We start from the raw sequence: 104480 nt of genomic DNA on the forward strand, positions 1-104480 counted from the left end.
TAATCCCTGCAACAGAGTGATGTCATAGCTAATGTGAGCTAGCAAGACCAAAGAACATATGCCTGAAAACACACGCACATGAGATTGATGGGATACCCAAGGAATTGGGGAGGGGGTTGGATTTGAGAAGAGGAAAACAGAGGAAGGAGGGACTTGGGACTTGCCAGAAATCCCTTTTATTTCAAAGCAAGTTGAAATCATTCCAGAAATGTCTTGGTGCATTTAAGTGCCTGAACTTGGTAGAAAGACCGAAAGGAATGGCTTCTCAGCTGAATTCCTTCTGCAATTCTGCATGTCATCTAATTCAAAATAAATCAATTCATTCAACTCAATATTTACTGCACACTAATTCAGAAGCCATTGCTGGATTCTTAGAGGAAACACTGAGTTAAGATAAGTAGTTCTTGCTGTGTAGGTCATTGTTTAAAACAGGGATGAGGGGCAGCTAGGTGGCGCAGTGGATAAAGCACCGGCCCTGGATTCAGGAATACCTGAGTTCAAATCTGGCCTCTGACACTTAACACTTACTAGCTGTAGGACCCTGGGCAAGTCACTTAATCCCCATTGCCCCGAAAAAACAAAAAACAACAACAAAAACAAAACAAAAACGGGGATGAAGTAGAAACACAGTCAAGGATAATGTACATCAGTTGGGCTAATTATCAACTTGGTATTTTCTGAAGGCATCCAGATTGTGGGCTGAGGATGCCCAGCACTGGCAGCAGGGTGGGAAGTGTGGAGGGTGGGGCTACACTGTGGACAATTAAACATTTTCCCCCAAGGTTAAGTGGATTTCTACTAGTTAAAAGAACAAAGTTAGGCAGTCCATTAAAAATAGACTCATCAGTGGCAGCTAGGTGGTGCAGTGGATAAAGCACTGGCCCTGGATTCAGGAGGACCTGAGTTCAAATTTGACCTCAGACACTTGATGGTTACTAGCTGTGTGACCCTGGGCAAGTCATCTACCCTCATTGCTGTGCCACCACCCCCCAAACACACGCAAAAATGGACTCATTGAGCCACTGTGGATTGGATGGAGTCTTTTTAAGATATCAGGATGAATTTATCTTTAATAATTATTTTAAAAGATATACATTGTGAATATGTATATATATACACCCATATAGACATACACCCACACATGTATATATACAGACATGTATGTGTGGGCATATATATATATATACACACATATATAACTTCTGTGTTACCTGGGAATGAAAGACAGTATCTCACCAAGCTAAAGAATGGGCATGGGATGTGGTAACAGAGGACCTGGGTTCAAATCCTGGCTCTGCCACTTTCTTACCTGAATGACCTGGTGGCAAATCATTTCATCTGTTTGGGCTTCACTTTCCTTCCCTGTCAAATGAATCAGATAACCTCTCAAATCCCTTCCAAGTCTAGTAGGCCTCCACCAGTCACAGATGACCACGGATCAGTGCCTTGAAGAGCCACAGGCCACAGTGTGGCTGTGCAGTCCGATACGGGAGCCGTAGCTCCTGAGTGACTTATAACCGGTAACTGCCGTATCTCATGTTGTATCTACCCCATGAGGAGTAGCTGGAGTGTCCTCCACAAACATCTTTTTTTTCTCTCCCTCTCTCTTCTTACTGGAAACGAAAACAAAAACTCTCATAACAGGCCAAACAAATTCTCAAGTTGGCCATGTCTGACAGGGCGCTGGCCTGGGCGGATCAATATGGAAAACAAGCTGTTGCCCATGCAGCTGGTTTTCCCTCTCCGCGACATTGGTGGATCCAAAGGAGAGGCAGAGCCAATACAGTTTGGCACCAGTGCCGCCGCAGGAGTTGCCAGAGAGATGTGATGTCCAACATCCAACTGCCTAAGGGACTCCAACTCCTGATTTTTCCTCAGGGTCAGCTCCCGAAGCCTTTCCCATATATGGGTATAGCCGCAAGGCAACAGAGGTTCAAAATCAGGGTTTCCTTCCCCTAGGCGGGTTGCCTGCCAAGGCTAACGAGCCCAACCTGCCCAAAGCAACTGGTTTTAAGGCACCAGTGACTCTCCTTCGCCCCTTCTCCTGTTAGTGGAAACAGCTCCGCCACGAGAAGGCCAGGAGTTTGGGCTTCGGTTGTCATAAGCCTGTGATTTGTAAAATGGGCATATAACACTGCTGTAGCCCTTTCTGCTTGGGGAAAACAGATTCGGCCAGGCTATGAAGTGTCCTTGTGATGTCATCGGTCCTCTTCAAAAAGAAGAACGAACCACAACCTTAAGGCTAGGAATTCATATCAAAGAGCTTCCATTCTCTTAGGGGTAGGGGTGGGGACAACATATATACATGTAAATTTAAATAATGTAAAAACACACGCATAGTTACAAGGTGATTTTTTTCCCTTGGGGGAGGAATCTCAAAATTATGTTAAATTTACAAATTGTTCAGTGCTCCTTTCACATACTAACCTCGCACCCCCACCCCCATCTGACTGACTTTCCGGTTGTTTCCTAAATATAACATTTTTTTTCTCTCCTGATTTTGTGGTATGCAGCAACTGAAGCACACTCATCATTAACTCTTGGAGTCCTTGGCTCACTTCTTGGCTTTCTCATGCTGTGTCCTTCTAATTCTTACAGATGTCTTTCACTAAAATCTCTTTTTAAAAAATCATTTTCTTCATTTAAAAAAAAGTAAACTTTTTCTTTTCTTTTTTTTTGCGGGGCAATGGGGGTTAAGTGACTTGCCCAGGGTCACACAGCTAGTTAGTGTCAAGTGTCCGAGGCCGGATTTGAACTCAGGTACTCCTGAATCCAGGGCCAGTGCTTTATGCACTGTGCTATCTAGCTGCCCAAAAGTGAACTTTTTCAATGAACAAACATCTTTTTTTTTTCTCTTCCTCTCTCTTCTTCTTACTGGAAACAAAAACAAAACTCTCATAACAGGCCAAACAAATTCTCAAGTTGGCCATGTCTGACAATGCTTCCTTCTGCCTCCGGTTGTCTTGTTGACATGATGTTGATGTGAGTTCTCAATCTTTCAAAGTTGTTTGACTTGATAGTGTCATTACAGTAGAAATGGTTCTCCAGTTTCTGTTCATTTCACTAAACATTGGTTTGTCCATTTCAGTAAATACAGGATCCACCTGGCAGATAGATTCTTGTGGGTACCAGTGTAGGAACTGGGTTTTGATCCCTCACTCTCACTGGACACTGGCCAAGTTCCTTTCCAGATCAGGCAAAGGACATTCTAATACTCCCCAATTAGGGGCTTGCTAACGTCTGTCATTTTTTTTTGGGTGGGGGGGGGATGGGGCAATGAAGGTTAAGTGACTTGCCCAAGGTCTCACAGCTAGTAAGTGTTGTGTGTGAGAATCAGGGTGCCACCCCCCTGCTGAGAAAGACATTGTGAGAACCAGGGCAATGCACCCCTGAGGAGAAGCATGTGACTAGCGTTGGGAAGCTGCCTGGTGTTTAGAAGTTACATCTATTCTTAGAACCACCTGTAAGTCATGTCAATCAATGCTACCAGCCAATTAGCTTGGAGCTGTGTGTGGGGACCACCCCTCTTGCTGTCTCGAAGGGAGCTTCCACTCCAGAAGACAGAGGATCTTTTTTTTTTTTTTTTTTTTTTGTGGTAGGGGCAAAAAAACTTGGGAGAAGAAGGAGGCCAGATTGAATTCATCTCTACTCTAGGGTAGCTAGGCTTTTTCTTTCTGAACTCCACATGATCTTCCTCTCTCTTTGCTAACTTCTAATATACTTTAATAAATGCTTAATGCCCAAAGACTAGTGCTATGAGTTCTAATTTAAGGCGACCACACATTAGATTTTAGTCACAATAGTTAGATTTTAAACATCACACAAGTGTCTGAGGTCAAATTTGAACTCAGGTCCTCCTGAATCCAGGGCTGGTGCTTTATCCACTTCGCCACCTAGCTGCCCCCTTCATTTCTTATAGCACAATAATATTCCATCACCATCGTATACTACAGCTTGTTTAGCCTTTCCCCAATGGATGAGCATCTCCTTAATTCCCAGTTCTTTGCCACCACAAAGAGAGCTGCTATGAATATTTTTGTACAAAGATGTCTTTTTCTCCTTTTGGGGGATGTCTTTGGGATATAAACCTAGCTATTTTCACTAATCGCTAACTGAAATTTGGCATTTCTAATTATTTCAAAATCTGATTCTATGAAGGGGCCCATAAACCTCCCCAGACTGCTTGCTGCCCAAGGGGTCTAAGATCAGAAGCTGATTCCTTGTCAACCACAACTTAGATTCCTAGTCACATAGAGACACCCACCCAGCTGTTTTCCCCAACCACATCTCTCATGTTCATCCTCCCTTCCAGTCATATGGCCTCCTCTAGTGTTGTCCACATCACCTTTCCTAGGCCCTCACTGTAGCCACCTAGTTGGTCTCTCCACTCTAATCTCTCTAGTCTCCACCCAATTTGTCCTCCACTTGGCTGCCTACTCCTATAGCACAGATCTGACCAAGCCACTTGGATCCTCCCTCCCCCTCACTGAAATGAATTTCAGTGGCTCCCTTGCCTCCTGTAGTAAAGTGCAAACATCTCTATTTGGCATTTAAAACCCTGAAGGGATGAACAATCTGGCTCCAGGTTACCTTTCCTGTGAGAGAAATTATTATTTCCCTCTTGTATTAATAACTATTGCATTAGGAGCAAGGGTTTTCCCCTTTTCTCCTTCCTCATCCAGAAATCAACCAGTGTGGGAAATCTTTCTCAAAGACCTACCCAGTTAAAGACCTAATAAAAGACAGAAAGTTTACATGAATGGGGAGATTCCTGATCATTGTGTTTATTCAGACAGGTCTGGGAAATGTGGATTCTCCCTTCTGTCAGACAGGTGACATGGAATTTAATAAGTCTCTTTGACCAAGACTTGAGTGATCCAAGTCCCATATCCCCAAGACCCTCATCAGAATAGGGTAACTGTGGGACAGCTAGGTGGCGCGGTGGATACCTGAGTTCAAATCCGGCCTCAGACACTTAACACTTACTAGCTGTGTGACCCTGGGCAAGTCACTTAACCCCAATTGCCTCACTAAAAAAAAAAAAAGAAAAAAAAAGAATAGGGTAACTGTAATATTGTAATATTCATTCTCTCATTATCACCCAATCAGAGTAGATTGCCACCTTCAGGAACACCCACTCTTCCAAGGGCATATAAACTGTGAGTTCACTATCATGAGGGGTCTTTGGCATTCGAGAGTGTCACTGTTATCTCTTATTAATAACATGCTAGCCTTATTAGTAAAAATGACTAAATTACCCAGAAAGTATGCCACTCAAACTTTTTAAATGTCACATCAGGATTACTGTACCTTATCCCTTTCCACACATTCTATGTGCCCCCAAACAGTCCTTGTTTTCTCCATGAGAGTTTCCATCTCCTCTCTCTATGCTCTGTATTGGCTGGTCACAATTTCTAAAAATCCTTGTGTCTACCTTCGACTCCCTTTAAGGCATAGATTAAGCACTACTTTGCATGGCAGGCCTTTTCCTGACAACTCCTGTTGATGTTCTCTCCTTATAGTCCTTTGTCCATTTTATTTTTCCTTATTATGTGCAAGTGTTGTTAATAAGATGCGGGACTGTTTGGGTTTTTTGCTCTGGTTGACCAGATTGATGTATAATGGCTTTTTAATAAATGCATGAGTCTTCCCACTATCCCCTATGATGGTTTGTTTCTTCTTGGCCAAAAGTTGGAGATATGCAGTTGAAGAAAGTCAGAGAATGTGATATGATGGTTGGGAAACATCTTGATCTAATGTTTTATAAGATTTAGAACTGGCAGGGATCCCAGAGATATCCCATTCAAACTCCTCATTTTACAGATAGGAAACCGAGGCCTAGGGAAGGGAAGTGACTTGTCCAGGGTCACAAAGGTAGTTAGTAACAAAAGGAGCCTTCAAGGCCAGGGCCTCAGATTCTAAATCTCTGCACACTCCTTGTCTCCAGTGATCATTCATGGTTTCTGTGGATTCATTCATTCAGCAAGTATTTATGATAAACCTACTTTGTGCTAGGCATAGGAAGATATTTTCATTTCATTTAATCACAAACAGAAGTTAGTCAGTGCTTTTCTGTGGGGAAGCAGGGATGAAAGGAAAAGCCAGAAAGGGTACGTCATTAACAAAAAGCCAAGAATTTACTGTTCTAGAGCTAAGAGGTAGCAGCTGAAAAAAAAGTCACCCCCAGGTCTTCCCCTTGTCTTGGTGAAGTCTGGCTCTGTCACTGGTGTGTATAAGGAATGGGCGGAGGGCTCAAGGAGACTTCCAAAGGTCTGGAATGAAGAACAACTGGACTTCAGTTGTTTGATCTCTCCCGACTTTGGTTTCTTCATCTGTAAAAGAAGGGAGGCAGGGTGGTGCGTTGTGAATATGATAATAATAATAATGATGATTATAATGGCTGACATTAATAGAGTGTTTTAAAGTTCCCAGAGGACTTTGCATAGGATATTTCACTCAATCCTCACAGTCTTAGTCCAGTCAACAAGCATTTATTAGATGCATACTATGTACAAGGCACTGTGCAAAATGCTGGGATACAAAGAAAGGCAAAAAATAACCTGTCCCTGATCTCAAAGGAACTTGCAGTTTAACAGGGGGAAACAACATGCAAAAGAGGCATAAATAGGATAAACTGAGGATTGAGGGTGGTCTTAGAGGGAGGGCACTATGATTAAGGAGGACTGGGAAAATCCGACCTTGCAGAGGTGAGGATTTTTGCTGAGCCCTGAAGGAAGCTAGAGAGACCAGGAGGCAGAGATGAGCATGGGAGTTCCAGGCATGAGGGACAACCAGGAAAAATGCCTTGAGTCTGGAGATGGAATGTTTTGTTAGAGGAACAAGCAGGCTATTGTCACTGGACCACAGAGTATAATCAATGAGGTTAGTCTATTATAATCCCTACAGTCCTGATGTGGAAAATGAGACTGGGACAGGTTAAGGGACTTGTCTAGGGTCACACAGCTATCAAGGGCCTGAGGCGGGATTGAAACATACTCTTCTGACTTCAAGTCTAGCATTTCATTGACTATGCACATGATTGATTCTCTGGTCCTTTCCAACTCAAATGTCCTATGAGAGGTTGTGTTGTAGGAAGAAGTGACTGTGGAGTCAGGAATTCTGGGTTCTAGTCCCAGCCCTGCTTCACACTAGTTGTGTGGCCACAAGTATGTTATCTATCTCTCCTTGTATCTCAGGTTCTTCTGTGAAATAGGGATAATACACTGTCTACTTCACAGGGTTGTTGAGAAAATGAGATTACACAGGACCTAGCAGTAGAATTCCAAGTGACTACTCTTATTCTGACTGGGAAATTTAGCAATGTTTCCTTGGCCTCTTTCTAAATTTCTGCAATGTGGGGAAGGCCTGGAAGGCAAGCCAGTTAGGTTTGCTGCAGGCCAAACACCAGATTGACCTTTAGATCCTGCAAAGTCTAGTTCTTGAAAACTGACCTCATTAAGACTTGTGTCCTCAGGGTGGTTGGTCTGACATTCTGTCCTTGAAAACTTCTAACTGAGAAGCCTCAGCAGTGGGAATGGTATTGGTATTGGGAGCTAGAAGAGACCTCTCAATAGAAGGTGAGCTTCTTAAGAGAAGGGACTGTCCCAATTCTGGCTTTTATCTATCCCTAGCATAGTGCCAGGCACACAGTAGTCCTAGTTCAACCAGGTCACCTAGTTCAACTCTCTCATTTTATAAGCGGGGAAGCCAAGGCCCAGACAATCCAAATGGCTTATCCAAGGCACACACCATTTCAAAGCTGGGATTCAGAATCAGGCTGAGTCCAAATTTGGTGCCCTTTCCACTGCCCAACACTGCCTCTTGTAAAAAAGTAGGTCATGAGGTGGATAGTTCACTGGACCTGGAGTCAAGGAGACCTGAGTCCAAATATGATTTCTGACAATTACTAGATGTGTGACTCTGGGCAGGTCACTTAACCTTTTCCTACCTCGGTTTCTCTAATTGTAAAAGAAGTATAATAATAGTCCCTACCTCACAGAGTTGTAAGGACAAAATGAAATATTTGGAAAGTCCTTTGCAAGTCATAAAGCATAATAGAAATATTGGCTATTATTATTATTACTATTACTCTGTTATATTCCATTCTTTATGGCTACCCCTTCTTCTCCATACCCACAAAAATAAAATCTAAAAGGATCTTTGTCTTAGGATTGGAAGCAATCTGAAAACTAATGGAAACTTGTGACCCCCTCTATTAAAAACACCCTCAAATACAGTGAACCAATAGATTTGAGCGATACTAGCCAATGAGCTTTGAACAATGTGTATGGGCAGGCTCTGTTCCTGCCTGCAGCAAGCTTGCACAGACACTGCTCTCTTTGGCCTGGGAATTTAGATCAGAGCAGATGAAGCATACTGGGGTTCCCCATTTTCTCTCTTCTCTCTCTTCTATTTCTTAGCTAGGCTTTCCTATCTTTCAGAGCCATGTGCACTCTCTTTACTAATATTTAATATACTTTAATAAATGCTTAATGCCCCCAAACTGGTACAGTAGCCTCTAATTTCTAAGTAACAAATATATGATAAACCCCAGGTAATTTTCCCTACACTTGGGACAGAAATAGGGTGGCTACATATAGTTTTACTTGTCACACTATCAAAGGTTAAAGGGGAAAAGTCAGTGACAGGATGCCGTCACGGCATCACAATGTGGGATCAGAGATCTGGATTTGGATCTCACTGTAGCCATTAGCTGTGTGATTTTTGGATTTCAGTTTGGATGTGTCTGACTCTTAGTGACCCCATTTGGGATTTTCTTGGCAAACATACTGGTTTTCATTTCCTTCTCCAGCTCATTTATTAGCTGAGGAAACTGAAGCAAACAGGGTGAAGTGACTTGTCCCAGGGTGACACGGCTAGGAAGTGTCTGAGGTCAAATTTGAACTCAGAATGATGAGTCTTCCTGGTTCCCAGCCCAGTGCTGTATCCACTGCACCACCTAGCTGATTTGGGGGCTACACTGTCCCTAATAACTTCACAGAGCTGTTATGGGGAACGTTGTTTGTCCTTCCTTCTCCAAGAGGAACATGACATAGGGGTGAGGTCATGACTTGCAGTGAACTGGATTTAAATGAGGCAGGGCTGTGCAAAGTCATCAACTTCACTCTCTCTTCCATTCCTCCTCTCCACCAAACGCAGCTTGGGAAAATGGGCTTCCACGGTGGCAAGTCCGATGTAAACCCTTAGTGCAGTTTAAAGATTCAGACCAGGGGAAAGAGATTCTGTCCATCTCCTTAGCTGAAGCCAAGGACTAGCAAACAACCACATGTCTTCATCAGCTCAGATGTAGTTCTGTTTGAGAGACACACAGAGACAGTTTCTGTCTTTTTAACTTTCTCTGTGTCTGTCCTGTCTCTCCCCCAAACCCCTTTCTCTAGGGATAACTTCTGTAAATTGGGTTGGGGCGGCCTCTAGTGGCCACAGGCTGAATAGTCCCGTCTATGGACCAAATCACTTTTGTGTCACAGAACATGCGAAAGAGATGGGACAGACCTTAGAAATCATCTAGTTCCAACTCTCCCATTTTACAGATGAATAAAGTGAGGCTTAGAGATATGAAGCTGATGTGGGATGGAATTTGGGGTCAAATTGATTGTGAGTCGTCCCAAAAGAATTACAAGACTCAGTGACTCCAATTCCCAAGTTTTATTGCAATACTGTGAATGGATCACAGGGAGAGAACCAGAAGAGTGGAAAGGTATCTCTCAAATAGTGAAAGACCGTTAGTCTCATTATAATAATCTCCACCTTAGGGAGGTACAGGGGAGGGCTTATCCTAATTTGGAGTTCCTGGGGTCCTAAACCAACCCCTGAGGCGGGTACCTTTTTCAGTGGTGTGTTTTGGGGGTTTACACATCATAAGGTGCATCTGGGGACAAATCTGACCTTTTCTGCACATGTCTCTTTCTGTTCCCCATGACTAGTTTCAAAACATAATCATTTTTCTCTTATTTCTGGTCTAAGTTTCTATAGCCTGTCATTTCCTTTACTATTATAGTTTTAGGTCTTCGTGGTCTCTTTCCCTCTGTTCCATTATGGGCACTGATTTCTGTGGGTAAGAGAACCTAGCATCCTGACTTGTAAGTTATCCATTAACTGGGATCTGACTCCCTTTGAGAGCTAATATCTGAATCAAAGCTTGGGTCTTAGGTTTTTCTGTTAACCCTTTATTCACCTCCTACATCAAAGTGACTTGTCCAAGGTCAAAATGCGAGTCGGTGTCAGAGCTGGGACTCCCGGTCTAGCGCTTTTTACTACAATGAACTGACTCAAATGATGACGGTTGCTTGTCCTTCATTCTCAAAGAGGACCATGACATCAGGGTGATGTCATAACTTGCAGTGAATTGGATTTAATTGAGGAACAACCCCACTCTCTCCTCCAGAGTCATCTGGGTCTAGTGGCAGTATATCAGGATAACTGGAGATAGACCCAGATGTTTAAGGCAATGGGGGTCAAGTGACTTGCCCAGGGTCACACAGCAAGTAAGTGTCTGAGGTGAGATTTGAACTGAGGTTCTCCCAAATTCGGGGTCAGTGCTCTATCCACTGTCAAGTGGCTTTCTTAAGGTTACAGATTAATCTGGGACAAATCTCAGTGTTGAAGTTCAGCTGTAAGTCCAGCATTCAGGAGGACTAAGGGTGGGAGTAAAGAGGAGTCTAAGTTACTAGCTATAAAAGGAATGAAGATGAACTAATCCCAGGGGGATCAAGGAGAGAGAAAAGCCCAGATGGATTCATGCAAGACTCCAGGGCTACACTGACCTAGTCATCACAGGAGGGGCAGGGCAGGGGGAGAAAGGATGTGACTTAATGACTCAGTAGATAGGGGATGTACAGCTGTGAAAATGAGCAAAGTGCCCATAATGAGAAGATTAGATATGCTAAAGGATGTCATTTAGTAAATTGTAAAAGTTTTGGGAGACTGCCTACCACTACCTCAGGAAGACCTGAGACCCTTAACTGCCTCAGTTTCCTTATCTGTAAAAGGAACAGAAGAAAATAGCAAACCACTCCAGTATCCAAACAGGACACAACTGAAATGACTGAACGAGGTCACAGCTTGAGGTTAGCCACCAAAAATTGGTTTTACAGTGTTGTGCTCTAAACCACAGGTTAACATTGTGCCCAAGGCTGAGCTTAGGATAAAGGACAGCATCCTGTAAGAAGAGTCTAGGCTGGACTTAAGGATTACCCTGTCAAGATGCACCTGAGGATGATGGTATAAAGAGGCTCCTGCACATTTCTGTTCTCATGCATGATGGCCTGGTGTATTTAAGCAGTCATTGTCCCTGACATTTTCATTTCTTCACAGATCTCACCGTGCCCTTAAAAAGGAATGCTGCAGTACAGAGAAGAGGCTGAATGAATAAGCATCTCCCGGGGCTCCTGCGGGCACTGGACAGGGGGTGTTGAACAAGGTGACCTCTGAGGGTTCCCTAGATTCCAAGGTTCTGGTTCCAGGGACGCCATCGCGAGATTTCTTACGAGATCTTTCACAACTAAAAGTGAATGGACACTTGGAACTGATGGACACTAGTCCTGCATGTGCCAGTCTCTTCTACAAAGATAAGGTACTCAAGTAGAAAGCAGCGAGACACTAGCCCTAGGAGTATTTTTTAGTCTTTTAGTAGCATTTATTTGCCTGATGGTGTAAGGAGAAATCTCCCTCTTCAGTGCCTTCCGAGGGGCTGTTTGTCCACCCCTGGGCATTCTGCCCAGTGGTCTAGCAGTGCTAATGCTCAGCTGATGTTATACCACCCCGGCCCAATAAGACATAATTCAGGGAACCCAATGTTGTATAACCCTGTCCCACTTAACACAAAAAGTCAGGCTGGAAGAAAACACTTTTTTTTTTTTGGTGGGGCAATGAGGGTTAAGTGACTTGCCCAAAGTCACATAGCTATGTGTCAAGTGTTTGACGTCGCATTTGAACTCGGGTCCTCCTGAATCCAGGGCCAGCACTTTATCCACTGCACCACCTAGCTGCCCCCGAAGAAAACACTATTGTCTGGATCCTGGAGGGGTGACATCGTTCTTTTATTAGGAATCACCATCACCTCTTATTTTCTACACAAAGGGAGAGCGACAGGTGAAAGTGAGCATGTTACACACTACGCATGACACAGACATAGGAAAAAGACAAATTATTAAATGGAGTCTTTCAGGTGTCTGCTAGGCCTCATGGAAGAGAGAGATTTCCCATTTCCCAACAAAGGTACCAGAGCAGGGAGATGGGTTTAGCTGTGGTCATAGGCTTGTCTTCGTTCCAATGCTTAAGGATGGTTTCAGGAGGGGCTGAAACCATCCCACTCCTTTCAGAAGACCTCTGTTTATGAGAAACTCTTATCTCATTTCTCCAACAGACAAGAATATAACCCCTTATATTTTCCAAGGGAAATAACATCCAAAATATACCATTTCTGTCCTTTTTCTAACTCAGATACCCACAATCTCACTTGCTTATTTTTCTAAGGAGACAACCAAACCATTCTACTTCCTTTTTTTCTCACTTTAAAAAAGTGGTATTGCCTTGATTCTGACCCCTACAACCCTCCAAGGCACTGGGGGGTGGGGTCCAAGGAAAGAGGTGATTCTCCTGGGCTACAGAAAACATTAAATTTGAGGGGAAAGTGGGTTAGAGATCAAGATGCACAGAAATCTGCAAAGGGCAAGTAATTTTTAGTGATTTGTCCTCACATTCTAGTTGTACAGCTTATTCGGGGCTTATAGCACCCTATGTGCTAAAGAGGCATTATAACAGTCAGTGATGCAGATGCTAAGACTCAGGCCAAGAAGGAGTGTAAGTAAAACTAACAAAACATGCAAACACACTCTAGAATTCACTTTTCCTTCAGTATCCCAACCCAGATATACACTCAGGAGATCTTAGAACTGAACTCCCTCATTTTAAATAGAAGAAGCTGAGGTTCAAGGGGTTAAGTGACTTTCCCATCCTCTGATCACAAATCCACTTCTCTTTCCACTGTACCACACTCCATGCCATCCTATGGTTAACTCTTCTGTCTCAGAAGGCAGCATGGGACTGGAAGCGAAGGGGATTGGAATCATGAGACTAATTTCAAGCGGATATTAACTCCTTGTGAGACATTGGGCCAAGTCACAACCTTTCTAGGCCTTAATTTTCTCCTTTATAAAATTAGAGCAAACAGATGAGATTACTGTCTACGGTTCTAGCATTCTATGGAAGTTGTAATCTCATGCATTCCAAATTTAATGTTGAAACACACACACACAGGCATGACTATGTTGGAGATATTGAGTGCTAGCGATAGTAATTATTTTATACTGGGGAATCAAACAGGAAATGAAGTTAAAGGGTCAAAATCAAAAGTTTATAGTTTAACTCACTATCCCCATATGAGAATCAAAAGAGACTCCCTTTCTACCTTCCCCCCAACTCCATCATAACGCCCAACTCCGATCAGGCCAGTGTTCACACTGCTCTGTGAACCCATCAAGAGTACTCTCATTTCATGACTTTTTATTTCTTTTCTTTTTTTTTGGCAGGGCAATGAGGGTTAAGTGACTTGCCCAGGGTCACAGCTAGCAAGTGTCAAGTGTTTGAGGCTGGATTTGAACTCAGGTCCTTCTGAATCCAGGGCTAGTGCTTTATCCACTGCCCCACCTAGATGCCCCCCCTTCATGACTATATTAAGTGTTTTCCTCTGCACTTCCAAGGCCTGCTTATTTTTGGAGGCCAAACTGAGGTCTCACCTCCTCTAAGAAGTCTTCCCTGACCACACCAGGATTCGCTGATCTTCCTCCTCTCAGTTCTGATAGCCCAGTTTCCATTTGATCAAGAAGAGAATTGCATCTTCTTTTCTCAACTTCTTTGCATTTCCCTTATTACTTACAAAGTGCATTGTAAATTCCTTGGGCACAGGGGTCTAATGGCTGCATCTGTATCCCTCAAGTACTCAGCAGAGTTGGCAATTCATTGATTTTTGGACGCATTAGCCTTTGGCAGGAAGAAGTCTCTACTTCCCTCCCACTTTCAGTTCAGATGAATAGCTGACCTAGTTAACTTCTGAACCAGAATTGAACCAGAAATAAAGGAGCCCTGGACTTGGAGTCAGAGAACTTGGGCCCCAACCCTTGGCTCTATAACATATTACTCAAGTAAGTGACTTTAGACAAGTCACTTCCCTTCTAGGAAGCCTATTTCCTTGTTTGTAAAAGGAGCAGGTTAGCTGCTATTCTGTCAGGGGTTAAATATTTAGTCTTTGTTTTCAAACACATTTCATACTTGATGCATCCACATAATACTAGAAATTTTTTCAGTCCATCCTAGGAACACAACTCTATTTCCTGGTCTGTGTAATAAAAATCTAGAGGGGAATCATGGAATTACAGAATTTCAGTGCTGGAAGGACTCTCAAAGGCCTTCTATTCCAATCTATCTACCTAACAAGAAGTTTTCCACCAGATGCCTGACAAGCAGGCATCCAGCTTTTTGCCTGAAGATCTTCAGTGTGTTGGGAGCAGGGACAAGGGAATGGGGTGGGGAGAAAGAAACATCATTCTGGGTCCCACTGAGAATCTGTGATAATTCAGATGTTGTGTACGGGCATCTCATAGAATACAAAGACAATTTTAAATAAATGGCATACCCCAGGATTTTTTTGCAATATAACTAGATTTTTTTTGGGGGGGGGGCGGCAGGGTAATTGGGGTTAAGTGACTTGCCCAGGGTCACACAGCTAGTAAGTGTTAAGTGTCTGTTATATTTGAACTCAGGTCCTCCTGAATCCAGGGCTGGTGCTCTATCCACTGCGCCACCTAGCTGCCCCTTCTTTGCAATATAAAACCTGCAAATTTCGCCCATTCTGATTAACTAATTAGGTCATTCACGAACTGGAGACAGCTGGGTAGTGCAGTGAACAAAGCACTGGCCCTGAAATTGGGAGGATTTGAATTCAAATCCAACCTCAACTGCCTCCAGGGTAATTTCCAGTCACTCTGATAATAATCTTGCCCCTGGACCCAGATGGCTCTGGAGGAGAGTGTGACCTTCTACAGTCCTCCCTCACTTAAAGCCAATTCACTGCAAGTCATGACATCACTCTGATGTCATGGTCCTCTTAGGGAATGAAGGACAAACAACAAGGTGATCCACGATGAGAAGTAATTAAAGGACTTTCCCTTCCAATATTCCAGTTCAGATTTTTTCACTAATCTGGCAGATTTAGCCTTCTCCTCAAGCCTGCCCTTACTTTGTTCATTAGTTGGAGTTTTACATGTTTCAGTATCACATCCTCTGGCATTCCCACCTTGTGTGAGAGAATGCTTCTCCCTCGCCCAGTGACTCAGTCCATCAATATGGCAAGCAAGGAGTTCCACAAGCTTTTTCATCTGAATAGCACACCAGCTATCACATATTAAAATGTCCCAGTGGTATTGTTCCTAAGAATATTCAATCACACACACACACACACACACACACACACACACACACACACACACACACACACGATATGGTGAGTGTGTGCCTAACCTAGTGCTCAGTAACCATAAGCGAGAGCCACCTTATGAAGAAAGTAGAAATAAGGGTGGTCCATCACTCCAGTGAGTGGGGTCAGAAGACGTGGAAGTCCTTTCCTGAAGGAGGCCAAAGTGTCTGCAGCTTCTCCCTTTGCTCCCTAGCAGTGATGAGTGGTTCTTGGTATAGGTCAGAACAAAGGTTCTTTGCTGCTCCAAAACCTAAGGTTTTACACTGTCCGTGAGTTGTGTTGAGAAGCTGTACAACCACCTACCCTCTCTGAATTGACCCAAAATACGGAATTATGCCTCCATACTCATAAAGTCTCCTTCTGTCTCACAGGAACAGGCAAATAAGAGGAAACTGGAGCGGAGAAGTCAAAAGGTCATGACTGGTGATCTTGGCTGTCTGGATCGCCTGGAGATCCCCGTAACCTGTTAATTTTAGTGATATGGTAAAGAAAACTATGTGAGAAAGCATTGCAGAGTCCAAGCTTTGCTCTTGGTTCCTGAAAGGTAGGGTTGGGACCGCAGTTAGACGGGATGGACCTTTCCGCACGACATCCTTCCAAGTGTCTCCAGATCGTCTTCAATAAAGGTCGTCAAAAAGATGAGACAGATGAGAATTGCAGGGCCAAAACCACATACATGCTGCACTACAGATGAAAGAACAAGAGAAGGGAGACGCTACATCTGCTGAGCCTCAGCAAACTGCTGACTCCCATGGGCTGGAACCCTATTCCGGCCAGGAGATGAGATCAGGCGGAGGTCGTGGATAGACCTTACTGTCCATTGCATCAGCTCCTGCAGCACCTTCAAGCCCCACAGTTTCTTCTCCAAGAAGCTTCGCTGACCACCATCTGGCATCCTGTCAGTCTCTTGAGATGGGGCCTGATGTCCCAGCAGTGCCATTAGCTCCTCTATCTCATAAGCAAAGGCAGCCACTTGCAGCAGGACCCTATGGATGTTCTGGTGGAAATCTCTTTCCGTAGGGGTGAACTGGACCCTCTGCTCCTCCAGGACCTCGGTCAGGAGCACGTGGAAGGTTCGATAAGCTTGGAGATTTTCTTGAAGTCGTTCTGCTTCTGTCAGCTCACTCCACCGGTCAGTGCTGGCTGATGGCACGCCATCCACGGAATCCAGGTCGACATTCTTGTTCAGGCCCTGATGTTCAACCTGGTAAAGAGCGGGGAGGAAATAGAGTAAGGTATCAAATATCTTCTCAAGTCAGCTAAAGGGTATGCCCCTAAATCCGAAAAAGAAAAGAAGGGCTGTCTAGATAGAGATACCATTCAGGATAGAAATGAAGATTAGAAGAGGGAAGTACTCTGTCTAGAAAACTAGAGCCTGTCTCCACATTCATGAAGGTGGTGCTAGGCTACCTCCAGGAATGGAGTGGTAAGCTCCTCAAAGGACATGATTAGGGGAATGGGAAAATCCCTGAAGGAGAACCACCCTTCACATGAATTGTTTTCACAAGGATGACACGAGGGGTTGAGGTTCTTCCTACTTCGGAACCAGGAGTTTAGGGCACACCCTCAGGGATTTAGGGTGCTCAGCTCTTCATTTCATCTCTCAGGAAGTCTTCTCCACAGCTAAACGTTTGTTTGGGTGTTTGGTTTGTTTGGGGGGGGGGGAGGGGGAGGGCAGGATGGAAGACAGATGTAAAGCTTCTATGTGCTAAGCCCCAGAACAAACAACAGACGGATGTGTGCTAACAATTTGGGAAAGCCCGATTTGCTAACCTTTTCCAATTTCATTCAGCTTTTTCCAGATTAAGAAAAATCACTCCTGCCCCCCATTCAGTGAACACTGAATATAGAAGGCATTTAAAAATATATCTGGGAAAAAAACAAAAAAACAACAAAAAAAAACCCTTACAAAGCTGAATTTGGAGAGAATGTGCCATACCCTGGTATTTTACATAAAGTACTATCACATAAATTCACAACAAACTTTTAAGAGGTACTCTTATCACCACACCCAGAGCTCCCAGGCTATTTCTTATTAGATAAGTCTCCAAAAAACCTCTGGATTCATGGGAAGGGGAAAAAGGACAAGCAGCATAGTACAGTGGATAAAGCAAGATTTGAAGTCAAAGGACCAGGTTTCAAACCCCGCTTTTTGCCATCGTGTGACCACCTGGCAAGTGTTTGCAACTCTCTGGTCTTATTGTAAAATGAGGGATTTCAGAGATGTCTATGGTCCCTTTTGAGTACTAGCTCAATGATCCTATCGACTAAAGATCTCAGGCAAATTGAATCCCCTGTGACATTTTCAGTCCCTCATAGCTGCCTACACCCATATCCACAGGAGAACAGGAAGAAATAGTGTTTGCCCTCACCTTCACATTCCCAGAGATCTAGGTGTTAACAGAAGAGGATGGAAAAGGGTATTAAAAAGGCAGCCTGGGAGGAATAAGCCTTTAAGAAGTGGAAGCCTGAGAGGGAGCCTCATTAACATCTCTTTTCCCTCCAGGCATTGGTAGCCTCCATCCCTGCCAGCTTATTAATCACCTCAACAGCACCCCCCACCCCTTTTCCTAAATCAGACCTAAACAAACCCCAGAGGCCGATTCACAGATAAACAAATATACTTTAAAACCATGTGTAATGTTTTCTGATGTTCAGCTCAGTTTTTCATAAACAGGCAGAGACCATGTTTTTCCTAACTGCGTTTTTAGTCAAGTGTTTTGAGCTCTCTGTAACTGTGGTGAGCACAGACAACAGTAGCTGGTGTGGCAAGAAGCGATTCAACTGGATACTTACATAAGCCTCTAGGAGGGAAGTCAAGTCTGAACGGATCTTCCTTGCTAGCCAGATAGAACGGGTGCAGAGGTCCCGGTGGTGAGGGGGTAGCGGGGTGTGCTCTTTGAAAGCCATCCCCTTATCAGCGGACTCCAGAAAACAGCAACTTGAGTTTAGGGGTCACAGCCACCTTAGCGGTGTCTCCAAAGAGGTCTTTGCTCAGCTTGCAATAACTAGAGACTTCTCAGCTTCTGAGCTGTGCACCCCACCCCCACCTCAATCACACACACAGAAACAACAAATACAAAGTCCCTCGGTTCTGAGGTGACAGCACATTCCTAGATACGGATTTCAGTTCCTACAGAATTAACAAAGGCCACTTTCTACCCCAATCGGCCTTTTTCTTTGTTTTGTTTCTCCTTCCTGATGCAGTGCATGGCATACTGTTTTCCTGTTACTGTTCTCCCTTTGCACTTAGCAACAAGGTCATGATCACTGGAATCCTCTAAGGAAACTCCCGCCTGATGTAATATATTTTATATACACAGATAAATAGTTGATTTCATCAGGGGACTGTGTAGTCTTTCTGACCTCATTTTTTTCTCTCACTCCCCATTTAAAGAAATTAAGTTTCGTTTTGAAATGGGCTATTCTTCGTAAGCATACAACTTCTAAGTTTTTTAGTTATCTTTAAAACCAGATTTAAATCCACTCTGGATGCAAATCAATTCCAAGATGATTCTGTGAATCTCTACCCTGTGGCCTTCACTGCAGCTTCTAAAACACAAGGGCCTTCCCACCACTGCATGAGAACATCCTTCTAAGGCAGCTGCTGAAATGAAGAATAGTAGCCTTGTTATTAAAGGTATTTTCTTCCTCCAGGTGCTTAGCATTGTCAGGGAGAAGATGTGAACTAAGAAGTGTGTGGGTATGTGTGTATTTTGACACTGGACATTCATCTACTTGTCTGCTAAGAGAAGATGAAGTTTAAAGTTCAATTTCCAAATAAAACTCCATGCCACCCACTCCATTTCTAATCTTGCTCAGCGTCGTGCCAAAGGATCGGTACAAAAAGTGGCCAAATCCAGCAGGACAAGCCCTTGTCAGTTGGTCAGCAGCACCTTTCTCTTCATTAACCAAGGAGATCATTCTTAGCTGAGATCTAACAGATGCAGAGGGATGAGGTGGAGACGGTAGCTGTGTAACTGACAGCTCTGCCTGTCCCTGAGGCTTAGACCCTCAAACACATGACAGAACCATCGACCTTCCTTCCAATGCTTCCCAAGGGGCGCCTCCCTATAATGAAATCTGCTCCCTCCCTGTTGCTAGAAAGAAAGCCTGATCATCCAAGGGATCTCCCGCAGTATTCTGTGTCAGCAGCAGCTATTATCAACCATCACAAACGGAGAGTTCAGTCTGACCAGATCTAAGTGGCTCCCACACTGAGCCAACGACCAGTAATGCCCCCCCCCCCCCATGCAGGCTGTTGTTACTTATTTCTGTAGTTACTGCCTTCAAATGAGACAAGACAACCTTTCTTACCCCGGGATCACTGCAGCCCCACACAACCATGAAGACAACTTTTATTTTTCTTCTTTATACATTTATTTTCATTATGTTTTACCTAGATTAAGAGAAAACAACAGGAGTTGAAAAGCAGATTATCCCTTTTATTATAATATTTTTACATAACTTTTTCCAACCTAGGTTCAGTTAAGTACCTGTCTCTCCCATTCAGTTAAGAAGGGTCCTGCATATTTCAACAGGCAAAAAGAGAGGTCTTTGAGAAATAAAATATTTTAAATTGATCCATTACTTCTTTTTCCTTGAATACTACATCTGGGAGGAGGGAAAAGGACAAAGAGGGACAAGGGGAAAGATGGTTCATCAAACGCGTCCCTTCTGTTCTTCGCCCCATGCAGGTATGGAACTGGCACAGGTACTTCCATATGGAAGCTGCTTCACACCCTAAAAGCCCAGTTCCTTGTGGCCAGTTATCACATCCAAACCTCTATGTGAAGCCCATCTTCAGATGGTGTCCCAATCATGTGAAAATGATGACAAGCTGTCTCTCTTAACAAGGAGAAAACACGGCTCCCGGCTGCTTGACTTGCAGCCTCATGTCAACCACAGTCATCTACTTTTGAGGTACAGTGCAATGTGACAGGTGTCCGTCCATTCAAGAGAACATACAGCTAAAATAGACACAATTTAAATATAACAGGATCGGACTGTTTCTGGACCAGGGGTAGGAGATGTGCATGTAAGGCTCCTCGGAAGTGCACTTAAGTCAACTTTAAGGAAAGGAAAGGGGGATGGAGAAGAAAACAGAAAGGGGAAGGATGAAAGATATTATTTACTTAAAAAGAGAGCAGGAAATCAACTCCCAATTCCATATCATGTTCTTTTCCCAAATGTTCCCAAAAGGAAAAATAAAATAAAGCCCATGAAAAATACAAAGTGTTTATTGCCAACTACTACAATAATTTAATTGAAGCAAACTGCATGCATGCGAGTGGTGGCAGAGAGAAGGACAAGGAATGAGAGAAGTAGGAAGTTTCTAAGTGTTAGAACTAGTCAGCTGATGGGGGTGGGAGGGGAATCGGACACAGCTCTCTCTCTCTCTCTCTCTCCTTCCTCAGACAAGCTATGTGTGGAGTTTGCTTCTAATAGGGCGGCAGTTGTACCACTATAATTGAAATATATTGAAAAAAGGCAAAAGGCTAGACAACAGACGAGGGGTGGAATGGATGCTAGCTGGTGTAGCCAATATAGACTGGGCCTTTATATGGGCGGGTGGCCCCATTTGATCAGGTTTTATGGCCTTTTCAAACGTTCCCAGCACACCAAGTCAAGTGGCCACCCCCTAGGGCTTAAAGGGAAGCATATTCCACATCAGGCCCCATCCTAGTTCCCTTTTACTCTCTACCCCCACAGCAAAGGGCCTGCAGATCTAAGAAACAATAGGCCTTTGAGACTGTCCCCTGTGGGAGCTCCACTCCCCATTCTCCTGGCAGGCCTGCTTTGGAACAAGTGGTAAAGTCAAGCTTCTTTCAAAGATGACATTTTGGTGCCGTCCTTTTCTCCAAGGGGTGTGGGGGGGAGTGGGTGTGGGGGGGAGGAGGAGGGAGAGGAAAAAAAAAAATCAAGATAGAAAATTGGTAACCTTTGTATTTTTAGTGTTCATGAAAAACAGCTGTTCCTCACCTTTTCCCACAAGCCTTCTTTTCCTCTAACAGTCACCGCCCATTTCTCACAAGGGATAGAGCAAGCCTTCATGCCCTAACACTTGAGGTACATACACAGTAAAGCCTTTCTCAAGGACAACCACTGCCCTGGATAGGCAGGGTCTTTTGAAGATGAAAGTCATGCCAGACACTATTCCATAAAGCAGCACATACCGGGATGGTCCTTAGGAGATACAAATTTGTTAGAAGGGACAGTAGAAGACCCTCCCTCCCAATTCCAGTTCAGAATGACAGGTAACAAGTTGACTGCCTCCCTACACCTGTGTTTGGCCTCACGCTTCTGAAGAAAGGGCAAAATCACCAGAGAGCAACAGAGCTAGGTACTTTTTTATGCAATCAAATCACAAGAGGCCAGTGCTTTGCCCGCTCGAGCCACAGCGTCCTAAGAGAGGGTACTGGAATGAAACAGACAATGACAAAACAATGATTAGCAAAGCAATAGATGGGATTAAATGACCTGAGAAGGTCTAAGGGGAAAAAGACAGACTGAGAAGAGCAATTCTTGTTTCTGCAGTTCATACCCTGAAGTAGCCTGTCTCTCTCGCTCTCAAAAACCCTAAACCTCATCGCTCTAGTAAACCAAGGAGGACACTAATTTTCATCAAGTCTTTCACCCTTCCCTGAAAAGACTTTCAAAAGATCCCTAGGCTACTGTAGTAAGAAGAGGCCAAAAGAAAAGTACGATTGGGGGGGCTGGCTACATTTCTTATACCTTACTTTACAGTCTTGCCTCCAAAGTACCTAGTGTGGGAAGGATCCCATATCAGGATAGTTCACTTTCCTAGCCCCACCAAAAAAAAAAAAATAACAACAAAAATCAGATCTTTTGTCAATAAATAAGGAATTGTGTTTCCACAATACAACAAAAACATATGTTCAAAGTGCAAATTTCTGTCATCCATCTGGGACTCCGTATCTCTCCAACATACAGCTGTTTTCTAGCCAGAGAACATATAGAGGCCAGCCCCCTCCCTCTCCAGGAAACCTGCTGCCAAGCAAGTGAGCACCACTGAGCGCCATATGAAGGTGGTGGGAAGAAGGGGAGGGAGGTGGAGGGCCCCATGCCCCTTTCTTTCAAAAGCTCAGTGGAAAATGAAAGGAGATGGGGAGAAGGATGTGGGCTGTTGGACAGCTCCCCTTGAGGAGGGGCCCTAAAGTGCCAAGGTAAGCTCCAAATCCAGGGGAATGCAACAGTGTGAGGCCGAGTACTACAAGAGAAAAGAAAGGAGAATGACAGGGCTGCTGTAGAAGAGATAAGATCGAGAGGACAGGAATCTGTTACAAGAGTAAGAAGCCAAGCACATCAAAATGACAGTCTAGGAAAGGAAAAGGCAGGGGGAAGAGGTCTGCCAAAGGTCAGGAAGTTTGTCTGGCTTGAATTGGGCGTGAGAGGATGGCCCTCACTTTGCTTTGAGTTTCTTCTGTTTATCACTGGTGAAAGCAGCATTACTTTCATAAAGGGGCTGATGGTGGAAGGATGGAGGGAAAGGGGGTGTGCTATGTTCCACACTGGGAGGAGCAGGCCCTTCAGTTACTTTTACTAGTATTTTAAATCTGTTTTAACTTTGTAATTTTTTTCCATTTTTTTCCTTTTTTTAAATACAAAGTCTGAATTGTCCCAATGCCCCCTACGGTCCAGTAGAGTCTGAATCTTCAATCAGAACCTCTGTTGTGGCCCCGAGAATCTCCGTGTTCATGACCAGCCCCTCTGTGCCTCCACTGCTGCCACTTCCCACAAAGATCTTTCCATCGGCCATCAGGCTCACCCGCTCTGCCCCACTGCAGAATGCCTTGGGCATCCCTTCTGAATCTAGCAGGAGGCACTCTGCAGGGGCCGAGTTCCCCAAGGGCTCTGGAAGAAGAGGAAGGCCCTGGGCATCAGTAGGTTGTGCCAGGGACTCTGGGTTAGTGCCCAGGATATCTGTGCTGGTGATCAGGGCTCCAGCATTGGCAGCCAGAGCTTCAGCAATCAGCACCTCTGGGTGGCTTTTTGCTTTGTGGGCCACCACGCTGTCCTTCTTCTCAAACTTCTTGCCACAAATATTGCAAGAAAACTGGTAGAAGGAATCTGCATCGTGTTTCTTCATGTGCCAGTTGAGGGAAGCCTTCTGCCTACAGGTGAATCCACAGATCTCACACCTAAGCAAAGAAGCATGAGAATTAATGTCAAAAGGGGAACAGAAAAGAAAAAAAAAATTACAACCCAGGAGAGGTCAACAACTGTGCTCAAGTGAAAAGGGAGAGAGTTTAGAAGGAAAATGAATTTTATTTGGAACCTAGCCCACTACTTCTGAGGGGTCACAAAATGAGGGATGATGAAAAATGAATTCATCAGCCAAGATTAAGCCCACCCTGCAAATGGGCAGTGTCCATAGGGCCGGAGGCCCATTTGCGAAGACTCTGACCCACGTGAATGAATACCAGCCCTTCTGAGCGTGGAGTTGGCATCTTTACTCAGAACTGCATTCACTTACTGTAATGGTTTCTCGCCAGTGTGGATCATGCGGTGAACTGCCAAGTTGTGGGAGCTCTTGAAGGCCCGAGCACAGTATTCACAAATATAATCCCTTTGATCTAAAAGGTAAAAAGGGCTTGCTATTTCACATGTGGAGTCAGAATACTCATTTCTTTCGATGCTTTTTTCTTTTCTACTCTCCAACATTCTCTACCCAAGGCCCACTCCTCCAATATTTCACTAAGGTGTAGCAGTGACCCTGGATTTTCAAAGATTATCGTCAACAGTATGTAAGTGTTGTTATGTCCTACCAAGACAGAATGGCTTAAGATATAGGACAGCAATTTGTTATGCCAAGAACAGCCCAGACAAATCCAGAAAGCCCATTCCTCTCAATATGGCCCCAGCTCACTGGCTATTTAAAGGCAGAGGCACTGAGCTGGGTTTGGGTTCCCTGTCAATAAAATGACTTTGTGCAGTCAGCATTATTCAGTATGAAAGAGAATGTCCCTCTTAAGGCTTAACTGTTTATCTAGACCCAGGTCCACTTGAAGTAAAATCCAATGAGAAAGAATTACAAGCTGAAACAAACCGTCACCCAATAAATTTTACTTCATCACAGGGTAGCAAGGGATTGGGATCTTAAGTCTCGATCCTACTACTAGGGTTGTGGGCAGCTACATGACACAGTAGAGAGAGGGTGGACTTGGAGTCAGGAAGAACCTGAATGTAAATCTGGCCTCAGGAATTTGCTATCTGGCGTGACTCTGGACAAGTCATTTAACCATGCTTGGTCTGAAATTCCTCTTCTATAAAATGGAGTTAATAAAAGCACCTATCTGCCAGGGTGATCATGAAGATAAAACGAGATGTTATTTGTAAAGTGCTTTGTAAGCCTCAAAGCTCAATATAAATGCTACTGCTGTTATTACTATTAATTTTGTTCTTACAATGATTTCTGTCTTTAAGAATGCAGTCCAAATTCTAGGATCTTTCTTAAAATTGTAATACTTCACCACAAAATTAGAAACCTGAATGCAAAGAACTTTCAAGTACATTGACAGGACGGTGCTCTAAGAATCTAAGAGGAAAAGAAGGGTCAGTTTGGAATTTTGGTGAGTTAGCCAAAATGTGCACTTTTAATGGCTCAAACTTTGCCTGAGAATTAGGCACTGAGTTTGCAACCAACATCTCTTTCCTCTCCCCTTTCCTCCCAGCTAGTTTCGATGATGGTCTTTGACAGGCTCTAGAACATGCTTCCTCACAATTCCTGGCTCAGTTCCCCCACAGCCTGAGTCAGTCAATATCACCCAAATTAATTACGAACTCCTTAAAATATATATATATATATATCTTTCCCAAATTCACACTTCTGTAAGTATATATATATATATATATATATATATATATATATATATATATATATTTTGGCGGGGCAATGGGGGTTAAGTGACTTGCCCAGGGTCACACAGCTAGTAAGTGTCAAGTGTCTGAGGCCGGATTTGAACTCAGGTCCTCCTGAATCCAGGGCCAGTGCTTTATCCACTGCGCCACCTAGCTGCCCCCTGTAAGTATATTAAGACAACTGCTGATATGTAATACTCATTATTTGCTAAAGTCACTTGTTTGTGGACAAAATGAATTTCCATTAAAATGTTTTAGGGGAAAAAACCTAATTGGGTTAAACAAATACAATAAATTTGGAGAACACTAGACTGTTAATCTAAGTCATTCAAAAACCTGTTAATCTCTCATGTATGTATGTAGCCTCACTCATTCTCAGCTGTGAGCTTCAATCCCCCTCAATGATGTGCCACACATGACACCTCACCTCACCTCACCTCACCTCACCTCACCTCACCTCACCTCACCTCACCACCACTGTAGTTCATTCAGGCCTCCCTCCATCCCCTTTCACCCAGATGAGTGATATGGCCTTGGCATTAGGCTCCCTCCCTGTCTGTTTTTCTCTCTCCTCAACAAGACAGCTGTCAAAGGGAGTTCCTTACTCATCAACTCCAGTGACTCCCATTACCTCCAGAACCAAACAAACTCCTATCTTGGTAGTAGCCTCATTAAAGGGTGATTACTCCCCCAATGCAAAGACAAACTGATCTTCTCTTTTCTGCATACCCAGCCATCACTCCATTTCCAGGCTTTTAGAGATGCTTGCATCCCCCAAAGCCTGGGATTCATCTCTGCCTCATCTCATCCCCCTCTTCCTCTTAGACATGGAAATTCTACCCTGATCTCTCCAACCACATGTACTCTTTCCTTCCCTAACTATGGTTTTATTTACTTTCTTCCTATTTTTTTCTGTATATATTTGCCCCTTCACTGTGTTGTTTCTTTTAGTCGTATTCGACTCTTTGTGCCCCCATCTGAGGTTTTCTTGGCAAACATATTGGAGTCATTTGCTATTTCCAGATGAGGAAACTGAGGCAAGCAGGGTGAAGTGACTTGCCCAGGGTCACACAGCTAGCAAGATGAAGTCTTCCTGACTCAGGCCTGCTACTCTATCCACCTAGTTGCCTGTGCCAATTTGAGAGTAGGGATTTTTCATTCTGGGTGAACTTTTGGCATTTAACAGGTACTTAGTTAAGACTTCTGGACTGATATTCAAAGACAGGTATACTAAGCAGATCAACTTTTCAATTTTCTCAATTTTTAAGACTTCTTGCCTTTAAAAGTGAGAGGAGGAACACTCCAAATTTGTAATGCGGATTTCATTATTCTATTTTTTTTTTGGTGGGACAATGAGGGTTAAGTGACTTGCCCAGGGTCACACAGCTAGTAAGTGTCAAGTGTCTGAGGCCGAATTCGAACTCAGGTTCTCCTGAATTCAGGGCCGGTGCTTTATCCACTGCGCCACCTAGCCGCCCTTCATTATTCTATTTTTACCAGAGTGGTAAGTTAATGGTGGTGGTGTTAGCCATAGTTTAAAAAATAAGATCACACTAATAAAAAACTAGTAAGCTGACTTAGATTATGGGCTGCCTTACTTGAATATTTTCTTTCCACCATTGTCTAGCACAATGATCTGCACACATAAAAAAGTGGCTTTTTAAAGAAGGATAATATGTAATTATCAGGTAGTGTTCAGTTATTATATTAAATATTATGACTATTTTAGCCTAAATCAAGGAATCAATCAATTTTCTACTTTCATCATCAGTAGAAAGAAAATTTCAAATGCAAGATGCTGTTCCGCTACCTGTGTGATGTTTGGCATGTCGCAGCAGCTGCTTCTGGAGCCTAAAGAGTCGTCCACAGGAAGGATGAGGGCATACATATTTCTTCTTCAGCATATGCTGGTATTTAATGTGGTGCTAAAGATGGTGAAAGGAATATAATGTGATGAAAATGAAGAAATTTTTCTTGCAAAGACACTGAATAAGAGTAGATTATCTTTTAAAAATATGTGCCATGCAACAAGGAATTAAAACACAAGATGACCAGGTAGTAATAGTACAGAAGTTTCCAGAAAACCTATTTTTAGTTTCAATATCAACCTGACTAGGAAATTCACGTAGTCAAGTCATTCTCTCAGAACAATTTTATCAAGCAGGTGATTCCAGAGAGTTTACAGTTACTTAGGAAAAACAAAATTCCACAAAAATCCAAATTTTCTTATTCATGCATGACCCTGACCACAGCTCTAGAGATGGTTACAATCAAGACTGAAAAACTAAAATCACTGATGAAATAGAGGAAGAATCTTCCCTGGGTATAATAACTGAAGGTGAATTGAGCATTCTGCTACTTGACTTACTTGCAAATATCGAGGGTGAGCCAGAACAGTTCCACAGCCTTCCATCTCGCAACGAACATACTGGATTGGAGGTTTCTTTCTGTTACGAGAATTAAAAAAGAATGGTGCCATGAAGGAATGAAAAGTTGGGACATCCTTGTAAATAGTACCCACAGAATTCTGAATAGAGATAACAGACAACTCCAAAATGATTAGTGGGACTTGTAAAACACATTCATCTAAGAGTCCAAACAAACTAAACAAAGAGTTCATGAAAATATCAATCTTAGTATTAGTGATCTTTGAGTCTGCTGTTAAGGATCTAAAAAACTGGGGTATAAACTATTCACCTCCTTTTGGGTAACCGTGGGCTTTTGTCATCTTTTCGCCTCCTTCCTCTCCTGAAAGAGACAAACAGAATGATTTTTCAATGTATTCCAGAATAAAGCCAAAAAAGTATTCTTATAGGGTCAAGGGAGTCTGAAGACATATAATCAGGAGTAAAAGACATGTGAGACATGCTAGATAACACATATGCAGCAAGAAAAACAACTCACAAATCAAATGATCTGCACAAATTTTGAAATTTTTAGTAATGTTGGAAAGGGTGGTGGTGGTGGTTTTTCTCCTCTTAAAGGCTTCAGCCTAACCTTGTTATAAGGAAGTTCTATTTCTAGTAGATATTAACAATCGAATTTCCTCAATAAAATGTGCACTTTAAGAAGAGCTCTCATTAAAACAAAACAAATAGGGCAAATCTCACTATTCTGACAGACCCAAATTCCAAGTGCCCTGAAGCCCAGGGATCACAAAAGCACAGGACTGCTAGCCTTGTAATAAATTCATTTTTATACATACAGTTCTTCAGAAGAGAAACTGGTCAATCTATTAGGATGAAGGGATGGGAGTTATGACAAGAGAAATGGACAAAAGTTTCATAACAGACCTGTCCAAAACAAAACAAAGAAGGGGGACTTCTTTGGGAGGCAATGAGTTCACCATCACTTAAAAATTATTAATAGGATTTATGTTTTAGATGGGGCAGGATAAAATGAAGGCTGAGTCCCTCACAAAACTAAGATACTAAGATCCTATTATTTAATCACATAAAAGTTATATCCTTAACACATTATACAATTCCCACAAGCACATTCCCCTACCATGAAAAGTATACAGAAAAAAATGGCTGGTCCATACTTCAGTGAGCTTTTGATTTTGTAGCTGTGCATTTGGCTTACACTACTTGAAGCAGCCCAAATGACAGCATTTTCAAGTTACCATGGATAAAAAATTCATTACCTAGAACCAAACCTGATGATAACACCAAAACCAATTTTAAAAGCAAAATACACAAAGATACTCTAACTGAAGAGGGAAATTACTTCTATTAAAATTGTGACCATAGCTCACACTTTAATATGAAACCTTTTCTTTTCAGGAATACAGCCCCAGCCTTTTCAAATTATAGCCTACTTGGCACTCAATACAAGAGATTCTCATTTATTTTTCCTTTGTAGTTAAGGGAATCATTTGGCATTTCTCTATTACTTACAAACCATGGGATTCCTTTAGAATACTCAGAGCTACCAATACATAGCATCACCGCTTTCTAAGTATCAGACAACTGACTGTGTTTGCGGTATGGTAAGCACTTTCCATGAATGCAGATCTGTATCCATTATTTAACCAAATCTACTACTGCTGAAACTCTTTGTGTAAGTCCCCAAACTCCCACCCGATCTTTTTATAGTTCTACTGTATATTTTATGTTACTTTGTAATTAATGGCACGAAAGGTTAAGTGTTTCCCCCCCTAAGTTCCTAACAATAGAAGCAGCTGGGCCTGGAATAAGGAAGACCTAAAGACCCGAGTTCAAAGCTGCACTCAGACACTTACTAGCTGTGTGACCCTGGGCAAGTCACTTAAGCTGTCTGGAGATAACAATAGCACCTGCCTCCCAGGGTTAAATCACAGAATAGCTGGGAAGTGCTTAGCACAAGGGCAGGTGCTTGTTTTCTTCCTTCCTTCCTAGTGGAAACAGCCACCTTTGATGCTCACCTAATCCAACTCCACCCAAGTTAATGGCAGAGCAGACAGAAGAGCATGGCCAAGACTAGAATCCAGCTCCCAGCTGAGGATTTGTGCCACCCTAACATGCTGAAGTCTTCCTTCAGAGATGGAAAGAACCAACATCATATTATATACTCTTATCACCTTTTACAATTGATCAAGATAAGAGTCTTTACAGGGATAAAAGTAGTAGTTCTAATTCAGAGGGGGAAGGACTGGAAAAGCCCTACTGACCCATGGAGGAAAAAATGGGAAATATCAACCAAACTCTCATAAGAATAGTATATTCCTCTATAAGGCTGAACCATCGACCTAAAAGAGATTCTTTTGAGCAATCATCAAAGTCAGAAGTAAAAAAAAAATTGTAGAGCATACATTTCAATTTTCACCCCAAATTTCAGGCTCATATATTTTAAAAACCCAAAGGAAAAAGAAATTCCCCCAAGGCTTCAAAATTTCCAGTAATTTTACATCTCTATTATTGTCTCCTACTCACTTCCTAGGAGGCTCCTCATCTTCCCTAATTTCATTTTCTTCTTCTTTGACCTCCACCTCCACTTCCACTTTAATTTCTTTCTTTTCTTTCTCTTCTTTCACCTTCCCTGATTTTCTCCGTGGCTTTGGGGCTTCCCTGAACACAAATACATGACAGTAAGGGACCATTTAACGGACCATCTCTAGGAAGGGAATGAGGCTGAGTTCAAGATACTATAATGACATATTTCCTTCCAAACAATCCTCATCTAAATTCTGGGAGTTCTGTATCACCTTCTTCCTTTCCTCCCAATCTCCTACAATACATAGTCTATCCAATATGCTCTAATATGTTTCCACAACAGCCATTTTATGGACTTTCCATTCAAACCAGGTGTAAGGGGAATGCTTTGCAAACCTAAAAGTGTTACAGAGATGTGAGTTATTATTTTTCTACTATCTTAATTACTCTGCAGGTAGCACTTGGCACTATTTCAAGATGTCCTCAACACAGATAAATCTCACTAAGTAAAGTAGTGAAGGAATCATAATTCTAAGTGTCGAGGCAGGTCACAACATCTGATTAGGCAGCAAAGGTGTGAACAATGCAAATGGGGGTCAGGTTTATTCCTGAAACAATCTGAATGAAAGACAAGATTGGAAAGGGGCAAAAGAAGAGAAAATGGATGTGTAAACAAACAAGTGTGTGTGTGTGCATTCATTTGAAACCGAATATATGCCCATACACTGAACCAACATGATAATAGACAATTAAAAGCATGCAACATGTCAGACAAGGCTTCCCAATTATTTTACATTAAAGATAATAAACGTCACTGCATTTCAAATGGAATTTGAAGCATGCCTTTCTAAGTGGGGTTTGTAGGTCTCATCTCTTGGGTCGTCTTTGAAGGGTATCTCCTCTTCGCTGATCAGCATCTCCTCTTCCTCCTCCTCATCACTACTAAAGGGAGAAAGTCAAACAAAAGAGGTGATGGAAATTCTACGACTGCCTTTGCTCTGTAGTCACTAAAAGGTTGCCATTCAACAATAAGCCTAATTATTCAGCCAAAGCAATAGCTGGTCACTTGTTTTTTCAAGGCCTTACTCCTGAGAGATTAGAAAAGGCATAAAAAGTGTGTGCGTGTGTTTTATGTGTGTGTCTAAAAGTATGAAATGGCGGTTACCAAGAGAGGGCGGGGGCTGCTTGGCTACTCTAGCTTAAAGTCTCTTACAAAACGAAAATGCTTGAACTCAAAAAAAAGGAAGTTCCAGGAACTGATGAGCTCTCCTCTAACAACGGGCATCTCGAAAATTACTCAAAGAAAAACAGCTTAGAATCTGGTACAGTATCCCATTCTTCTAAAAGATTAAATTCCCTATGCTCTCCAATGATTCCCAAGCATTTCAGAATTCTGACTCCTCCTTGTATTGAATGCTGACGTGACAACTCTATCAACAAAATAATGTAACAAGCATTTTTTAAAAATAACTGTTTTGAGAATTTTGACTCTTTTGTATTATTAGAAGCATTGTAGGGTTATTTAATTAATCAGTTGTTTGAATAGATCTGTCCTCTAAATAAAATGGGAGAAAGGCTAAATCTGTTATAAAAACAGAACCCCCCCCCCATTAATCTTTTATGTTCTCCTATACTATCTCTTAGGAGGTAAAAGAAGTTGCATGGCTGTTTTAAGAAAGGATCGAGAATTGGCTTAAAAACTACTGAAATTAAATTCTCCAAGACTAAGGAGTCCCCATCCCAGAAAACAAATAGGATTGTAGGGTTTTAATGATGGGAGTTGGTCCAAACCCTTTGTTTGGTAGATAAAGAAATTAATAAGAGCAAAAACAGAGAACAAAAATCTGAATTAACAAACATTTAATTCTCACTGACAGTTAAACATTCTTTCAAAAGAAAATAAGCTTCTGCATTATTTAACATGACTGTATATTCCATGGTCTCAAATGAAATAAAAAGTGTATCCAGGAAGTTTCCTACCTTACTCCACCAGGAGACTGATGTTCTTCTGTGATCTCTGGAGAAAAAATATGTACATGCTATTAGATCGACTTCTGCTGACAAGACAACCACACATTATCATTTTAAAAGAGTGAGGAGTTCTTTTCCCAAATTAAGCTACTTCAAGCCAATATTCAGTGTTAAAACACACTCACAATGATCTGGCAGCTGGTCATTCAACCAATTCCCCCTCTCACTATACCGTATTCAAGCTGTTCTGTATCAGGTTCTGATTTGCAGATCAGCTGCAAGGAGCCAGTCTTGGACCTTGAACTTCGTGTGTTCTCTGTATCGCAATGGCGTGTGGCAGCGGCCCTGCTGCTGCTGCGCCAGCCTCGGCTAGGCCGAGGAGCAGCAATGGAAGCTTCCTGAGCAAGGGTAGAGTTGTCTTCCTCCTCTTCTTCCTTGGGATCTGAGATAAAAATGGGCACAATTCCCCTTGTGGGTTAAGTGACATGAAACACAGCCACGATGTCGATACCATTTTTATGTCCAATAAAAGCGGTATACAAATCAGACTTTCGGCTTTTTAAGAAAAGAGCATCACTTTAGTCATCACCTGGTCTGCTAAAAAGATGCCGCGCTACAAGAGGGATGCAAAGAATCAGGTGTAACTCAAATTCTTTTATTCTAACCTTTTCTGGACTAACAAGAATAGAAGGAACCACTAATAAGTGGTGATCACGGGAAGATCATAAATGCAAAAGGCCCTTAAAATTATCAATGAAAAACAGGACAGGATTTTTTTTCCTTTTTAACAACTCAATTATCTTAAAGCCTATCTAGCATAGTTGCACACCGATTGATCGATGTGCACACACTGTAACACTCCATTAATATCTACATAAAGCCACAAAGTATAGTGTAACTTTGCTACATTTACCCTATTCAGTCCTAAAGCTTTGTCACTAGGTGACATCACCCAAAGGCAGCAGTATAACAAATTCCATGTCTTTTTCGGCATAAGGGATAAGGGAATCGCCCAGGGTCACACAGCTAGTGCCAAAGATCTGCAACTTGAACTTTGTTCTCCTGATTCCCAGCCTAGCCCTGTATCTCCTCTGCCATTATGCTTCTACTATTTGATACCAAATACAGAGTTAAACAATCCATAGAAAAACATTCAAGATCTTGAGATTTGAATCTAAATGCAGGATCACACTGGTTCATTGCCTAGTTCTCCCTTCTCTTTATAAATGCTCAAGATGGCTATTCCTAATAGAAGGAAATCTATTATGTTGAAAGATGATCCCAGATGTATTCAGCTCAGAGCAGGACAGTGGGACCTTCTTGGACATGGATACAAGGTCTTTCTCTTAATGAAACCTAAGATCCCAGGGTTTTTCCTTTTGCTACATTACCCTCCCCACACCCTTCAGTTCTTAAAAATTCTTAACTTTACATTAAGAGCACTTCTTCAGACAAAGCAGAGAGCCCATGCAACACAAGCCTACGTCGCAAACACCTGCCTTCTCCCACCCTACACCAAAGGCAACAGTTTATTTTTAAAGCCTCATGCTTGTTTGGGTTGCTAACTGACCTTGTTGTTTCTTACTTGCTATGCATTTTAAAAATAACCCTGCAATAATATCCTTTAGTCACTCTTTTCTAACCTTTCTCCTTTTGGTAATTTTCTTGTGAGCCTCCCCTGTCCTCCCACCCAAGAAAAATACAACTCTTCTATCAAACATACAGAAGAGGGGAAAAAAAGAAACCAAAGGGCCGCATTTGAAAATGTTTAATTGTGCACGAGTTTATCATCTCATTGTCAAGAGATGCACATGCATATTTCTCACTGGTGCTTTGGAATAGAGGATGATCATGCGCTGATCAGTTTTTAAGTCTTTTGTTTTTTCTTAAGTTTTACTCACTTCATTCCGCATGCTTCATTAAAAGTCTTAGGGTTCTCTGTATCATTTTTCATGGGTGTACTCATTACATTCATATGCCACACTTTATCTGGTTATCCCTCCACTGATGAGCTTAACCTTAGTTTCCAGTTCTTTGCCATGAGCCACTATGAAGAGCTGCTATCACCAGTAGGGTCAAAGGGTTTGCATAAGTGAATGTCTCCTTTGGAAAAGAACTATCTTGTGCAATCTTGGCCTTCTAGTTCTTTGCACAAAACCTTCTTTTATGCATTTTACTGGCTGTCTTCTATGTCTGGACTCTCCCTTCTCTCTTCCTTCTGTTTTCCTTCAAGTCTTCTCTCTCCAATCTTTTCATCTCTCTTCAAACCTCTCAGCAGAGACATTTGCCCAATATTTAAATGAAAAACAAAACAACAAAAGAAAAAACCTTGAGGCTATTCTTCACCATGTGTTCCTACTTCCCATCATTCGGATGCCTTCTGCTATAGTATCTAATACAAAGAAGTAGCAAACCCCTCTCTACCCACACGAATGGTCCCGGTTCTACTCCATCTCTTCCAGCAGACTGCCTTCCGTATCATCTTCAGTGTCTCATCTATCTTCAATCTCTCTCTGATGTCTGGCTACTTTCCCACAAACATACCCATGGCTCCTCCATCCTCACTTGATCCTTCCATTCCACTATCATTCCACATCTCTCCTGACTTGTGGTTAAACTCCTTCAGAAGGCCATCTGATAGGTTCCTCCATTTCCCTTCCTCTCACTCTCTCTTAAATCTCTACAGTCTGGTTTCTGAGCTTGTCATTCAACTAAAATCACTCATTTCAAAGTTACCAATGATCTCTTAATCACCAAACCCAATGGCTTTATCTCAATCCTCATCTTTCCTGACCTCTCTGGAGCCTCTGACACTGTCCATCACTCTCTTCTTGATACTCTCTTCTCTCTGGGCTTTCATGACACTACTCTTCTGGTTCAGCACCCAGGTCATGCCAGCTGACCATGTATGTCCCACAGAGCTCTGTCCTGGGCCCTCTTCTCCTTTCCTTGATGATCTCAAAATCCTTCATGGATTCAAATACCATCTCTATGCTTATGACTCTCAAATCTACTTACCCATACCTAACCTTTCTTCTGATCCCAAGTTTCAACATCTTCTACCATGTATCAGACATTTCAAACTGAATGTCCCTTAGACATCTTGCCTCCTTAACATATCCAAAACTGAACTCATCTTTCCCTGGCAAATGCTCCCCACTCCCCAAACTTTCCTATTACTGTTGCCTTCATCCTAACGGCCCCTCAAGCTTGGAACCCAAGTGTCATCCTCGACTTCTCACTCTATCTCACTCCCGTGTCCCACCTGCTGTCAAGGCCTATCAATTTCTTTATCATAACACCCCTCTAGTATCCCCCAATTCTCTTCTGACACTGCCACCACCCAGGGTCAAATCTCCATCTTTTCACACCAGGACCACTGCAATAGCATTGCCAGTTGCTCTACCTGCCACAAGTCTCTCCCCACTCTAATCGATATTCCACTCACCTACCAAAGTGATTTTCCTGAAGGACAGACAGGTCTTATTCTTATCAGCATTAGGATCAAATACAAAATCCTCTTTGGTGTTCGGAGCACCCTCCCCCCATTCTCCCCTATCTCTGTGCCACCCCCCCCCCAATCCCGTGATCCAGGAACAATGAATGGCCTCCTTGCTATCTCCATCTCTTGGCTCCGGGAATCTTCTCTGGGTGCTCTCCATGCCTGGAATGCTTCTACCTTATACAGCCTTTCCCAACCACTCTCATTTCTAGTACCTTTCCTCTTTTGATTATTTCCTATTTATCTTGTAAATAGCTGTTGTTATTTCTCCCATTTGATTGCCAGCTCTGGGAGGAGGGCCGTCTTCTACCTTTCTTTGTATGCCCAGCACTTCACACCTCTGTACCTGCTTAATGCATGCTCATTAAGGAAAAAAAAGCCTCAGCTGAAGTGCACCTCGGGCAAGAAAGCTTTCCTGGTACTCCTTAACCTCAGTATCTTCCCTCTTATACTACCCTCAATTTATCCTGCGTGTGTATGTGTGTATATGTGCTCATACCTGTTGGTTTGCATGTCGCCGCCACCGTGTTTGAGCTCCTCAAAGACAGGGATTGTTTCTTGCCTTTCTTTCCATTCCTTGCCTTTATTAGCACAGTGCCAGGCACATAGTAGATGTTTCCTATTTGTTGACTTTATTTAGAGGTAGTTCCAAATCGCTTTCTAAATGTTGGCTCTGCCAAAAACGGATCCGCCTGTCTGTTTTCCAATATTTTTGGCTGCTTACTGTCACACTGGAGATTCTTTTTCATACCAACTATTCTGCAAAAATTTTTCTCAAATCTTGTAATTGTGAAGCTGATTTTAAAAAAATTGGGGGTGGGGGGCAGGGCAATGAAGGCTAAGTGACTTGCCCAGGGTCACACAGCTAGTAAATGTAAAGTATCCAGATTGAGGCCAAATTTGAACTCAGGTCCTCCTGAAACCAGGGCTGGTGCTTTATCCACTGTGCCACCTAGCTGCCCCTTAAAAACACTTAAGCTATATTATTATTTGATCTTAAATGCACCTCTATGAATGTTTCTCTCCTGTTTTAGAAATGGGTCTTTGTTGTCGTTGTTAAGACTGAGAAGCTCAAGGCCATCTTAGCTATACTGTCCATTTTCTCCCCTATTTGACAGAACACCCTATTCTTTTCCTCCTTTGTTCCACTCCCATCATCTCTCATGAACCAAGCCTTCATTTTGGGCACTTGCTTGACCATCTATTATTTCCTCTCTCTTCTTGTCAACCTCTTATCTACTGGCTCCTCTACATGCCCAGGTCTCTCTCAAACTTAAAAACCTTTGATGCCACCACCGCCGTCTATCTCTCCTGGTCATAAAATGAGCCACACTTGTTGTCCACCATTTCCCTCACCTCCCACTTATCCCCCAACTCCTTACAACCTGAATTCTGACTATACCACTCATGAAAATTTTCTTTCCCAGGTAACAAATGATCACAGCTGCTAAATGTGATGGTCTTTCTCTCCCTCAATTCTCATTCTCTTTGGCTTTTCCACACAACTGTTGATATTGCATTGTGTTTGACACTGCTGACAGAAAGGAGGAGAGATTGACCCCCTCCCTCTACTTCTGAATCCTCTCCTAAGTTCACATATCATTCTTTCCTGGTTCCACTACCTATCTGATCATTCTTTCTCAATTTCATTTACTGTATCATCACTATCTTTCAACCATTAAATGTTGGCTGGGATATTCTAAGTGGATCTACAGGGCATTCTCTAAGGATCTGGCCTGAGAACTTTCTTTTTTTTGTCTATAATCTCTACTCCTGAATTCATCAAGGAGTTCAATTGTTTCCAAAATGTATATATCTAACCCTAATCGTTCTAATGCACCTCAGTCTCACATTACCAACCACTAATGGTACACCTTCCTCTGGATATCCAATTAGCACCTCAAACCTTGTTATCTTCTGCTCACAAGCTCCAGTGGCTCACATCCTCTTCTACATTCTGGTTCCCACCTACCTGTCCAAATTTCATGTTTCATTCCTGATCTCTGCATCTTTGCACATGGTTTACATGGAATGTATCTTTATCACTACTTCTCAGAATCCTTAACTTCCTTCAAGGCTAAGCTCAGCTATCCCCATACATGCCATACCATTTAGTAAAATGTAAGCTTCTTGATGGTAGGGACAATTGTTTTGGTCTTTGTATCTTCAATACTTAGCCCCAAGCCTTGAACAAGTAACAATTTCGTGTTTGTTGACTCAGATCTTATACCTCAGAGCTAGATGGTACTTCAAGAGATCTGCCTTGAAGTAGGTAAGATGTTTCAACAATGAGATCTCTGGAGGCCGGAAAAGATTAATTGTCTTGCCCAAAGTTGTAACACTGATAAAGAACTAGAACCAAATTATCACCAAATGACAATGCTCTGGTTCTAATTATGGCAAACTAGGTCCCTGTGGTCACTGTTCAGTGAGAAATCCTGCCAAGTCCCTCTGCAGGGGTTATAATCTTCCCTCATTAGGAGACACAGCTACTTTAGACAGGGAAACCCTGTTGTTGGCCCTGTCAAATGGTTTTATCACTGCACATAACACGAAAGGAGATGAACAATTATCTGTTTTACCACTGAATCCTAAAGACCACTGAACCTTTCAGATGACCTTTCACTGATTTGCAGATGAAACCTCCTGCATGGGTCATTTCTCCCAATGTATGTGATCTCAGGGCTTAGCAGAGTAGTGCAAAGGAAGCACTTATTAAATGCTTTTCATTCATTCAAGCTGAATGGAACACGGTATAATGGAAGGCTTCCCAGGCTGAGATTTGAGACTCAAGTTCTAGCCCCAAACCAGCCAATAACTAGTTATATGACCTTGGGTACATCACCTGGGCCTCTGTTTCCTCATCCGTAAAACTAAGGTCAAATGAAACTATCTAGAAGATCTCCTCAGTCACTTCCAGGCCTAAAATCCTATACTGTTTATAAAGCATTATTTCTTCACAAGCTAATTTAAGTCATTAGATGTACAAGACAGGGAGGACAGCATCCCCCCATTTAGCTCTTAGCTTAATTCTGTGCATGAAAGAACCATACGTACCGACTAAAATGAAAACACAACATTGACTTTTAACGTCTTCTTCAATACTTTCATTTCAAGGCTAGTAAAATGATGGGCCATTCCTTACCTCCCAGAACGATTAGTCGTGGCTTTTCCCTCTGAAAATAATGAGGGGACTTCAAGAATGCATTCTTGCAAAGAGGAAGGAATGAAAACGACTCCATAAATTCTGACAATGCTTACTTATTTTGGAATCAGTAGTAGATGAGTGACCAGTATACTTCTCTCTAACTTCTTCTGTCATTGTACCTGTATGTGTTTTAAGACCTCACAAGATCAATCAAACCAACTCCATTTTAAGAGGAGAAAGTCAAGGTCTTAAAGAAGTAAAGCAATTTATCCAGGTCACATTTGCTGTCCTTATTAAGGTGCGTTTCTTGATCTTAATTTTACAAGTGAGGAGGCAGTTTATATTTTTCTCTTAAAAACATTAAAAAACATCCAACACAGTTGCCCCTCAGATGATTTCTCTGTGGTGATGCAGCCCTGCTGGAAGAGATTCATCATTCCCTATGTATAGTCTTACCCCCAAAGCAGTACTGCCATCATGTGGCCATTTCAAGAGTTTAAAGTGACATTAGTGTAGTGAACTACTTTAAAAGAAAATAAAATGTTAAAAAGATTAAGCATACTGCTCTCCTAAGAAGAAATTATGATACTGGACCAGAGAATTCTCTATTATGACACTTAACCCATTTGACCCTCTTTGGAGTGATTTGTGTGCAGGTATGTCTTTTCATCTACACTGTGACCTCCCTGAGGAAAGAGGGTGCATCCTTCTCTGGGGTTCTACTGAAGAAAGTGCTGACACCTCAAGATTGCTTGAATGAACTGCAACAAAGCTGATTTCTATATCAACATATCAAACTTTGCATGATGTATGAGCTCAAGTGTTTCTTGAATTTAATCAGTAATCCCTTTTTAGACTAATTAGGAAGATCCAACAAAATACCAATGTCAATTAGTTTGCTTACTTTAAAAACCAAAGTTAACTAAAAAATTGCTTTTGTTGTTAACCTCTATTTTTGAAGTCCTGCCATGGCTGCATTAGTATATACAACTCATCTCCCTAAACATTTAACTTGATTTAAATTCAACAGCTTACATACATAGATACATAGATACATACATTAAAGGTTTATCTCCCTCCCCCCACCCAATAACTGAAGTAACTCTACTAAATCTATTTTCACTGCCTCCACATTTCATGGAAGTGACCCCAGGGTCCTCATCGACTGGCCTCAACTCCTTGCTCTGCTTCTGATCACATGGGATCACTTTGCCTTTTGGGAATCAGTTTCATCATCTTCATTCTTTTCCTGCTCTGCACCTACAATCTTAGGACTCAGCAATGTAAATATGAGCTTAGTTGTGGATGAGAAAGTCTGTTGTTTAAGGAATATCCAAACTATTAGAAAAGTTTCTGGCCACAGGAGCTCAGTTCTAAAGGGACTGTGTTGGGGAAAGAGCACAGTACAGTGGGACAAGACCTGGCTTTGGACGCCGAGGCCATAGGCTCAGACCCTGGTTCTGCCACTCCTGAGGACCCTGGGCAAGTCGCCTCATTTCTCTGGGCCTCCGTTTCTTCATTTGTAAAATGATGGCTTGGAGTAGCTAATCTCCAATGGCTCCTTCAAGTTCTAAATCTATAATCACAGGAATATACATGATAATGATATTATAGTTAATTAATGAAGTATACTTTTTTCATAAATGTTTAAGGAAACAAACATCAAATACAAATATAGAATTCTTTAGGACATAATTATGAAATGATTATGCATTAAAAATAAGGCTATTTCAGCTAGGTAAATAGTAAGAAATTTAAAATCCTAGACTATGATATTATCTTATTACTTATCTTCCCTTTTCAATATACTAGAAAATAGATGCACTTTTTTTTGCTTTTAAAACCTTTTAGCCTTTGCCTCTATTTCCTGAATATTTTAACTCTGCATTTAGAATAAAAAAAAAAAAGAAACATAAGATGACTGTTGGATACTCACATCCTCTTTACACACATACATCCTACTACTTGTTTCTCAGAATACTGGTCAGAGAATGATCTCAAAGTGCTGTATTGTGAACTATCGATAGCCTTTTTAAAAAACGTTTCACATTATTGTCTCATTCATTCCATGAGCTTCAGCATCTTATTGTTTCATTTTACAAAAAGCATTTTAAGTAGAAAAGTAAATCACACAAGAGAATCCTAAATTTTTGGTGTTCCCTACACTATCAAAAAGAAAATAATAAGGGCTGTTCAGGAAATCTAGACACTGAATACAACCCTACAACTTACAGAACAAATGCCATCATAAAATAAAGGAAACAGCCCCATTTTATCCTAGAAAATACTAAGACTATTTTAGATGCCCTGTTGATCATCAATATCAAAGAACCCATCATTTTCACGATGCTTAAAAAAAAAAAAAAAAGACACTTGGTCCACATGCCAAGAACACAACAGATTTGATTGAGAATCACTGGTAACAACCTTTCCAAGAAGGAATCCAAAAACCAAATGCAATTCTTTCTTATTCTTCCCATAGCCTTTTTTTTTTGGGGGGGGGGGGCGCGGGGGGGGGGGGGGGGCGGGGCAACAGCTAGTTAGTGTCAAGGCCTGTGCTTAATCCACTGCACCACCTAGCTGACCCCCTTCACAAAGCCTTTTAAGAGGTACTCAGGAAAAAATAAAAATACCTTTATTGTATGTTGATTTCAGTCTTATACTCAAACAACAAGAAGTGTCCTTAGTAGCCAATTAAGAGCTATCAAAATATATGGAAATAACTATCTTCTAATCTTTCTGACTCTCAAGGGCCTGTCCTTGGCCTTCTTTCTCTCTCTCTCTCTCTTTTTTTTAGTAAGGCAATTGGGGTTAAGTGACTTGCCCAGGGTCACACAGCTAGTAAGTGTTAAATAAGCTAGTAAGTAAGTGTCTGGCGCCGGATTTGAACTCAGGTCCTCCTGACTCCAGGGCCGGTGCTCTATCACTGCACCACCTAGCTGCCCCTCTTCTTTCTCTCTTAATACTCAACTGGTGGTAATCTCCCTCACTCCCAGAACTTTAACTTCCACCTCTAGGCTCCAATGTCTCTTCAGTTCTGACTTCTGGTGACAGGGTCCAGCTTCCCATCTCCAAGTGGCTGTGGCATACCTCTCCAAGCTGATTTCCAACTGGCACTTCAAGTTTAACAAGCCTTCCTTTTTCTCCTCCCTGATTTCACCAATTCAGTTGGTGGTGAATATTTATTCAGCTACCTTCCCACCTTCAAAAGCTTGGTGTTCTCTTTCATGCTTTGTTCTCTATGCAGGAACTAGGACCTGTCAAATACATCTTTAAAAAAATATGTCCCCCCTTTATTCCTACTGCTATTATTCGAATGTATTTTCTATTCCTCTATTCAAGTTAGCCTTCATCTCACTACCAGAATAATCTTTCTTATGTCTAAACCTGCTCACATTACCACTCAACTCAAAAATCTTCAGGAACTTCAACTATCTGTTAAGCCCAGTTTAAAATCCCCTGCATGGTAGTCAAGGCCCTCCACAACTTTGGACCCTCTATTATCCCAACCTTATCTAGAAATTAGCCTCCTCCAGGTGATCTATCTAGTCAAAATAGGCATCTCTATCTTCTGATTGTGCTCCTAGGCTGGTCAGCCCCCATGATTGCAATGTCCTCACCTCCGCATCTTGGCCTACATCAATAAACAACCATTTGCTAAGCTCCCTTAACTTTTTAAAGTCCATCTCAAATACCATTTTCTCTAAGATGCCTTCCCTGCCCTAACAGGAAAGGAAGACTAACAACCTTGCCAGCCAGAGTCCATACATCATTTTGTTTTGTAACTCTCTGATGCACTCATGAAATATCAAGTATCAAAGGCATGGGTGTCTCACTTGATTAGAAAGTGAGGAAAGGGTCACCTCTTATCTAAACCGCACTTCACACACACTTACATTTTTTGTTTTAGTTCTTACCAATATGTCTTAGGAACTATATTAAAGCTCAAACCACACCCCCTTCTTTTTAAGAAAGAACAAAAAACCCTAACAATATGGTACCCACCTACCTGTTCGGCTATCATAACAGACATAACTGCTTGTCCTAGAACAAGTCCCAGAGCTTCCCTGCTTCATTATTTTTGTTCAGAATGTTCATTTCCCTTGGAACCCCTATCCCTGGGTCTAAGTTGCCTGCCACCTTTATTAAGTGCCCACTATGTGTCAGTCACTGTGCTAAGTGCTAGGGATATAAAACAAGGCAAAAGACACTCTCTACCCTCAAGGAGCTTACATACTAATAGGGAGACAACTAGCAAACAAATTCATACAAAGCAACCTATGTACAGGATGAGTAGGAAATAATTAGAAGCGAAAAACCACTGGAATTAAGATGAGTTAGGGAAGGCTTCCCATAGAGGATTTACTTAAGGGAAGCCGGGGAGGTTAGTTGGAGTGTAGGAGGGAGAACATTCTAGACACCGTGGGGCAGCCAGAGGGAATGCCAAGATGGAGTGGCTCGTTCATGGAACCACCAGAAGGCCGGTGTCACTGGATCAAAGAGTACATGGTGGAGATATAGACATAAGCAGCCTAGTTTTCAAAACACGACCTTCACAAAGCCTTCCTTGATTCCTTCCCCTGCCTTACCATGGGACTTTGTACTGCTTATTGCACTTTTACATTGTACCTTGTATTACGGTTACTTGTGTACACATCTTATCTCCCTGCAACCGAGAGATAACATACAACCTTCATGAGGGCAGAGACCACGTCTTATTGTTGTTCTCCCCAGTGATAGCAAAGGACTGTACACAACTATTTGCTGTATGAACAACAAGATCAGAAAAACACTTAAAGATCACATAATTGAAAGTAGCTATAGTTTTCTATAGTACTTCTACCAATCCCCTTTATTTTTTTTAGAGAAAAGGAAAGAAATTAAATTTCAAAGAACCAGCTGTATAAGCAAATGTTACAACACTGCTTAAGAAAGTATAAGATTTCTTTGTGTGTATTTGAAACAGACATTTCAGAATTCCTAAGACACCTGCATAAAGTTCATGCTGGTAATCTAAGTTATGCCCCCCCCCCCATGATGTTAGATTTCACTATTTTTGGTGAACTAAGCTTAACAATCCATTTTTCAACTGAACCTGTACTAAAAATAAATGATAGACACAAAGAGGAAGAAAAATAGAAATAGGTTATATATTTTCAATAGGTAACAGAGAACTATTAAATATGTCAATAGATTAAATCTATTTATCAGAAATTCGATCTTAGGGACCATGGTTTAATTGTGCACCTGTCCACTCACCCTGCCCCCCCCCCATAAATCAGGTAAAGGATATTTTCATGCTTAAACTATTGAGTAAAGTGTTTGATACTGTGTGTCAAGGGGCTGAGAGAGATGGGGAATTGGGTCAGTCAGGCTGAAGAGAAGTTGAAGTAATTTACTTTTCTGGTCTATTCCAAATTCTTTGGAGATCCAGGCTTTTGTGTGAATTTTAATTGTACTAAAATAAATTTACATCATAATGTTCTTCTGAACATATCTCCTATCTTTTAAACCTCATTCTAATAACTGGCAAATGGTCAGCTCAGCATATAAATGTCTTAGGTAGAGCACACCCAAATCTACACATAAGCATTATATGATCAGCAATAAGTCTGGATAGAGCATTACACAGTTAGGTAGCTGAGAAAGGCAGACTTGGTGTCTCCAGTACTGCCTTTGACTTTCAGAGTTGCTAAATGCTTGAGGCATGAAGACAAATGAGAGATTTGTAAAGTGCTTTGCAGACTGGAAAACATTATTTTTAAAGAGCTATTATCATAAAGGAATTGTAAATAATAATTCCACAAAAAGAAAGAATCCCTAAACAGTTTCAAACTTTCTAATTATACATGGTTATCCCTCATACTCTAGGATCATTCTGTTTAAGAATGCTTCAAGGATTTTTTTCTTTAAACATTATATCTAACAGAGAGACCCTGAAACAGGTCTCTACAATGAAGACATTTCTTAGATAAATTCCTGTCATTCATGCAAAAGAGGCACAATTGCCAGGAGGAATTTCATTCCTCCACGGAAGTTTACTGGCCCAATTAAAGAAAAAAATATCCATCAGTTTACTTTCTTCTACTAAACTCCATTAGGGAAGCCACAATTAAAGCAATGAAGCAATCATTTAGGAAAGGTGGAATGAGGAAAGTATGGCTACAGATTTTATTCATCAGCCATCTGAGTTGATGTTCTCTTGCTTGCTGTTACTCTGCTCTTCCTAAATGTCCTATTTACAAGACATCTTTTAAATTATTCCTATTTGACCCTCTGAAGTTAAGGACTAGAAATTCCAGAAGAGGCTTAGAAGCTCATTGAGCTGCCTAGAGAGAGAATCGAGAATTGAAGTGACTTACCCAGAGTCAATGTGTCAGGGACAGGACTTGAATTAAGGTCATTCTGGCAAGCAGGCCAACAACTCTCTATCCATCAGCACCACCTAGTAAGTATTCGGTATCTATACGGAAGTTATGCAAATGTTACTTTGATTTCTCACTGGCAGTATCAGCACAGGTGCAGACTCTAGCTAAGTCCTACATGAAGGTCATGGGTTCAGACCAGGAGAAAGGCTGTCTTTTTATCAGAGTGAACTAAGACAGCCAAGTTTAGAGATGGTCATCACCAAAAAGTTACTAGGTAAAGAATTAGTAGGACTCAGCCACTCATGAAAGCCAATGTCTGGAGATTCTGGCCTGCACAGTGGCCAATATGGAAATCAGACGTATTTATAGTATCAATATAGACTCTATCTCTATAGGTGTATCTATTTACATAGCTATCTCTATACAACCCTATGAAATACTCAGGTGCTTTTTCCTCTTTTTGGGCAACAGCTTTAGGGGGAAATAGTCTACATAGCTCTAGTGTTTCTTATTTGCTACAGACTGAGTAAATTACAAACCAGAATTGTGTGGGAGGAGTACATATAAAAAAAGTGAGGGTTCCAGACCCACAGGGAGGAGAGATCACTGTTCCAAGAGATGGTGGTACTGAAAAAGACCTTACACAGTTAGGGCTAGCAGTTCCATAACATGAAGGGGTTAAGCAAGAAAGCAGAAGAGATACAAGGGTGATTGAGCTGGAAAATGAGCAAGAAAATGGCAAGGACTTTGGTTTAGCAAGAGAAGATAATTTGAGTGGAATGGTGGTGAGGAAAAAGACCAGGAAGATTACTTCTGCACACACTAAAGACTGGCTTGAGGAGCCACAGAAAGGCCAGCTGGGACCCCAGGAAGACAGTATTTTCATAACAGACTAGAAGTTGCAAAGATTTTCAGGTTGTGTGTATTTTTTTTTATAACATTAAGGTTTTTGCTTATAAAGTCAGAAGAGCCAGATGTGAAGGAGGGAGAGGAGAAGGGAAACCAAGAGCAGTGTTGTTATCACATTTACTTTAGAACACAACTGACCCAGGGAGAGGTGAATGATAGCTATCCATTTATAGTAGCTAAAATTATAGGAATAGAAGAATCTCCCAAGGTTCTAGAAATAAAGAGAGATCAGGGAAGAGAGGTGGGGGTATGTCAATGGAAGGACAAGAGTCTGTGAGAAGCTGAATCTGAAAATTGTTCTGGCCTCACTATGTGGCTATGGGACCCAAGAGTTATTTCTCTTTGTTGGTAAAGTACCTTAAAGGAGTAATGTAATGACAAAAGATAAGATTTCACTCTCATACACTTATTTTGCTTTTTCACATGGTGTTCACCACATTGTTAATGCTCTGCAACTCACAAAATAAAACCCTCAAAATTCTTAAAAGTATAGTTTTAAATGAATCATAAATTTTACTTAAGTTTAGTTTTTAAGAGTTTCCTTTAAGTACAACTTCAAGAAGTTTAGGAATCACCCCCCCCCCCACCACCCCGCACCGAAGGAACAAAGTGTATGGGAAATAGGATTCTATATACATGTAACTCTTCAGAAATTTAACTATAAGCATTCCTAACTTTCCTTGCTTTGTATTCCCAAAAATGATGCTATAAAGTGTATCTCTCCCACTGGGCAAATTTTAAATACACGAAAGAGGTATGTTATGCAATATAAATATCTCTAATCCCAAAGTAACTAGGAACAGAAAGCAACAAGGTATCTATAATGTGACACATAAACAGCTATTCTTTTCTTTTCTTTCTGTTTTTTTATTTGGTGGGGCTATGAGGGTTAAGTGACTTGCCCAGGGTCACAGAACTAGTAAGTGTCAAGTGAATGAGGCTGGATTTGAACTCAGGTCCTCCTGAATCCAGAGCTAGTGCTTTATCCATTGTACCATCTAGCTGCCCCAAAACCTATTATTTTTAAATGATCTCTTATAGGACTTGACATGAGTTGAAAAATTATCAGCAGACTTCATATTTTATTAGGTGTATACATAAATGGGGAGGCAGAACTGGGTCTGAGCCATATCAAAGATGGGACTTCAAAAACAATATTTAAATACATAAAGAAGTTGGGTCTTAAATGGGCATTTAGACAGGATCAGAAAACAGTAAGATTTGAAATAGCTAACTGCAGAGGCTGAAAAAGACAGGGTCTGAGATAAGCACCACTGATAAATACAAAGCAGGTAAAATGAAGGATCTTACCAATGAGTATACTTCCCATCTCCTGTTCCACTCTGTTCCTAAGCAGTGACTTAATACTCACTTTTATCACGAAGGTTTAAAACAGTTCTTTCTAGAGAACTGTTAACACAAGCAATATCCTTACTACCTAATGCTTTCCTTAGTTTAGAAAACACAAAAAGTAAAGGTTCATGATGTGAGGTAGGAATCCCACTTTGAATAATGATCCAGTATAAATCAGTGAAGGAACAATTGCAAATGCTTTTCTCATTATGACAAAGGGCTGTGGTTGCAGGGGTAGGAGAGAATCAAAATCCAAACCAGAGAATGACAGACAGCTGCTAGTACAGCTAGGTAAAGGACTATGAGGTTAAAGTTCTGCTACTGACAGAAAAGACAATCCTTGCTAGCTAGAAGGATTTTAGTTACCACAGGTTCAGAGAAGCAAAGAATCCAAATCAAAAGTTTCAGAGGATTTGCAAAGGTAGAACCTATTGAGGTAGGAGAGAAAATGCTATTTTTGCCACTTGTCCTTCCAATTCTGTAATCCAAAGAAACTTTTAAATCCAGATCATAAGAAATGCTTTGGAAAAAGCTTTCTATTATCACATGTGTAAATACATCTGTACATATGTTGAAAGCTAGAAATAAGTCAACTAAGCTAGATTGTCTGTTTATTCCATGAGCAAGTAGGATTAAGATAAAGCAGAATCTTCTTGTGCAAAGTGAGAGGGGTAGCATAATGTAATGCTTAAAGAGTTGGAGTTAAAGTCTGAGGATCCCAGTGTGAATCCTGGTTCTGTCACTCCTTTCTTTCTTTGCAGGACAATGAAGGTTAAGTGACTTGTCCAGGGTCACACAGTTAGTAAGTGTCAAGTGTCTGAGGACACATTTGAACTCAGGTCCTCCTGAATCCAGGGCCGGTGCTCTATCCACTGCTCCATCTAGCTGCCCCCACTCCTTACTTTCTTGACACTGGGTAATTAATTTAACCTTCCTGGGAATGTTTCCTCCTCTGTAAAATGAGCAAACCGGGCTAGAAAATCTGTAAATCCTCTCTTCCAACTCGAAACCCAATAAAGCCTCACACCTTGGCACATTCAAAAAAATCTGAAAATCATAAAAATATTTTTAATATTGGACCTTTCAAAAAAAGTTAAAAGCCCTCAGATGTCTAAAGAATTCCACTGGGTCGCAGCCCCAACGACAGGGACAGGATAGTTAGTCCAAACCAAGCAGCGTTAAGAATGGTGATTATTTCTGAGCCAAAAAGCAATTTTCTAATGCTAAAAACAGGAGAAATGATCACAGGCTCATTCCTTTACAACCCAGTTGTTTTTCAGTCTCTGCTATTTTTTTTAACTCTTCTTGCACAGGTTCAACAATTCAACGTATATTTATTAAGCACCTGCCTACTACGTTTAAGGCATACTGCAATAAAGAGATAAAAACAAAAACGGCCTTGCCCTCCAAGGCCTTACCTTCTACTATGGAAATGAAAACAATATGTACACACAAGTTGATTCAGATGCAAGTGATGTTAAAGAAGGAGAACTCCTATAAGACTTACCAACTAATTAGCTCTATGGCCTAATGGGGAGGGAAAGACTTACTGATGATTCTGGAGTGATAAGGTGGGGTGACAACTCTCTTTCCTCAACAGAAAAAAGAAATTTAGAGGAGGATTTGGTTTAGAGGGCAGATAGATGACTCATTGGATAGAGGCTACACTGGGTCTGAGGTGAAATCTAGCCTCAGACAGACACTAGCCGTGTGACTCTAGGCAAGTCACTTAACCTTTGTTTGCTTAATCCACTGGAGAAGGAAACCACTACAGTATCTTTGCCAAGCAAAACCCCATGGACAATATGGTCCACAGGGTCATGAAAAGTTGGATGCAACTGAACAAATCTTTAAGGGAAATACTAAGTTCTATGTGCTCTATTTTAGAGTGTTACTATTAAGTTGTGACGGTACATCCACGTTAAAACGAAGCCTATTGGAACAGCAGCTCAAACCAATGTCTTTCTTTATTTCTTGACATAATAAGGCAATGCTAATGAAGTCATGAAGGTACACAAAGCATTTCTTTATTTGTAGCCAAGCCTTTCTATCCCCAAATAAACAAGATAAAATCAAGGAGAATATAAGGCTTTCTATACATATGGACAACACCGAACAGTGAAAAGTGTAAAAAAAAAGTATAAAAGAATAGCAGAAGACTATCTTTTAAATAATTGTATAACTGGTTTGCACTTACTATATTACTATTTCATATTTTCTGTGTACCCCAGAGCACTCCAAGTTCAAGGACTGCAATCCATAGGTTTGCTGAATTGTGCTAAAAAGGTATTAACAAGGCAACCTCAATAGCCAGTCAACTATTCTTAGATTATTGGCTGATGAAAAGAAGCCGAGTTAAACAGGCTCAAACAGAGAGAGAGTATATAACCTATAAGGTTTCCAGTTTTAGAGAAACAGTACAATTTTAAAGGTATTTTAATGATTGGAATTGACATGAAAGAGAACCCAGTGAATAACTAATGGGGAAGAATAGATCATAGATGCAGAACCGGAAGGGACCCTAAAGTGATCTAATCTAACCACATCATCTTACAGATGAAGACACTGAGGCTCGGCAGTTAGGTGACTCAAAACAATTCCAAGTTCAGCCCTTTTCCTCCTTCACCACACTGCCTCAGACCAAGGAATCCATCCATCCAGGATGACAGCTGTGTCTCCCCCTCCCCACAGCCAAGCTTATTATCAAGTAAATTATAAAGGATCACTAACTCTTTAAAAAATCGGAGTCCATGCCCATCTTTTGTTTATATGGACAGACAACTGGATGACTATATTCAATGATAGGCAACATCAGACTTGGAATTAAGGGGAGCTTCAATATGCTGATCAAAATTTGACCTTGGATAATTAATTTACCAAGAATAGCTCTGATGCTTCCTTGTGGTCCCTGGAACCAAACAGAACTCAGTTTGGTTTTTAAAGCTCTTCACAACAGTGCCCTACCTTAACACCCATCACCTTTCTAACTTAATTTGTTTGTTAGCATTACCATTTTTTTTTTTGCGGGGTAATGAGGGTTAAGTGACTTGCCAAAATTGATACTCTATTTTTTACATTTTTATTCTTTTTTTGGGGGGGGGATTTGGGGATTTTTGGATACAATTATCATCTTTCCACCACTTTCAAAAATATTCAGAGTCCACCAAAACAATTACCCAATAAGTCTTGTGCCAAAAACATACATCTCTCTACTCTTTCTTCCTGAATTCTATGGTCCAGCCAAACTGGTCTTGCCATTACTTACACACGAAATTCCATCTCCATCTCTCTAACCTTGCACAGACTATCTTTATGCCTGGAATGCACTTTCCTTCAAACCCTCTTCAAGTGTCACTTTGTACACAAAGATATTCCTGACCCCTACAGCTGCTAATACATTCGCATATACTCTGTTCAGCCTTATTTACAAGCATATTATCTTCCTGGCAGAACAGAGCTCCTTGAAGGCAGGGAATGTCTTGGTTTTGTCTTTGAATTGTGAAAAAATAATGATTAATAATGGTTTTTTGGAGGGACCCTTTCTCCCACTTTAGAGAGGTCAATTTTTAGGAGGGCATTCTAATCCTGTGTAGGGTGTACAACAGAGGTGGAGAATAGACTGACTAGAGCTCAGTGAACTGAGCAAATTAAACCACATATGTGTGAATGAGCCTGTGTTCCACAGAGGGTCTCCCATTAGACCCTGATGTCATCAGGGTAGAGCTCATTTTAATATGGACCACCTGCAAGTCACACCAAAGGAAATGAATGATGCTAGCCAATTAGCTTTAATCAGTGTGTAAGGAGTTGCCTCTATCAAAAAGAGGAAAAAGACGGGACCTGGAGGGGCTTGCCCTCTTTAACTTTCCACTCGGCCTCTCCTCTTGGCTCAATATGCTGGATATGTCATTGTTTAGGCCTGTAAGCCTGTGACTAGTGAGGAAGTTAGGGAGACAGGTGGTCAATACTTTAATAATGTGATATTAATTAATAATAAATGCTTACTGCCCAAACTGGTGCAACAGCCATTAACATATAATTTAGTAATATTTTAGCAAACCCAGTCTAGTTCCCCAATAATTTGACTAACACAGTATCCCCGGAACTTAATATAGTGACTGGCACATAGAAATCATTTAATAAATACTTGACAATTAACCTCTTTGGTTTCCTTATCTTAGAATGAGATAATTCCTACTCTACCTAAACTCACAGGACTGTTGTGAAGATTAGGTAAGATGATAAGAATTACCCATTTTGTAATTATGTAAGCTCTTTCAAGGCAGGGCCCATCTCACTTATGTTGTATCCCTAACATATAGTACAGTTCCTTGCAGTAATAAATCAGAGTAAATTATTATAGTATTATAAATTATTATAGTAATAAATGCTTCAGCTTTTGTTTATAAGGATGTTTACTGATGTTCACTGTATCCACTACACTTTAAGAACCACTATGCTAACCTTTTTTTTTGGGGGGGGCGGGGCAATGGGAGTTTAGTGACTTGCCCAAGGTCACACAGCTAGTAAGTGTCAAGTGTCTGAGGCTGGATTTGAACTCAGGTACTCCTGAATCCAGGGCTGGTGCTTTATCCACTGCACCACCTAGCTGCCCCTATGCTAACCTTTTAGAACAGAAGAGGATAGTAATTATTTACTGGCTTGATACAGGAGAATATCTTTGTCATCTTTCCTTAATACCTCAAATCACATTTATAGTTCAAATTTATATTAATGTTGAGTTAGCTAACATATCAACTAGAAGATTAATAATTCTTCAAATAGGTCATAAAAAAAGGAAAGTAGAATACAAGACATAAGTTTTCCTACCCATGGTTATTTGGACAATTATTGCCAAGGGAGGTGCCTCATGTTTAAATCTGCAGGGCACCTAGATAGCCACTACAGCACAAAGGACACTTGAAATGAATTATTATTACACTACCTTCTTTCTTCTTACAAGCACATGGAGAGGGGTATTACTAAAGTCTCACCTTTACTGGTTGTCACTGCCTTTTCTGTGTATCTGAAAGAAACAAAGAATTAAATGTAAGTGGAATATTTCCTGCATTTCCTCATTCATAATATTAATATTACACTGTTTTAGGAATCAAATAAAATTATAATCGATCTAAGATGCAGAAGAAAACTTCACTCTGATTCAAAAGTGGCTGGCCAACTTATCCCTTTTCAGTGATAATTCAGAAACGTCAGGGCATAATTCTCTCATGTGTACCAATGAACTCAAATATAGATGCCTCTTTACAAGCCCTGCAACTAGAGAAGAGTTCTTAAAGCAGTACTGTCCAGGCTGTACTTAAACAAATGCAGACGACTCGTTTCTGGGCAGTACTGTTGTTAATTTTTAAAATGCCAATATATCTAGCAAAAATGAATGAAAATCCTTTTATATCGCAAATTCCTGAAAAAGAGAAAAGCTACCACATAAGCACATTCCATTTTGCTTTAAAAGACAGAGTAGCTAATCATTTTGTGCTCATGTTGACCCAAAAAATAAAGGCCTTTTAACATATTTCAAAAAGTAATCAGGATACTGGCTGCCATGTATCTTCATTAAAGTCCCCCTGACTCCAAAAATCCCCCTCACACTTATAGTGATGTTATGTTGAAAATTTAAAGCATTAAAACAATTTTTTTTTAAACCAAAAAGTTTCAAGAATGGTTCAATGCCTGTATTACCATAAATGTGTGTAGGGATGGAAAGGGAATAGGAAATAGTGTATTTGTACATATGAAACTTCCCTTCAACAGCCAAATCATGTTTTTATATAGGTTGTTATATATTCTTCACCCTTATTGTCCATAACAGACACCTCTTTCTGACATAACAAACAATAATAAAATAACTTATGATCACCAAGAGCATAGCTCTCCCTCCCAGAACTATATATATATCAGAAATTGTAAAGTGTCCCATTGTTGGGATTTTGAAGCTACATTACAAATTTTTTAAAGTTTATATTGAGCAGCGTTTCCTGCAGCCTAATCTCGTCTTTATATAATGGATTACATTATTTTTATAAACCTCTATTAATGGAAAAGTTGTATTATAAGCATTTACAAGTCAAAAAATTATAGGTACAAAGGTTAGTAAGTAAATAAGACCTTTTAAAGGTGATACAGGCAGGCAGATGTCAAGATCGAATAGAGAATCAGGCCTGCAGTCAGGAGCACACATCTTAATGAGTTCAAATTTGGCCTCAGACAACACTAGCTTGTAACCTTGGGCAAGTCACTTAACTCTGTCTCAGTTTCTTCATGTATAAGATGAGCTGGATAAGGAAATGGTGAACTCTAGTTTCTCTGCCAAGAAAACCCTAAATAGGGTCATGAAGAGTAGGAAAACACTGAAATGACTGCACAAACAATAAGGGATACTGAAGAGAAAGGCTAGAACATTGAGCCCAATCTATTAAGATGAAATTCAATAAAGATAAATGTCAGGTCCTTCATATGGTATGTACAATCATCTTTACAAGCCAGGGGAAGCCTGAAGAGACAACAGTTTTCAACAGAAAAAGACCGGAGGTTTTAGTGGCTGCAAACTCAGAGTCAGCAAGTGAGATGGGGCAGCCCAAGCAAGAATGCTCAAGAGGGATAAGGGCTTCCAAGAGCAGGGAGGTGAGAGTCCCACTGTCCTCCTCAGACTTTATCTGGAGGACTGTGTGCAGTTCTAGGCAACGCTGGAAGACTGGAAAATGTCCAGAGGAAGGTAACCAGGACATATGACAAGGATACGCTTAAGGAACAGGGCATGTTTAGCTTCAAGAGAAGACTTAGGGGACAGAATGGTGGTCTCCAAGTATCAGAAGGGCTGCCAAGTGCAGAAGGATTGACTGGGCTTGTTCTATTTTGTACCCAGAGGGAAGAATCAGGACCAGGGGGTGAAAGTTGCAATGAGGCAAACCTAGGCTTGCTGTCAGCAAAAGCTTAAGAAAGGCTGACTAAAAGCTGAAGGCGTCAGTCAGCACAAGTAGTGGAATCACCCTGGCTGGGAGATTTCTTAGCACAGACATTACAGGAACACTATTTCCCAGGTGTTAAGAGTGGAGATCCCTTTGATGAGAGGTTTGACTGGATGGCCACAGAGGCCCCTAGATGAACTAGGAAGCACAGGGAGGAACTCCCTGAAGGTGCATGCAAACAGGTACTTACTCGTGTCCGTATTCTATATTATATTTAACTGTGTTGTCTGCAAAAGACAGTCAGAGACCTCCAGTTTAGGCGAATCGCTACAGCTAGTCCTGCTTGACCTAAGAGTAAATGTCAAGCTAAAAGAAGTCCTTTGCAAATGCTTTTCTCAAATTGAGTTCTCGTAACAATTCTTCAAATTTTGGCTTGGTTTTCTGCAGTTTAATCTTGCCAAACCTGAAGTTTATAGTTTTAGTAATTCCCACATTGCACAAGACAGAGAGAAAATACTAGGATGATTTTGGCACCACAAGGAAATACAACTAAGACCAAACAAAAATTCGGCACTATTTTAGTTCTTCAATGTTAATTTCAGATATGAAAATGAATTATTTTCTCTTTGAAAGTAACTGACTTAGGTCTAGGATCTCAAAATTTCCTTCACCTTTCATCCATCAAATGTTTATTATACTTGGAATTGTGCAGCACCTTAACCCAAGAGGACAATTCTTCAGAAACGTAATAAGCAAAGTAAAAGCAATTATGAAGAAAACAAGGGTAAATTTAAATGCCAGTGGATTATAATAAAAACTGGTTAGTTATGCATTCCTAATAACCAGAAGCCTCCATTCACTGGTACTCTAGGTTGAGATTTGTAGCTGTACATTGTTTTTGCAGGGCAATGAGGGTTAAGTGACTTGCCCAGGGTCACACAGCTAGTGTCAAGTGTCTGAGGTTGGATTTGAACTCAGGTCCTCCTGAATCCAGGGCCAGTGCTTTATCCACTGTGCCACCTAGCTGCCCCCCTTCAATCTACTTTTTAACAAAGAGACAAAGACCATAAGCAAGCTGATATTTGTGATTTGTTAAAAAAAGGTGGGGAAAAGCCTGACCTTCCAAATTCAATTACAGAAACAACAAATCCCCCAATCTTATATCTACAATGGATTTTCAGAAGTGCTGAAAACTTTTCTGAATGAAATGATTTGGTTAACTGCAATCTAATCCTGCGAATATTGATGAACTGAATGTGGTATAATCTGTTAATCAAAGTTCCTGATTAATCAGACACTAGTCAATAAACCAAGGGTTTCTATTATATATTAACATTAAGATGATAGTTAAGATTTGTCTTAGAAAAGGGATTTTCACAGACATGTGGCCTTCTAAGCACAACTCTGCAGAGTTGTAATTCCTTTCTATCGTGAGATGGAGGATTAGAAGAGATAAGGAACCAGAATGGAGGATACTCTGCCTACTGGCAATATCATGCACAAGAAGTAGCATTACACAATTAATCTTTCGAATGACAAATTATACCGTTTGAGTCTTTCACGAGCAGAAAGACAATTCAAAACTTTTGGTGCAGGATCCTTCACTAAAAGAAATATTGTGCCAGTGGATATAATTATTACTCTAGAAGTTACTCTGCAGTTGGTAGACTGCAAATATTAAGAATTAAATAATTTGTTTTGCTTGATTATAAATATTTGTAATGGGTTTTGGTTTTCATTTGTTCTCAAATTGGTGAGGGAGGGTTTGGGCGGGGGTTGAGAAGGTAAGATTTTTGTTGTTGATTGAAAAAAAATTAAGTTTAATTTAATTTAAAAAGAATTAAATACATATTTTGTGGCAGGAGAAAGGCAGTAACTGACACTTGCAAGTGAGTAGGGAAAGGACACAATGTTGAAAAAATTGTTTTTGACATTTTTATACCATCTGCCTCAAAACCCAAACTTAATAAAACTATAACTTAACTGAGTGAAGTCAATTCTCCCAGGGTGAATTTGTAAGCTGGGCATTAAGGTAAGAGAGAGAAGGAAGGAGGTGGAAATTCCTCTTCTCTACTATCATGCCATCCATTCTAAGAGACTAAAGTAGGAGCTATAAATCTCTTATGACTATCAAGTGAAAACTGGAACCACATCCAGCAAGCTATTCATACTTGTGTATAGGACCAACACAGCACGTCTATTGCTGCATCAGTGACTTAGCTATGAGCCTCTGAATTATTTCGATTATTTTTAAAGAAGGAAATGAGTTGTATCTTTTCAAAATCATTTCCTCATATTTCAGAAACAGGTCTGTATAAATTTCTGATTAATCTGATATAAAAGGTCAAAAATAACTTTACTTACTAGAGTAAATGGTTATGTCATTCCAAAAATAACTTATGAGTAGCTGATAAAGCACTCCCATTAATTCAGCGACTTAAAATCTGTCCTAATTTTGAAAGCCAATATACTTTTCTTTTTGCACTAGATTGGTTTCTATCATACTCCAACTACCACCATTCATATTATTTTTTAGTATGAAGCATTTAATTGCGAAATAAATTATGCCCCAAACTCTCCCTATATTTTCAACTAGTTAATTTTCCACTTCAAATTCTCTTTCCTCAGATCATAGGTTTTGGTAGCTGAGAAGGAACCCGGAGATCAATTTAGTCCAACCTCCTAATTTGTATAGATAAATAAATAGGCTGAGGAACTTTTGGGAAGCTGAAAAGGACTAAGGATTAAAAATAATTCTGATGTAACGAAAAGGGGACTTTTCCGACGGAAAGGTATGAATTGTGACATTTAATTGTTACTGTCTTATGCCCCCCCCCCCCATGCTTTAGTTTCTGGCTGAGAAGGAAAAAAATTATTTTAATACTCGTTTACACACTCAGGAATTTTTAAAAATTAAGCATTAACACCCGCTTTATTTTGCAACAAAACTTTTTTTTTAAATCCCGAGTAAATCAAACTACAAATGGCCCCGGCCTGGTTCGGTGGAAAGATCAAACGGTGCCCACACTGATCACCCGCGGCGCGGCTCGAGAGCTGGGGCGGGGGTCGGAGCCCAGAAAGACCCTCCGGCCAAGCTAAAGCGGGGGTGACGGGAAGCAGAGATGTCGCGAAAACAAGGGCCTGGGTTCCAATCCTCCACCCGCCTCCCGGGAAGGGCGCCGGGCGAGGGAGTTACGCCGGCCGCAAGGCGGGTCCGGGACGGGCCGGCCCGAGCCCAGCGGCCCCCAACGCCACTCCCCCTCGAGCCTCCGAGCCACGTCTCCGCCCCCCCGACGGGGCGGGGTCCCGCGGTCCCGCACGCAGCCGGCGCTTCCTCGGGGCGCCGGGCCGGGGCGGCGCGGGGAGGCAGGGGGCGCCCGCGCCGGCAGGGGGCAGAGGCGGCGCGGCGTCACGCGGGGCGGGCGCTACGGTGGCCGGGAGGGAGGGGGGCCGCGGTGACAAGGGAAGGGGGAGGAGGGGGAGCGTCTCAAGCCGCGGTTACTCACGAGTGTCGAGCGCTCTTCTTGGCCGGGGCCGGCTCCGCCGCCGAGGCCTCCGGCCGCGCCTCCGCGGCGTCCCCGGTCCGGGCGCTGGGGCTGCTCCTCCGCCGCCGGGGGTACTCCGCCTTCCTTCGGCGGGACGCGGCGGCGGCAGCGGCGGCGGCGGCGGCGGCCCGGCCCCGCTCGCGTCCTCCCCTCAGCACCCGGCTGCCGGTGCCGCCGGCCGCCGCGGCTGCTGCCACCGGCGGGGGGGGTGGCGACTGCTGCTGCTGCTGCTGCTGCTGCTCCGGGGCCGCCTCGGCCGCCGCTGCCTCCTCCCCGTCCTGCTCCGGCCGCTGCTGCTCAGGCTCAGGCTCGGGCTCGAGCTCCGGCTGCTGCTGCTCCGGGGGTCGCGCCTCCTCCGTCCCCCCCGGCATCGGGGCTCGCCCGTCCCCGCCTGCGGCCCTCCTCAGGCGGCGGAGCCGGCCGCGCCGCTGCCCCCTCCCCCGGTCCGTCCGTCCGTCCACCCGCCCGGCTCACGCTCGGCCCTCACTTCCCCCTCCCGCTCCCGCCCCCCGGGCCAGCACCACCACTCACGGCCGGGCCGCCGCCAGCGGCGCGCGCGCGCCCGCCCACCGCCGGCCAATCAGCGGAGCTCGGCGGCTCCCCGGGCTCCGCCCCCGCGAGGAGCCCCCTCGCGTCCCCCTGCCCCTCACCCCCGCACTCCTCCTTTCGGCCAATCAGGAAGCGGCTCCAGGGGAGCGCGCGAGGTTTCCTTCCCCCCGCGCACCCGCTCTCACCGTTAAACGGCCGCGTCTCGCGACAGTCCCAATGTGACTTTTTTTTCCTCCCTCCCCGCGTCCAGAGGCCCCGCCCAGCGCTCGCCTTCCTCCAGCCCCCGGAGGGAGGTTGCGCGCGCACCCGTCTCGAGGCGCTGGGGCTTCTCGTGCTACCGGGGCCCTCTCAACCCCTCTTCCCCCTCACTTCTTTCTCAGGCCACGGAAACTGTCCTGGGCAAGCCTTCGGTCCGGGCCTCGGACCCCTCTTCCAGTTGTCTGGATATTCCTGCCCTCAGCTCGGCCGGGTCTGGTGAGGAGATGGGGGTAAATTTTTTGAGCTGTCGCTTCTCCTTTAAGAAAAAAAAAAAAGGCTCATCGGCTGGAGGATGAAAGTCCGTATCAAAATGGCGGCGGCACCGCGGGAGGCGGGGCCGCGAAGGCTCTGGAGCCCGCCTCTTTGTTAGCGCATGCGCCCAGGCCCCGTCGCTCGGGAATCCTGGGGTGTGTAGTTCCGAGTCTAGCTGAAGGCGGGACGGGATTCCCGACCGAGGCTGTGCGGAGGATTCTGGGAGTGAAGCCGAACACCACGGGAAATGCAGTTTCGCCCAGAGGAGGCTTTTTTCGGGCGGAGCCGCGCGGGGGTGGGGCGCGTTCGTCGCCCCACGTTAGGTTGCTGTGCTCCTCCTTCCCCTCGCCGCGGCGGGGGGGGGGGTGTCACTGAAGGAATTGACGAAGACGGACGTGGACGTTGCGCTTTGCGAGCATTGTCGACTTTGGGCGAGGGAGGGGCTCCGCCGCCTTATCCGGGGCGAACCGAAGATTGAGGCGGAATCACGGAGCTAGTCCCGGGCGGCATTGGAACCCAGGGCTTTCCGGCGCCAGCCAGCTCCGGCCAACACCCGCTGGGCTGCCTTCCCTTACGTCCTTGCCTTTTCCACCTCCCAAGTGAAATATTAATGCCAAGCGCTTTACAGAGATTGCCCACTGTGATCCTTACGACCCCTTGGGGTTTTCTTGGCCAACTCCGGAGCGATTCGCTATTTCCTTCGAGGGCTCATTTTAGTGACGAGTAAACGGAGGCAGACAGGGTTAAGTGACTTGCCTAGGGTCACACTGCTAGTAAGTGTAGGAGACCACCGTGCCAGGAGATGCGATCGTTATCTACATTTCACAGACAAGGAAACTGAGACAGAGCTTAAATGACTTGCCATGGGTCATACAGCTAATAAGTGTAAGGATTCAGACCCGACTCCCTGAATCCTAAGAGCCAGACTTGGTCACTTAGCTGCCTCTGGTGTAATGGGAGATGAGGAAAGTGAGAACAAAATGCTTTGCCCTGTGGTGAGGGAGAACTAGTTCTGGATTGGAACTTAAAGACTTGGATTCGAATACTGACTCTGCCTTAGCACTTTTCTCCATCCCTAAGAGGACTAAACAAGATCCAAGGGCCCTTCCCCGTCGGTATTTGTGATGGTTCTATTTGCAGCCTTTTTACTGTGGGACAGCAGTAGTTTTCTCACCCAAGACTTTTCTTTTCTGAGTCTCTTCCTGGAATATTCTCCCTTGGTGTATCCATCCGCAGCTTCCCTGGATGCCTTTAAACCCCAACTAAAGTCCCATCTTTTACAGGAAGCCTTTTCCAGTCCCCTTTCATTTTAATTCCTTCCCTCTGTTAATTATTTCTCAGTTATCCTGTATATACCTTACATCGTATCTATTTGTTTGCATGTTGTTTCCTCCTTTAGGCTTCTTGAGAATAGGGACTCTCCCTTTGTGCATCCCCAGTGCTTGGCACAATGCCTGGCACAAAGTACAGGCTTAATAAAGTTTATTGATTATGATAAGTGATATTTATATGACCTTCCCCAAAAGGATATAGGAGCAGTACTTTGGAAACCCTTAAGTGGCTCAGACTTGGGATCTGTGAGTCTTGGTCATTGTGCAAGAATTCCTATCTTGGGCCTTGAAGTACTTCACATACCTTTTCTGATATAAGCATCACCAGCACTCTGTGTGGCCACTAGGTGGAACTGTAGAGCTCTGGGCCTGGAGTCTGAAGGCCCAGTGCAAATCCTGCCTCAGATACTTCCTAGCTGTGTGACCCTGGGCAAGTCACCTAACCTCTATTTGCCTCGGTTTTCTCAGCTGTGAAATGGAGCTTATAATAGCACCTCCCTCCCAAGGGAGGATTCAGTGAGGTCCTAGAAGCTCTTGTAAAGCTCTGTGACATAGTGCTTGGCACAAGGGGCCATCTAAACCAATGCTCATTACTAGTATGAGCATCATAGGCATTCGACTTTATGAATGTAGAGCTGCCCTAGTAGAGCTGGCCTCAGAGCCTGGAAGAACTGGGATCAAGTTCTGCTTTTGATATACTGGCAAGTCGCTGGTCCTTCCAGTGCTTCCAGCCCTTCCAGGAATTCGTCAGCTTAAGAGGTTTGTGTTGTAGAGCAAAGCTGCTTCAATTGAGTCAAGATCCGGTGTGGGGTCGACTGACTGATTGTGGGGGTCACAAAAAATTGGGCAGCAGTAAAAGATTATGACTACCTATTTCATATACCTATATACCATGGGTCATGTAAAAATTTATCAGGTGATAAAGGAGTCTAGAGTGGAAAAAGTTTAAGAAGCCCTGTTGTAGAGAAGGGATCAGCCTGCGTTAGGATTTGCTCATCAAAGAGTTCCCTCTGCCTATGAAATCCCAGGCCAGATAGTGTACTGGAAGGGGCACTGGAAGTTAGTGAGGCCAGCCCTTCTTCAGGCGAGAGGAAGGGGCTTGGCAGGTGCCCCTGGCAGCTGTGGCCTAGTGTGGGCCCTCTGGTGGCAAATCCAGCGTTTCCCCCACTGCACTGTGTGGAAGGAGCCCCGGATTGGGCCACAGAGCATGTGGAGTGGGGTGGAGAGGGAGAGAGGCCCAACTCCTGGTGCTGCCCACTTATTAGGACCTCTCTGGCACTTGCTATTTGTGTGGGTCCTGGACTATGGCACTCACCCTTTCTGGGCATCTGCTTCCTCAAGTGTTACATGAATCAGTCCAATTTGGTCACTTGAAACTAAATCTTTAATCCTGGTTTTCCCACTCTCACTGTGAGCAGAGCACAGACTCCAACCCCTTAGGGTTCCCGGCTCTCTCCACTGCACTATACTGCCTCCTTAGCTTTGTGACCTTTGGTTCAGTTCTCCTCTTCAGTCTAGTTTTCTCTAATTTAAAATGAGGGGATTAGTTTTACCTCCAAGACTCTTGCTTCTCTTGAACTCTGTGATTCTAAGTCCCTGGAAAAGTTAGTCATTAGATTTCTTAGCTGCATAACCCCAAGCAAGCCAGTTCACCTTTGTGAGCCTCAGTTTCCACATCTATAAAATGGGACCAATACCTATATTACTGATTACAAAGGTTATTATGAGGAAATGGGAATTCTTATGTTGTAGGGAATCCTCCAATAATGAGAAATGTTCTCTGCCTAGGTAACTAGGAGGTAGACTCAGACTCTGATAGCTCAACTTTGGGGTTCCTTAGAGAAGGCAAGGGGCACCTGGAATCAAGTCTGGATTATTGGGATAGATGTCATGGAGTCCTGCAGGAAGGTACCTGAATTTAGATCTCCTCTAAAGCCTCCCTCATCCCCCAGGAGCCACCTGTCTTGTGGTTTTTACATGTCTGCTTTACCAGAAAGCAGTCTGAGGAGCTGCTTGCCGGAAGCATCTTGTTCAGGTGTTTATCTCAAGCCCGAGCTGCCCAATAGATAATAACAATTTCCATTTACTCATCTCTCTGTTATTCCACAGTATTGCCCCTTGACTAGTTATAAGCAAAAGTCTAATCAGAGAAAGAGAAATCCTTGAATCTTTTAAGTGATGGAATCAAAAGGTAACCAAGGAATACAGTTGAAACAGCATCTCAGAACACAGTTCTGGGATTCACATAAATCGCTTAAATTGTGGGCCAGATCCAAAGTCTTTGGGCACACAGCAGAATGATATTTCCCTTCCAGTATTGGGGCTACTTCCCTCCGCACCAATATGATTAACGTTTCTTCCTAGTAGATACTTAATACCTGCTTCCCCTTCCTTCTGAATTTCCTTGAAGCTCTTTGGAGCAGCACTGACATCCAGTGGTTATTTAGAGTAATGCGGATTGGGAATTCCCAATTTCCATTCAGGTTCTAGCCCCTTACATAAAAAGTTCAGCAATAATAGATTGTCTGTTCTTTGCATTTTAGTTCTAACAAGGTATAAAGGGAGGAGCAATTGCCCTCACGATCAAGATGGCCCAGAATAGCACAGACACAAACTGTAATAACACTTTATACATAAACATGTACAAACCGTCAGTGATGAGGTTTTGCAGCACTGGGATAAAGCTTTTTAATGAGGAATGACTTCTTGAAGCCTATACATATGGCATTCATTTTCATGGAATCCAGCCCAGGTTTTCTCCTTGTGATCTTGGTCATTGGTGACCCTTCCATGGTTCCTCAAGGCTCTGGAGCCAACCTGTCACCCAGGCCATTTGACCAAGTTAGCTTTCTTTTTCATCAGTCACATAGTGCTAACCATACTTTGAAAAGTATGAGACTCATAAGAAAGAAAAAAAAACCCCTCCCTAATTTGAATCAAAAGAGAGGAAGTGCTAAGCAAATACAGGAACTAAAAGAAGATTTAGAGAGGGTTTCATGAGGTCTCACTCAGTTGCTTTGCGGTCTTCCAGCCCTGCAACCTCTTGGACTTAGAGACTGCACACGCTTGGGTTTGTGAAGATGGAAGACCTGGGTGAGTGGGGGCTTCTCTGCTGAAGAAGCAAAGAGGGGGTGAAAGTTTGGTTTCTTTCTGTAGGTGGACATATTTAAAGGCTAATTAGGTTGTGTAGAAAAACTGGAAGATCTGATTTTCACTTCTGTTCCTCACCCTGGGAGAAGGAAGAACTTGTGTCGGGCGTCCCCTTCGTCCTGGTGGCTCAGCCAGAGGACCAAGATTACTAGATTGCCAAGCATTTTTTGAATCAAATGGAATGGAAATGGTCGCCTCTTAACCTATTAAAAGAATGAGTACAGGGGTAGCTAGGTGATGCAGTAGATAGAGCACTGGCCCTGGATTCAGGAGGACTTGAGTTCAAATCCAGTCTCAGACACTTGACACTAGCTGTGTGACCCTGGGCAAATCACTTAACCCCAATTGCCTTACCAAAAAAAAAAAAAAAAAAAAAAGAATGGGTGTTTGTTGGAAGGTGCTTGAGACTTGACCATCCAGCCATTTCCCTGCCTTAGTGGGTGAGAGCCTCTTGCAGGATGGCTGAGATTGCTGCCTGGATAAAAGACAACAAAATGAGAGAAGAGTAGTAATGATGTTGGTGAAAAAATTCAAGGAAAATAAAATGAAGAGAGGCAGCATAGTGTAGGGATTAGAGGACTGCCCTGGGATTTAGGAAGGTCTAGGTTCAAATCTTCCCTCTACTACATATTAGTCGTGTTACTGTAGATAAGTCACTTAATTTTCTATGTCTGTAAGTTAGTTTTGTACTGTTAATCTCTACCAATGGAGGACATTTCCCCACTGGAATTTCCCCAAATATATTTTGCCCTTTTCCTCCTCCCTCCCCCATGAAAAAAGGGAAGAGAAAAAGAAGAGGAGGATTCACATCTTCACCTCCTTCCTCTGACATTTACTACCTACGTGACCTTGGGCAAATGACTTAGCTCCCCTTGGCCTTAATTTGCTCATCTATAAAATGCTACAGATTGCTCTAGGTGGCCTCTGAGGGCCCCACTAGCTCTAAGGCCGTGATCCTTGGAATGAACCTTGCAAAGTTATGATGGGCCAGGGGACCACACACTCTTCAAGCCTGGAATCCCTGGGAGTGGGGTGTGTGTGGGGGGTGCTCCTTCCACAGGGGCAAATTGTATCCATTTCTCGTGGTTTCATTTATCTGCTTCTTGATCCTCCATAGATAATCTGCTCTCTGCATGGGAGGCCCTCTTCTTTGTGGGGAGGAGTAGATGTGGTGAGCACCAGGATAACTCACAGCCTGTCTCTTTGTTATCTCTCGGTCTCAGTTCATGATCTGCCCACTTCCTTTGCCATTGCCCGCAGAGCCTGATGACGTCCTTTGTGCCCCTCCAGCCTGGCAAGATGCCGCAGCTAGTTTGTATACTCTCTGGGACATTCTTCATTGTCGTATAGGTTACCAGCAGTTTTGAATTGCTATGGGTTTTTGGTCGCCATCATGGTACTGTGAAATTCACACATACCATTTAGGTGATCTAATGAGGCCATATGTGCTTGAAACTAAACCAAACCATCATGATCTTATAGTGGCTGCTGCCGTGCTACTGATGAGACCTCACAGCAGTTCTGGGTAGGATCGAGTTTTAGTGTTCTGTCTGTGCTCTGTCATTTCTCTCTCCCAACCTGTACCCATTGTTCATATCGAGATTAGTCATCCTGAAATGATGAAATCTGGTGGAGAACATGCTATATTAAGAGAAGTGACAGAGAGGAAAGCAGGATAAGGGAAGCCTACTAACTGGGTTTAATGAATTTGGGGTGGAGGTGGGTTTTGAAGTTCCCTCTTTTACCACCTACCCCCCTTCTTTCCCTGCTGCCAATTCTGAGCTATCTACCTGGTATACCCTTCTTGGAAAATGCCTTTACAAGCTTATTTTGTCTTCCATTGTTAAAAAAAAAAAAAAGGCTATCTCGAAGCAAGGAATCTCCAATATGTCATTTAAGCACAGCTGGAAAATTGAAAGAGGGGAGCCATGATGCTTGGGGAAGCAGTAAAATTTATGGGTTTGGGACTCCAGCTGTGATTTCACTGGCATGAGGAACTCTCGGGTGAGGAAATTCCCTTTACCAGTGCAGGTTGGCACCATCTCTGCAGCTTAAATCTTAGTGCTGTTTAGAGCAGGGCTTCTTAAACTTTTCTCACTGGTGACTCCTTTTCGACCAAGAAATGTTTATGCTACCCCAGGTATATAGGCATACAAAATAGGTCTACGAATCAAACACTTACTGCCAAATATTTTGTGACCCCCACAAGTTACAAGACCCACAGTTTAAGAGGCTTTGGTTTAGAGCACTGTGTTTAGTGATGGGCCCAGAGGAATGAGGCCACTAGATGTCAGAGACTTGAACCCCTTGCATTGATTGCCCTGAGACTGGGAAGAATGGGCAGGGTTGCCAAATTGACCCTTTCCTCCACTTAGGCCTATTTGGTCATATAACTTAAAGGATTACCTGGAATAAAAATGGAGTTCCATTCTTCTGGAATCACTGTGTGTCCCAACGAGAAGAGATCTCAGCAGTCAACTAGGCTAGAGCTAGAGAGAGAAATTTTTGTCATGAGGGGGAACCTCTACCTGTACTTGGCAAAAGAGGTGATGGGCTTGGGGCTACTGCCTTGTGGGAGGACAAGGAGTCACCGATCCCAGTACGCTGGCTTGGAAGGCTGCTGATGGAAGGGGAGGAGAGAAGAGCAGAGCACTGTGAGATAGGGAAGTTCAGCCACAGCCTGTCATCTGGAAACTTGCTCGTTTCATTATTCTTGCTAATTAGGTGCTAAGCTCTGTTGTTTCTACACATTCAAAGGCACGTTAGTGCCATTGCTGCCTGGGGTAAAGGCTCAAGTCACCCTTCTCCAGTTATAGTTCTGTCGATTTCCAAACTCCTTAAGGTAGTTAAACTTAAAAGTACACTAAGACTTTTGGGACACCCCTTATAGGTAAGGAAATTGAGGTATGAAAAGGGGAGTGACTCGCCCATAGCTGGTAGACAATTAGGAGGCAGCCATGGTCTGCATAAAGCATCACTAGTGTCCAATCTGAACAAAAATATGTTTGCATTGAGAAAGAATCAAAGGAAGGGGAAGGGAATAAGCATTTAAGGGTCTACTGTGTGTCAGGCATTGTGCCCCCCACTTTATAAATATGATCTCATTCCATAGGAAGCACAAGAAATAAATAACCAATGAAAGGGTAGATCAGAGAGATGGGGGTAGAAGGTTCTGCTGTAGCAAGAAGAGCGTCATGTGTAACTTGACATTTTGTTCCTTATTCCTTGGTGGTCCAGATGCTTTGTTGGAAGAACTGGAGCGATCTTCCCTAGGGGAAAGTAATGAGGATCCTGAACCTCCCCTGAAACCCAGAAAGGATGGGAAGGGGGTGGAGGCAGCCAAGGCCCCTCCAGTCCCAGAGGACACACTGCCCATGCCGGTGAGCTTTCCTTTCAGTTTTCTGTGCTTGTAGGGAAATGGGTGCCTATGCATGGCCATTAATAAGTCCTCCTTCAATGCCTGATTGGCTCATGGCCATGCCTTTGAGGTACTGAAGGCTGGTCTAGCAAAGAAGAAGCTGCAGCAAAGCCTGGCAGGCTCCAGGTTGTGAGCCTGGACTCAGTGATGAACTGTGTACCCCTCACCCTGAGGACCCCAGCCCCACAGGGCTGGCTCCCAGTGACAAGTGTTGTTGCTCACAACAGTAAGCTGTTTAACCCCATAAGGTGGGGAGGAGTTGCAGTGTGCTCTGGTGGAACCTGTGAAATGACAGATCTTTGAAATATTGCTCAGAATAGAGGAGTCTTCCCAATATTGGGTGTACCCCTAAAATGAAAGCTGTTTGAAAGACAAGTGTGAGAAAGTAATGGGCTTTGGAACTCTCAGAGGCCCCAGCTGAGGAGGTGGATTATATTAAGACTGATTGGATTGACTTGGCTCATTAACTCACTTAAAGTTGACTTGATTGAAACTACACCTACCTGAGACTCTGGCCCTCAGGGTGTGTTCTCTGAACTGTCATCATTCATCTGACCTCAGGCAAGCTCTGCTCATGGACTGCCCTCAAGTCCCGGGGACCAATGGATGGGGGTGATGCTAGCCAATTAGCTTGAAGCAGTGTGTAAGGACTGCCTCTCCTTGGGACCCTGAGGGAGCTTCCGCGAGCAGTTTTGTCTCTTGGACAGGCTTGTGGTGGAGGACTTAGAGGAAGAATCAGGCCAGGCTGCAGCTCTAGGCTACATAGGCCTTTTCTTAACTTTCTGACCCAGGTATTCTCTTTTTACTAATACTTGGTATGCTCTAATAAATGCTTAATGCCTCAAAACTGGTGCTAAAGCTTCTAATTTATAAGTAGCAGTATATTAGAAACTCCAGATAATTTTCCCCAAACTTGGGACAGAAATAAGGCAAACACACATTTAATTTCACATGTCACAGGAGTAGATATAGATATGTTTGTACACACTAAATTTTTAAAAATTTAATTTTCGATTAAAGAAAATATTTTCTTTGCCTCCGCTCCATTAAAAAAACCCATTATGGTGAATATGCACACTAAAGCAAAACAAATTCCCACATTGCCCAGGTCCAGAAATGGGTGTCTCGTTCTCTAACTCATCGTCGCTCAGCTCTGTCAGGAGCGGGGCCACTCAGTTCTTCAGTCTCCGGGGTGACGGCTGGCCGGTGCCGTGGTCAGAGTTGTAGATTTCTTCCACATTGTCTTTACAATGGTGGTGTTACTGTGTAAATCATACTCCTGGTTCTGTTCATTTCACCCTACATTTGTTCATATGAGTCTTTCCCAGTTTCTCTGAACGCAGCGCTGATTATAGGTTATACGGGGAATTCTGTCAGCCATATGGGATGGGGAAGGAAGAGCAACCTGTGTGTGGGATAACACATACTATGTATGAAAATCATCACTTAATAAATATAGAATTGATGTCAGAGTAAATCCCTAGGTTCAAACCCTGCCTCTGACCTGTAATGGTCATGTGAACTCTGGTTGACCTCTCAGGACCTCCAAGAAGTTGCAGAGAAGGTTCTAGTCTTCACTGGTAGAATGAATTTTCTCATTAGCAGTTCCTTGAACCATTGTAATCACAGGTATATACAACACCACCCCCCCCCTACCCCCCGGAAAAAACCAACACAACACCCTAAAATATTGAATTTATTTTATGCATTCATCTCAGAAAGGAATCTTATATCTAAAGAAGAAGTTAACAGTTCTCAAAGATTATCCCTAGTGGTTGCTAGTCACAGGGTTAAAACCTTGAGAAATTTATTATAGAAAAGTAAGCTGGGGCAGCTAGGTGGCACAGTGGATAGAGCACCATCCCTGGATTCAGGAGGACCTGAGTTCAAATCCAGCCTCAGACACTTAACACTTACTAGCTGTATGACCCTGGGCAAGTCACTTAACCCTCATTGCCCTGCAAAAACCAAAACAAAACAAAACAAAAAGAAAAGTAAGCCATGACTAGCTGCCCTATGATTTGAATCTGGGTGACATAGTGTAGGGATGAGCAGACATTTTTCTTCCCCTTGCCTTCTTTACTCATCCCAAATCCTGAAGGAAGGGCTTTCTGAATTGGAATGGGCCTCCTTTGATGTCTAGAGGACTCTCATAGGAGAAAAGCATCAGTTGGTTCCCATATGAAATTAGAACCACAACTACAGGATGATTTCAGTCAATGAACATCAAAACAATGGACATTTTTTTGCTTTTTGTTTTTTTTCTCCCCACCTCTGTGTCTTAGGCGCAGCTGATATATACTACAAAGATTGAAGAGGGCAATGTCTACAGGTATTCTATTTTTATTGATCTTTCTATTTTCATTTTGGTTGCCATGAATGTTTAGATTGATAATGGTATGTGTGATCGGGGCAGCTAGGTGGTGCAGTGGATAGAGCACCAACCCTGGAGTCAGGAGTACCTGAGTTCAAATCCGGCCTCAGACACTTAACACTTACTAGCTGTGTGACCCTGGGCAAGTCACTTAACCCCAATTGCCTCACAAAACAAAACAAACAAACAAAAAAGATAATGGTATGTGTGATCATAGGTTTATCATAGTCTCACTACCATTCTTCATCTCCGAGAAGGTCCAGGTTGTAAATTTCCATAATGGTAAGCAGTTGTTGTTCTTTTCCAAGGCTGGAAAAGTAGAGGTAATCCCAGAAGTGACTAGGGGTTCATGTGTCCTGGCCCTGCCTTGTAGATAGGGGGTCCTTCTCCTGTGCACATTTGGGCAAGCAAGCAGAGAGAAACTGATTTGCCCAACAATTTGAGAGCCAAGATATAGAAACTTGATATCCTTGGATCACAGCTCCACTGCCTGACTTTATCACCTATTGACTCATCATGTCTATTTGTTGCTCTGCTTGTGAAGCTGCTCAAGTGCTTGGTCACCATGGAAGTGCAAGCCTGCCCTGGAGTTGGAGGCCAATGGTAGCACTGGAAATGCTGGACAGTGATCCCTTGAGAAGATTTCCTTTATAGGCATTGGAAGAGATGCCACTATGTTTACTCTGAATTTTTCACCCCCTCTTTTTAAGGCTGAGACAGCTAGATCTCAGGAAGGTTAAATAATTTGCCCGAGGTCATGGAGGAGGGGGCAGCTAGGTCATGCAGTGGATAAAGCACTGGCCCTGGATTCAGGAAGAGCTGAGTTCAAATCTGGCCTCAGACACTTGACACTTACTAGCTGTGTGACCCTGGGCAAGTCACTTATTCTAAATTTCTCATTTGATCCATACCACTGTGCTGTTTTTATCACTGTTTCTTTGGACCCCAAAGATCCAGTGAGCTTTTTATTTTTCTTTTTCCACCACTGTTATAAATGAGACTAGAACAAAATGTTGCATTTTCTTCCCCATCCTCCATCTGTGCAGAAAGGCAGCCACCCGCCCCCTTACCTGTGAGGTGGAAAAACAAGTAGGCGAATTATTGTTTTTTGTTTGGTTGGTTGGTTTTTGTGGTTTAAGAAACAGCTTGGCAGCTATTTTCTCTAGTTGCCCAGAAATCAGAGGTAACAGAAATAAGGTATAAACAGGGCACGGAAAGCTTTGCCATCATTTTAAAGATAGGCACTATACCAAGACAGCAGTTTTCTACTTGCATCTATTCACTGGGATTTTAAGTAGAAATATAAATGAATGTGTCACTGGTAAATCAACCTCTCAAACAGATACTTTTTTCCCCTCAGGGCAATGAGGGTTAGGTGACTTGCCCAGGGTCACATAGCTAGTAAGTGTCAAGTGTCTGAGGCTGGATTTGAACTCCTGAATCCAGGGCCAGTGCTTTATTTACTGTGCCACCTAGCTGCCCCCTCAAATAGATACTTTTTTACATGCTTAGATTCAGTACCAGTTGATGAAGGATTAATTAAACTATTCTTAAATAGTAAGCTAATTAATTATCTTCATTTAAAAAAACCCACCTTTTAAATTCTCTGTATTCAAGGGAGATGTTGAAAATGTATTTGGGGAAAACATTAGCATATCTGGCTATATTGTAGTTTAATGCTTATGAAGCATATTTGGAGTGCTCCGCAGAATAGATGGTCTTCATGTGACTCTTTGAGGTAATGGTGTTTGCAAAAGTGAGTCCGTACTCACATAGCTGTGAGGACACCTTTATAGTTTCATCCGTTGTGTCTAATTTAGCCTGTGCCCCTCCTCAGTCATGTGGTGGTGGTTTTTTATTTAGCCTCTCGGAGCAAACGCCATTGGAAATGTTCTTGTCTTCATATAAGATGAAAGAGTCATATCGTTCCCCCTTCAGCAACAGAGAAGGGCCATATGTAGTTATTGTTATCTTAGAGATGGCAAAAGAGAGACAGAGCAATTTCTTGTGTTATGTAGTGTCTTGCTGGCAGGTTTGGGATAGCAATCAGAGCTCAGTAACACTATGTGTCCCATGTTCTAGTCATGTATTAGACTGTAAGTAAGCTTCAGGAAGCCAGGCATCATGGCTTCTAGAAATGTTATCTCCCACCTGTCTCTAGTTTAGTGCTCTACCCACAGGATGTGCTTAATTAATGTTTGTTGAATAAATGAATGAAAATGGCAGAAGAGAGAAGCATAGGAAATTGGTGGATCATTTTTTTCTTCAAGGAAGCCATTTTTTTAAAAAATCATAAAAGTATTTTACTATTTCTAGTTACATGTAAAGATAGTTTTCAACATTTGTTTTCGTAAGATTTTTGGTTTCAAATTTTTCTCCCTCCCTTCCTTCCCTCCCCCCTGCCCAAGTCAGAAAGCAATCCGATATAGGTTATATATGTACAATCACATTAAACATATTTTTGCCTTAGTCATGTTGTGAAAGAAGAATCAGAACCCAAGGAAAAAACCTCAAAAAAGAAAAAAAAGAACCAAAAAGTAGAAACATTATAGTTCAATGTGCATTCAGAATCCACACTTCTTTTTTCTGGTTGTGGAGAACACTTTCCATCATGAGTTCTTTGGAATTGTCTTGGATCATTGCACTGCTGAGAAGAGCCAAGCCTCTCACAGCTGATCATCAACTCAATGTTGCTGTTACTGTGTACAATGTTCTCCTGGTTCTGCTCACTTCACTCACTATTATCCACTTAAGTCTTTCAAGGAAGCCATTTTAAGGGGACTGCCCTTTAAAAGGTCCCTTCAGTCTTCTTTAGCACTGTTAAAAATGGGCCTTTAGACTTCATACTTTCCTGTGTGAAACTAAGAACAGCTCTTGGTATTTCTATTAGTGGCAAATGGAGATCAGAACCAAATAAGCATAGGACAAAATACCCACACTGCCTTTAGCTCATCTTTTTTACTTTTCATTTTCTGGAAAATTGTTTCATTTAGAGGTCAGAGGTCAGATGATGAGCCAAAGAAATGGCAGTTTGTAGTGATTTGGGCACTGGGGACTTGTATCAATATGTATTGGACTTTTTTTCCTTTATAGTGATATTGAAGAGCCAGAGTCCGGGTGGCAGCCTCAGGCCACCTCAGCAGCAGCACAGCTGGATGAGCTTATGGCTCACCTGTGTCAGATGCAGTCCAAGGTAAGTGTGTTCTCTGCTCTACAGGTTTTTACAAGCAGCAGTGATGTAGTACATAAAGAGAAAATTAAGTTCTGTATGGGGGATTCTATAAAGATTCTGATTTCCATTCATCATCAGGGAATGATTTGAGGATTTCTGGGGCCACCAACTATATGTCCCAGACTAAAATCCATTCAGTGATCTTGGATTGTATCCTTAGAACCATGTTAGGCACAAGTGTGCTACAAAAAGAGACCGTGATAATAGCCATGACTATTAAGAAATATGGAAGCATATAACAACTTTCCTTTAGTTCAACTTAAAATATCTTATCTTATTTTATTTTATTTTTGCTGGGCAATGTCACTTAACCCCAATTGCCTCACCAAAAAACAAAAAGTCAAATAGAGAAGTTTCTATTTAAGGGGAAACTTCAATAATAAAAAGAATTGTCTTCAATTCTAAACCACTTCTTCTTCTTTTTTTTTTTTTAGCTGGGCAATGGGGGTTAAGTGACTTGCCCAGGGTCACACAGCTATTAAGTGTCAAGTGTCTGAGGTCAGATTTGAACTCAGGTCCTCCTGAATTCAGGGTTGGTGCTTTATCCACTGTGCCACCTAGCTGCCTTCTCAACTTAAAATATCAAGAAATAAACGTTTCTCTAGTCTAAAATCCTTTCTAGACTTTCCCTTTCCCTTTGGGAAAGTTTATAGAAGATCAAGAACAAAAACCTAAGACCTGAGGAAGGCAAAAGGTGCCTCATGTCTAGTGAAGATTATCATCTTCCCCGTCCCCTAGTCCTGTGACTTGCCTAGAGATAGTTACTAGCCTTTCTATTTGGAAGAGTTTAGAATAAGAGTTTTTAACCTTTTTGTGTGTCATGAACCTTTTTGGCATTCTGAGGCCAATGGAACCTTTCTTACAAGAGTGGGTTTAAATGCACAAGAAATAAGGAAACTATTTTGAAATACAGCTATCAAAATATTTTTTAAAAGTTCATGGATCTCAGGTTAAGAACCCTTAAATTAGGATCTTGGTCACAGAGAATAAGAGCCCTTTCAATCCTTGAGGGGACTAGTTAAGGAAGGAATTGAATAGCATTAGAAAATTAAGTTTTACGGTAAGATATTAAACCCAAACTGTATTTTAACATTGAGTCCTTTTCCTTATTCAAGAGTCTTCCCTTAAATTAAAAAAAATATCAGTTTTTATTAATGTCATTTTTTTGCATCATCATAGTTTTCCCCAGTTCTGTCCCCCATGAAAAACATTCCATATAACAAATAGTATGTTTTTTTAAAGAGGGAAGGAGGGAGAGAGAGAGAATATGAAGAGGAAGAAATCAGTGCAATCAACACCTTGAAAAAGTACAAAAACCTGGATAATGTATAGCACTTGTGGATATCCCGCCTCCATGAAGGGGTGGGCTGAGGTGTTCTCTCATATCTCTTCATTTGAGATTTATTTCTATTGCAAAGGTGAAATCACCAGGTTTTGGCAACAGTTTGGGTATGGTGGATGGGGGAAGCGGGGTGAGAGAGAGTGAGGAGTCCAGAATAACTCCTAAATTGTGAGCCTCAGGGGCTGGGAGGATGGTTTTGCTCTTGACAGTAATAGGGAAGGTAGGAGAAGGAAAGGGCTTACAAGGAAAGATAAGGAGTTTGGTTTTGGACTTTGGGGAGGGCCAAGTTGATTGACTCCCCCAGGGTCATACAGCTAGTAAGAATCAGGTGTCTGAGGCCAAATTTGAACTCAGATCCTCCTGAATCCAGGGCTGGTGTTCTATTCACTGAGCCACCTAGCTGCCTCTGGTTTGGGACATATTGGTGTTCGAGACTTCTGAAAGGCAAGTTTGAGGTGTGAGATTGACGGTCAGCAAAGAGGTTGGGCGGGAAAAGTAGATTTGAGAATCATCAGCAGAGAGATGTTAATTAAACCCATGGGAGCTGATGAGATCAACAAGCAAAGTAAAGTGACTTGTCCAAGCTGGTATAGATAGCAAGGCCAGGATCTGAACTCTGATCTGATTTCCAAGTCCATTGCACTTACCGTTACTACCTGATAGTGTCTTAGAGCTGGTTAAGGGAGAGAGGTCATCCAGTCCTGCCTTCTACCTCCTTGGGCACCTGCCTTACATCTTCAAGAACACCACCAGCGTCACAGAGGCTACCATGGCTTGCTGGATTCATAGTTGGGCAGCATTTCCCTCCCATCGAACTGAAAGCTGTCCTGCTTCAAGCACTAGCCCTTGGTCTGAGATCTGGGATCCTTTTCCTGGCCTCCAGACATTGGAAGATGCTTGTCATCTTTGCCTTGGTTTTCCCTTCCCTGAGCTACACATCCAGCCTTGGACTTGACTGGTTGGACACTGAGGGTATCATGGTAGGTTCTTAAGATGAGGGATACAGCAACATACTAGGATATTTGGGGATTGTGTGTAGCATGGTTTATTAGGGGAGGTCATAGGATCAGAGAGCTAGGACTGGAAGAGACTTCAGGCCAATCTAGTCCAACCATCTCATTTTACAGAGAGTGAAAACTGAGGCCCAGCAGAACAGTTATCTTGGTAGTATGTGTCAGAGATAGGATCGGAACTCATGTCCTCTGACTCCTGAGCCAGTGCTCCTTTAGCTGTACCAGCATAGAACATGGCTTTATAAGAAGCTGCCATAGAAGAACCTACCCAATCCAGGCACCTTTGCCTGGGCGATGGCCTTTCCACCAGCTCTTGCACATAAGTAATGGTGGAATTTCAATGTGGAATGGGCTTGTGAACATAACACAAGGCTGCTGATTTTTGTGCCTTTTCAAATTTTTCTTCCTGCTGGCAGGTCATGGTGAAGTATGATAGCCCCAAGGAGCCACTGCCAAAGAAGAAAGATTCCAGCACCTCCTTGGACACTATGCTTGGGGGATTGGAACAGGACTTGCAGGACCTTGGCATTGCCACCATCCCCAAGGGCCACTGCTCTTCCTGCCAAAAACCCATTGCTGGAAAGGTGGGAAGATACAAGCTTGTGTGTCTGTCTGTGTGTGTCTCTGTCACCAAAGATTGAGCTCTCCCTAATGTAAACACTTTGGATTATCCTCATCTTAATTTATGTTAAAAAAAATCCCTTTAATGGTGATCAAAAATACCTGAACCTAGAATGTATTATTAATTTAAGCAAACTATTTGCATTCTACTTGATTTCCTTCTATATCCCTTTCTGATCTTCCTTTTACATTATCAGATTTTGCTTTTGATATTATTTTGGAATATTGTTATTCTGAGAACGTTCTTTACTCAGAATCACTTCATCTAACACTTCCATATTTTTTGTTATTCTTTATATTTACAATTTCTTATGGTACAACAATATTACATTACATTGATACACCATGAGTAATTCAACGTTCATCAGTCGCTGAACTTGTGGGCTGATTGTGGTTTTTGCTATTACAAATAAAGCCACTGAATATTCCTATGCAGATACTCTGCCCCTCTCTTTCCATTAGTAACATCCTTACAAGTGTAGCCCTGGTATTAGGATCTTTGGGTTAACAATGTGTGATGGTTTGCAACTTATTGCATATTGCCAGATTTCTTTCCAGAAAAGGTATACTAATTTAAAATTTTTTTCAATTGGAAAAAAATTATTTTCTCTTTTACTTCCCCCATTGGGAGGACCCTGTAACCAAAGTTGTGCTAATCCACAACTCAAACTATGATGTAAGAGTGCCTCTTATTTCAGCACCATCAGCATTAGGTGTTCCCTTACATACAGCAAAGGAACAAGTGTTATTTAAATAATAAAGTTCACTTGTTTTAATTTGCATTTGCCCCCTCATTCTAGCAAATTCTAACTGGGTTTTTTCAGTGTTGATTCATTTTCGGTCAATCAATAAGTATTTGTTATTGTTGTTCAGTTGTTTCAGTTGTGTACAACTCTTTATGATCCCATTTGGGCTTTTCTTGGCAAAGATCCTGGAGTGAATGGTTAGTCATTTCTTTCTCCAAGTATTTATTGAGCCCCTGTTTTGTCTTTAAGCCTGTGCTAGGCAGCAGGGATACAAAAACAAACAAATGGCGCCGGTTCCTGTCTTCAAAGGAGCTGCTGTGACCATTTACCCAGTAGTTAGTTATTATTACTCTTGGAAGTTTGGGTCAATTCTTTAGAGGCTTAGAGGTTTTCAGATTTTTATCAGATAGATTTTACCACAAAAAATTTCATCAATCTGTTCCTTTCTTTACTGCATGCGTTACTTTTTATTGTTATTTTCATGCAGTCAAATTAATCTTTTTTGTTATCAACAATTTCCCTCATTTGTTTGGTAGATATGAATTTCCCTTCTTTCTACAATTGGGAAAAATATATCATTCCTCTTTAAAACTTTCTTATGGTATTTATTTAAATATTATTATTTTAGATATCCTTGGAATTGATTATAGAGTATGGGTCCAATCCCATTTTTTGCTATGCTGCTCAGTAATCAACAGGTTTTTTTTTCTTTCTGAATACTGAATGGGTTTTCCCCCCATGTTTTATCATTTGAGGTTTCTCAAACATTAATGTTCTTTGACTTTGATTCTATGTCTGTTTTATCTATTCTTCTGTTACATTGACCTGTTACTTTTTTAAAAAAAAATATTCTCAGATACTTTAAAAAATGAGCACCTTACATTATATAATAGCAATGAAAATCTTCCTTTTTTATTAAAAAATTTATAATTTTCCTTTCTATTCTTTTGCATTTGTTTTCTCATGTATATTTTGTTGTCATTTTACCCAATTCTGTGAAGTAAGTGATGACCTTTTAAGAAAGTTGGGTGAGAGAGGTAGCCACCTATGATTGCAGAATCCTTAATTTTTTTTTTTTAAGTTTTTTTTAAGTTCAGTTTTGTTTTGCTTTCAGTTCTAGGTTCTCTTCATTCCCCCCTTCCCCCATTGAGAATGCAAGAAATACAAAACCCATTACAAATATGAAGTCATACAAAACAAACTGTTGCAACAGCCATGTTTTGAAAAATAAAATGAGAAAAAGAAGGGAGAAAAAAACCCAATGCTTCATTTTGCCCTCTGGGTCCACCATTTCTGGCTGTGGAGATGGATAGCATTTTTCATCATGAATCCTGTGGTGGGTCATTGTATCCACCAAAGTTATTAAGTCCTTCTCGTTCAGTTATCTTTACAATATTGCTGTTACTGCTTAAATTGCCTCTAGGCCCTAAGGGGAGCTTATTTAGTGGTTATTTGGGGTCTCAGCTGAGGTGCCACCTCCTTGTGAATCGGTTTCTCATGCCCCAGCTCACCTCATATTTACTTATTTGTGTATCCGTCCTATCCCAGCAGGCTATAAGCTCCTTGTGGGCTAGGCCTGGTTCACATGTCTTTGTAACTTAGTGTTCCACAGAGTGCTTCTCACACACCAGGCATTTAGTACATGCTTGTCTTATTGGCTGTCTCTTTTGCTGTTGCAGATGATCACAGCTCTCGGGAAGACCTGGCATCCAGAACATTTTGTCTGTACTCACTGCAAAAAGGAAATCGGCTCCAGCAACCCCTTCTTTGAGCGCAGGGGCTTGGCATATTGTTCCAACGACTACCACCAGCTTTTCTCCCCCCGGTGCGCATACTGTGCTGCTCCTATTCTCGATGTAAGTAAGAACGCATCTGCCCCTCCAAGCGGTTCCAGCCGGGCAGACTCGGATTGTGGTGGCATTGTTACATTCTCACACGCGTGTGTGTGTGTGTGTGTGTGTGTGTGTGTGTGTGTGTGTGTGTCCCTTTTGCAGAAGGTGCTGACGGCAATGGATCAAACCTGGCACCCAGAGCACTTCTTCTGCTCCCACTGTGGGGAGGTGTTCAATGAGGAAGGTAGGTGTGGCCCGGGAGATTCCTGAGCATATATGTACAAGAGGAAGAGGACTCAGGTGCGCCTTTGTCCTCGTCACCTGTGTACCCATGTACCAGCTCCTGCACCCACTGAATGCCAAATCTGTTGTCATGATGAGCCTTGGAGCTCAAGTTCATACCTTCCCAGATTCCTGCAGGTAACACGCCATCTCGACTGGGCCTCATTTGAATGGAGAGAGCCATTTTCATTTCTGATTTGGGTAGTTTTTCCATTAAAAATCAATGAAACTGGGGCAGCTAGGTGGCACAGTGGATAAAGCACCGGTCCTGGATTCAGGAGGACCTGGGTTCAAATGTGGCCTCAGACACTTGACACTTACTAGCTGGGTGACCCTGGGTAAGTTACTTAACCCTCACTGCCTTGCAAAAATAAAGGAAGGAAGGAAGGAAGGAAGGAAGGAAGGAAGGAAGGAAGGAAGGAAGGAAGGAAGGAAGGAAGGAAGGAAGGAAGGAAGGAAGGAAGGAAGGAAAGAGGAAGAAGAAGAAGAAGAAGAAGAAGAGGAGGAGGAGGAGGATGAGGAGGAGAAAGAAAGAAAGGAAGGAAGAATCAATGAAACCCGATTTATGAATGCAGATTTTTGGCCGCAGAAGGCCTGTCCATGAAATGGAGGTCCCCTTTGTTGTCAACATCTGAATTCAGATCTACATGCAGGAAGATTACCCTCAGATAGAGGCTCTCTACCTTATGGTCAGTTCAGCAGTGGAAGCATATTTTATTTTACCCCCAAATAATGCAGTTCTTTATAGTCACCGCTTGACTGTTTAACCTCCTGAGAAACCACTTTCATCTGTACTTTTTTGCATCCCTTAAAGGCTCAAGCTTCCTCTCACTTGTACAGGTGCTGTCCCCTGAGAGCAGGCCCACAGTGAATCCCTGTCATTCTTTTTCGCTGTTTCCCCTCCTGGCCCTGCAGGTGCTCACTAATTTCCCTCGTGGCTCACAGCCTCAGCCGAGCATCAGCACCCCCTTCCCTGCTGTGGCACTTTTAATTGTCAGTGTTTCTCATCAGCCCTCCAGAGGTAATTGGCCCCAAAGTGCTGAAACTTTCTCAATTTGCTACATTATTAAATGTAGGGGCATCACAGAAAGTTTAGCTGATTAGTTTTGATCCTTCCTCTCCTGAGACTCTTCTGATTTGAAATGGCTGTTGTTACTTCTCTGCCTCTTTCTTGAGGCTCTGAGGCCTTGCTTTCCAGTCGCTGTTTCTCCAGGGGCTATTCCTAGGTCATTTGGTATGACTGAGTCATTACTTTCAGAGGCCACATTAAAAGTGTCTTTATTCACCATCACAGTCATTTACCAGGCTTGGTTTAGTGTGGTTGGTTAGAAGCCTGGCGTGATGATGAGCAGGTTTTATGGCCTCAGTAGCAGACTTCAGTGAGTTGAATTGCCTTTGCTAATAAGACTAAGGCTATGTGAAATTTATGGAGTTCTTTGATATGATGGAAGGGAAGAATTGAGTTCCTCTCATATCTGTAGTAAATGCCAGAGGAAAGCATCTAATGAGATCGTCATTCCTTTATCCAACAAACACTTATTAACCTAAGAACTGGAATCACCCATAGGTGACTAAAAGAAAGTAGATCTTTAGATTGTGTTCATTTATCTGTGGCACTTCAGCAAAGCCATATGAGTTGGGTGATGTGAAAGACATGAGAGAGGAGTGACACAGTGGGGATGCTTGAGGGACTCTGAGGAGAAGAGAAAACCTTTCAAGACTGTAGTTGGTCCTATGGCCCTTGACCACTCTTGTCCAGGAGATTTGCTAAGAGAAAAAAAAGCCAAGCCCAGGGGTGGGTAAAGTGAAAATGAGATGTGAAATCTCCTCACCTCTCTTATACAGAAAGAACTTGGAATGCAGCTGATCTGGCTTTCTTCTCTTAGTATTGGCAGAGAGGTCAGAGAACATAAAGCGATCTACTGAGTTCATTTCCAATTTTCTGATAGTCCTTTCAGCTTAAGGGCAAAGGTGAATTCCTGTTGGGAAACTTGGAGCTCAGAGTTTCAGTTCAATCAAGTGTGCAAATACAAGATGCATACAGGGTCGGAGACCAGGGCTCAAAATCCTCCATGGACGCGACCAGCTCTGTGGTCGTAGGCCTGTTACTGGGCACCTTGGCGCCTAAGGTTCCTCATTTGTAAAGTGGGACTCGAAGGCGTGTCCTGCCCCCCACAGAGGGGCTTCGGGCTACGTCCGTGTTCCTGGTTATAGTTTTGCTCCCTTTTTTGCTCATTTTCTCCTTCAATCAATCAGTATTTCTTAAGGGCCTGCTCTGGACCAGGCAATCTGCTAAGGGCCACCTGGGATATGAAAAGAAGCAAGTGAAAATCCCGGCCCTCAGGGAGCTCCTAATTCAAGATGGATGACAACACGCTAGCAAATAAATCCAAACCCACTGTGTACAGGATGAATAGCAAACCATGAGCCCAGGGAAGGCGCTGGGGTGAAGAGCAGCTAGGGAAGGCTTCCTGTAGGAGGTGGGGTCTTCGCTGGTGCTTACAGGAAGCGGGGGAGGTCAGTTGCTAGAGTTGAGAAGGGAGAGAGCCTTCCGGGCATGCTGAGAGCCCAGAGATGGAGGGTTTTGTTGATGGAACAGCCAGGAGGCTGGGGGCACCGGACTGAAGGGGGGACAGCCTGGCAAGTTGGGCGTAGGAAGACCAGAAAGGTAGAAGAAGGTTGGTTATCAAGGGCTTTGGATGTGAAATAGAGCAGCAGGAAGGGGAGCAGGGGAACACGGTCATGCCTGCTCTCTAGGGCAATCATGTTAGTGCCCGAACTGAGGGATTGAGAGGGGAGAGACGCGAGGCGGGCAGACCCGGCGTCAGGCTGCCACGATAGCTCGGGTGCAGTGTCAGGAAAGAAGGGGAGGATATGAGAGATGTTGCCAAGGTGTCATCTGCAGGCCTGGAGAACAGATGGATTTGGGAGGTTAGAGAGATGGCTCCTGGGTTATGAGCCAGAGGGACTGCGAGGATGGTGTTGCCTCTCTATAATAATAGGGAAAGTAGGAGGAGGGGGAGGGTTTAGGAGGAAAGATAATAAGTTTGGTTTTGGACATAGAGAGTTTGAGATGTCTGCTGGCATCCAGTTCAAGGTGTGTGAAAGGCATTTGTTATCCTTTCCAGAGCTAAGAAGATCACACTGAAGCCCCCATGGGTGGGACAGGCAATTCCCCTATCCCTGGTAAACTCTCCTGGAGTCCTTTTCAAGTGCCATTTTTCCCTGCTAGAGGAAAAGGTCTTGAGCCTCAGCCACTTGGTTTTGTTTTTAATAAATTAACCTGGTCTCAAGGCCCTAAACAGTTTTGATTTCTGATGCAAAGACTCTTATTTCACATAGTGAACTGACTCCTTGGCTTTGTCTCCCCAGGATTTCATGAAAAGGACAAAAAGCCATACTGTCGGAAAGATTTCTTGGCCATGTTTGCTCCCAAGTGTGGAGGCTGCAACCGTCCTGTGTTGGAAAATTACCTCTCTGCTATGGACACCGTCTGGCACCCTGAGTGCTTCGTGTGTGGGGTCAGTCAGCTCGGGGCCTTAGAGAGAATTAGGTAGCATTGGAACTAGTAAAGGGGAGCTGGCATACCACATCTGCGACCTTCAGAAAATCACCAGCTTTGTCTGACTCTCATTTTCTTCCTCTGTAAAATGGGAGGGGTTGGGTTTTGGCCTTGTCCAAATCCAAATCTAATGACCTCATGACTTAGCTTTCAGAGGAGACCGCCCTTTCCTTCCTTGTGTTCCCTGAAAGGCTGCATGCGGGACAGCCAGTGTCCTCGACGGGCTTGGAGGTGGCACAGGGAAGTAGAGTGATGGGCCCGGAATGTGGTTTCAGATTCCTCTTTTGGACATTAGGAACTGTGTGACCCTGGGCACGTCACCTAACTGCTGTTTGCCTCACTTTGTTCAGCACCTCCTTAGCAGAGTTGTTTGAGAAGACTAGCACTGTGATTGGCTTGCAGTGAGCACCGTATAAATGCTCATTCCTCCCACCCACCCCCTTCCTTAGTCCCTGTTTCTCTCAGCTGTATTCTTCAAGAGATGATACCCTCAACTCTCTTGCCTGGGTACTTGGGTCAGCAGTTCCCTTGCTAGGCTTGTGGGCTCTCAGGCCTTGGGCTTCCATTTTCTGGGGGTGGTTAAACACAGTCCCTTCTTAGCCTCTTGCATGTTCTTTCTCTTCTTGTCTCCAGGAGTGTTTCCAGGGTTTCTCTGCAGCCTCCTTCTTTGAGCTGAACGGGCAGCCTTTCTGTGAGCTGCACTACCATCAGCGTCGAGGGACCATCTGCCATGGGTGCGAGCAGCCCATCAGTGGCCGCTGCATCAGTGCCATGGGACGCAAGTTTCACCCAGAGCATTTTGTGTGCGCGTTCTGCCTGAAACAGCTGTCCAAGGGCATCTTCCGAGAACAGAATGACAAGGCCTATTGTCAACCATGTTTTACTAGGCTCTTCCGTCTCTAATTCCAAACTACTCCTTGGGTCCTCCTGACAATACCAGCTAGGGCTAGAGAGGAGAAGGGATGCTATGAAACAACCCTGGATCTTCTCAGCAGGCTCATAGTGAGGGCCAGGAGAGTGAGGAGACTCCTCTCAACAAGGCAGATGCATTTAGTTTTTTTTACCAATATGGGCTGGACTAAGTCAGGCAATGCTGAGCTTTATCTAGGCTTCCTCGTTCCTACAAACACACACACACACACACACACACACACACACACACACACACACACACACACACCCTACCTTAAGGCCACCTTTTCTCCCTAATCTTACTTTCTTTTATTTAGCCCCCAGGTTGCTAGAATTCTGATGCTTGCATACTAAAAGGGGAAATAGTTCTGAACTCCATGCTCTTGGGTGTTGGTCTCTTTAAGAAATAAAAAAGCTTGCTATTGTGACTCTTCTTTTTGTTTCTACCCAATTTCACTTTCCCCTGACCCCAACTCCCCCTGTTTCATATAATATATAATATGGGAAGAAGGAAGGCAATAATATGTTTTTGAATGTCAGGAAAGCCCTTTAAAAATGAGAATAAAAGAAAAAGTCTACATTAGATAAGTTTGGGGATTTGGGGCCCTGTTTTAGACTCATTGGGTGTGCCCCATGACTCATCTACAAAGTATTGTAGCTCAGTCTGAAATTTTCCTTTGACCGTGTAATCAATCAACCAGCCAACCAGTAGAGTAGCTAGGGGTTACAATGACTACAGCAAAGTCTCTGCTTACAAATAGAATGGGGTGGAAAGTGATGAGGAAGGGCAAGAGCAATCTGGAGTGGGTCAGAAGGGAGACGACCAGCAAAGAAGGGGCTACAGGGAACTAGGGAAGTAGAACTAAAAGCTTCTGAGATCCTTGACAACGTCCTGACCCAGGGAGTATGGAGGGAGGGATTAGCAAGCAGCCCATCAGTTGTGCGCTTTTTTAAATAATTGCTAGTGCTATATGTCAGTTCTGGGTAAGCATATTTTGGTTTATTAATATATGCCAGTAAAGAATTGATCATGAGTCTTGAGAAAGTAGGGAGAGAGCCTCAGCATGCCAGTTAGCTCAAACAGGAGAAAAATCCCAGAAGACCCATGCTGTCTCCAAGAGCCCGTGGTCTCAAGGAGATCCCAGAGAGTTCAGAAGACCTACGAGGCAGAGATCTAAGCCCTTGGGAAACCAAGAGAAAGCCTCCTGGCTTTTTCCAAGAGTTTTTAAATCCTCTTTCAATAGAGATGGGTGATTATCCATTGATCAAAGCTCATTGGTTAACATCATTCAATCCCATTGGTTGACACGATTTGAGGGTGGTCTACATGAAAATGAATTCTACAGATGACATCAGGAAGAAGAATGTAAAAGACTCTCCCTGAAGGGTCAAGGCCAACTCCATTATCTAGGTATGGTTTGATCCCATCAGTCCTTCACTGAGTCAGCAAAAGGATCTACCTCCATTTTTGTTCCCCTGGGTTTGTACCAAATACGATTTGCTGAAGTTTCCCAAGAATTGTATTTTCTGGAGTGTGTGTGGGGTGGGGTGGGGTGCAGAAAGGACTGAGAAACTCTTCTCTGGGTCCCCCAAGAAATCCATTATTAATCATTATTTTCTCATAGTAGTCCCTGTATTACCAGGCTTCTATCTAGCAGTATGACATTGCATAGAATTCATTTACCCCACCCCCTACTAGTCAAGGCCCTTTACCACCATGCCCAGTGTGATATTTCAGTGGCTCACTCCCAGGTGGGGCCATAATTGAAGGGGGAAGAGAGAGAGAGAGGAAGGAAATAAGCATTTATGTAGTGACTACTCTGGGCTAGCCCTTTACAAATATTATCTTGTTTGATCTCCACAACAATCCTATGAAGTAGGTGCTATTATTATTCCTATTTTACAATTGAGGCAACTGAAGCAAACATTAAAGTGACTTGCCATGGGTCACACGAGCTAGGAAGTATCTGGGGCTGGATTTGAACTCAGGTCTTCCTGACTTCAGGCCCACTGATCTATTCACTGTACCACCTAGATGCTTTAGGCAGACAAGCATCAGTCATCTTGGTAGTGCATAAATAATGAAGTAGTCACTGGGATTCTCTACTTCCTACTTGGGCAGATGCTAAGAAATCTAGTTCCTTGGTAGTATACTTTCCAGGGATGTCCACAGAAATAATGATATTGATGCATGCATTGCTTGAGCTAGCTCAGTGTTTAGGAAGCTCCGAAAGAAAGTGTGGGAGAACTATGGAGCCTTTGCATGGACCTCATTGTCTGTGAAACCTAGACAGCATGCCAGTAACATGACAGGAAATGAATCACTTCCTTTGATTTGTCTTAGGAAGATCCTGAAGATCACCTGGCAGGACAAGGTACCATCACTGAGGTCCTTTCTTGAGATGAACAGCCAAGCATAAAAACTCTAGTGCAGAGAGTACAACTGATGGGCTGGCCACATTGTTGGAATGCCTAAAATATTTGCCTAAAGTACTATTTTAAAGAAAACTCACCCAAGACAAGTGCTCACATGGAGAGGTCAGAATTGTTATAAAGAAACTCAAGGTCTCTTTGAAGGACTTTGGAATTGGTTGTGAGATGTGGGAGCCAGGATAGGACAGTATGGTGTGCCCAATCAAAGAAGAGCAAAGAAGAATTGCAGTAGCTCAAAAGAAACATGACATCTTCCTCCCAAATATCATTTTTATCCCCAACCTGTGGGAGAGCCTTCTGAGCTCATATTGGTCTGATCAGCCACAATTGGACACACTGCACATTGACCCCAACGTAGCGATGTCATTTACTTATCTGCTACAAAGGACAACAATGAACCAACCGATGTACTGACCCAACATGATGTAGAGAAGAAAGTTCGCTGGAGATATGGGTTCACATTCTGCCACTGACTTGTTGTGATATTGGGCAAATCGTGTGACTTGTCTGAGCCTCAGTTTCCTAAGGTGCAAAATGGAGGCAGTCACACCGTGGGTAGCTACCCCACAGGGGTTTGCTATTGTTAAGGGTTAAAATTCTAGCTAAACTGTTTAAAATATCTAATGAGTGGTCGCCAATAAATTATAAGCTTTAGCAAGAGTTAGACTTTTAAGCATTTATTAAGGAGAATAAGAATTTGGTAAAGAGAGAGAGAAAGGCCTAGATTCCTATCTATTAAAGGGAGAGCACATTTCTAGCTCCCTTCTCCGCCAGCGTCCTCAGGAAAGAGAGCGAGACTGAGCGCCAGTCTCTTCCTTCCTCCTCCCACTAGCCCGCGTCACTTCCTGACTCCTGGTCTTGACCTCAAAGACCTTCCCTTCATGGGCAGAACTCTTCTACAGTAAGTATCCAGCAGGTGGCGTCATTCCAATCGTTACAGTCCCCCCTGTTGTTCCTCAAGAAACAAAATGTTTCCTTGACGGAACACTATTAGATTCCAATGAAATAATGAATATAAAGCACAAGTCAGGCTTTCAAGCATGTTATTAGTGGGAGGTCAGGAGGACAGTCAGGAGAGGAATGTAACTAGAATGTTAGATTTGGTTATGAAGTCGTATTATGAATAGATATAAATTAAACTGGACTTTAAAGGAAGTAAACTCAACTTTGGGGCAGCTTTTGGTACAGTGGATAGAGTGCCAGACCTGGAGTCCAAAAGACTCAACTTCCTGGCTTCAAATCCAGCCTCAGACACTTATTAGGTCTCTATTTGCCTCAGTTTCCTCATCAGTAAAATAAGCTGGAGACCATTCTAGTATCTTTGTCAAGAAAACCCCAAATGGGGTCATGAAGAGTTGAACACAACTGAAACAGCTGAACAAAAGTAGACTTTATTACTATAAAGGCAGGATGACATAATGGACAGTGTTGGCTTTTGAGTTGGGAAAACCTATGTTCAGATCTTGCCTTTGATACTTAATAGCTGTATGACTGGACAAGTCACTTGCCCTCTCAGTGTTTCATGGTTGAGATCTGTGATGAATGAATGATTGAATGACTATGGATAAAGCATACATTAAATGCTTACTATGTTCTAGGCTATGTGGTGGGGGTGAAGAGCAGCTCTATACCGGGAATTCTCTGTGCCAAAAAGATCACAGATTCTTTTCTCTATTTTTGTAATGTAGGAAACAGGGACTGAAGTGGAGCTGAAGGGAGTAGATGTGACATACATAAATGGATGTAAGCAGCATTTTTTTCCCCAGCTAGACCTCAGGAACTTCCTGTAAGGAACCACAAGGTAGTTGTAACAATCAAAACAACAACAACAAACTTTGTAAAATACTCTGTAAACTTTAAAGTTCATTGTAAATGTTGGCTCTTAGTGATTATTGTTGGTCTCCTTGCCTCAGGGGTAAAATAGAAACTTCTCTATAGCATTTATAGCCTTCCATAACCTGGACCCACTCTATATTTCAGCATTGTTATAGCCACACTGTGATCAGACTCCCTTTCCATTTGATTCAGAATCAAATGAGAAAGTATTGTTGCTTAATAAATGCTTGTTCCCTTTCATGCTGATTTTATACATAGCATTCTCTCTTCTATCTCCCTGCCTTTGCCCTGACATTTCCATGATTCGGGGACACACTCCCTTCTCACCTTTGCTTTTTAAAACCCTTTAGAATTTGCTTCCAGTTTCAGCTGCTCAAGCACTCCCTCCAACCTGAAGCCTTTCCTGATCTTCTTAGATGTTCATTCTGTCCCCTCCCCACCCCACATTGTGCCTTCTCTATTTCTCTATTTCATAAATACTTGCATCCGCATGCGTATATGTTGTTGCTGGGGGAGGGGAGGCAGGCATGACTTCTCTTTTGTTGCTATATCCCCATTCTGTGGCACAGGACTTGGCACATAGAAGGAGTTTTTTGTTTTTTACTAAATGCTTATTGATTAATTGTTGACTGTTTGAAGGGTTGGGTGATCTACATGGTCAGTTGGGGCAGAAAAGGCAAGGAGAATGAGGCCTAACCAAGTAAGAATGGTCCTATGATATACAGGAAGTTGTTTTCAAGTTATTCTTTGAAAATAGACACAAAAGATCTCAGAGCCCAGAATGAAAACTGATAGTGTTCATAGTGGTAGATTAGAAGTGGGCTTGTGAGCTTGAGACTAGAATCTCCTGCTGAGTCAACATATTCAAAAGCAGTGCCTGGGAGTGACTGATTTCCTGAGTTTAAAGAATCCAACACAATCTGCTTCCTGAGGGCTGGCCTAAAAGACAGCCAGCCTGGATGAAAGACATGTGGCAACTCTCAGCCTAATTTGTATGTCAAGGTTTTCTCCAAAGTCCAGTGCTATGGACTTTTCCAGCGACAGAAATGCTAATGGATTATTCCAGGAATTGGGTGGGAAATGAAGCAGAAGAGCTAAGATCTGTGATCCTTGAGCTTCTTCACACATTAATGTGAGGTCCAAAAGTTGCTAAGAGATGGAATTTTGAGCCCCAAGACTACAAACAGCCATAAACCAAGGGGGCTCTGTTCCTTATTAAATAATTATTAATTAATCACGACACCTTTTTGATAGAATGCAACTCAATGAAACATTATTTAAACACCTGCGCACCTATAAGGCTCCCTTGTTCCCTTCTGGGAATATGAAGATAAAATTAACACAGTTCCTACCTTCAAAAGGTAGCTAGGTGGTACAGTGGATAGAGTGCCAGGCCTCATCTTCCTGAGTTGAATGAATTAGAGGGGAACAGTAGGATAGCCTTGCTGTAATGAGAACCAAGTTGATATAGACTAGGAAACATTGGTACTGGATCCATTCATCACTGTTTCTTGGTTTCTTCTAGCTCAGTTCAGCAACAAATGAGCAGAAGCGATGGAGGCAGATGGTGGGAGTAATCTAGGTTTGGGGGTCTGGCAAGGTGTGAACAAGAGATTCAAGAATGGAAAAGGTTCACCAAGCAGTTAAAATTGAGGAAGGTGAAGAGTATAGCAAGGGCAAATATGATGATGTGGGATAATACTGAGGGATGGAGGGGTTGAAGTTGTGGACAAAGAAGGACAAAGTGTAGGCTTTGGAGTGGGGCATAAAGAATAATGGGAGGGGTGGCTAGGTGGCGCAGTGGATAAAGCACCAGCCCTGGATTCAGGAGTACCTGAGTTCAAATCCGGCCTAAGACACTTGACACTTACCAGCTGTGTGACCCTGGGCAAGTCACTTAATCCCTATTGCCCCGCAAAAAAAAAAAAAAAAAAGAATAATGGGAAGATAAAATATGATCAGATGAATAAAATTCAGAGGTCTTGAATATGGGAATGAAAGATTTGTGGAGGATGGAAGGACTAAGGATATGACCATCCCTGAGTATATAGCAGAGGTAGAAGGGATGATCTTCATTCTTTGTCCTTCATTCTCCAAGAGGCCCATGGCATCGGGTGATGTCATGACTTACAGTCATTTGGATTCAAGTGAGGCAGGGCTGTGCAAGGTCACCAGCCTTACTTTCTCCTCCAGAATCATGTGGGTCCGATGCTAAGACAGAAATCAGGACAACTGGAGATGGCCTTGGATGTTTTAAGGGGTTAAGTGACTTGCCCAGGGTCATATAGCTTGTAAGTGTTTGAGATGAGATTTGAATTCAGGTCCTCCTGACTCCAGGGCCAGTGTTTTATCCACTGTGCCACCTAACTGCCCCAGAGGAGGGGGGTTAGGTGCTTCCTAGAGAAGCAGCATCATCAGGAAGGAGCCAGGCCTCAGTGAGGCCAGCTGAGAGAAAGAACGAGAAAGAAGGAGGTCTAAGGTGAAAGGGGCTACCTTGCCCTAGTCATCTTATATAGTTGTTATATTCACCAAGTACAACATAGGCCCCCTCTGGGTTTTTTGTTTTGTTTCGTGCTTGTATCTTTAGCATAGTACCTCACACAAGTAGGTACTTTCATGAATATTTGTTGAATTGAAAGAAAATTTGCAACCTCCCTTCCTATTATTTAGTGTCAGTCAGCGATCTCTTTGTGACCCCATTGGGGGTTTTCTTGGAAAAGATACTGGAGTGGTTTGCTTTTTCCTTCTCCAGCTCATTTTACAGATGAAGAAACCAAGTCAAATGGGGTTAAGTGACTTGCCCAGGCTCACACAGCTAGTAAGTATCTAAGGTCACATTTGAATTCAGGTCTTCCTGATTCCAGGCCAGAGCCACTTCACTGCCCATCCTCCCTCCCACTTCCCTATTATCATTCGCTTTCTTGTATTCCAAGGCTCTATAAATTCCTCGAATGTGAACACCCATAGCCATAATTTAATGGATTGTATTCTAGAGTGGCCATAGCTAAAAATCTACCCCAACCCCCACAACCAAACTGGTGGTGCTCCTTCCCAAATTTAGCCAGGAGAGCTATTGGATGATAGCATGTACTTAACTAGGACCATACTCAAATCTCCTCCAGCTTGGAAGTACCTACCAGAGTTGGTGCTCTGTTAGAGTAACCTAAAGAACCCAAGGTTGCCTCTGTTGAATATTAAAATATAGTTTTTGTATCTGCCGGTCTCCTACAAACAGATCAGAGAAATAATGTTTGATCTCTCCTACAAAATTAATAAACAGATCAGAGAAATTAAAATCTTATAATAGCTCCTACTAACTAGATCAGAGAACATGCTATCCATACCTGTCCTCCTACAAAACAGATCAGAGACAGACAGAAAAAACATAATATCAATTTAATATTTTGTCCCAAGAAGAAAGACATAACACATGATCGATCATTTGGAGACTTCCCTCCTAAGAGAGAAGCTCAAAGCTCCCCTTTTTTCTAAAGGTTTTTAAGGCTTCTTGCTCACTGGTTACAGGGTGATGTCAGTTTTATTAGCATGATACAAATTAGCCTAAAGCAAATACTGTAATAGGCGACTTAAAGACACAGGAAGGGTTTACCAAGGACAAGGATGTCTAGATATTTGCTCAGTTTACTCTTTGGGGGAAAGAAGACAGTGAACGGGGGCTCATTTGTTGTAGTTTAGTCAAAAGGGGCATTTTGATTTGTTTACTCTCTTGGGGAGAGAAGTTAGTAAGTAGGGACTTATCTGCTAGCTATCTGGGTTCACCCTGAAGTTTTAGCCAGAGGGCATTTTCTAGGGTCTAATAAAATCCATTTCGATAATAAGGTACCTCCCTCAAATCCAGGTGATCCAGATATTCATATTTAACACCTCCAACATCAGTGGGGACCCAAAAGAAGGACTGAAAGTAATGGGGAAAGCTACTTACTTTCCCATGCTAGGAATAATTTGTATCCAATAAATCCAGTGATTTATTGACATATAGGTCCTAGCTGGGAAGGATGTGCTATCTCCTCATTTTAGAGATGTGTCTGAGGCCCAGACATGGTAGTGATTTATCCTAGGTTACGCTGGTCTTAAGAATCATAGGTAGAATTTGAATCCAGATTCTCTTACTCTGGAACAGTTGCAAAGTTCACCATCACATCTAGAACTCAAAAAGACCTTAGAGAGCTGGTCCAACCACCTCATTTTCCAGAGGATGGAACTAAGGCCCAGAAAGAGGTCAAGGTCATCCATGGAGTAAGTGGCAGCCTTGGGATTTGAACCAAGGTCCTGCCATTCCTAGTCCCCTGCTCTTCGGCTCACCTAGTGTAGCCCTCGCACAGTCTGGGTTAATCATAATGCCTCTCAGAGCGACCCAGCCATTTAGCTAGGAGGGGGGCAGGAACAGACAGAGTTTGCTCCACGAGTAGAGGAAACAAAGTCCTAGGAGTTAAGATTTATAGCCACCCTTCTCACTTTGACACTTATTAGCAGGATGATGCTGGATAACTCTGCCTCAATGCTCTCATCTAGGAAATGGGCATAAGAATACTTGCACTGCCCTTGTAAGGGCATCATGAGGAGAGAGTGAGAAAAGTAGGTCAAGTGCTTTGTAAAATAGAAATGTGTGAATATCGTTATAGAATTTTGGAGCTGGAAGGGACCTTGGAACAAAAAATAGAGAATGCTGAGAGGAGCCTTAGAAGATGGAAAATGGACTCAGCCTGCTGGTTTAATTCATGTACTCAGCACCTCTAACCTAGGTTTATTGAAATAACTTTTTAACTGGTCTCCCTGCCTTGTCTACCTCTACTCCAGTATGTTCACAGGCCTGTCAACAAGAATTTCCTTAAGTACAGATTTGATCATGTGACTTCCCCATTTCAGTCAACTCCTGTGACTTCCCATTGCCTCTGGATAAAATATACAGTCTGTTTGCTTCTTAAAGGTCCTCACGACCTGGGCCAAACCTATCATTTTAGACTCCTGTTATACATTACTCCCCATCTAGTCTAGTCTAACTCTTTACAATTCAGACAAAATGTCCTCTTTGTTATTCACAAGTGGTACTTTATCTCTGCCTCTATACTGGCTCTGTCCCTCTGCTGGAATGTATTCCTCTCTCCCCTCTGCCCCATAGGATCTCTCTCTTTATTCAAGCTATAACCCAAGAATCTCCTTCTTCACAGATTCTTTCTGATCTCTCCAACTACTTGTGCCCTACCCCTACTCCCTTGTGGTTAAATACCTTGGATTCATTTTATCCTATTTATATTTATTCTATAAGTACTTGTATATATGTATATCCATGTATAAATGTGAGTATGTTTATATATGCGCTACATACATACATACATACATACACATAGATACATACTTGTTCACCCATTAGAACACAAGATCCTTGAGAGTAGAAATTGTTTCATAGTCTTATATTTGTATCCTTATCAGGATGCCTGGTGCTTGGCAGCTTCTTAGTAAATGTTTTTTCATCCATTAGTTGATTACAATCTTAGACAGTTATTTGGGACAGTGAGAAATTAGGTGACTTGCCTATGAATGCACAACTAGTTTGTATCAGAGGCTCTCTCTCTCTCTCTCGATATATATATATATATATATATATATATTTTTTTTTTTTTTTTTGGGGGGGTAGGGCAATGAGGGTTGAGTGACTTTCCCAGGGCCACACAGCCGGATTTGAATTCAGGTCCTCCTGAATCCAGGGCCTATGTTTTATCTACTGCACCACCTAGCTGCCCCCCAGAGGCTCAATTTAAAGTCAAATCTTTGAATCCTCTGTTCACTCTATATCATTCTCTCTCCTCATAATATATCAGAGTGTCAGAGATCGGACACATGTTAGAATACAGAACATGGGATAGCAGATGTGGGAGGCATCTTGAATCACAGAATGCCAGAGTCGAGGAAGCTAAGATGTCATGTCAGAGCTGAGCATAAGTCTGGACACTGAACACAGGATGCCAGAGCTGGGAGGGAATTCAGTAACCATCTGGTCCCGCTGTTTTCTTCAGCTAAATTCCCAGTCTAATGGTAATGTAGAAACCCATTTCTCCAGAATCCTTTGCTTCTCCCTCCTGGACCATGGCATGACATCACTGAGGACCTTTAGTCAATTCTAGGAAGGAAGGTTCATGAACGTCTTGAAGCAACCTCATGATGGCAGCATTGCTTCAAAGATGAATGCAACAAGTACTACAGCATTTGGATCTATCGAATGTGGTCTGAGAGCCAGAGACTTTCTTACAGAATTGTTCACGGGCCTATACCCTCCTCTCTCTCATCTTTTCTCTCTTCCTGTCTCTACTGCCTAATTCCTTTTTATAAACATGCCCAGATCTCTGGCATCCTTAAAAAAAAACCAGTGTTCACTTGATCCCGCTATTCCCTCTCACCATCCTTGTATGACTTTCTTCCTTTTCATCGTCAGACTTCTTGAAAGAGTCCTTTGCACCAGAGATATCAAATTTAGGTCCCCTCACAAGCTAAAAACCTCAGAGGGCAGTCCAAACCAGATTAAAATGTAATTGGGAATGTTTGATGGGATAAATAAAAATATAACACCACGCAAATAATGTGAGTTTGTGGTTTTCCATATCAATATGTAGTGCCCTTGATGTGAGTTTGACACCACTACTCTACACTCACTACTTCAACTTCCATGTCACCTGCCTTACCAATGCAAGTGGCCATGCTGACTGATTGCCATTCTTGGGGACATGTGTGAGTGGTAAAGGAGGGGACCTGGTGATCTAGTGAAGGCAAGGGGTGATGGATAAGCAGCCTTAATCTTTTACTCTCGACCATAACATTTTTTTAATTATAAAAGTATTTTATTATTTTCCAGTTCCATGTAGAGATAGTTTTCAACATTAGTTTTTCTAAGATTTCTAGTTTCAAATTTTTTCCCTCCCTCCCCCCCCTCCCCCCTCCCCAAAACAGCAAGTAATCTGATATGGGTTATATATGTACAATAACATTAAACATATTTCTGCATTAGTCATATTATAAGAGAAGAATCAGAGCAAAAAGGAAAAACCTCAAAAAAGAAAAACAACAGCACCAAAAACAAAAGAAATAGTATTGACCATAACATTTTAAAGACCTCTGGGGCATTGGGTGGATTCTCTGTGGGGGATTTCTGGAAAGGTATGGATGAGGTTCACATTAGATGAGAAGGAACAGATGGCTTACAGTCTGTGCTGGTGGAAGAAATCCCCACTCCCTGCCCCCTGACATGAAAGCTCAAAATCCATCAAAGTACCAAAGAAACCGTCAGCTCCATTTGCCCTTGTCAAATAAAATGGACTAGATGACCTCTTGGATCTCTTTCCTGTTCCTTCCTGTCTCTATGGCAACCCTTCCCATTTCATATATAATTGATCAGTTCTCATAGGTCTACATGGGGTCTTCCTTATTAGAATGTTAACTCCTTGAGGGCAGGAACGGTTTCACTTTTGTTTCTGCATCCCCAGCACTTAGCATAGGGCCTTCCCCATATTAAGTGCTTAATGAATATTGAATAAATAAATACTGAATGCTTGTTTGTTGATTGAATACATCTCTAATATTCCATGATAACCTCTTTTGGAGCAGGAGAGACTCAAGATTCTGCGATTCTAGGATAGCCCAGGCCTGTGGGGCTCCACTGGTGACCTGCTCCTGCCTTTATATCTCCATCATCACCAGACCCTAATAAAATGGGAGCTTCCTGAGGGTGAAAGTTGCTCCGATTTTGCCCAGAGGGTAGCCCAGAGCCTGGACCATCAAATTCAAAACAAAAGCATCTATTCTGGTCCCTATGGTCCTTTGCTTAGCGCTGGGGCATATAAAGAGTCTCAGATCCAGTTTCCATGCTCCAGGGCCTCACAAAGTATCATCTGCTTCTTGTAAGATTTCCAAGTAGGTTGTTGTGTTATTATTATGTCTTTTTTATGTACATGCACTGTGTCCAATGAGTGGTGCAGACACAAGAGTTATGAAGGGGGTGGTATATGGAGGAGGGGGTGATGCCCAAGCATCTGGAGGCTAAGGCTTGGCTTCATGGAGGAAGTGGGATTGAAGATAAAAACCACAACTTTCATGCTGATGACACTTAAAAGTTCTACAGAACAGTTTCCTTATAAGGCTGTGAAGTATATCATTGTCCTCCATTTACAGAGGAGAAAGGCAGCCTGGTGTAGTGGATAATGAGCTGGCCTAGGAATCAAGAAAATCCGAATTCAAATCCTGCCTCTGACCCCTACTAGCAAGGTAATGCCAAAGAAGTCACTTGACTGTCCAGTGTCCTGGGCAACTTTCCAAGACTCTAAGTTACATTGGAGTAAATCCCTTACTAGGAGCATCCAAGAAATCACAAGTTTGGCCAAAAAAAAAAATACAAATGAGGGAAGTGAGGCTGAGATAGGAAATGTGACACAGTAAATGTTATTGTTTAGTCGTTTTCTGTCATGTCCAACTCTTTGTGACTCTATTTGGGGTTTTCTTAGCAAAGATACTGGAGTGGTTTGCCATTTCCTTCTCCAGCTCATTTTACAGTTGAGGAAACAGAGGCAGTCACAGAGTTAAGTGACTTCACTAGAGTCACACACGGCTTGTTACTATCTGAGGCTAGATCTGAGCTCAGGTCTCCCTGATTCCAGTCCCAGGGCTCTATCCACTGCTCCACCTAGCTGCCTCAAATCTGTAAATACCAGGACTTGCATTCAGTTTTTCTGATGCCTTTTCACAATACCAGGAAAGAACGGGACACTCCCAACAGAGAAAGCAGAGAGTAGGAAAAGAAGGAAATGGGAGAGGAAAATGCACATATTGAGTGGGAAGGAATAATGATTCTAAAGAAAGATTGGTGTTTGGAGATAATAGGAAAGATAAGACTGAAGTTTGGAGTCAGATTGTGAGAACAATAAATACCAGAGAAGAGAATTTTCACTTTAGCCTATCAGCAATGGGGAGCAATTGACCATCTTGAGAGGGTCGAAGGATGATTTTTAAAAAGCTTATTTTAGGAAGATTCCTTTCAGAGACAGAGAGATCCTATGCCAATTTTGTAGAGAAGTCGGATTCAGAGTCAGAACCAGGTTCAAGTCCCATCACTGGTAGATTTGGCCATGTGAACGTAGGCAAAGCTCACCATCTCTCAGTAATCCCCTAAACTCCTTAAGATTCTAAGTTGCAGAGCTGGTAAAGACTTCCATTGTTAAAGGAATTTTCTCAGCGGCAGTGCCTTGCACAAGTGAAATTATAGGTCTATTAAAAAAATTTGAGTCATATTTGGCTAATTTTGAGCTATTTTTGCTAATCCTATAAGGTGACTCTGGGAAGAGGAGCCAGTTTTGATGGAGAGATAATGAATTCATTTGGGGACATTTTGAGCTTGAGGTGATGGTGGACTGTCCAAGTAGAGATATTAATATAAGCAGATAGAAATATAGAACTTTGACTCTGGAGAGAGGACAGAGCCAGAGATGGATTCTGTCACTGTTTACCTCAGTTCCTCATCTGTAAAAATGAGCTGGAGAAGGAAATGGCAAACCACTCCACTATCTTTGTTAAGAAAACCTCAAATGAGATCACAAAGAGTAGGATATGACTGAAATGACTGAACAGCAAACAGCAAACTTGAAGCCATGAGGAAGAACAGGGGAACTCAATAGATCACTTCCAATTAATCTTAACTTTTGTGATCTTGAGACCTGGGAGACATAGACAATTAAAGGACAGAATAAGGATGGTCACATTGAGATGAACTTAATCTACACAACAGGAAAACAGACTTGAAGATCTCCTTTCAAAAAGAAATCCCCTGTCACTTTTTCTATTTTGTTGGGGTTGGAGATACTAGGAAAGAGTCTTGCTTTGTATTTCTTGATGACACCAATGCACCAAGTTAGGTGACTAGCTATCTACTCATTTTCCAGATCTCCAGAAGGAAAGCATTTTTTGATTCTATGGAAAGAAGTATAAGTTACAGTGGAGGAAATCCCTTACTAGGAGCCCCTTAGACCCAAGAAATCACAAGTTTGGTTTAAAAAAAATACAGATGAGGGGCAAGAAGACTTAGTTTCCAGTCCATTTTCCCTTTTACTAGCCTAGTGACTGGAAGACCCACTGTGGAGAATGAGATGATAAGGAGTGTATTGTAGGATTGTCTAGCAGCAGTGAAGAGTTGGTTGAGATAATGTAGTAGACCCACTCAGAATGGTTGTGTGATTTTCTCCACCTTAATTAAGTAGCACATGCATAGGAGTAAAGGAGTAATCCAAGTCTGAGCCTTGGCCAAGGGTAATCGGTGATATAAGAAAAGGGCTAGGGATTCAGGAGAGGAAGACAATGTAGAATTGAATTGTCTCCCCAAGGAGTCAAGATGAGGAGAAGAGGAGAGATTGTATAGTACAGGGCAGTTGGCCCAAGAGAGAACTGAGGGGTCAAGGGATTGGAGGTTATGGTGCACATCAAGAGTAGGATTATGCAAAGGAAGACAAAGTGAGAGGTGAAAAAACAGTAGATTATGGTTGGATAAGGGTTTTTCAAGAATTCTTGAACATGGAGATGGTACATTTTGGGATTATGTCAAGATCAAAGATATGACCATTTTTGTGTGGTGGTAGAATGGCTCATGGGAGGTGATTAGATTGAGAAACTGAGTGGGTAGGGTATTTGAAGGAGAAATCAATGTATATGTTGAAGTCCTTTAGTATGAGGTGAGAGTTGAGGAGGAGAGAAAAATTGTAAACCAGGCATCAAATTCTTTAAGGGAGGAAGGGGAATGACCTAGAAATCTGTAGACAATAGTTTCAGGATTTTGAAATGAATATCATGAACCTTAAAGAAAGTCAGGTTACTGAGTAATGAAGGAGAAGAACCTGTAAGTGGCAAGGAGGGACAAGGAACTTTCTAACTTCCCTTCCTAACTAGTGAGCTGAGGAGAATGAGAGAAAGTACAGCCAGTACAGGAAAAGATATCCAGGGAAGGTGCGTCATAAGAGGAAAGCCAGGTTTCAGTAAAATCTAGTAGATGGAAGGAATGGGAAAGTAAAAGATTTAAGATAAAGGGAAGTTTGTTGCCGATGAAATAAGCATTCCAGAAGGCACAAGTGAAAGGGTTGGATGGAATCAGGCTGAAATTGTGGGGTGGAAGGGTTGAGAAGGATGGTAATGAGGAATGTTAGGGGGTGTGGAAAGGGGTTTGGATGATAATCTATAGGAGTTCAGAAGTCACTGGGATATGAAGAGTCTGACCAGGTATGAGAATGTTCAAAACAGGGTGAGCAGGAGATGGAATGCCTGACGTCAGTGGGAGGGTTGCTCGTCTTTGCACTGAAGGTTCTTGAATTGATAATGAAATTATGAAATAAAGTTAGGTATGACCAATTCTTTGGGTACTAGCCAGGAAAGCCCACTAGGACTGTGGGAGGTGGGGCTGCAATCACACTTCAGTTAGGCACAGAGGCAGATGGGGAGGAGGAGATGGGGAGGAAGGAATGGGGAAGGCAGGCAGACAATGTGGAGAAGAGGATAAGGAGGGGGAGAGGCAGAAAGCATCATTCACGTAACCACGGATTAGAGTTGGGAGCACTTGGGGTGGGCAAGAGTTTCAGATCTCGTTTTTACAGGGTTTTTTTTGGGAAACAGACTAACTTTTCTGTGCAACTTTGTTCATGAGCATATTCAATTTTTTCATTAACATATTCAAATGATCTCCAAGTTGTTGGTAAAACTTTAAAGTGAACATGTCCATGTCATCATCTCAAAATTATCAGTACTTTTTGGTGTTTTCCTGTCTGGAAGGACCAGAAACCTTGAAGAGCAGCAGTTAGATGTTTTCTGCTGGTTCAGCACATATTACCAGGATGTGAATTTGGGTTAACATATGTTACAGTTCATAAATTATGCCCCTTTGATTTTGGGGACAGTTTCTACATTACTTGCAGGTTCCTCTTTGCAATCTTATTTCCTGCTATTTCCCTTTTATATTGGCTGCTTATCAACTTACTATATTGACTGGGGTTGGGGATCAGGAGGACCAGAATAAGATGCAACTGTCACCCAGGTGTCCAAATCCTAGTTGCACGATGGGGCTGGAAGCAGGAGGTAGCAAATGCTGTGTGCTAGTATAGATGGAAAGGGTTGCTTTGGGGCAGATGGGAGAGGCCCAGGCCCCAGCAGCCTTTCCTCAGGGACTCGCTGTGTATAGCAGGAGATAGAAGCCTCAGGGCCCTAGTGCATGGTTGGTGGGAGAGGGCGGTGGTTTGATTGGTGTCTTCTTACCTAAGAAGACTAGAGATAAAGTGGTAACAGGAAATGGCAGATTCACAGATGAAAGACACCAGCCTGGCCCCCAGCATCCTTTCCCTATAGCTCTCCACTTCATGCAGTAGGGGACAAAGAATCTTCACTTCATAATAATGGTGGACTAGGTCCTTTCAGACCTCTTGCTATGCAGAGGGGACATGAAGGCTCACACTGCTTGGCTGAACTATGAGTTACCAACTACAGTCTTTTTGATAGCATGGAGGGACACTATGACTTACCAATTGACCTGCCACAGTCTCCTAGAGGCCTCTGGGTCTTACCATCTATCTTTTTTTTTTTTTCCCAGGGAAATGAGGGTTAAGTGACTTGCCCAGGGTCACACAGCTAGTAAGTGTCAAGTGTTTGAGGCCAGATTTGAACTCAGCTCCTCCTGAATGCAGGGATGGTGCTCTATCCACTGTGCCACCCAGCTGCCCCTCTTACCACCTATCTTGCTGCTACACGCTAAAGACCTCCCGGGACTCCTGTCTGACCTGTTTATGGACCCTTAAGATTTCCAGACTTTCCAGCTGCCTTTCAGCTGAAGTCTCTGATATGTGCTGTCTCCCCCAATTAGAGTACGAGCGCATTGAGAGCAGACATGATTTCACTTTTTATATTTGTATCCCAACCACTTAGCAGAGTACTTTCCCCTCATTCATCCATCCATTCATTCATTCATTCATCATGGAACATGGTCCCCACAAAGGACCATTTTTTCCCATGCATGGCCTGAACGCTTTTTCACACCAATCTTCACAGTCATCCTACAGCCGCTATTAGTTCTCACAAGAGACAACCAGGGGTGGGGTGGTGCTTTACAAGAACAATATCACATGTAAAGGTTATTAATATGTATATTACTCGATCTCACGAGGTTGTTTTCTGTTGTTGCTGAGTCATTTTTCAGTTGTGTCTGACTTTTGTGATCCCATTTGAGATTTTCTTGGTAAAGATATTGGAGTCGTTTGCCATTTCCTTTTCCAGCTTATTTTACAGATGAGGAAACTGAGGCAAACAGGGTGAAGGGACTTGCCCAGGGTCACACAGTTAGCAAGTGTCTGAGGCTGGATTTGGACTCAGGCCCAGTGCTCTATCCACTGAGCTCTAGGGTTGTTATTAGAACCAAGAAATGGAGAAATAAGGTGTGACACAAAGAAGTCTGAAGCACTTGGACAGAGGATTAGATTTAATGGCAGTGACCTGAATATGGTTCTTGAAACTCTACCTGGCTGTGTGACTTTGGGTAAGTCACTTCATCTGTCTGGGTCTCAGTTTCCCTATCTGCAAAATGAGAGATTTGGACTAAGTGATCTATCTTCTCAGTGTTGTCTATATCACATTCAAAGTGCTTTATAGTTGTAAAGTGCTGTATTTATAATGTTAAGCTAAGGGACAGCAGGGCATCTTCGCTACTTTTATTTCCTCTTCATCTTCTGAATTTTATTAAAAAATTTTTTGATATTGCTAATTTGATTTGGCTCTATGGAACTAGCTAGCAGTTTGTCTGTTGTATTCGTCTTTTCAAAACAATCATCAGTAATTTTATTTAAAAACACTATGCTTGTTTTCAATTTTGCTCTCTCTAATATTTGTTGGGGAGGGTGTTAATTCCACCAGGGTATTTAAAATCAGTCAATAGATAAAAGAGTTCCTTCCTGATATATCCTGATTTGTGATTTTAGAGTGAGAAAACTGGACAAACTGCTTGCCTTTGGACAAGTTCTTTCTGGGCCTCAGTTTCTCTTTGGTAAGTTGAGAGGGCTGGACTAAATTGGCATCAAAGGTCCCTTCCAGCTCAGAACATAGAACATAAAATGGCAGAGCTAGAAGAGACCTTTGAATACAGTGTGTGAGTTGGGAGGGATCTTAGAACAAGAATCTTGGAGCTGAAAGGGAACTTAGACGATAGAACAGCAGGTCAAAGTTCCTTCTAGTTCTGAGATTTTATGTTCCACGTTCTAAGGTCCTTCAAAGTTCTGTCATTTTATGTTAGGATACATTCAGAACTAACATTCTATGACTGTGATTATATGATTCTCCTTGGCTCATCTGTTTTTCAGTGTTCCTCTGTGTAACAATTAGGGTTCCATCACTCCACACCCCAATCAATAATTTTTAATTGCTTGTGTTATCGTAACAAAAATCTGAACCTGGAGATTCAGCCATAAGGGACCTCTGCCCCCAGAGGACTCGAACACATATATACATATGCAAGTTTCTGTTTGATCTCAACCCCTGTGATCCGTGGGGTGTGCTTCTTCTGCACCGGAAACCCATGGCGGCCCCAATTTAGCTTCTGCCATGATCCCTATGCACCCCAGCAACTGAATTTGATCAAAGCCTCTTCCTAGTACAACCTCCTGAGGATCATAAGGACTCGTCTGCACCAAAAACCCAAACTCTGGGTCTGATAAAGAACTTTCCTTTTGAAGAGATTATTGTTATATTTGTAAGGCCACTTTCTTTTCTTGACCTCAGAAGCATCCTGGAAAACTGAGACATTTGCCATCTGAGAGCCTCTTTGCTGGGCATAGATCCCTTCAATGTAAGACCAGTGGGTGGAGGCACTTTGTAAACTAACCGTCACACAAATCTAAATCCCCAGGGAGTCTGGTATGTATGTCCTAATAACTCTTACTGGCCAGTAGTCACAACCTAGGTAGGAGCAGTGGGAAACTTTCTGGGAAAGAGAGGCTCCTACATGGCTGCAAAATGATTCCCAACCCACTGATAAACAAATAAAGCACAGGAAGAGCATCCCTAGGGCAAAGCAAATTGGAGCCCACAAAATCCTGGGATTTGGGGCAATCCCCATTCTCCTTCTCCTGCAGCTAGGTAGATGAGAGGCTACCAAGGGCAGGGGACAGAGAAAAATTCTTGTCTTTGCATTCAGTGTCTTGCAATTATTAGGTACTCAATAGATACTCACTGAGTTAATCCAGTCTCATAATTTTACAGATGATAAAGCTGGCCAAGAGAGGAGAAATGGTTTGCCCATGGTCACACATCCAATTTATGACAGAAACAGAATTAGAACTCAGGTCTCCTGACTTCAAATAGAGAACACTGTAGCACAGATACATCTAGGAGTTTTCTTTCTCTGTAACAGGGGTTCTTTCTTTCTTTTTTTTTTTTTTGCGGGGCAATGGTGGTTAAGTGACTTGCCCAGGGTCACATAGCTAGTAAGTGTCAAGTGTCAGAGGTCGGATTTGAACTCAGGTACTCCTGAATCCAGGGCCAGTGCTTTATCCACTGCGCCACCTAGCTGCCCCCAGGGGTTCTTTCTTAACCTGGGGTCTGTGAATTTAAAATATGTGCAAATTTTAATAACTATATTTCACTATAATTGTCTTCTTTGTAGTCCTATATATTTATTTTATGTATTTAAAAACATTACTCTGAAAATGAGTTCATAGGCTTCACCAAATTGTCAAAGGGGTCCATAACACCAAAAGAGATTAAGAATCTTTATCCTATAGGGTTCCACCCCAATATATTCCTCTTTCATTGCAAATGATCAGCCAATGATCACCTTAATGTCACCTTTTAAACTCCTGACTTCACCCTCATTGGAATGGCAGTGTTTATATACACAGGGTGGAAGAATTTCTGTATAATTTGAGGCCTATCTCACATTACAATCTTGTCAAACTTTCCTATATATCTTTTGTCCCTTTGATAGGGCCCATGTCTGACCAATAAATTCTGATCAGAAACAAACATATTTCACCTGTTGAAGACTCGAACTCAGATACTAGGTCCTGAACCACCCAGCCATATTCCCTGTCCCAATTCCAGCCCTACTTTATTAGTTTGTTTATGGCAAGATCAAGCTCTTTTTCTTAGATTGATTTTTTTTTTTTTGGTGAGGCAATTGGGATTAAGTGACTTGCCTAGGATCATACAGCTAGTAAGTGTTAAGTGTCTGAGGCTGGATTTGAACTCAGGTCCTCCTGACCCCAGGGCCAGTGCTCTATCCACTGCACCACCTAGCTGCCCCTCTTAGATCGATTTTAAATTCTCTTTTTCTGAAATATATTTTGAATCTATATTTTGAATTTTTCTTGAACCTAGATTTTTTTGGGATATTAACCCATTTTTATTATCAAGGTTTTCATTGTTGTTAGACATAAAATTAAGCAAAAGTAGCTTGAAACAACTACTTTTATTTCCTCTTCATCTTCTGAATTTTGTTAAAATTTTTTTTGATATTGCTAATTTGTTTTTTTTTAATTTTTATTTATTTTAGTTTTCAACATTTTAAATAAGATTTCCAATTTCAAATTTTTCTTCCTCCCTCCCCTCCCTCCACCCTCCCCTAGACAGCAGGTAATCTGATATATATAATAACATTAAACATATTTCTGCATTTGTCATGTTATACAAGAAGAATCAGAGTAAAATGGAAAAACCTCAAAAAAGAAAAACAAAAGAAATAGTATGGTCTAATCAGTGTCCATATTCCACAGTTCCCCCTTTTTTTTTTTTCTGGATTTGGAGAGCCTTTTCCATCATGAGTCCTTTTATTTGGTTGCTTAGAGAAAGTGACCAAACAAGAAGTCAAAGACTTCTCTTCACAGGGAGGAGATGGCTTGGAGACCTCTTTCTCTTCAACTGGAAGGGAGGCCAAAGCTTTTATAGAGGATGGATGGGGTAACCACCTGACAATGGAAAGTTCCCTTTGGGGGTGGGGAAAACTTGAATGAGGGGTGGGATGTTTCTTTTGGAATGATAGTCCTGACCTCTCCAGTTATCTCCGTCCCAGGTGCCGCTTATCAACCCCTAGTTCTTAGGTGGGTCCATCCTTCAGTTTAGCTTCTTAAGGAGAAAACCTCTGAGTTAGGCCAGACCCATATCAGTTACATAGAACACTGGATTGAGAGTTGGGAGGCCTGACTTCTATCCCTTAAAAGCTGTGTGACCTTGGACAAATCCCTTAGCCAGCCTGTTCTTCAGTTTCCTTAGCTGTCAAATGGAGATGCTGTCAGCTGCCCAACCAACCTCACAGC

General features: G+C 42.5%; 3 protein-coding genes across 5 annotated transcripts; 1 reads left to right on the forward strand and 2 right to left on the reverse strand.

Moving 5' to 3' along the window:
* Positions 1-14754: 14754 nt before the first annotated feature.
* On the reverse strand, positions 14755-18469 carry CNTF (ciliary neurotrophic factor). The gene is made up of 2 exons (XM_043971724.1): positions 18290-18469; positions 14755-16697 (listed from the first exon to the last, which is right to left on the reverse strand). The coding sequence occupies exons 1-2, from the start codon at positions 18401-18403 to the stop codon at positions 16209-16211; spliced, it is 603 nt and encodes a 200-aa protein (XP_043827659.1). The 5' UTR covers positions 18404-18469; the 3' UTR covers positions 14755-16208.
* A 1448-nt stretch (positions 18470-19917) lies between these two features.
* On the reverse strand, positions 19918-58471 carry ZFP91 (ZFP91 zinc finger protein, atypical E3 ubiquitin ligase). The gene is made up of 11 exons (XM_043969751.1): positions 57972-58471; positions 52534-52565; positions 32492-32701; positions 32269-32305; positions 31132-31230; positions 30289-30423; positions 28073-28123; positions 27744-27822; positions 27186-27300; positions 23991-24090; positions 19918-23655 (listed from the first exon to the last, which is right to left on the reverse strand). The coding sequence occupies exons 1-11, from the start codon at positions 58379-58381 to the stop codon at positions 23145-23147; spliced, it is 1779 nt and encodes a 592-aa protein (XP_043825686.1). The 5' UTR covers positions 58382-58471; the 3' UTR covers positions 19918-23144.
* A 4919-nt stretch (positions 58472-63390) lies between these two features.
* LPXN (leupaxin) lies at positions 63391-83305 on the forward strand. 3 transcript variants are annotated; one of them, XM_043969676.1, is made up of 9 exons: positions 63391-63493; positions 66788-66930; positions 69254-69300; positions 72436-72535; positions 75346-75513; positions 77976-78152; positions 78291-78372; positions 81783-81931; positions 82606-83305. In XM_043969676.1, the coding sequence occupies exons 1-9, from the start codon at positions 63481-63483 to the stop codon at positions 82873-82875; spliced, it is 1149 nt and encodes a 382-aa protein (XP_043825611.1). In that variant the 5' UTR covers positions 63391-63480; the 3' UTR covers positions 82876-83305. The 3 variants fall into 3 exon arrangements, with proteins under 3 accessions (XP_043825611.1, XP_043825612.1, XP_043825613.1); XM_043969677.1 differs by lacking the exon at positions 82606-83305 and adding an exon at positions 82120-82573; XM_043969678.1 differs by lacking the exon at positions 63391-63493 and adding an exon at positions 65471-65554.
* The last annotated feature ends 21175 nt before the right edge of the window (positions 83306-104480 follow it).

The sequence above is a fragment of the Dromiciops gliroides genome, chromosome 6 (assembly GCF_019393635.1).
Source record: "Dromiciops gliroides isolate mDroGli1 chromosome 6, mDroGli1.pri, whole genome shotgun sequence".
NCBI classification, from domain to species: domain Eukaryota; kingdom Metazoa; phylum Chordata; class Mammalia; order Microbiotheria; family Microbiotheriidae; genus Dromiciops; species Dromiciops gliroides.

What these genes read in the sequence shown, in the direction of transcription:
- LPXN (XM_043969676.1), top strand. An exon ending in TGTGTCAGATGCAGTCCAAG is followed by an intron (nt 72,536 to 75,345) that starts GTAAGTGTGTTC and finishes TCCTGCTGGCAG; the next exon opens with GTCATGGTGAAGTATGATAG. An exon ending in AAAAACCCATTGCTGGAAAG is followed by an intron (nt 75,514 to 77,975) that starts GTGGGAAGATAC and finishes TTGCTGTTGCAG; the next exon opens with ATGATCACAGCTCTCGGGAA.
- CNTF (XM_043971724.1), bottom strand. Translation starts at nt 18,403, where the DNA reads ATGGCTTTCAAAGAGCACACCCCGCTACCCCCTCACCACCGGGACCTC. An exon ending in CTTCCCTCCTAGAGGCTTAT is followed by an intron (nt 16,698 to 18,289) that starts GTAAGTATCCAG and finishes GCTCTTTACCAG; the next exon opens with GTTGAACATCAGGGCCTGAA.
- ZFP91 (XM_043969751.1), bottom strand. Translation starts at nt 58,381, where the DNA reads ATGCCGGGGGGGACGGAGGAGGCGCGACCCCCGGAGCAGCAGCAGCCG. An exon ending in GGCAGTGACAACCAGTAAAG is followed by an intron (nt 32,702 to 52,533) that starts GTGAGACTTTAG and finishes TTTTTATCTCAG; the next exon opens with ATCCCAAGGAAGAAGAGGAG. An exon ending in GATGAGGAGCCTCCTAGGAA is followed by an intron (nt 28,124 to 30,288) that starts GTGAGTAGGAGA and finishes TGTCTCTTTCAG; the next exon opens with GAGAGGAAGGAGGCGAAAAG.